This window comes from Plecotus auritus, assembly GCF_963455305.1.
Source record: "Plecotus auritus genome assembly, chromosome: X".
NCBI lineage: Eukaryota > Metazoa > Chordata > Mammalia > Chiroptera > Vespertilionidae > Plecotus > Plecotus auritus.
The window spans coordinates 44,993,095-45,117,813 of NC_137784.1; the positions used below are offsets into that span (position 1 = coordinate 44,993,095).

General features: G+C 40.6%; 1 protein-coding gene and 1 pseudogene across 3 annotated transcripts; one reads left to right on the forward strand and one right to left on the reverse strand.

The window, feature by feature from the left end:
- Nucleotides 1–5,789: 5,789 nt before the first annotated feature.
- On the reverse strand, nt 5,790–108,645 carry ZC4H2 (zinc finger C4H2-type containing). Of its 2 annotated transcripts, XM_080653499.1 has the most exons (5): nt 108,440–108,645; nt 11,300–11,471; nt 9,579–9,751; nt 8,592–8,754; nt 5,790–7,450 (listed from the first exon to the last, which is right to left on the reverse strand). In XM_080653499.1, exons 1-5 carry the CDS (start codon nt 108,490–108,492, stop codon nt 7,337–7,339), a joined length of 675 nt encoding a protein of 224 aa, XP_080509625.1. In that variant the 5' UTR covers nt 108,493–108,645; the 3' UTR covers nt 5,790–7,336. The 2 variants fall into 2 exon arrangements, with proteins under 2 accessions (XP_080509625.1, XP_080509626.1); XM_080653500.1 differs by lacking the exon at nt 8,592–8,754 and having other exon boundaries at nt 6,020–7,450; nt 108,440–108,566.
- Nucleotides 108,646–111,816: 3,171 nt separating this feature from the next.
- LOC308239354 (ATP synthase subunit gamma, mitochondrial-like) lies at nt 111,817–112,550 on the forward strand (annotated as a pseudogene). Its single transcript has one exon. The product of its transcript is annotated as an ATP synthase subunit gamma, mitochondrial-like (transcript).
- Nucleotides 112,551–124,719: the final 12,169 nt, after the last annotated feature.

Below are 124,719 nucleotides of genomic sequence, written 5' to 3' on the forward strand. Positions count from 1 at the left end.
TTCTGTCTGAAAGATCTATCTGTTGATGTAAATGGTGCATTAAAATTCCCTTCTATGATTGGATTTCTGTCGTCCTCTCCCTTTGTTGGGTGCATAAATGTTTACAAGGGTCATATCCCCTTGTTGGATTGATCCCTTTATCATTATGTAATGTCCATTTTGTCTCTTATTATGGCCTTTGTTTTAAAGTCTATTATGTCTAATGTAAGTATTGCTACCCCAACTTTTAAAGAAATTTCTGGTAACAGCTCTATTGAAATATAATTCATGTACCAACAATCCACCATTTAGTAGTATATAGTTCAGTGTATATTCACAAGATTGTGCAACCAGAACTGCTATCCAATTCCAGAAACTATAAAGAAATAGCATACCCATTAGTAGTTACTTTCCATTCCTCCTCCCTCCTTCCAAAGCCTAATAACCACTAATATTTCTGTCCTTATGAATTTTCTTATTATGGACATTTCATATAAATGGAATCATACAATGTCTCATTTTATATCAGGTTCAATGTAGATACAAAATGCTGTGTGGTTCATTTAACATAGTAATTTAAAAGTTCATTCATGTTGTAGCATGTACCTGTCTGTACTTTATTACTTTTTATGCCTGAATAATATCCCATTATGTAGATAATACCACCTTTTGTTTATCCATTCACCCGCTGATGGGCAATATGGGTTGTTTCTACTTTTTGTCTATTGTTAATAATGCTACAATAAACATTCATGTATAAGTTTTTGTGTGAACAAATATTTTCATTTAGCTTGGATATATATTTAGGAGTGGAATTGCAGGGTGATATGGTAATTCTATGGTTAACCTTTTGAGGACTTGCCAGACTGTTTCCAAAGTAGCTGTATCATTGAACATTCCCACCAGCAGTACATGAGGGTTCCAGTTTTTCTATATCCTCTCCAACTTGTTATTAGTTTTCTTTTTGAGGATAGACATCCTTATGTGTGTGATGTGGTGTCTCATTGTGATATTGATTTGCATTTCCCTAGTGGCTGAGTATTATTTTTATAAAAATTTTATTGAAGTAGAGTATATATCATGTAAGTTTTTAAGTGCTTCAGTACAGCAATAGAGGAACACAGTCAGCTTTTCTACTAGAAATAGGAAACACAAGAGAAACAGATTGAGGCTGATTAGAAATCACGGCACCAATACTCGATACCAGGGGTCCTCAAACTTTTTAAACAGGGGGCCAGTTCACTGTCCCTCAGACCGTTGGAGGGCCGGACTATAGTTTAAAAAAAAAAAAAAAACTATGAACAAATTCCTATGCGCACTGCGGGCCTGGGACGAGTCGGCTGCTAAGCAGGACAGGCAGCGGCACCCAGCGGGCCGGATAAATGTCCTCGGCGGGCCGCATGTGGCCCGCGGGCCATAGTTTGAGGACGCCTGCAAAAATCTCTTCCTCAGATGCCAATTTTTCACCACTCTATGAGCCCACACATTTGTCTTTTTATTGCTGCCATTATTTACCTAGACAGTGGGAGAGACCAGGAGTAGAAAGTGAACTAGAATTACAACATCCAGAATAATCCAATCTGTCTCCCTGTCTTCCAAAAGGTCCACACTGCCTCCTAACTCCAGAGGACTAGGAACCATAACTACGGGACACTCAGCAGGGTCTCTCCAGATACCTAGATTATTTCTATCCCAACTTTGTTTTTTGTTTTCATTTGCATGAAAATTTTCCCCATCCCTTTACTTTCAGCATTATCTTTTGATCAGAAGTGGGTCTCTTGTAGACAACACATACGTTTCCTTTTTTTATGTTTCTTGTTTTCTTATCCATTTATCTTTCCTATATCTTTTTATTGGAACATCTAAGCCATTTACATTTAAAGTGATTATTGATAGGTATGTAGTTATTGCCATTTTATTATTAATTTTTATTTTTCTCATTTTTTCTTTCTTATTAAAGAAGTTCGTTTAACATTTCTTATAATACTGGTTTGGTGGTGATGTAATTTAGCTTTTTCTTGCTGGGAAGCTTTTTATTTCTCTTTCAATTTTCAGTGACAACCTTGTTACGTAGAGTATTTTTGGTTGTATGTCCTTGCTTGTCATCACTCTGAATATATTGTGCCAATTCATTCTGGCCTGAAAAGTTTCTGTTGAAATATCAGCTGGCAGTCTTAGCTCCTTTGTAGGTAATTGTCTTTTTCTTGCTGCTTTAAAAATACTCCTTCTGTCTTAAACCTTTGGCATTTTAATTATATGACTTGGTGTAGGCCTCTTTTGGTTCATCTTGTTTGGAACTCTCTGTGCCTCCTGGACTTGGGTGCCTTTTGCCTTCACCAGATTAGGGAAGCTTTCAGTCATTATTTCTTCAAATAGGTTTTTAATTCCTTGCTCTCTCTCTTCTCATTCTGGTATTTCTGTGATGAGGATGTTGCTGCACTTGATATTGTTCCAGAGGTCCCTTAACTATCCTCATTTTTAAAAATTCTTTTATTTTTGCTGTTTTGCTTGGGTATTTTCTGCTACCTGTCTTCCAAATTGCTGATTGGATCCTCTGCTTCATCCAACCTCTTTCCTTCTAGTGTATACTTCATTCTAGATATTGTATTCTTTATTTCTGACTGGTTCTTTTTTATGGTTTCTATGTTCCTTTTTTGTTTTAGCTTACTATGTCTTTGTTGAAGTTCTCTCTGAGTTCATCCAGTCTTTTCCTAAGTCCTTGAGCATCCTTATAACCATTACTGTGAACTCTGTATCTGGTAGATTGCTTGCCTCCATTTCATTTAGTTCTTTTTCTGGAGATTTATCTTCTTCTCTCATTAGGGCATGTCCTTTATCTCCCTATTTGACTTTCTCTGTGTATTTGTGTCTATATATTAGATATATCTGCTATGTCTCCAAGTTGTAGTAAGGTGGCCTTATGTAGTTGGTGTCCTGTGGGGATCATTACATTCTCCCAGATCACCTGACCTGGGTGCTCCAGGAGTGTTCCTTATGTGTATTATGTGAGCCGTCCTGTTATAATTGAGACTTGGTTGCTGTTGACCCTCAGGCTGTACTTGCAATTTTCTCATCTCCAAGTTGATCACCAAATATTGCTAGGAAGATTTGATTTGTTTACTTTGTTTATCAAACACTCAAATAATACTTTATTTTATAACTGCCATTGTACAGATGAGGTTCAAGTAGTTAATGATCTCACCAAGCTTCACAATTAGCAAATCACATTGCTGAGAGATGAACCCAGACACTCTGACTTTAGTATCCATGCTCTTAGCTACTATACTATGTTGCTTCCCATATGTGATAAAGTATGTGAAAGCACTAAGCACAGTGGGCATCCATCAAATGGTGACCCTTTCCTTCTTTATTTGTAAAATTGTCACTGAGACCCCACACAGCGGGTCTCTAGTTCTCAGATGGGAAATGTTGAGGTCAAAGAAGTTTGGTAACTTGCTTAAGAATGCACTGCTTATAAATAAAATATTTGGGATTTGAACCCAGGAACAACTGGTTCCTGGGTCAGTGTTATTTCCCTGTATTTTGTCACATAGAAACCACTGAAGTGCACATGATCCTAGACCACCTTATGGGGAATTCTTGTTTAGGGATGGTCATTATTCCCCAGCCACAAGCAGAAAATAATGTAGAAAAAAAAGGGGGTTTCTGCCTAGTCTGCAGGAAGGACCTGAGTCTTTTACAATCATTAAATAGACTCAATGGCAGGTGAAAACAAAGGCTGAGAGCCTCATCAAGCTCCTGGAAAGGAACCATGACACTCAGCTATCAGCTTTCCTTGTATGGGAGGCCCTACATGGGGGAATCCCTTTCCTATTGTACGCCTCTCCTCCCTGCTTCCCCCATTATCTTCCCTTTCCATTCTCCTTTCTTCTCCTCCTCCTCTTCCTTCTCATCATCAACAACCCAGAAAACCAGTCATAATTATTATAATTTTCTTTCTCATAACCTCCATTTACTGAATGCTTTTCAGGTGCTTTCCTAGGCACTTTACATGCATTGATTTACTCAATCTTCGCAACAATGCTATGATGAGAGAACTACTATTTCTGCCTCACATATGAGGAAATGGAAACCCAGAAAGGTTAATTAACCAACCTAATAGTACCTGGCCCTGAGTTAACAGCCTTTCCGGAGGTCACCTTGGATGATGTTGATCATTGTAAAAATGCTGTTAGTTGCTATTGGAAAGCTGAGGGCATAATAGTAATAAGGAACTGGACTTTGAAGCATAATTGCTAAAAGTACTTGGTCTTCCCCTATGGAGTGAGGTATCATCAGTGTAAAAGCAACTTTTAGCACAGAACATGCATACAATTCATTCCCATTGTGTCAGGGAAGTAAAGAAGGCCCCAGACTGAGTTGTTCTCAGATTAGAATGCTTGGTTTCCAATGTGGCATTTATCTTAAATTGCCATGAGCCCTTTGGCAAATCAGTTCCCTCATCTCTACTAGTAAAATGTGGATTATAATAATGCATGCATTACTAACAGTATTGGGGTTATTAATGTGAGCATCAAATAAGAATGTTGAAGAAGGTGTAAAGCACTTTACCAATATGGCAACTGCACTTACTCTCCTCCTTATCTCTCTCCTTCATCCCACTTGTCTTATTTCACTCTATTTTTGTTCTTTCTCTCCCCTTCTTTACTCTTTCTTAACCATGTCTGGGACTTAACTATAGCACTGCACTTAGGCAGAAGGAACACAGGCTATAGGGGCAGATAAACCTGAGTCTGCTCCTGGCTTTGCCCCTTCCTAGATAGTCCTCCCTTTGCCCAGAGTGAGCCTGAGCCACCTCAAAAGCAGGCTTGTGGCTGAACAAAATCTGGGGTGATAGAGTAATACCAGATAACATAATTAGTATGTATTTTGACTGCTCATCCAATCTACCTGGTGCTGGAGGCACAAGGAGAAAAAGAAAATTCATACTTATTGAGTACTTACCATGTGCCTGGCATTGCTCACAATAGCCCCAGAAGTAGGTACTATTATTTCCCCTCATTTTCCATTTGAGGACACTAAGGCAGACAGAAGTTTTTGTCAGCTGTTGGGCTTCTGGGAAGCACTATGACAGTTTAATGTTCAGGATATTAATTAGAGAGCCCTTGGAGAAGGGAAGAGAATGAGGCAGGATTGGACTGAGGGAGCTATTGAACTGCAATGCAGTCTTACTGGAAACCTCAGTCCTCACTATGAGGAGCTCTGAAGATGGAATGGCCCTTTAGAGTTATTGCCTACCTATTGTATCTCTACAGGGGACCAGGCCTTTATATTCCTGCAACAGTCACTAGATTCCTAGTGCCTGATTTCTAGTTCATAGTTATTTCAACTATACCTATTATCATGCCATCCCAAAAGGGAGAATAAAGGATTATGGACAAAAAGTAGAAGAAAAATGGTCTCTGAAACCAGACAAATCTGGGTTTAAATCCTGAAACTTATCTTATTAGTCGTTTGTTAACTATGGACAAATTATTTAACCTCTTGAACTTTAGTTTACCTTTTTGAAAAATGTCAATAAGAATACTTAGCTTGAGCCGAAACCGGTTTGGCTCAGTGGATAGAGCGTCGGCCTGCGGACTGAAAGGTCCCGGGTTTGATTCCGGTCAGGGGCATGTACCTTGGCTGCGGGCACATCCTCAGTGGGAGGTGTGCAGGAGGCAGCTGATCGATGTTTCTCTCTCATCGATGTTTCTAGCTTTCTATCCCTCTCCCTTCCTTTCTGTGAAATATCAATAAAATATATTTAAAAAAAAAAAAAAAAGAATACTTAGCTTGAAAGGTGTTTTGCATATCAAATGCAATCATTTATATAAAGCATCTTGTATAGAGACCTAGCACAGAGTAAGTACTGAATAAATGGAAATTATTATAATAGCAAAATAAATTGTTGTGCAGTGGTGTGCCAGGTTTTCTCATTTGTAGGATAGAGAGAATAAGAGTGAAGAAGAGCTACGCAGAAGGGGAAAGGTCTTTACATCTTCCTGGTACTTATAGGTACTCAGCAGCATTTACTCCAATGAACTTATGTTTATTTAAAAGGTTTTGTATAGACATAACACTCTTACTTTCAAAGAGCAGAGGAATCTCTTATATTTTGAACACACAGACACTGTAGAAACTTAAAACTGCAGTTGAGTAAGGAAGGAAGGAAAGAAAAATATCTCTCCTTCCCCACCAGGGACTGAGACTTGGAGATAAAAACTTTTTCAGTCAGGCAACCCCCAACCCTGTTTCTTAAGTCTGAGAGTGACTTTATTAGAGATCTGGGTTTGGTGGAGTAGAGAGTTGTAGGGCTTGGGGACCCTGGCGCCTTTTCTTTAGGGAGGGAAGGCTACCTGCACAATCCACAGGAAAGAGGGTAGCCAGCAGCTGACCTGAGTTGAGGCTGCCTTATAGAGGAAGAAAGACCCAAGAGAAGGAGGGATGAATGGAGAAGTCCCACGCACTCACATGTGTAAAGTAATTGCCACTCACTTGAATCTCACTGTTACCTCTAAGATATATAATTGAGTAGGTGCCAGAGTAATGGTTTTGAGCAAAAGGCAACACAGTTGTCAGCCTGGGGCCCATCTAAGCCTATAGGAGAGCCTTAGCCCAATGACTTAGGTGGCAAGTTAGGCAGGACTTATAAGTGGGTATAGCTCCAGTTCCCTGATTTCATTGTGGGGAAATTCTACTATAGTCTTGCGAAAACTAGGACTATGAGAGAAAGGCCTGCAGATCTCAGGATCCCCAGACACACAGCCTGGTACCTGAGAACTTTTGTATATCTAGAAGACTAGGGGTGCAGTGTGATGGTGAACTCTATAATGACAGCCAGGCCTCCAAAATTAACATAAAAAAGAGGGCTCCTCCAAATTACCTCTGGGCCTTGAGGATGAGATGAGAGTTGGGAAGATATATGCACCAAGCCTTTTGGAAAGTCTAGCAAAAAGACTGTTGTCCCTTCAATGCCTAAGGCAAACGTACAGAGAGGGGGCACACTTTATAGGAAACAAGATATGGGCCTCCCCCAACGCTCAAATTTTAGGTCCCAGCCTTCAGGCAGAAGAGACAGAGAATCACATCTGGGCCTTCTGCCCTATCCTTAGCTCCAAATAAGAGCAGGGCTTGAAATGTGAGTGTAAGAGAAGGGATTATCAGACATACTGTTATTAGCACCTGAAAGCCGAGAGCAGAAAGAAATACCAGCAAAGTAAGAGAGGGATTGTGCTTCCATTACATTAAACAGGAGACTTGGTAGAGGTGGGGAAGGGTTGTTTCACATCAGGACATCATCTCTGGCCAAGGGGAGGGGTTATGAGCAGCAGAGCTCTATGTATTCTCCCTCTCTTCATTCATCCTGCTTCCGTTTTGGCTTCTTAGGGTTCCGGGACCGACTCTTGGCTTTGCACAGAGGGCATATAGGTGCATTCCGGTGAATTTGCTGATGACATGACAAGCAGGCCTGGTGGGGTACACAGGAGAAAGAACATTAGTGGTCAGATTCTCCTAGGCTGTGGTTCAGCCTTTTGATTCCCAGGGTTCCAAAAACATTTGTGATTTTTCCCAACATGAAGGAGCAGTAATTAGTGAGTGAAACCCAAGAACAGAGATCAGTGCTGGATGTAAGGGATGTAAAGGATAAAAGGAGTGAGGGTTAAAAACGGGTATTGAGGAAAAATGTTCAAAATTCAGAAATAAGACAAAATGAGAATTGTGTATCCATTTAGATTATACTGGAGCATGGTTTAACAGGCCCACTCAGGAATCAATTCTCTTAATCAGGTATCAGTAAACATTTTCTGTAAAGGCCAAAATAGTAAATATTCTAGATTTTTCAGGTCATATACTCTTTGGTGTGACTACTCAATACTATCTGTTTTACATGAAAGAATCTACAGGCAATACATCAATAAGCATGCATGTAGACCTTAATAATGAACTTTAAAAATAAAACTTTATTTATGAAAATAAGAAACAGTTCAGACCTGGCTGTAGGCTCTAGTTTGCTAACCCCTGCTCTCTGTTCAACTATTTACTCTTTTTTTTTTTTTTTTTTTTTTACTATTTACTATTGATCAGTGTTCAAACTGTGACTTATGCTGATAAACTACAAAAGGTTTTTGTCTAATAGAGAAGCAGATTATTTATGTTCTGAAGAAAATATAATCACAAATGTTACAGTTTTATTGCCCTATAGAACATAAACCAATTCTGTGTTTAACTTTGCAAATTTATTTCAGCATTCCTTTCCTTCCCTGACTATATAATTATCTATTCCTCAAATGATCTTGGAACCAGCTTTGTAATCCTGTAGGCTCTGTCATTAAAGATACATGCTTACTATATATTTTTACCAGTCATGCTTGTAACATTTTAAAAAAATTATAGTTTAGCAGAGCCTGCCAATCTCCTTGCATTCTAACTCCTCTGGGAATGTGAAGAAACAAAAGAAGCAGTTCCACTCCAGCATACACATCACACTCCCCTTCCTCTGTATCCCAAACAAATGCTGTTTTAGAAAGGCCCCAAATAAGTAAAGCCAATATTCCAAGGCTGCTTAAGGATAAATCGCTTCTTCCACAGCCCCTATCTAGCTTACTCACCTTCATGGGTGGGGGCTGCTGCCTGAAGGTGGCTGTCTGCCGGGTGTCCTGCTTCCTAGCCACTTGAAGTTGTTGGGCAGCAGCGGCTGCAGCGGCCAGGGATTCAGGGATGGGAGGCTCCTGAGGCTCCGTCTGCCACTCTGCTTTCTGCTTCTCAAAGTAACTTTGGAGATGAGAGACATTAGCTGGATCATTCTGAAAATAGGAGAAGCTTGTCCCTCTTAAAGAATTCATGCCACAGACCCAAGGAGGTTGGGCTGTGGCTCACTACAGAAAGTTCCTGCACCCTCCCCATCAAAAAGTTCTTTCCCTGGGTACCAACCCCATTGTCTACTGGGAAGGATAGCTCTTGCTCCTTGCTCTGACAGACCCAGAAAATAAATAAATCCCAGGGTTAGCAAAGTCCTCAAAGGGCATTCACTTATCCTCATCTCATGTTATTTTGTAGTATTTCTATTGTGTCCTTAGGCCTGTACTGGCATACCTCTAGGAATAAGAAACTGACCACTTCCACAGGCAATCTGCTCTACCTTAAGGAAGTGTGTTTCATTCTACTAAACTGTACTCTGTCTCTCTGTAACGTGAGCCTCTGGATCTTAAGATGAAGTTCCAGACTAGCCCCTAGAGACCATGAAAGCTCAGTCTTCTGTATTTTCAAAGGTTTTTGGACACCCTTCTCAACCTTGACTTAGGAAGTAACCTCTTAAGAGTCATACACACACACACACACACACACACACACACACACACACACACTAAACATAGCTTTGTATTGTTAAAATTGCACAAAGAATTTTAAATACCATCTAGTAATTTTAGTCTAATCATCCTTCTTTTGTTGTAACAGCCCAGCACAGGAACATGCCTAAGGTCATGCAATGAGTCAGCCACCAACAGGCCTGGGGCCAGGATTGACTTTCAGACCAAGCTGTGTGTGTGTATGTGTGTGGTTTGTGTATGTTGCAGGACAGGGGGAAGGCTGCTTACTCCAAGGACAGCTTCTCCTCCTCTTCGCATAGGTCAGGGAGCCTCTGCAGGCCCAGAGTCATGCGCAGGGCATCCACATGTTCCTTCAGTGGCTTATACTCATCATGTAGCCGGCGAGTAGACTCTAGTAGCTTGTTTAGGTCATTCTCAGACTGTTTGATGGTATTTTCCATCTGGAACACAAAGTAAGGTAGGAACAGAGCAAATACCCCAAGATTCTCCATGATGCTGTATAGGTAAGTAGATATAGCATAGGCTCCAGAGCAAGACCAATATATGGTCAAGTCCTCAATCTGCTATGTATTCTATGTGACTCTTGTCAAGCCTCAGTTTCTTTATCTGTATAATGGTGATAATATTAGTGCCTACTTAATATAATCTTGATAAGGATTCAATCATTGAATTTATATAAAGCTCTCAGTACAGGGGCTAACACAGAGTAAAGGCTCAATAAATGGTAGTTATTATTCAAATACAGCATTCTAGAGCTGGAATGGCCTTTAAACCTCATTTAGTGTACCTCACCACCATTTTATAGATCAGGGAATTGTCTCAAAGAGAAGGAACTTTCTCAGAGAAATATTTCTTAGGGGGAAAGCCTAGATAAAAATTCAGGGCTTCTGTCTCCCAGCCAGTGGCCTTTCCCTTAAATTAATGGTTCTCAAAATGTGATTACCAAATCAGCAGCATCAGCATCAGCATCACCTGGGAACTCATTAGGAATGCAAATTCTCAGACACCACCTCAGACATACAGAATCAGAAACTTTAGGGTGGAGTCCAACAATCTGCTTTAGCAGGCTCTCCAGGTACCTGATGGATATTCAAGTTTGAGATCTACTCACCTAGATTCTCAGCCCCTCTGTGGCTAATATCTTGTTTATTTCATTGGCTCTGTATTCTTGGGTTAGCTGGCAGCAGAACTGCCAACTCCTCAAGAGACCCTGGAATCATGTGATTTTTTGTGACACAAAAAAATTTCAAATACCTACTGTTTGAATTGCATTCAGAAAAATCAAGAAATAAGTATTACCACAGAAGTGAGTTTCCCAAGAATAGAAACTCCTTCAAATATAATTTTTTAAAGCTTCTCATTGTCATAGGCTCTGAGTTGGAAAGGACCTTACAGGTCAACACCTCCAACATCTCTCCTGGTGAAGGAATCATCAATACTGTGGCTCAGACAGGTGATGATTCAGACTCTGCTTGAGTAATTCCAAATAGTTAGAAACTTACCATGATAGCATAGTTCATTCACCATGTTCCAAGAATATCCAAAACAGACTCTAATGGGGCCCCACTTTGGCAGGCTGGCAGAGGTGACTTTTTGGGGGCTTAGTTACAGAAGCTTTGGAGCCCTTTAGGCTAGACTCCAGAGTCAACTGCCTGCTCTACTTTTTACCAAGGCTAGCTCCTAACTCTCAGACTCCAATAATAAGCACATCAGAGCTGAATTATGACTTAGATGAATTCCTTGACTGAATTCCTCTTATAGTACAGAGAGGGAAAATAAGGACCAGGAAGAAGAAGGGACTTGTCCAGTGATATACAGTGACAGAGCCAGGCTGGATCTCAGAATTCCTGGATTTTTACACTCCATCACAGCCCAAAGCCTACTCCCCCATGTTGGCCACAGCCACATCTTAAGGAGAGGCTACAACACTCACGATTACCTATTTCTCAAAGAGCCCAGAGGTAGGTTTTAGGCAGCCAGCCACATACCACATTGATGTCAGCATGGATCAGTCGGAGTTCCTCCACATGGGCCATCTTCTCTTGTAGCAGTAGGTCCATTTCCTGCTTGTATTCCTTCAGGTGTCTCTCTTCTGATTCAAGGGCTTCAAACTCAGCCTTCAAACGGGTCTTGATCTTCTCCATCTGCAGGGTCTTATTCCTGCAATTCCCCAAAACCAGGATACAGACCAGAAGAAGAGAGGAAAATAAGATTTATGCTCTGAGCCAGGGCAATCTTTCTAAGTGTCCCTCTTTCCAAATGGAGCCAAACTGAAGCCATCTCAAAAAAGTTAGGAGATTCTTTTTTGAGATAAAAGCTTAGTGGGTCTCAAATGGATATAATTTTGCTACTTTATGGGGCATTTTCGAACATGGGACAGGTTTTACCTCCCACCCAAGATGCCAACCATGACTTCTTGAGAAACTCCAGAGCAGCACTGTCCAATAAATATTCTACAATGATGGAAATGTTCTGTATCTATCTTTTCAATACAGTAGCCACTAGACACATACAGTTATTGAGCATTTGAAATGTGGCTAGTGAAACAAAGGAACTAAATTTTGAATTTCATCTAATTTTAATTAATCAAACTTTAAATTTAAACAGCCACATGTGGTTAATGACTATCAAATTGAGCAGCACAGGTCCACTCAACAGTTCCAAAGAACAAGGCAGAAAGAATTGTAGTTCATTTCTTTTCTTAGAAAAATAAAACGTGTTTCTGATTGTTATATTTCAATTGCATACCCTCTGACTCAGTAATCCCACACCTGGGAACTTATTCTAAGAAAATAATTCAAGGAAGCAAAAAAAGTTAATATGCAGGAATGTGCTTTTTGGGCTATGGGCAAAATTGGAATTTTTTAAAAATATATTTTTATTGATTTCAGAAAGGAAGGAAGAGGAAGAAAAAGAGAGAAACATCAATGATGAGAGAGTATCATTGCTTGGCTGCCTGTTGCAGGCCCCACACTGGGGATTGAGCCCACAACCCAGGTATGTGCCCTTGACCGGAATCAAACCTGGGACCCTTCAGTCCACAGGCCGATGCTTTGTCCACTGAGCAAAACTGGCTAGGGTCAAAATTGGAATATTTGCAGCAATTAAAAGGAATCATTATGAAAACATGTGACTTGAAAAATATTGAAGATATGATACTCAATGAAAAACTATTTATCCTAAAATATATGCATATGACTAAACAAGAAAAGGAACTAGCAGGGGTAAGTTTTAAGGATCTTTAAGACTATTTGAAGCATGCCTAAATGAAAGGGTTACACTGCAGCATTATTTACAATAGCCAAGATTTAGAAGCAGCCCAAAGGTCCATCAGTAGATGATTGGATAACAAAATTATGGTACATTTACACAATGGAATACTACTCAGCTGTAAAAAAAAGGAAATCTTATCCTTTGGGAGAGCATGGATGTACATGGAGAGCATTATGCTAAGTGAAGCAAGCCAGTCAGAGAGAGAGATAAGTACCATATAATTTTACTCATATGTGGAATCTAATGAACAAAATGAACTAACAAGCAAAATAGAGAGAGACTCATAGAGAGTAAGCTGACAGCTGTCAGGGTCGGGGGTGGGTGGGTGGAGGGACTGAGCAAAAAAGAGAAAAACTCATGGACACAGGCAATAGTGTTGTGATTGCTGGGGGAAGGGGGAAGTGGTGGCGGGGGTGGGGAAAATGGATGAGGTATAGGGATAAATGGTGATGGAAAAAGACGACTTGGGTGGTGAAAACACAATACAGGGTACAGATGATGTGTTGTGAAATTGTGCACCTGAAAACTGTATAATTTTGTTAACCCAGTGTCACCCCAATAAATTCAATGAAAAGGGAAAAAAATAAAGTAAAAGAATGGAAGAAGTTATACTATGAAAACATTAATCAAAGGAAACCAGGAATGGATAGATTAATATCAAAGCAAGTTGACTTTAGAGCAAAGAAAAATTACTAAGTGATCTTTAAGGGGGGAGCAGCAGTGGCTAGAAGCGCAGCCTCGTCATCACACAGACTCGGCTTGGACACCACCCCATACCCGTGCAGTGAATAGCAAACCAGTGGGACCTCACAAGGGACACCTGCTGCTGGCACCTGGACCCTGCAGTGACTCGCACACCACCCCTGCTGCAGACTCCAGGACCCCACAGTGACTCACACACCACCCCCGCTGCTGACTCTGGGACCAAGCAGTGAGTTTCATGCCAGTAGAATATTGGAGGCGACCCTCACCATGAGAGTTGGGACTCTGAAGTGAGTCGCACACTAGCAGGACCTTGCAAGCAACCCCACTGTGGCTCTGTGACCACAAAGTGAGTCCCATGTCAGTAGGCTCTGGGACCTCACAGCTAGTTGCACCCCAGAGGGACTGTGGAGCCCCCACCAACCCAGACTGTCTGCAGCTGACACTTGTGGGACCAGATCTGTGGGAGAAGGGAGTACAACTCAGAACAAAGACAATCGAGGTGTGAGACTCAAGGCAGACCCAGCCTCTGGGCTAAGGAGTCCCTGACCACTGTACTATTAGAGGCTTCAACCTCTCAGACCTGAATATGGTTGCCCAGGGCCAGAAAGGGACAGGGATTCACAATGACCTGCACCACCGAGGCTCCCAGGGGGTCCAGGATAGATACACCAAGGGACCAGATTCAATAACATCAGGGCAAAATCCAGTGAGGCCCAACATCACTGGCAGCAAGTTGGAGGGGATATCCTTCCCACAAACATGACATCAACAATGAAGTGGAACAGGAAAACACACCCACCACATTCCCTGAAAGGTAAACAGAACTTAGGCTAAAGCCCTATCAGAAACAGACTTTTGAGTGATTAAGATTGACAGCTAGCTGACAGGCAAAAGCAGGCAGAGGCAAAGTGTGGGGAGCCAGGGTAAATATGCTGAACCAGCCCTGAGCCTCATGTGACTAACAAGTCTACTTTAGAGGGCAGATTGATCCCTCCTGCTTGTGGCCAAGGCCTGTGGAGACAGACACAAATGGTGGATTGCTGGATAAGTGGATCGCCTGAAGCAGCAAGCAGCCCATCCACAACAGCTTCTACAATATGGTTGGGGGTGAGCCACATAGTTAGACAACCTGTGAGGAGACTCCATCCACAAATGGGACAATAACATTAAAGACTCAACTACATCAGGATAACCCAAATAACTCAGATAGGGGGCTTTCTTAGAACACCCAGCTCAGGAGATCGGAGAGACTGTACCACTGGGTCCCACAAAACACAGACTACATAGGACCACCCCCAAAAAACCTGGGTAGCATAACAGGTTGATCTAAGATATAGAAACAAATACAAAGGGACAGCAAAAATGGGGAGGCAAGGCATTTGTCCCATTAAGAATTCACTGTAATGGTTATAAGAATGCTCAAACATCTGACAGAGAATTAAAAGCAACTCAATGAGAATGATAAGAAGCTGAATAAGAAATACACCAACGTGTATAGGAATCAAGAGGAAATGAAGAATGATAGAGCTGCAATAAAGAACACCCTGGAAGGTTCCAACAGTAGACTAGAAGAAGCTGAGGATGAATCAGCCAGATAGAAGACAAGGTAGTAAAAAACACCCAATCAGAGCAGCAATTGGGGAAAGAAAATTAAACAGAAGGAGAGTTTAAGGGAGCTTGGAGATAACGTGAAACGGAGCAATATCCACATAATGGGGTGCCAGAAGGAGAGAAAGCTGAGCAAGGAAAAGAAAACCTGTTTGAAGAAATAATGATAGAAAACTTCCTTGTCTTGGGGAAGAAAAAAGTCACACAAGTCCAGGAAGCACAGAGAGTCTCAAACAAGATAAATCCCAAAAGACTCACACCAAGATACATCATAATTAAAATGGCAAACGTTAAAGACAAAGAAAAAATCTTAAAGAGAGAGAGAGAGAGAGAGAGAGAGAGAGAGAGAGAGAGAGAGAGAAAGTTACCTACAAGGGATCTCTCATTAGACTATCAGCTGATTTCACAACAGAAACACATCAGGCCAGAAGGGAGTGGCAGGAAGTATACAAATAATTAAAAGCAAGGGGCTGAATCTCAGACTACTTTATCCAGCAAAGCTATCATTCAAAATTGAAGGTGAAATCAGAAGCTTCACAAAGAAAAAAAGGATAAAGGAGTTTATTACCACCAACCAGAATTTCAAGAAATACTGAAGGGGCTGTTGTAAAGAAGAAAAAATAGAGAGGTAGAAACACGGGCATAAAGAAAAAAGAATGGCAACAAACAAGGACCTAACCATAATAACCTTAAACGTAAATGGATTAAATGCTCCAATCAAAAGACATAGGGTAGCTGAATGGATAAGAAAACATGACCCATATATATGGTGTCTACAAGAGACTCACCTTAGAACAAAGGACTCACACAGACTAAAAGTGAAGGGGTGGAAAAAAATGTTTCAGGCAAGTGGAAATGAAAAAAAAAAAAAAGGCTGGGGTAGCAATACTTATATCTGACAAAATAGAATTCAAGATGAAGGCTATAAGAAGAGATAAGGAAGGCCACTTCATATTACTAAAGGGATTGATTTAACAAGAGGCTATAACTCTGGTAAATATATATGCACCCAATATAGGAACATCTATGTATAAAAAATACTTCTGAAGGATATCAAGAGAAAGATCAAAAGCAATAGAATCATAGTAGGGGACTTCAATACCCAACTGACACCACTGGATAAATCTTCTAGAAAAAAACAACAACAAAGAAACAGCCATCCTAAATGACACTATAGAACAGATGGAACAAACTGACATTTTCAGGACCTGACATCTTCAGGACCTGAAACCCAAAGCTGGAGAATATACATTCTTCTCAAGTGCACATGGGGCATTTTCAAAGATAGCCCTCATGTTAGGACATAGACTAAGTCTCTACAAGTTCAAGAAGATTGAAATCATATCAAGCATCTTCTCAGATCGCAATGCGATAAAATTAGAAATCAACTATAATAAAAAGAATCATAAACAATCAACTATATGGAGGCTAAATAGCATGCTATTAAACAATGAATGGATTACCAAAGAGATCAGAGAAGAAATAAAATGTCTCCTGGAAACAAATGAAAATAAAAGCACAACAAAGCGAAATCCATGGGACACAGTGTAAGCAATGCTGAGAGGGAAGTTCGTAGCAATACAAGCTTACCTCAAAAAAAGTTGAAACACATATAGTAAGTTATCTAACCCTACAACTTAAAGAATTAGAAAGAGAGCAAGAAGAAAAACCCGGAGTAAGTAGAAGAAAGGAAATAATAAAGCTCAGAGCTTTAAATGACATAGAGACCAATATATATATAAAAGATCAATAAAACCAATAGCTGGTTCTTTGAAAGGATAAACAAGATCGATGAATCTCTTGCCAGACTCACTAAGAAATGGAGAGAGAGGACCCAAAAAAACAAAATCAGAAAGGAAAGAGGTGAAGTAACAACTGAATGCACAGAGCTACAGAGGCGTGTAAAAATATACTAAGAATAACTCTACTCCAATAAACTGAACAACTTTGACAAAATGGACGTATTCCTAAAAAAAAATACAACCTTCCAAAACTCAATCAGCAAGAATCATAAAACCTGAATTGACCAATAACTACTGATGAAATCGAATAAGTAATAAAAAAAAATCTCCCAGCAAACAAAAGCTCTGGTCTGGACGGCTTCACAGGGGAGTTTTACCAAACATTCAAAGAAGAACTAACATCTATCCTCCTCAAATTATTGTATTCCAAAAAATGCAGAAAGAAGGAACACTTCCAAGCTTTTTCAACTAGGCCAGCATTACCCTAATTATCCCAAAACCAGATAAAGACAAAAAAACAAAATGAATTAGAGGCCAATATCCCTGATGAATATAGATGCTAAAATCCTCAACAAAATTCTAGCAAATTAGACCCAGCAATACATTAGAAAGATCATACACCATGACCAAGTGCAATTTATTCCAGGGATGAAAGGCTGGTACAATATTCACAAATCAACAAATGTGATACATCAGATAAACAGACTTAAAGGTAAAAATCACATAATCATATCAATAGATGCATAAAAAGTATTCGACAAAATCCAACATAAAAAAAAAACTCTCAGCAAAATGGGAATAGAGGGATCATAACTCAACATAATAAAAGCCTTGAGAGGGAGGATCCAAGATGGCGGTGTAGGTAAACACCTAAACTGCTGCCTCGCACAACAATTTCAAAACTACAAATAAAAGACAAAATGTCTATCACCCAGAACCACGGGAAAGCTGGCTGAGTGGAAGTTCTACAACTAGAAGGAAAGAGCAAACAGCATTAAGAGGTGCACAAGCGCTGAAAAGCTGAGGTACAGAGGCGCGCGAATCAGGCTGGCGACGGGCGACTGGGAGCGCTGCTTTTTTCAACCAGAAGGGAGACAAGCTCCCGATTACTCCAAACTCCAGTTTCTGGGGAGACGCGGGGGACCCAAACTCCTACTGGGAGAAGCTGGACTGTCTGCCGTGGGGTCGGAAAGTGAGGGTGGTTTGCTTGCAGGGCTGAGCGCAGGAATAATTGTTTACTGTGCTGGGGCGCGGGACACGGGGACACGGTGGGAGACGCAGAGCCGGCTAACTGGCAGCCATAGCTGTTTGCCACACCCTAGCCTAGTCACACCCTGAGACCCCACCCTGCACAATCTACAAACCCACCAAAGCTCCAAGCAGCGGCTTTAGCATATGAATGACCTGCCTTATGGCAGCTTAACCTAGCAAACTTGCAGCCTGGGTCAGACAGCTCCAAAACCTCCAAACCCCAAGCAAAGAGGAGAAAACTGTAGTTCTCGCTGTAGCGCCTGCTGGGTAGCCTCAGAAAGTAGCTGACCTGCACCCCATTAGAGATCCAGAAGCCAGTGTACCTAGTGGTCAGTGTGAGACACCAGATTTCAACTCCTCACATCCATAAGTGACACATTCAAGAGGCAGACTCAGTGAGCACCAAAGCCCCACTGAAACAAGTCCTGCACCATAAGCGTGTCTCCAGCACAGCAGTTCTTCCATTATAGACACAGCGGGTCCTCACAGCCAATTGGCCTGGAGGTCAATTCCTCCCAGTGTACCAACAGCAATAAAGGCTTAACTACACCAAGACTTTGCACTCAGCCCACAAAGGGGTGCAGGTGATTGGGGAGGCTGAGCTACTGGCCCCTATAGGTCACCTACCAAACAAAGCCACTCCATCAGCACAAGGAAGCAGCAAAATGAGGAGGCAAAGAAACATGTCACGAATGAAAGAAATGGAGGAAAGCAAACTACTGAACAACATAGAGTTCAGAACTACATTTATAAGGTTACTCAAGAATCTTCTAAAAACCGCTGAGGAACTTAGCGAGACCTTTAAGGATCTTAATGAGAATGCCAAAAAAATGGAAAAGGACCAGTCAGAAATTAAGCATACACTGTCTGAAATAAAGAATATACAGAAACTCAACTGTAGACCAACGTACCGCAAGAATCAAACCAAAGATCTGAAATATGAGAAAACAAAAAACACCCAACCAGAAAAACAAAAAGAAAAAAGAATCCAAAAATATGAAGATAGTGTAAGGAGCCTCTGGGACAACTTTAAGCATACCAACATCCGAATTTTTGGGGTGCCAGAAGAAGAGAGAGAGCAAAATATTGAAAACCTATTAGAAGAAATAATGACAGAAAACTTTCCCTACCTGGTGAAAGAAATAGACTTACAAGTTCAGGAAGCACACAGAACCCCACACAAGAGGAATCAAAAGAGGACCACACCAAGACACATCATAATTAAAATGCCAAGGGCAAAAGACAAAGAGAGAATCTTGAAAGCAGCAAGAGAAAAACGGTTAGTTACCTACAAGGGAGCACCCATACGACTGTCAGCTGATTTCTCGGCAGAAACTATGCAGACCAGAAGGGAGTGGCAAGAAATATTCAAAGTGATGAACAGCAAGAACCTACAACCAAGATTACTCTACCCAGCAAAGCGATCATTCAGAGTTGAAGGTCAGATAAAGAGCTTCACAGACAAGAAAAAGCTAAAGGAGTTCATCACCACCAAACCAGGATTACATGAAATGCTGAAGGGTATTCTTTAAGAAGGGAAGAAGAAGAAAAAGGTAAAGATAAAAATTATGAACAACAAAATGACATCAAATACATACCTACCAACAAGTGAATTTAAAAATCAAGTGAATAAAAAATCTGAAGAACAGAATGGACTGGTGAATATAATAGAATCAGGGACATAGAAAGGGAGTGGACTGACAATTCTCAGGGGGAAGGGGGTGTGAGGGGTGTGGGAAGAGATTGGACAAAAATCTTACACCTATGGATGATGACAGTGGCGAGGGATAAGGGCATGGTGTGGGGTGGGGAATCAGGTGGAGGGGAGCTATGGGGGAAAAAAAAAGAGGAACACCTGTAATAATCTGAACAATAAAGATTTATTTAAAAAAAATAAATAAAAGCCTTATATGACAAATATACAGCCAATATCATACTCAATGGACAAAAGCTAAAACTATTTCCCATAAGAACATGAACAAGACAGGGATGCCCACATTCAGCACTCCTGTTTGACATAATACTAGAAGTGCTAGCTGTAGTGATCAGACAAGAAGAACAAATTAAAGGCACTCAAATGGGAAAGCAGGAAGTAAAACTAACACTATTCACAGATGACATGATACTGTACATAGAAAACCCTAAAGACTCCATAAAATACTAGATTTAATAAATGAATTTGGCAACGTAGCAGGATATAAAATTAATACCAAGAAATCTATGGCATTTTTATACAGCAATAATGAACTCTCAGAAAGGGATACCAAAGAAACAAACCCATTTACCATTGCAACAACAAAAATTAGATTCTTAGGAATAAACTTAACCAAGGAGGTAAAAGACCTGTACTTGGAAAACTACAGGACAATGAAAAAAGAGACAGAGGAAGACATAAGCAAGTAGAGGAATATAATATGCTCTTGGCTTGGTATAATCAACATCATTAAAAATGGCCATACTACCCAAAGAAACCTATAGATTAAATGCAATCCCCATCAAAATACTAATGGCTTATTTCACAGTCCTAGAACAAATATTCCAAAAGTTTACATGGGATCAAAAAAGACTCCGAATAGACACAGCAATCTTGAGAAAGAAGAACAAAGTTGGAGGGATCACAATACCAGATATGAATCTATATTACAAAGCCACTCTGTTCAAAACTGTCTGGTACTGGCACAAGAACAGACATATAGACCAATGGAACAGAAGAGAGAACCCAGAAATTGACTCAAGCCATTATGCTCAGTTAATATTTGACAAAGGAGGCAAGAGCATACAATGGAGTCAAGACAGTCTCTTCAATAAATGGTGTTGGGAATATTGGACAGGTACATGCAAAAAATGATACTAGACCACCAACTTACACCATACACAAAAATAAATTCAAAATGGATAAAGGACTTAAATGTAAGATGGGAAACCATAAAAATCTTAGAAGAATCCATAAGCAACAAAATATTAGACATATGTCATAGCAATATCTTTACCGATACAGCTCCTGGGGTAATAGAAACTAAGAAGAAAATAAACAAATGGGTCTAATCAAAATGAAAAGCTTCTGCACAGCAAAAGAAACCATCAACAAAACAACAGGAAAGCCCACTGCACGGGAGAACATATTTGCCAATGTTATCTCTGATAAGGGTCTAATCTCCAAAATGTATAGGGAACTCACACATCTTAACAAAAGGAAGATAAACAACCCAATAAAAAATGGGAAAAGCACCTAAATAGACACTTTTTGAAAGAAGACGTACAGAAGGCTGAGAGAGTTATGAAAACTTGCTCAAAGTCACTAATCATCCAAGAGATGTAAATCAAAACGACAATGAGGTACCATCTCACACCAGTCAGAATGGCTATCATCTACAAATCAACAAATAATAAGTGCTGGCCAGAATGTGAAGAAAAAGGAACCCTCGTGAACTGCTGGTGGGAATGCAGACTGGTGCAGCCACTGTGGAGAACAGTATGGAGTTTCCTCAAAAAGTTAAAAATGGAACTCCCATTTGACTCAGTGATCCCACTTCTAGGAATATATCCCAAGAAAACAGAAACACCAATCAGAAAGGATATAAGCACTCCTATGTTCATAGCAGTACAATTTACAATAGCTAAGATTTGGAAACAGCCTAAGTGTCCATCAGCAGTTGAGTGGATTAAAAAAACTGTGGTATATCTACACAATGGAATACTATGCTGCTGTAAAAAATAAGGAACTCTTACCATTTGCAACAGCATGGATGGAAAATGGAGAGCATTATGCTAAGCAAAATAAGGCAGTCAGAGAAAGATAAATATTACATGATCTCACTCATTTGTATAATATACGGAACAACATAAACTGATGAACAAAAATAGATCCAGAGACAGAGAAGCATCTAACAAACTGCCAAACTTCAGAGGGAAGGCAGGAGAGGGTCGGGGGGGTGGGGGGGGGGGAGAGTAAGAGCTCTACCAAAGCACTTGTATGCATGCATATAAGTATAACCAGTGGACACAAAAAGTAGGTGGTGAGGGCATGTGTTGGGTGGTGGGAGTGGCCAGGGAGAGGTCAATGGGGGAAAAAGGAGACAAATGTAATACTATATGTAACTAGAGGCCCGGTGCACGAAATTCGTGCACGGGGCGGGGGGGGGTGTCCCTCAGACCAGCCTGCACCCTCTCCAATCTGGGACCCCTTGAGGGATGTCCAACCTCCCATTTAGTCCCAATGCCACTGGGATTGGGCCTGAACAGGAGGTCGGACATCCCTCTCACAATTCAGGACTGCTGGCTCCCAACTGCCTTCCCCTGCAGGCCTGGTCCCCCCCCAACTGTCCTCCACTGCAGGCCTGGTCCCTCCCAACTGCTCTCCCCTGCAGGCCTGCCCCCCCAACTGCCCTCCCCTGCAGGCCTGGGTCCCCCCCAACTGCCCTCCCTTGCTGGCCTGGTCTCCCCCAACTCCCCTCCTCTGCTGGCCTGGTCACCCCTAACTTCCCACTACTGCCCTCCCCTGCAGGCCATCTTGTGGTGGCCATCTTGTGGCAGCCATCTTGTGTCCACATGGTGGCAGCCATCTTTGACCACATGGGGGCAGCCATCTTGTGTCTTGGTGTGATGGTCAATTTGCATATTACTCTTTTATTAGATAGGATACTTTAAACAATAAAGAATTTTTTTAAAAAGTATATATGTACCTGTATATTCATATCAATGCAATTTACAATAGCTGAGACTTGGAAACAGCCTAAGTGCCCATCAGCAGATGAGTGGATGAAAAACTATGGTACATTTATACAATGGAATACTAGGCGGCCATAAAAAAGAAAAGAACTCTTAGCATTTGCAACAGTATGGATGGACCTGGAGAGTATTATGCTGAAGGAAATAAGCCAGTCAGAGAAAGATAAGTATTACATGATCTCACTTATATGTGGAATCTAATGAACAACATAAACTGATGAACAAAAATAGACCTAGAGACATAGAAACATCAAACAGACTGTCAAACCTCAGAGGGAAGGCAGGGGAGAATGGGTGGGAATATATCAACCAATGAACTTGTATGCATATATGCATAACCCATGAACACAGACAATGGGGTGGGTTGGGCCTTGAGGGGGTAGGTAGGCCGGTAGAGGCCTGGAGGAGGTTAATGGGGTGAAAAGAAGGACCTATGTAATAATTTCAACAATAAATATTTAAAAATAATAATATTAATAAAAATAATAACCATAAATGTAAATTGATTAAATACTCCAATCAAAAGACATAGGGTAGCCAAATGTATAAAAAAAATGACCATATATTTGCTGTATACAAGACACCTACTTCAGAACAAAGGACTCACATAGACTGAAAGTGAAGGGATAGAAAAAAATTCTTCAGGCAAATGGAAATTAAATAAAAAAGGGGGGATAGCAATACTATAGCTGACAAAATAGACCTCAAAGTGAAGGCCATAACAAGAGACAAGAGATAATGAAGGCCACTTCATAATATAAAAGTGATTGATAAAATAAGTGGATATAACTGATAAACATATATGCACCCAATACAGGAGCATCCAAATATGAAAAAAAAAAAAAGCTTTTGGAGGATTTTAAGGGAGGACTGACAGCTATACAATCATAGTAGGGGACTTTACCCCATTGACATCACTGGATAAATCTTCTGGACAAAAAATCAACAAGGAAAAAGCAATCCTTAATGACTCACTAGATCATATGGAACTAATTGACATCTTCAGAACATTTTACCCCAATGCTACAGAATATACTTTCTTCTTAAGTGCCCATGGGACATTTCCAAAGATAGATCACATTTTAGGATACATACAATCTCTACAAATTCAAGAAGACTGAAATCATATCAAACATCTTCTCAGATCACAATGGCATAAAATTAGAAATCAACTACAATAAAAATACTGAATAACATTCAAACACATGGAGGCTAAATAGCATGCTATTAAACAATGAATGGGAAAAACTGGCAAGAAAGGAGAATAATGGCGGCGGAATAGACAGACGTGTTCCGAGCCTTGTCCCGGAGCAGAAAGAAAGAACAGCTGAGGGTCGCGCAAGGAGTGTTTGTTGGCGGGTTGGGAGACAGCTGAATTCCAGAAGGAGGTGGGGGACTGCTGAACGGGGTTCCCCTGACCTGGCAGCAAGAACTGCGGCTGGGTCCCCTCCCGGAGCTGTGGGCTTGGACGCGGAGTCTGCACCATCTTGATCCGGAAAGTGGAGCTTATCTGAAGCCTGAGAATCCACAACTGCGGCACCCCAGGAACAGCTGCGAGCCCCAGAACAACGCTCCCCAACTGGCGCAAGCACACGGGTTCAGAGAAGCTCTACACTCCACCACGGAAAGGTCAGATTTCGCCTGGGATAAGGTGAGGTCTCTGGTCCCGGCGGGAGAGAGGAACGCGCGTTTTGCGGGAGCTGGAGGACCAGGGAAGTCTGTGCCTAGAAAAATCCGTGGCTGTAGGGGCTGGCGTGATCTGTGACTGTGGAAAGGGGTCCTCAGAGCTGCTAAGAGAAGGGCACTCTAAAAAGCAACCCATTTTGATCTGAAGTGCAGGGACACCCTAAGAATTTCAGGCAGTCCAGACTTACGCGCAGCCCGTGCGCTCCCTGGGTGCCTGGGCTCACTCGCAGTCCCGGAGTTCGCACACTTGGGCTTTTTCCTCTTCAAATCCTTGCTTCTGATTACTAAGCCCAATACATAGGATCACCCAGTTAGGGACACCCTGGGAGACTGCAGGGGAAGGTTGTTTTTCTGGAACCTGGGGATCGGAGCGGGGAGTGACCATCAGAGAGTCAGCTCTGAGGCAGACCACTCCCACAGGCCCGAGTGCCACAGGGAAAGAAGGCTCTAACACTCCCTAGAGAGGCCATAGATAGACCCGGAAGTCAATCCAGAAACACTGCCACCCAGGGGCTGAATCACAAATTGACTCTTGTGTAATCAAAAATAAAGGAATACGAGAAATTAAGACACACCGCCTGCTTAAAATCAGGACTGGCTTACAACACCGAAGAGCAGTGGATCGCAGGGAACTGCAATACTGTCTGGACTGAGAAACAGGCGTGCCAAACAGAAAAACAGAGGAAGTGAATGACCTTCACTACTCCACATTTTATTTTTACCTTTTATTTTTTTATTTTTTTTTAACTTTCATTTTTTGCATCTTTTAATCAAGAAACTTTTTTTTCTTTTTTCATCACTTGATTTTGCCTTTTTAATGATTACATTTTTATTTTCAATCCGTATTATTACTACTGCTATTTTATCTTTTTTTTTTTTTTTTTAAAGTGTCATTTTATTTTCTCTTCATTTTATTTTGGGATTAGGGTTCTACATTCTATTTTTTATCTTTCCTTTAGCATCGTTTTACTCTATCTCAACTCTACCTTTAGGCCATCACTCTCTTCCTAACCTCCCCCTTTTCAGTGTCCTGTTTGTCTTACCCTTTTACTGCTTTAGATTTTCCCTATTCTTTCTGTTTACCCCTTGTTAAAATTTCACCCTACTTACATATCTAATCTCCAATCCCCTGCTCCAAGTCCACATACACCTCTCCCTTCGCTGTCTGAGTTATCCATAAACTTGTCCTTATCTCTGTCCTTTTGTTGTTGTTTGCTTGAATGTAGATTATATCCAATTTTTATGCTTTTTTTGTGAGATTGTTTTGCTTATTCTTCTTTTGTTTATTCTTTTGTTTGTTTTGTGCTTCAGCTTAACCTTGCCTCACTCCATATTAGTTGGTGTTGTAGTTTGTACTAATCCCCAGGCACTTGTTGCTGGCATTTGCTGGGATTAGTGATTGTTCTATTGGAGTTTTATCCCCAATATATATAGTCTGTTCCCCTTTCTCTCTTAGTCAATTTCTTGTCTCTTACTTTTTTTTTTTCTCTTTACTTTCCCTTTTCCCAATTTCATTTTCACACTCCTTTTTTCTTTTTTTCTTTCTTTCTTTCTTTTTTCCTCTTCTTCTTTCTCTCCTATCACCTAATTTGCCTTTCTCTGGTGGTCACCTTTATTGGAGGTTATTAATATCGTGAATACATTCCTGTTCAGTGCCTTGTGAGTTGTACCTGGTAGTGCTGTATTTTGTGCCTTTAAATCAACCCAGGAGAGAGAGAACTACATAACCAGACACCCAGAGAAGAGAGACCATGGGGAGACAAAGAAGCAGCCCGCATATGAAAGAAAAGCAGGCATCACCAGAAAAGGAAGTAAACGAAATGGAGGCAAGCAACCTTCCAGAAAAAGAATTCAGAGAAATGGTCATAAGGTGGCTGAAAAGAATGGAAGACAAATTCGACAATATGAGCAAGAACCAAGAGGAAATGAAGAAGAACCAAGAAGAAATGAAAAATGACATCGCTGCTGTAAAGAACTCAATAGAAAACATCAAGAGTAGACTAGAAGAAGCAGAGGACCGCATCAGTGAGCTAGAAGACAAGATGGAAAAAAATACCCAAGAAAAGCAACTTCTAGAAAAAAAAATTAAAAGGCAGGAGGAGAGTCTAAGGGAACTTTGGGACAACACGAAACAAAACAACATCCGCATAATAGGGGTTCCAGAAGGAAAGGAAGCTGAGCAAGGAATAGAAAACCTCTTTGAAGAAATAATGACAGAAAATTTCCCAGATATAGGGAAGAAAAAACCCACACAAATCCAAGAAGCTCACAGAGTCCCAAGCAAAATGAACCCCAAAAGACCGACGCCAAGGCACATTATAATTAAATTGGCAAACACCAACGACAAAGTAAGAATCTTAAAAGCAGCAAGAGAGAGACAGAAAGTTACATACAAAGGAACCCCCATCAGACTAGCAACTGATTTCTCAACAGAAACTCATCAGGCCAGAAGGGAATGGAATGAAATATACAAAGTCATGCAAAGGAAGGGGCTGAATCCAAGAATACTGTACCCAGCAAGGCTGTCAATCAAAATTGAAGGTGAAATCAGGAGCTTCACAGACAAAAAAGGACTAAGGGAATTTATTACCACCAAACCAGCAATGCAAGAAATGCTAAAGGGTCTACTGTAAAAAAAAAAAAAAAAAAAAAAGAAAGAAAGAAAGAAAGAAAGAAAGAAAGAAAGAAACAGGAAGCGAAGAAGTAACACAGGGGTAAAGAATAGGAATGGCGACAAATAAGTACCTATCAATAATAACTTTAAATGTAAATGGATTAAATGCCCCAATCAAAAGACATAGGGTAACAGATTGGATAAGAAAACACGACCCATATATCTGCTGTCTACAAGAAACCCACCTCAGAAAAAAAGACGCACACAGACTGAGGGTGAAGGGATGCAAAAAGGTTTTCCAGGCAAATGGAACTGAAAAAAAAGCTGGGGTAGCAATACTTATTTCTGACAAATTAGATCTCAAACTGAAGGACATAACAAGAGATAAGGAAGGCCATTTCATAATACTAAAGGGAGCAATCCAACAAGAAGAAATAACTCTGGTAAACATATATGCACCCAATACAGGAGCACCCAAATACATAAAAAAACTCCTGGAGGATATCAAGGGAGACATTGACAGCAATACAATCATAGTAGGAGACTTTAATACCCCACTATCACCATTGGACAAATCCTCTAAACAAAACATCAACAAAGAAACATCAATCCTAAATGACTCACTAGACCAGATGGAATTAATTGACATCTTCAGAACATTTCACCCCAAAGCCACAGAATATACATTCTTCTCAAGCGCACATGGGTCATTCTCAAAGATAGACCATATGTTGGGACATAGGCAAAGTCTCTTCAAATTCAAGAAGATAGAAATCATATCAAGCATCTTCTCAGACCACAGTGGCATAAAACTGGAAATCAACTACAATAAAAACAACCCAAAGAAATCAAACACATGGAGACTAAACAGCATGCTATTAAACCATGACTGGGTTACCAGAGAGATCAAAGAAGAAATAAAAAACATCATGACAACAAATGACAATGAAAACACTACAATCCAAAATCTATGGGACACAGCGAAAGCAGTCTTGAGAGGGAAGTTCATAGCTCTACAAGCCTACTGCAAAAAACAAGAAACAGGGGTAATAAATTACCTAACCCAACAACTCAAAGAGTTAGAAAAAGAGCAACAAGAAAAGCCCAGTGTAAGCAGAAGGAAGGAAATAATAAAGATCAGAGCACAGATAAACGACATAGAGACCAAAGAAACAATACAAAAGATCAACAAAACCAAGAGCTGGTTCTTTGAAAGGATAAACAAGATTGATGAACCTCTAGCCAGGCTCACCAAGAAGCAAAGGGAGAGGACCCAAATAAACAAGATCAGAAATGAAAGAGGTGAAATAACAACAGATCCCGCCGAAATACAAAGGATTGTTAAAAAATACTACGAACAACTCTATTCCAACAAACTGGACAACCTGGAGGAAATGGACATATTCCTAGAAAAATATAACCTTCCAAAACTCAATCAGGAAGAATCTAAACATCTCAATAGGCCAATAACTATGGAAGAAATTGAAGCAGTCATCAAAGAGCTTCCGGCAAACAAAAGCCCGGGGCCAGATGGCTTCACAGGAGAGTTCTACCAAACATTCAAGGAAGAACTAAAACCTATCCTCCTCAGACTATTCCAAAAAATTCAAGAGGAAGGAACACTTCCAAGCTCCTTCTATGAAGCCAGCATCACCCTAATACCAAAACCAGATAAAGACAACACAATGAAAGAGAATTACAGGCCAATATCCCTCATGAATGTAGATGCCAAAATCCTCAACAAAATTCTAGCAAATAGGATCCAGCAGTACATCAGAAAGATCATACACCATGACCAAGTAGGGTTTATCCCAGGAATGCAAGGATGGTTCAATATCCGCAAATCAATAAATGTGATACATCACATAAACAAATTGAGAGATAAAAATCACATAGTCATATCAATTGATGCAGAAAAAGCATTTGACAAAATCCAACACCCTTTCTTGATAAAAACTCTCAACAAGGTGGGAATAGAAGGATCATACCTCAACATCATAAAAGCTATATATGATAAACCCACAGCTAACATCATACTCAATGGGCAAAAACTAAAACCATTTCCCCTAAGAACAGGAACAAGACAGGGATGCCCACTCTCACCACTCCTGTTTGACATAGTACTGGAAGTATTAGCCACTGCAATTAGACAAGAAGAAGAAATAAAAGGCATCCAAATTGGAAAAGAAGAAGTAAAGCTGTCCTTATTTGCAGATGACATGATATTGTACATAAAAAACCCGAAAGACTCCATCAAAAAACTAACAGACTTAATAAATGAATTCGGCAATGTAGCAGGATACAAAATTAACACCAAGAAATCTATGGCATTTCTATACACCAACAATGAACTTACAGAAAGAGAGACTAAAAAAGCAATCCCATTTTCCATCGCACCAAAAAAATTAAGATACTTAGGAATAAACCTAACCAAGGAGGTAAAAGACCTATATGCGGAAAACTACAGGACACTGAAAAAAGAGATAGAGGAAGATGTAAACAGATGGAAGAACATACCATGTTCATGGATTGGTAGAATCAACATCATTAAAATGTCCATACTACCCAAAGCAATCTATAGATTCAATGCACTCCCCATTAAAATACCAACGGCGTATTTCACAGACCTAGAAAGAACTCTCCAAAAATTCATCTGGAATAAAAGAAGACCCCGAATAGCCACAGCAATCCTGAGAAAGAAGAATAAAGTAGGAGGGATCTCAATACCAGATTTCAAGCTGTATTACAAAGCCACTGTCATCAAAACAGCCTGGTACTGGCACAAGAACAGACATATAGATCAATGGAACAGAATAGAGAATCCAGATATCGACCCAAACCAATATGCGCACTTAATATTTGACAAAGGAGGCATGAGCATACAATGGAGTCAAGACAGTCTATTTAATAAATGGTGTTGGGAAAATTGGACAGATACATGCAAAAAAATGAAACTAGATCACCAACTTACACCATACACAAAAATAAACTCAAAATGGGTACAGGACTTAAATATAAGACGGGAAACCATAAAAATACTAGAGGAATCCACAGGCAGCAAAATCTCAGATATTTGCCAAAAGAACTTTTTCAGTGATACTGCCCCTAGGGCAATGGAAGCCAAACAGAAAATAAACAAATGGGACTACATCAAAATAAAAAGCTTTTGCACAGCAAAAGAAACCATCAACAAAACAACAAGAAACCCCACTGTATGGGAGAACATATTTGCAAATGGTATCACTGATAAAGGTTTAATTTCCAACATCTACAGGCAGCTTATACAACTTAATAAAAGGAAGATAAATGATCCAATAAAAAAATGGGCAACGGACCTAAATAGAAGCTTTTCGAAAGAAGACAGAAGGAAGGCCAAGAGACACATGAAAACATGCTCAAAGTCACTAATTATCCGAGAGATGCAAATCAAAACAACAATGCGATACCATCTCACACCTGTCAGAATGGCTATCATCAACAAATCAACAAACGACAAGTGTTGGCGAGGATGCGGAGAAAAAGGAACCCTCGTGCACTGCTGGTGGGAATGCAGACTGGTGCAGCCACTGTGGAGAACAGTATGGAGTTTCCTCAAAAAACTGAAAATGGAACTCCCATTTGACCCAGTAATCCCACTCCTAGGAATATATCCTAAGAAACCAGAAACACCAATCAGAAAGGATATATGCACCCCTATGTTCATAGCAGCACAATTTACAATAGCTAAGATTTGGAAACAGCCTAGGTGCCCATCAGCAGATGACTGGATCAGAAAACTATGGTACATCTACACAATGGAATACTATGCTGCCGTAAAAAAGAAGGAATTACTACCATTTGTAGGCACTTGGATGGAATTAGAGAACATTATGCTAAGTGAAATAAGCCAGTCAATGAAAGAAAAATACCACATGATCCCACTCATTTGGGGATAATGAAAAACATTATAAACTGATGAACAAAAAGATAGTTACAGAGGCAGTAAAGCATCAAACAGACTGTCAAATTACAGTGGTAAGGTTAGGGAGAGGTGGGGGAAATAAGAGATCAACTGAAGGACTTATATGCATGTATATAAGAGTAACCAACGGATGCAAAACATTGGGGGGTGAGGGCATGTATGGGAGTTGGGTGGGGGTGGGGGGCAATGGTAAGATATGTACACATATAATACCTTAATAAAAATTTGAAAAAAAATAAAAATAAAAAAAAATAAACAATGAATGGATTATCAAAGAGATCAAAGAAGAAATAAAAAACACCCTGGAAACCAATGAAAATTAAAACACAACAATCCAAAATCTATGGGACACAGTGAAAGCAATCCTGAGAGGGAAGTACATAGCACTACAGGCCTACCTCAAAAAACAAGAAAAACTTGTAATAAGTTATCTAACTCTACATCTTTTTAAAAAATATACACACACATATATATTTTTTTGATTTCAGAGAGGAAGGGAGAGAGAGAGACATGAAAACATCAATGATGAGAAAGAATCATTGATTGGCTGCCTCCTGCATGACCCCCAATGGGGATTGAGTCCGCAACTGGGGCATGTGCCCTTGACCAGAACAGAACCCGGGATCCCTCAGTCCAGAGGCCAACACTCTATCCACTGAGCCAAATGGGCTGAAGCTCTAATTCTACATCATAAAGAATTAGAAAGAGAGAAAAAAGAAAAGCCCAGAATAAGTAGAATGAAGGTAATAATAAAGTTCAGAGTGGAAATAAATGACATAGAAACACACAGAAATAATACAAAAGATCAATAAAACAAAGAGCTGGTTCTTTGAAAGGATAAACAAGACTGACGAACCTCTAATCAGACTCACCATGAAACAAAGAGGGAGGACCCAAATAAACAAAATCAGAAATGAAAGATGTAAAGTAACAACTGACCCCACAGAAACACAAAGGATCAGTTAAAAGAATACTATGAATAACTCTATTCCCACAAACTGGACAACCTTGACCAAATAGACATATTCCTAGAAAAATACAATCTTCCAAAACTCAATCAGGAAGAACCAAAAAACCTGAAGAGGCTGGTAACTACTGATGAAATTGAAGCAGTCATTTAAAAAAGTCCCACAAACAAAAGTCCTGGTATGGACAGCTTCACAGGGGAGTTTTACCAAACATTCAAAGAAGAACTAACACCTATCCTCCTCAAAATATTCTAAAATATTCAAGAGGAAGGAACACTTCCAAGCTCTTTCAATGAGGCCAGCGTTGACCTAATACCAAAATCAGATAAAGAAACTACAAGGAAAGAGAATTACAGGCCAATATCCCTGATGAACACAGATGCTAAAAGACTCAACCAAATATTAGCAAATCTGATCCAGCAATACATTAAAAAGATCATACAACATGACCAAGTGGGATTTGTTCCAAGGATGCAAGGCTGGTACAATATCCGCAAATTCATAAATGTGATACAGCACAATAACAGATTGTAAGACAAAAATCACATGATCATATAATTGATGCATGAAAATCATTCAACAAAATACAACACACTTTTCTGATAAAAATGCTCAGCAAAGTGGAATAGAGGGATTATACCTCAACATAGTAACCTTAATATCACTAGCCTACAAACAACATCATACTCAATGGGCAAAAACTGAAACCATTTCCCCTAAGACAGGGATGCTCACTTTCACCACTCCTGTTCAACACAGTACTGGAAGGCTAGTCATAGCAATAAGACAAGAAGAAATAAAAGGCATCCAAAGTGGAAAAGAGAAAGTTAAACTGTCATTATTCACAGATGGCATGATATTGTATATAGAAAACCCCAAAGACTATAAAAAAAAACTACTATATTTCATAAATGAATTCAGCAAAGTAGCAAGATACAAAATTAACACCAAGAAATCTATGGCATTTTTATACACCAATATTGAACCCACAGAGAGAGAAACTAAAACAAAACAAAACAAAAAACAATACCATTTACCATTGCAACAAAAAATTAAGATACTTAGGAATAAACTTAACCAAAGAGATAAAAGATCTGTACTCAGAAAACTACAGAACATTGAAAAAAGAGATAGAGGAAGATATAAACCAGTAGAAGAATATACCATGTTCATGGGTTGGTAGAATCAACATCATTAAAATGTCCATACTACCCAAACCAATCTAGATTCAATGTAATCCCTGTGAAAATACCAATAGCATATTTCACAGACTGCAACAAACACCACTCCAAAAAGTTATATGGACACATAAAACACCCCAAATAGCTGCAACAACATTGAGAAAGAAGAATAAAGTTGGAGGGATTACAATACCAGATATCAATTTATCTTACAAAGCCACTGTACTCTAAGCAGCCTGGTACTGGCATATAGACCAATGGAATAGAACAGAGGACCCAGAAACTGACCCAAGCCATTATGCCCAATTAATATTTAACAAAGAAGGCAAGAGCATACAATGAAATCAAGACAGTCTCTTCAATAAATGGTGTTGGGAAAATTGAACAGATACATGCAAAACAATGAAACTAGACCACCAACTTACACCATACACAAAAGTAAACTCAAAATGGATAAAAGACTTAAATGTAAAACTATAAAATCTTCGAAGAAACCATAAGCATCAAAATTTCAGACATCTCTCCTAGCAATATGTTTACCGATACTTCTCCTAGGACAATGGAAACTAAGGAGAAAATAAACAAGTGGGACTACATCAAAATAAAAAGATTCTGCACAGCTAAAGAAACCTTCAACAAAATAGCAAGAGAGCCTACTGCATGTGAGAACATATTTGCCAATGTTATCTCCAATAAGGGTTTAATCTCCAGAATTTATAGGGAGTTCATACAACTTAACAAAAGGAAAATAAACAATCCAATCCTAAAATGTGCAAAGGACCTAAATAGACATCTTTTGAAAGAGGACATACAGAAGACCAAGAGATATGAAAACATGCTCAAAGTCACTAATCATGCGTGAGATGCAAATCAAAACAGCACTGAGGTACCACTTCACACCTGTCAGAATGGCTATCATCAATAAATCAACAAACTAGCATGTGTTGAAGAGGATGTGTAGAAAAGGGAACCCTTATACACTGCTGGTGGAAATGAAGACTGGTGTAGCCTCTGTGGAAAACAGTGAAGTGTTTCTTCAAAAAATTAAAAATGTAACTCCCATTTCACCCAGTGACCCCACTTCTAGGAATATATCCCAAGAAACTAGAAACACCAATTAGAATGAATATATGCACCCCTGTGTTCATAGCAGCACAATTTGCAATAGCTAAGATTTGCAAACAGCCTCAGTACCCATCAGCAGATGAGCAGAGAAAAAACCTCTGGTATATCTATACCATGGAGTACTAGGCAGCTGTAAAAAAGAAAGAACTCTTACCATTTGCAACAGTATGGATGGACCTGGAGAGTATTACGCTGAAGGAAATAAGCCAGGGAAAGATAACTATTACATGATCTCACTCATTTGTGGTATATAATGAACAAAATAATCTGATGAACAAAAATAGATCCAGAGACAGAGAAGCATGGAACAGACTGTCAAACCTCAGAGGGAAGGCAAGGGAGTGTCAGCGGGTGGGAAGAGATCAACCAATGAACTTGTACGTATATATGCACAACCCATGGACACAGACGATAGTGGGGTAAAGGCCTAGGTTGGGAGGCATGGGCGGGCTGGGAGAGGTCATTCATGGAAAAAGGGGGACATATGTAATACTTTCAACAATTAAGATTTTTAAAAAATAAATTTTAAAAAGATAATTACTGCCCTAGCTGGTTTGGCTTAGTGAAGAGAGCGTGGGCCTGCAAACTGAAGGGTTTTGGTTCGATTGGGGTCAAGGACACATGCCTGGGTTGTGGGCTGGATTCCCAGTAGGGGGTGAGTAGGTGGCAGCCGATCAGTGACTCTTTCACATCATTGATGTTTCTATCTCTCTCTCCCCTCTCCTTTACTCTCTGAAATCAATAAAAATATTTTTTAAAAAGAAAGAGAATTAAAAAAAAAGACAATTACTAAGTGCAGGGAGGTACATTACATAATTACAGAAGCGTCAATCCACCATGAAGACCAAGTAATCCTAAATGGGTATACATCAAACAATAGAACTGCGAAGTGTAAAGAAAATCTGATAGAACTCAAGGAATAGACAAATTCACAATTACAGTTGGAGTCTTTAACATGCTTCTATCATTTGATATAATTAGATAGAAAATCAGTATGGGTATAGATCTCCATAACTCCATCAATAACAAGATCTAATTAACATTGATTTGACACTTTACCCAATAGCAGGATGCATATGCTTTTCAAGAGAACCATGGGACATATACCAAAATATATAGATCATATCCTAGGATACAAAATAATTCTCAACAAATTAAAATAATGGAAATACAAATTGTGTCCTCTGACATTAATAAAATCAATACTGAAACTAAGAAATCAGAAAAAATACCAGGAAAAATATACAAACATTTGGACAATAAACAACATATATCTGAAACAATTTATGTTTCAAAAATAAAGTCTCAATGGAAATAATACATTAAACTGCATGAATTTGAAAATACAACCTATTCAAAATTTGTGGGGTACCACAAAAACAGTGATAGGAAGGAAATTTTTAAACCTAAATACTTACATTAGATCATAGGAAATGCCTCAAATTAATAATCTAAGTTCACAACTCAAGAAACTAGAAAAAGATAAAATAAACCCAAAACAAGTAGAAAACAGGAAATACTACAATAAAAGCAGAATTCAGTGAAATTAAAAACAAAAACAATAGAGAAATTAAAGAAACAAAATGCTGACTATTTGAAAATTTTATAAAATTGCAAAACCTCTAGCAACACTAACAAAGAGGGTAAACAAAAGACACAAATTACTGACATCAGGAGTGAAACAGAGGATAATCATTACAGCCTTCATGAATTTCCAAAGGATAGCAAGGGAGTACTGTGAACAACTCTATTCACATAAATTGGACAAATTTCATGGAATAGATTGATTCTCAAAAAAATCAAACTACCACTCCTGGAGGCTAATTTCAGCATGTCATAATTATGCAAGAAGTTCATTAAAAGGTTGATGAACCTTGGGGCTTCAGCAGGGCTGAGTCATATTACCTGCTGCTGGAATAACTGAAAGCATTTCCCCAAACCTGAAGATATGCATATATTATTGCCTGCTGCCAGACAGGGCAGTTCCCCCAACCTGATAATCTTACTCTTTACCAAACCTTACCTTTGATATGTATATCTTTTTTGCTATAGGGCAAAATCCTATCTAATAAAAGAGTAATACGCAAATTAACCATCACTCCGCTACACCAAAAAGCCACACCCACAAGCCACGCCCACAAGCCAATCAGGAACAAATATGCAAATAAACCCAACCAAGATGGCTACAGCCACAGAGAGCAGGAGGGAGGCTTGCGTTTCCCGGCAATGGACGAAACCAAGCTTTCCACCTGCTCTTGCCGGCCCAGACCTCCACTCAAGGCTACAAAGTTTCAATGATAGAAGATACATAAATCCAAACAGAAATGGCGGCAGCCACGGAGCTGGAAAGATCAGGAGGCTAGGGTTGCCCACGGCGATGGAGGAAGCCAAGCTTTCCGCACACCCTGGCCGGCCCAGGCCTCCGCTTAAGGCTACAAAGTTTCAATTACAGAAGATACATAAATCCCAACAGAAATGGCTGCTGCCATGGAGCAAGCAGAAGGCTTGGCTCCGCTCCTGGCTACAAAGTTTCAATTGTAGAAGATAAATAAACCCCAGATACCAGGGCCCCTGCTTGGGTCGCCAGGGGGCGTGGCTGGCCTGCAAACCACCACAGGCCCCTCGCCCAGGCCGCCCCACACCCCAAGGGAACCCCCACCCTGATCCGGGACACCCTTCAGGGCAAACCAGCTGGCCCCCACCCATGCACTAGGCCTCTATCCTATCTAATAAAAGAGTAATATGCAGATTGACCATCACTCCAACACACAAGATGGTTGCCCCCAAGTGGTCAAAGATCTGCCCCCATGTGGACAAAAGATGGCCACCACAAGATGGCCAGCAAAGGAGGGCAGTTGGGAGGGACCAGGCCTGCAAGGGAGGGCAGTTGTGGGCGATCAGGCCAGCAGGGGAGGGCAGTTGGGAGGGACCAGGCCTGCAAGGGAGGGCAGTTGGGGGCAATCAAGCATGCAAAGAAAGGCATTTGGGAGGGACCCAGGCCTGCAGGAGAGAGCAGTTGGGGGGGAACAGGCCTGCAGGTGAGGGCAGTTAGGGGTGACCAGGCCTGCAGGGAAGAGCAGTTAGGGGTGACCAGGCCTGCAGGGGAGGGCAGTTAGGGGAAAACAGGCTGGCAGGGGAGCAGTTAGGCATCAATCAGGCTGGCAGGGGAGTGGTTAGGGGGTGATCAGGCTGGCAGGCAGAAGCAGTTAGGGGCAATCAGGAAGGCAGGCAGGCGAGCAGTTGGGAGCCAGCAGTCCTGGATTGTGAGAGGGATGTCCGACTGCCCGTTTAGGCCCGATCCTACGGGGATTGGGCCTAAACAGGCAGTCGGACATCCCTCGAGGGGTCCCAGATTGGAGAGGGTGCAGGCTGGGCTGAGGGACACCCCCCATGCACGAATTTTGTGCACCGGGCCTCTAGTGTGTTAATAAAAAGCTACAGGTCCAGAGATTCAGAGAACTTAGTTACTAAAGCTAAGCCTCCCTGGCTCCCCCCAAAATGCCTTCCGAATTTATATTTCATATCCAGTTTATTTAATTTACTTGCAGCCCCTTCTCCAGATTCCTGAACCCTTCTAGATGCAGGATAATACCCTGGCATACCACAACTCACCCAGCATCAACTAGTAATTGGAATAACCCTGTAACTGTTTAGAAAATTAAATCTGAAATTTAATAACTCCCAAATCCAGAATGTTCACTGTAGAATCCTACCAAGTAGTTAAAAAGATAATTAACACTAATTCTTAACAATCTCTCCAGAAAGTAGAAATGGAAAGAACACTTCCCAGTTCATTTATGAAGTCCTTAATACTCTGATACGAATTCCAGGCAAAGACAGTACAAGAAAACTACAACTAATATTTTTCGTGAATATAAGCATAAAAATTTTTTATCAAAATATTAGCAAATCAAATTCAACTATGTATACAAAAAATTATACACCATGATCAAATGGGCTTTATTCCAGACATGCAAGGCCAGTTTATTTTTCAAAAATATGTTGATGTTACATATTATATCAGGTTATAGCCAAAAATCACAATATTATGTCAATTTATATATATAGAACATTTGACAAAGTTCAACACATATCTATGATAAAATATATTTTAAAACTAGAAATGGGGAGAACTTTCTCAATTTGATGAAGTGCATCTACAAAAATGCTCCAGTTGCTAATATTACACTTAATTGTAAAAGAATGAATGCCATGAATAAGATCAGGAATAAGGCAAGGATATTCACGCTCAGCACTGCTAGTCAATATAGCACTAGATATTGTAGGCAAGACAAATAGGCAAGAAAGAAAATACGAGGCATACAAATGAAAAAGAAATAAAACTGTAACTGTTTTTAGATAAATGATACTCTATGTGGGAAATCCCAATAAATCCTAAACAAAACTAAAAACAAAAACAAAAATCCCATTCCTGGATCTAATAAGTGAGTCTGTAAGGTGGCAGGATATAAGATCAGTACACAGACACCCACACACACACATTAAAAAAATAGCAATAAGGATGCCCTATCAGTGGTCGGCAAACTCATTAGTCAACAGAGCCAAATATCAACAGTACAATGATTGAAATTTCTTTTGAGAGCTGAAAACCGACTTCTGCACATGGGCCACGAAGTTTCAGTCGCACTGTATGTGCGTACCCGCACGTGGTATTTTGTGGAAGAGCCACACTCAAGGGGCCAAAGAGCCACATGTGGCTCGCAAGCCACAGTTTGCTGAACACTGCCCTAGCCGTTTTGGATCAATGGTTAAAGAGTCGGCCACAGATTGTAGGGTCGTGGGTTTGATTCCAGTCAAGGACATGTCCCTCGGTTGCAAGCTAGATCCCAAGCCTGCAGGAGGCAACGAATCAATGTGTCTGTCTCACATGGAAGAAATATCCTTAGGTGAGGATTAACAACAACAAAAACTAGCAATAGGTTGCTGGGAGAAAGGATTTTTGCCTTCTGAAAGGTTTCTTTTTGACTTAAGTTCCACTCCCTTTTTCTTTCATAAAAAAAAAAAAAAGTAGTGACCTAAAAATTGGTCTGCATATACTAGTACATATGTTACTGTCTGAAAGGCTATGGGGATATGAGTGAAAATACATTTGTTGTCATTGGCCTTATGGCCAAGGTAGTAAATCTGTAACAAAAATAGTGTCAGCATGTCAAAATCTAGACCTGAGAGATTCAGCCTTTTGTATTTGAAATAAATATGAATCTTTAAAAAAAAATAACGATAACTATGTGGAAACTATAATTAAAAATACAAAATCATTTACAATCCCATAAAAACCCGAAATACCTAAGTGTAACAAAGATTTAAAAAAACAAGTACAGGACTTTTATGCTGAAAACCACAAAATGCTAATACAAGAAATCAAAGGGGATCTAAATAAATAAATAAATAAATAGACGTACTTTATTCATGGTTTGGAAAACTCATTATAGTAAAGATGCCAATCTTCCCAAGTTGATACACAAATTTAATGAAATTCCCAGAAAAATACCAGAAATATATTTTAAAATATACCTTTATTGTTGAAAGTATTATAGATGACTCCTTTCCCACGTAATGACCCCTTCAACTTTGCCCCCCCCACCCCACACCCTGCCCCAGGCCCTCACCACACCATTGTCTGTGTCCATGGGTTATGCATATATGCATTTACACATATAAATTCATTGGTTAATCTCTTCCCACCCACCCCGCCATCCTCTGCAATTCATCAGACTGTTCCTTGTTTCTGTCTCTGGATTTATTTTTGTTCATCAGTTTATTTTGTTCTTTAGATTCCACATATGAGTGAGATCAAGTGATATTTGTCTTTCTCTGAGTGGCTTATTTTGTTTAGCATAATACTCTCTAGGTCCCTCCAGGGTGTCTCAGAGGGTAAGAGATTCTTTTTTATTGTGGCATAGTATTCCATGGTGTAAATGTACCACAGCTTTTTTATCCACTCATCTATTGATGGGCACTTGGACTGTAGATCCAAACCATTACACTCAATTAATATTTGAGATAGAGGCAAGAGCATGCAATGGAGTCAAGACAGTCTCTTCAATAAACGGTGTTGGGAAAATTGGACAAGTACATGCAAATAAATAAAACTAGACTACCAACTTACACCATACACAAGAATAAACTCAAAATGGATAAAAGACTTAAATATGAGTCATGAAACCATAAAAATCCTAGAGGAAACCATAGAAAATTCTCAGATATCTCTCATAGCAATATTTGCAATACATCACTTAGGGCAAGGGAAACAAAGGAACAAGTTAACAAATGGGACTACATTAAAATAAAAAGCTTCTGCACAGCAAAAGAAACCATCAACAAAATGAAAAGAGAACCCACTATATGGGAGAACATGTTTACATCTTAACAATGATACATCTGATAAGGAATTAATGTAAAAAATGTATAAGGAACTCATACAACTTAACAAAAGGAAGACAAACAATCCAATTGAAAAATGGGTGAAAGACCTAAATAGAACTTCTCCAAAGGAGGCATACAGATGCTCAAGAAACATATGAAAAAATGCTCAAATTCACTAATCATCCCAGAGATGAAAATTAAAATGACAATGAGGTAGCATCTCACACCTGTCAGAATGGCTATCATCAACAAATCAACAAATGACAAGGGCTGGTGAGGATGTGAAGAAAAGGGAACCCTAGTGCACTGCTGGTGGGAATGCAGACTGGTGCAGCCACTGTGGAGAACAGTATGGTGTTTCCTCAATTAAATATTGAACTGCCATTTGACCCAGTGATCCCACTTCTAGGAATATATCCCAAGAAACCCAAAACACCAATCAGAAAGAATATATGCACCTTTGTATTCATAGCAGCACAATTTACAATAGAAATATTTTTGATAGATATAAACAAGATTATTGTAAAATTTATATGGCAAGGCAAAAGAACTAGAATAGCTAAAAGAATTTTGAAATATAAAAATAAATGAGAGGAATCACTCTTCTTTATTTCAAAACTTATATAGCCACAGTAATCAAGATTATTGTATTGGCAAAGGGACAGACACATACATAAGTGGAACAAATTGAGAAGCCAGAAATTGACCCACACAAGTATGACCAACTGATTTTTGACAGAGGAGCAAAAGTAATCCAGTGAAGGAAGGGTAGTCTTTACAACAAATAGTGATGGAACAATTGAATATCCATAAGCAAAAAGCTGAATCTCAACCTAAATCTTACACTTTATACAAAAATTAACACAAAATGGGTTGCAGATGTAAATGTAACTATATAACTTTTAGAATGTAACATAGGAGAAAATCTGTAGAACCTGGAGCTTAGTAACTGGTCTTAGACATGATACCAAAGCATTATTCATAAAGAAAAAATTTGATAAATTAGACTTCACAAAAAAAAATTAATGTTCTGCTAAAGACCTGGTTAAGGTGATAAAAAGGTAGGCTACTGACTGGGAGAAAATATTTGCAAACCACTTACCTGACAAAGAACTTATATCTAGGATATATAAGGAACTCTCAAAACTCAACTATGAGAAAACAGTCTAATCAGAAAACGGGACAAAGACATGCACAGATATCTTATGGAAAAGGATATACAATATGAGCAATAAGTAGATGAAAATATTTCCAATATCACTAGCCATTAGGGAAATGCAATTTAAAATTATTATTTTTTAAGTTTATTTTTTATTGTTGGCATTATTACAGATGTTCTCTATTTTACCTCCTCCACCCAGCACCAGCCCCACCATTAGGACTTCACCACACTATTGTCTGTGTCCTTGGGCTATGCTTACATGCATATAAATTCTTTGGTTAATTTCTTCCCGTCCCCTCCCACCCACTTCCCCTCTAAGATAGGTCATTCTGTTCCATGCATCCATGCCTCTGGACCTATTTTGTTCATCAGTTTCTTTTGTCCATTAGATTCCACATATAAGTGAGATCATGCGATATTTGTCTTTCTCTCACTGGCTTATTTCACTTAGCATAAAGGTCTCAGGTCCATCCATGCTGTTGCAAAGGGTAAGAGATACTTATTTTTGTACATCCACATTGTATTCCACTGTGTAAATGTGCCACAGTTTTTTTACCCATTCATCTACTGATGGGCACTTGGGCTGTTCCCAGATCTTAGTAAATAATGTAGCAATGAACCTAGGGGTGTATATATTCTTTTTGATTGGTGTTTCATGATTCTAAGGATATATTCCCAGATGTGGGATTGCTGGGTCAAACAGCAGTTCCATTCACAAATTAATAAATGTGGTACACCACATAAACAAAACGAAGGATAAAAATCACATGATCACATTGTTAGGGGCAAGAATGGAATATTGGGGGTTAGCTATGATTATGAGAAATATTAATCATGCTCTGTTAACCATGATTGCCTACTGTTGGTTAAAGAAAGGACATTCTGACCTGACTGGGAGTTATATGCCCCCGGGACCTGGGAGTCAACCTTGGGCCTGGGAGTCAACCTTGGAATGCAGTCCATTCTCATGGAAAGATTTACAACCTTGTTGCCCAAACAATGGAGCTCCAACCCAGCCTCCTACTTCCCCATACCCATAATACCTACTTCCCCATATCTATAATCCATATTTCCCTGTGAAATCTTTGTCCTACCCTATATAAGCAGCTGGCTTATGGCAGGATGCAGAGCAGATTTTTGTGGATGACCTGCTGCTCTCCCATACTGCCTGTAGTATTGGAATAAACACGCATATGATTCAACCCTGTCTCTGCTTAATTGGCTCAAGTAGTGACAGGCAGCATGGACCTATGTCAATAAACCCAGAAAAAGCATTTGACAAAATCCAGCACCCATCCTATCTAATAAAAGAGTAATATGCGAATTAACCATCACTCGCTACACCCACCAGCCACGCCCACCAGCCATGCCCACCAGCCAATCAGGAGGGAATATGCAAATAAACCCAACCAAGATGGCTGCAGCCACAGAGAGCAGGAGGGAGGCTTGGGTTTCCCTGGCAATGGAGGAAGCCAAGCTTTCCCCCTGCTCTTGCCAGCCCAGGCCTCCACTCAATGCTACAAAGTTTTAATGATAGAAGATAAATAAAGCCCAACCAACAGAAATGGCAGCAGCCACGGAGCTGGAAAGAGCAGGAGGCTAGGGTTGCCCGTGGCGATGGAGGAAGCCAAGGTTCTGCAGCCCTGGCCTGCTTTGGCCTCCGCTTAAGGCTACAAAGTTTCAATTATAGAAGATACATAAATCCCAACAGAAATGGCTGCTGCCATGGAGCAAGCAGAAGGCTTGGCTCCACTCCAGGCTACAAAGTTTCAATTGTAGAAGATAAATAAATCCCAGATCCCAGGGCCTCTGTTTGGGTCGCCGGGGGGCGTGGCCGGCCTGCAAACCACCACAGGCCCCTCACCCAGGCCGCCCCACACCCCAAGGGAACCCCCACCCTGATCCGGGACACCCTTCAGGGCAAACCAGCTGGCCCCCACCAATGCACTAGGCCTCTATCCTATCTAATAAAAGAGTAATATGCAGATTGACCATCACTCCAACACACAAGATGGCTGCCCCCATGTGGTCAAAGATCCTGCCCCCATGTGGACACAAGATGGCCACCGAAGATGGCCAGCAGGGTAGGGCAGTTGGGAGGAACCAGGCCTGCAATGGAGGGCAGTTGGGGGCGATCAATCCTGCTGGGGAGGGCAGTTAGGGGTGACCCGGCCGACAGAGGAGGGAAGTTGGGGGTGACTGGGTCTACAGGGAAGGGCTGTTGGGAGGGACCCAGGCCTGCAGGGGAGAACAGTTGGGGGGTACCAGGCCTGCAGGGGAGGGCAGTTAGAGGTGACCAGGCCTGCAGGGGAAGGCAGTTAGGGGCAAACAGGCTGGCAGGGGAGCAGTCAGGCATCAATCAGGCTGGCAGGGGAGTGGTTAGGGGGTGATCAGGCTGGCAGGCAGAAGCAGTTAGAGGCAATCAGGAAGGCAGGCAGGCGAGCAGTTGGGAGCCAGCAGTCCTGGATTGTGAGAGGGATGTCCGACTGCCCATTTAGGATTGGGCCTAAACGGGCAGTCGGAGATCCCTCAAGGGGTCCCAAATTGGAGAGGGTGCAGGCTGGGCTGAGGGACACCCCCCATGCACGAAATTTGTGCACCGGGCCTCTAGTTTTTGATAACTCTCAGCAAAGTGGGAATAGCGGGATCCATACCTCAACACTGCTGAAAGGTAATAGTAGTACCATCAAAGCCTTCACTGACACTGCTCTCTTTCTATTAAAGCATGCACCAGTATACCCCAGCAAAGCTGACTTTAGAAATAGCAAATAGAGGCTATTTCTGAAACCCAGCTGTTTCCCTTCCCTAAGTAGCTGTTTTGGCCTTTCTTCCCCTTAGTCATGGTCTCTAGTCTTTGCTATTTCTTGCCATAGTGGACAGTTGAAGAAGGCTGCAAAACACATTGGATAGAGAGCCTGACTTGGTGATAGCCATCCTCCCCACAAATAAAAAATAACACTAGTGCTTTGAGAAAGGCTTTGTGCCTTTCATGTTCCATTTCCACGTAGCAATTAGGTTTATCTTCACTTAATCTGGGATTGCAGTGTCTCCTGCATAACATCATGGGGTCCTGTAGGCAGAATTAGGCATGGAGGGTATATTAGATAAAAGGTCCTCATCCAAAAATAGGCAAAGGACTTAAATAGAGACTTTTTGAAAGTGGACATACAGAAGGTCAAGAGACATATGAAAATATGCTCAAAGTCACTAATCATCCAAGAGATGAAAATCAAAACGACAATGAGATACCATCTCATACCAGTCAGAATGGCTATCATCAACAAATTGACAAACGACCAGTACTTGCAAGGATGTAGAGAAAAAGGAACCCTCGTGAACTGCTGGTGGGAATGCAGACTGGTGCAGTGACTGTGGAAAACAGTACGGAGTTTCCTCAAAAAATTAAAAATGCACCCCTATGTTCATAGCAGCACAATTTACAATAGCTAAGATTTGGAAACAGCTGAAGTGCCCATCAGCAGATGGGTGGATTAAAAAACTGTGGTACATCTATACAATGGAATACTATGCTGCTATAAAAAAAGAAAGTCTTACTATTTGCAACAGCATGGATGGACATGGAGAGCATTATGCTAAACAAAATAAGCCAGTCAGAGAAAGATAAATATCATGTGAACTCACTCATTTGTGGGATATAATCCTATCTAATAAAATAATAATATGCAAATCAACCATCACTCTGCTACACCCACAAGCCACGCCCACCAGCCAATCAGGAGCAAGTATGCAAATTAACCCAACCAAGATGGCTGCGACCATGGAGTGAGCAGGAGGCTTGGGTTTCCCCGGCAATGGAGGAAGCCAAGCTTTCAGCACACCCTGGCTGGCCTAGGCCTCCACTCAAGACTACAAAGTTTTAATTATAGGAGATAAATAAATCTCAACAAAAATGGTGTCAGCCATGGAACTGGAGAGAGCAGGAGGCTTGAGTTGCGCCCGGCGATGGAGGAAGCCAAGCTTTCCGCACACCCTGGCAGGCCCAGGCCCCCACTCAAGGCTACAAAGTTTCAATTTTAGAAGATAAGTAAATCCCAACAAAAATGGCTGTGGCGGCCATTGAGCAAGCAGGAGGCTTGGCTCTGCTCAAGGCTACAAAGTTTCAATTATAGGAGATAAATAAATCCCAGATACCAGGGCCTCCACTTGGGTCGCCAGGGGGCATGGCCGGCCTGCAAACCACCACAGGCCCCTCTCCCAGGCCGCCCCATGCCCCAAAGGAACCCCCACCCTGATCCAGGACACCCTTCAGGGCAAACTAGCTGGCCCCACCCATGTACCAGGCCTCTATCCTATCTAATCCTATCTAATAAAAGAGTAATATTCAAATTGACCATCACTCCAACACACAATATGGCTGCCCCCATGTGGTCAAAGATGGCTGCACCCATGTGGACACAAGATGGCCACCACAAGATGGCTGGCAGGGGAGGGCAGTTGGGGGTGAATTGGCCTGCAGGGAAGGGCAGTTGGGGGGGACCCAGGCCTGCAGGGGAGGGCAGTTAGGGGTGACCAGGCCTGCAAGGGAGGGCAGTTAGGGGTGACCAGGCCTACAGGGGAGGGAAGTTAGGGGCAAACAGGCTGGCAGGGGAGCAGTTGGGCATTAATCAGGCTGGCAGGGGAGTGGTTAGGGGGTGATCAGGCTGGCAGGCAGAAGCGGTTAGGGGCAATCAGGAAGACAGGCAGGCGAGCATTTGGGAGCCAGCAGTCCTGGATTGTGAGAGGGATGTTCGACTGTCTGTTTAGGCCCGATCCTACGGGGATTGGGCCTAAACGGGCAGTCGGACATCCCTCGAGTGGTCCCAGATTGGAGAGGGTGCAGGCTGGGCTGAGGGATGCACCCACTGTGCACGAATTTCATGCACTGGACCTCTAGTACTATCTAATAAAGAGGGAATATGCTAATTGACCCTCACGCCATTGCAAAGATGGTGGCACCCACAGCCAATAAGGAGGGAATATGCTAATTGACTGCCACACCCTCAAAGATGGTGGTGCCCACAGCCACAAGATGGCGGTGCCCAGTCCTCTCAAGCCCTGCTGGGGCGGCAGGCACACACCTGCCTTGGGAGTCCCCCAGTCCCCTCAGCCCCCCAGCCGCCCAGGGCCGGCCAGAAGCACAGGCAAAACTCGGATGGCAGCTTCCCAGCCACCCAGGGCCGGCGCGAGGCACAGGCAAGCCTTGGATGGCGGCTGCCTAGCTGCCCAGAGCTGCCCGAGGCTCAGGTAACCATGGTTGGTCAAGGCTTGCGCTGCTGGCAGTGGCAGCAGCAGAGGTGTGATGGGGGTGTCGCCTTCCCCTGATCACTGGGTTGCCTCCCACCCCTGAGGTCTCCTGGACTGTTAGAGGGGGCAGGCAGGGCTGAGGGACCCCCCCACTCCAGTGCATGAATTTTCATGTACCAGGCTTCTAGTGAACAACATAAACTGATGAACAAAAGTAGATCCAGAGACAGAGAAGCATCTAACAGACCATCATACTTCAGAGGGGAGGCAGGGGAGGAAGAGGTGGGTAAGAAATCAACCAAAGGACTTGTATGCATGCATATAAGCATAACCAATGAACACAGACACTAGGGGATGAGGGCATGTGCTGGGCGGCGGGGGTGGCTCGGGAGAGGTCAATGGGGGCATAAAGGTACATATGTAATACTATATGTAATGCTTTAAACAATAAAAAATTAAAAACAAGGTCCTCATCCAAGCAGGGAAAAATATACAATGCTGATTTCTATGAAATGTCAGTGGGAGACGTCTAGCCCCTGATTTAACTTAGTAGTACTAGTTGCTGACATCTTAATTGAATTGGTTACAAATTAGAAAGTCTTGGCCCAGCCCTATAAAATGTCATAATTTATAGTGACACTATGAGGATGTTTATGCAAATGATCTCTATATATAACAGGTAATATGCAAATTAGTCTGGGACTCTGTAACAGGTCACAACTGGATAGGAGGAGGTTGCACGCGCAGGTGAGGCCTGAGCAGAGACAAGACAGAGGCAGGGGGGCCTGCCTGACCTGGCACGGCAGCTTGGGTGGCCCTGGAGCAGACACTGGTAGGGGGGACGGCGCTGCGTGGTGCTGGGCTCACAGCAGCCATGGGCTCAGGCAGCCATGAGCCCTGGCAACTGTGAGGCCCGGGGCTCATGGCAGCTGTGGGCTCAGGCAGCTATGAGGCCCAGGGCTCAGGCAGCCCTGGTGGCTGTGAGGCTTGGGGCTCAGGCAGCTGTGAGTCCTGGTGGCTGCGAGGCCTGGGGCTCAGGCAGCCATGAGCCCCATCGGCTGCGAGTGAGGGACTCATAGCAGCCATGGGCTCATAGCAGCCATTGGCTCAGCCAGCCGTGAGCTCTGGTGCTGTGAGGCCTGGGGCTCAGGCAGCCATGAGCCCTGGTGGCTTCGAGGCCTGGGGCTCATGGCAGCTGTGGGTTCAGGCAGCCGTGAGCCCTGGTGGCTGTGAGGCCCAGCGGCTGTGAGGCCTGGGGCTCAGGCTGCCATGAGCCATGGTGGCTGCAAGGCCTGGGGCTCACAGGAGCCATGGGCTCATGGCAGTGGTGGGCTCACGGCAGCCATGGGCTCTAGTTAGCCATGAGCCCTGGCAGCTGCGAGGCCGGGGAAAATGGCAGGTGTGCGCTCAGGGCAGCTGTGGGCTCAGGCAGCTGTGGGCTCAGGCAGCCATGTGCCCTGGCAGCTATGAGGCCCGGGGTTCATGGCAGGCATGTGCTCATGGCAGCCGTGGGCTCAGGCAGCTGTGGGCTCAGGCGGCTGAGAGGGTGGGGCTCACAGCAGCCATGGGCTCATGGCAGCTGTGGGCTCAGGCAGCCGTGAGCCCCAGCAGCTGCCAGGCCTGGGGCTCAGGCAGCCATGAGCCCCGGCGGCTGCAAGGCCTAGGGCTCATGGTAGCCATGGGTACAGGCAGCCATGAGCCCTGGTGGCTGCAAGGCCTGGTGCTCAGGCAGCCATGAGCCCTGGCGGCTGTGAGGCCCAGGGCTCCGGCAGCCTTGGGCTCAGGTGGCCGTGAGCCTCGGTGGATGTGAGGCTTGGGGCTCAGGGAGCCGTGAATCTTGGCGGCTGCGAGGCTTGGGGTTCATGGCAGCCATGAGCCCCGGCGGCTGCGAGTCCTGGGACTCACAGCAGCTCTGGGCTCATGGGAGCCATGGGCTCAGGCATCCATGGGCTCAGGCCGCTGTGAGGCCCGGGGCTCAGGCAGCGGTGGGATCAGGCAGCTGTGAGCCCTGGTGGCTGTGAGGCCTGGGGCTTAGGCAGCCATGAGCCCAGCAGCTGCAAGGCCCGGGGCTCACAGCAGCCGTGGGCTCAGGCAGCTGTGGGCTCAGGCAGTGGGATGATTTGGGTGGCACCTTCCCTGATCAGCCCGGTCACCTCCCACAGAGGGAGAGGGCCTAAGCTGTCAGTAGGACATCCCCTGAGGGCTCCAGGACTGTGAGAGGGAGCAGGCTGGGTAAAGCACCCCCCCTCCAGTGCATGAATTTTTGTGCACTGGGCCTCTAGTTATTTTTATAAGCTTAGTCACTGGCAATATACCTTGCCACTCATGCTAGTATATGTACATGTGTGTGTCCCCCCACCACACACACCCTATTCCTTGTAGGTTCTTTATAACAAAGTTAAAACCACTGTGGTAAAGGAGATAGCCATGCAGAAGAGCTGGCAGAGTGGGGAGGGAAGGTTGCATACTCTGCTTGGTGACATTACATAACCTGTAATGTAGATACTAAAAAGGAAAATGGGGGCAGAGGGGGGGCTTGCAACCTACTTCAGTATCTGGTTAAAACTGTAGTCTTACTTCCCCACTCTGACTGACTTGGGCAGAGATGCAGAGCCTAACCCCAGGGCCCCACCCCAGCTGACTTGGGTGGAGCTTCGGGGACCCTTAGGAGCCTGCCACAGGAGGAGATATATAGGTCAGAGCCTCCCCATGAGTTCAGTTCAGGCTTTGGATCCGGAATTCCCCTGGACTAGCAGATCTGCGGAAAAAAAGGTTAAACTTTCCTCCCTCAGAGTGCTGGCTGATCGTTCTCCCGTGCATTCTGCCACAGCAATACTATTATTATCCCTGTGTTACAGATGAGGAAGTAAAGTGAGAGAGCTGGAATAAGTGAAGTGAGATAATCAGATTATTTTATTCTCCTGATGCTTGAAATTCTAACTCCTCATCCCTATCTGCAGGCTGTGTTCTGCCAACCTCCTTAGATTCATGTCAAACCCCCTCCCTCTTGCAGTATATGCTCCAGCCACACTGACCTTTATTCAGTTCCTCTAATGTGCCATATTCTTTTCTGTTCTAGGGCCATTCTTTAGATTATTCTCTCTGCCTGCACAGTTCTCCTCTGTGTCTGCCTGCATTTACCAGCTACCTCCTATTCATTTTCCAGGTCTTAGTATAATATCACATCCTCAGGTTCTCAGGGAAAGTTCCACTGACTGCCCCCTTTACGATGTTCCTTGGACTGTGTAAGATCCCTTTTGTTGTGTCCTGTTGCATTCTACATTTCATCCCTACTACTCATTACATAGTTTTATATACTGTATAACAGTGTTTTCAGGATCTATTTTACTCATTGGATGAAACTTCCTGTTTAAAGACTATCCTGTTCTGTGCTCTATCTGTAGCACCTAGTACAGTGCTTGACCTGAGAGATGTTCTATAAATATTTGTTGAATTCATGTATATTTAAATTCTCTATAATTGATATTTAATAGGTACTCAATAAATATAATTAGAATATATATAGTTGTTATTATTATTTTCCAAGGGAAAATATCTAGTCATGAACAGAACCAGGATTTATACTCAGGTCTGAATCTAAAACCCATGTTTCTTTCACAATATGGCTCTCTGCCTGCAGATATGAGTTCTAGCCTGGGCATTGCCACAACCTGGCTGTATGACTTAGGGTGAGACACTATATTACTCTGAAACTCAGTTTTTCCATCTGTAAGTTGGGGTACAGATAAACAAATTTCAAATTGTTCTTCGTGTTATCTAGAGGAAGAGAGTAGAAATCTGCCGGAAGCCAATTCCAGCATGTTAGCAGGGCTGAATCATCTGGGAATGGCTAAAGGCATTTCCCCAAACTTGAAAAGGATACATAAAATGATTGCTTGCTGCCAGACAGCTCAGGGCATCTTAATCTACATATTATTGCCTCCTACTGGCCAAACACCTGAACAGCTGTAGGCAAATTCTTCAAATCTGACAAGGGATTGTGTATACAAAACCCTACCCTTTGATGTGTATATCTCCACTTTGCCTTAGGACAAATTGTGTTAATAAAAAGCAAGGGGTCATGAGACAAGGAGAACTTGGTTTCTTTAGCCAAGCTCCTCTGACTCCCCATAATGCCTTCCAAAATTATATTTCATCTCTGGACTCCTATTTAATTTACGCACAGCGCCTTCTCCAGATTTCTGAACCCTTTTAGATGCTGGATAAGACCACCGGCATTAGAAATCCATATAGGAAAGGGTCTAAATAGTTAATTAATTGCCATTGTAAATCAGTATTATCCCTCTGTAAGGAAGTTAAATAGGTATATAAAGAATCCTCAATATGTTCATGCCCTTTAGCCTGGGTAACCGCATTTAGGCAGTGTGGAATAATGGGTGGTGTTAGAGACTACTGGGTTTAAATCCCAACATCTCCTTTACTACACCTCTGTGGTCTTGTGCAAGTTAATACCTGGTCTTGGGCAAGTTATTTTATTATTTACAAATGGGAAAATAACATCTATGTTTTTACCCTTTTCTGTGGTAAAAACAATATAATAACATGAAAATATTTTTGAATATAGAAAGACAAATTTCTCCCATGATCCTACCCACATAATTCTTTCTGTGATTTTGTGCCATTGAGGACTACCTCTTGAGGTAGGAGCCACAGGCAATATTGAGAAAGGAGAGAGAGACTGAAGACAGAACTAGGTTGAGGTCAAAGACCAGAGTCTAGAGTGAGGAACAGGAGTCCTTATGGGATGGAGCAGAAAAGAAAGCCAGCTATTGATGCAGAATAAAGGAGATGCCAAATTTGAGTAATGGGTAATGGCTAGGAAGGATCTGACAATCAGAGAGTAGAAAGCTAGTAGGAAGAAAACTATGTGCTCCCTACAGGGCCTCCTTCCAAATTTTTGTGGTCTTTTGTGGTTCAGATAAAATCCCAGATGTGGAATTGCTGGGTCACAAGGCAGATCCACTTTTTTTTTTTTTTTTTTATGTAACAGTAGCTGCACCAATCTGCATTCCCACCAACATATCTTTATATTTGAAGAGACTTTCTTGTTGAAAGCACATACATGGGTCATGTTTCTTTAATCATCTTGGGTAATCAGTATTTGAATGGCAGTATTTAGGCCATTTATATTTAGTGTACATATTGGAAAGTTAGGGAGGGTTTACATGTACCAGTTTATTTGTTTACTATTTGATCTCTTTCTTATTTGATTCTGTTTTCTTTTTGCTGACTGTGGTTAATCAAATACATTTTTTTTATAATTACATTTAATCTACATACAGTGTTTTGTTTCTTGTCTATACTTTTTAGTGGTTGCTCTAGGTATTATATTTCACAATTTATCATACTCTATTGTGTCATCATTTTATTAGTGTGAGTGAAGATTAGAAACATTACCTCCATTTATGCTCCTTTACCTTCCACCATTTATAATATAACTAACTAAAATATTTCTACATTCATTGAGAACTATTCTGGAGAGCACTATATTATTGCAACCATCAGAAATGCTTTAGAAAACTAAACAGAAGGAAATATATTGTATTATAATCATAATTTTATTTTTATGTTGGCTTTTCTTCCTTCCTTCGCTTTTTTTTGATTGTTTAAAGATTGCATGACAATTTTTTCCCAATTAACTCCCCCACTGGCCACTCCCACCCCTAAGGGCAAGCCCCCACGGCCCCAGTATCTGTGCCCATTGGTCATGCTAATATGCATGCATACAAGTTCTTTAGTTAATCTCTAACCCCCACCCTTCCCCTGCCTACAACCCAAGGTTGGACGGTCTGCTCAGTGCCACCTTGTCTCTGGATCCATTTTTGTTCATTAGTTTATGTTGATCATTATATCCCACATATGAGTGAGATCATGTGATATTTATCTTTCTCTGACTGGCTTATTTCACTTAGTATAATGCTCTCCAATTCCATCCATGCTGTTGCAAATGGTAAAAGTTCCTTCTTTTTTATAGCAGCGTAGTATTCCATTGTGCAGATGTGCCACCGTTTTTTAATCCAACCACCTGCTGATGGACATTTAGGCTGTTTCCAAATCTTAGCTATTATAAATTGTACTGCTATGAACATAGGGGTGCATACATCCTTTCTGTTTGGTGTTTCTGGTTTCTTGGGATATAGTCTTAGAAGTGGGATTACTGGGTCTAATGGGAGTTCCATTTTTAACTTTTTGAGGAAACTCCATACTGTTTTCCACAGTGACTGCCACCAGTCTGCATTCCCACCAGCAGGGCACAAGGGTTCCTTTTTCTCGGTACCCTCTCCAGCACTTGTCATTTATTGATTTGTTGATGATAGCCATTCTGACAGGTTTGAGATGGTACCTCATTGTGGTTTTGATTTGCATCTCTAGGATGATTAGTGACTTTGAGCAAGTTTTCATAACTCTCTCAGCTTTCTGTACGTCTTCTTTCAAAAAGTGTCTATTTAGGTCCTTTGCCCATTTTTTATTGGATTGTTTATCTTCCTTTTGTTTAGTTGTATGAGTTCTCTATAAATTTTGGAGATTAAACCCTTCAGAGACAACATTGGCAAATATATTCTCACATGCAGTGGGCTTTCTTGTTGTTGTGCTGATGGTTTCTTTTGTTGTGTAAAAGCGTTTTATTTTGATGTAGTCCCATTTGTTTATTTTCTCCTTAGTCTCCATTATACAAGGAGCTGTATTGGTAAAGACATTGCTATGACATATGTCTGATATTTTGTTGCCTATGGAGTCTTCCAAGATTGTTATGGTTTCCCACCTTACATTTAAGTCCTTTAACAATTTGGAGTTTGTTTTTGTGTATGGTGTAAGTTGGTGATCCAGTTTCTTGGTTTTGGGTGTTTTTTTTTGTTTGTTTTTTTTTTTTTTTGCATGTATCTGACCAAATTTCCCAGCAACATTTATTGAAGAGATTGTCTTGATTCCATTATATGCTCTTGCCTCCTTTGTCAAATATTAATTGAGCATAATGGCTTGGGTCTATTTCTGGGTTCTCTGTTATGTTTCATTAGTCTATATGTCTGTTTTTGTGCTAGTACCAAGCAGTTTTGAGAACTATGACTTGTTAATATAGTTTGATATCTGGTATTGTGATCCCTCCAACTTTGGTCTTCTTTCTCAGGATTGCTATGGCTATTCAGGGTCATTTTTTATTCCAGATGAATTTTTGGAGATTTTGTTCTAGGTCTGTGAAATATACTGTTGTTATTTTAATGGGGACTGCATCAAATCTATAAATTGCTTTGGGTAATATAGATATTTTCATGCTGTTGATTCTACCAATCCATGAACATGGTATGTTCTTCCATTCCTTTATCTCTTTTCAATATCCTGTAGTTTTCCAAGTACAGGTCTTTTATCTCCTGAGTTAAGTTTAGTTCCAGGTATCTTAATTTTGTTGGTGCAATGGTGAATGGGGTTGTTTGTTAGTCTCTCTTTCTGTGAGTTCATTGTTGGTGTATAAAAAAGCCATAGATTTCTGAGTGTTAATTTTGTATTCTGCTACATGGTCGAATTCATTAAGTAGTAGTTTTTTGATGGAGTCTTTGGTGTTTTCTATGTACAGTATCATGCCATCTGCGAATAAGGACAGTTTTACTTCTTTTCCAGTTTGGATGCCTTTTGTTTATTTTTCTTGTTGGATCACTATGGCTACCACTTCCAGTACTATATCAAACAGGAGTGGCATCCCTGTCTTGTTCTTGTTCTTAGGGAAAATGGATTTAGTTTTTCCCATTGAGTATGATGTTGGCTGCAAGTTTGTCATATAAGGCTTTTATTATATTGAGGTATTATCCCTCTATTCCCACTTTGCTGAGAGTTTTTATCAAAAAAGGGTGTTGGATTTTGTCAAATGCTTTTTCTACATCAATTGATATGACTGTGATTTTTATCTCTCTGTTTGTTTATGTGATGTATCCCGTTTATTGATTTGTGTATATTGTACCATCTTTGCATCTCTGGAATAAATCCCACTTGGTCATGGTGTATGATCTATGTAATGTAATGCTAGATCCGATTTGCTAGAGTTTTGTTGAATATTTTATCAGGGATATTGGCCTGTAGTTCTCTTTCTTTGTGGTGTCTTTATCTGGTTTTGGAATTAGTGTAAACCTGGCTTCATAGAAAGAGCTTGGAAGTGTGCCTTCCTCTTGAATTTTTTTCAATAGTCTGAGGTGGATAGGTTCTAGTTCTTTGAATGTTTGGTAGAACTTCCCAGTAAAGCCGTCCGGAACAGGGCTTTTGTTTGCTGGAAGAATTTTGATTACTGCTTCAATTTCTTCAATAGTTATTGGTCTATATAGATTTTCTGATTCTTCCTGATTGAGTTTTGGAATCTTGTATTTTTCTAAGAATGTGTCCATTTCATCTAGGTTGCCCAGTTTTTGGAATAGAGTTGTTCACAGTATTTTTTTCATAATCCTTTGTATTTCTGTTGTGTTAGTTGTTACTTCATCTCCTTCATTTCTGATTTTGTTTATTTGGGTCCTCTCTCTTTGCTTCTTGATGAGCCTGGATGAAGGTTCACAAATCGTGTTTATCATTTCAAAGAACCAGCTCTTGGTTTTATTATCTTTTGTATTTTGTTTGTCTATATGTCATTTATTTCCACTCTGATCTTTATTATTTCCTTCCTTCTGCTTACTCTGGGATTTTCTTGTTGCTCTCTTTCTAATACTTTGAGTTGTAGGGTTACGTAATTTACTACAATTTTTCTTGTTTGTTTTTTTTTAGCTAAGCGTGTAGAACTATGAAATTCCCTCTCAAGACTGCTTTCACTGTGTCCCATAGATTTTGGATTGTTGTGTTTTCATTGCCATTTGTTACCAGCATGCTTTTTATTTTTTGTTTGATCTCCTTGGTAACCCAATCATTGTTTAATAGCATGTAATATAGCCTCCAAGTGTTTGATTTTTTTTCACAATTTTTATTGTAGTCGATTTCTAATTTTATGCTATTGTGGTAAAAGAAGGTCCTTGATATTATTTCTATCTTCTTGAATTTGAAGAGACTTTGCCTGTGACCCAATATGTGGTCTATCTTTGAAAATGTCCCATATTCACTTGAGAAGAATGTATAGTCTGTAGCTATGGTGTGAAACTTTCTGAAGATGTCAATTAAGTCCCTCTGTTCTAGTGAGTCATTTAGGATTGCTGTTTCTTTGCTGATTTTTTGTATAGATGATTTATCCAGTGGTGTCAATGGGGTATTAAAGTCCCCTACTTTGACTGTATTGCTCTCAATCTCTCCCTTGGTATCTTCCAGAAGTTTTTTATGTATTTGGATGCTCCTGCATTGGGTGCATATATTTGCTGAGTTATATCCTCTGGTTGAATTTCTCCCTTCAGTATTATGAAGTGGCCTTCCCTATCTCTTATTCTGGCCTTCACTTTGAGTTCTAATTTGTCAGATATACGTACTGCTTCCCCAGATTATTTTTTCATTTCCATTCACCTCAATAATTTTTTTCCATCCCTTCAATATCAGTCTGTGTGTGTCCTTTATTCTGAGGTGGGTCTCTTAAAGCAGCAGATATATTTGTCATGTTTTCTTATCCATTCAGCTACCCTATGTCTTTTTATTGGAGTATTTAATCCATTTAAATTTAAGGTTATTATTGATAGGTACTTGTTTGTCAACATTTTTATTCTTTATGCCTGTGTTCCTTCTTCCATTCCTATATCTTCTTTTTCCAGCAGTCCCTTTAGCATTTCTTGTGTTGTTGATCTGGTGGAAGAAAACTCCCTTAACCCTTTTTTGTCTGCGAAGCTCCGGATTACACCTTTAATTTTCTTAATCAAATTTTCTTCTTTAAGTATCACTATGTGCTACTATTCCTTTTTTCTTAATTGATTAAGGTATTATTTTTTTGTCCTTATTCCTCCCCCCATTACCTCCCCACCCACCCCACTCATGCCCTCACCCCCTGGTGTCTGTGTCCATTGCTTATGCCTATATGCATGCATACAAGTCCTTTGGTTGATCTCTTCCTCTTATTCCCACCCTCCCCTACCTTTCCTCTGAGGTTTGATGGTCTAATTGATGCTTCCCTGTCTCTCGATCTGTTTTTGTTCATCAGTTTATGTTGTTCATTATATTGCATAAATGAGTGAGATCATGTGAAATTTATCTTTCTCTGACTGGCTTATTTCCCTTAGAATAATGCTCTCCAGTTCCATCCATGCTGTTGCAAATGGTAAGAATTACTTCCTTTCTAATGCAGCATAGTATTCCATTGTATAGATATACCATATTTTTTAATCCACTCATCTACTGATGGGCGCTTAGGCTGTTTCCAAATCTTAGCTATTGTAAATTGTGCGGCTATGAACATAGGTGTGCATATACTATAATCTTTCAGATTGATGTTTCTAGAGATATATTCCTAGAAGTGGGATCACTGGGTCAAATGAAAGTTCCATTTTGAGTTTTTTGAGGAAACTCCATATTGTTTTCCACAGTGGCTACACCAGTCTGCATTCCCCCCAGCAGTGTACCAGGGTTCCTTTTTCTCTGCATCCTGTCCAGCATTTGTCATTTGTTGATTTGGTAATGATAGCCATTCTGACAGGTGTGAGATGGTAACTCATCGTCATTTTGGTTTGCATCTCTCAGATGATTAGTGACTTTGAGCATGTTTTCATATGTCTCTTGTCCTTCCTTATGTCTTCTTTCAAAAAATATCTATTTAGGTCTGTTGCCCCCTTTTTTTTTTTTAATTGGATTGTTTATGGGTTTTTTTGTTAAAATGTATGAGTTACCTGTAAATTTTGGAGATTAAACACTTATTGGTGATAACATTGGCAAATATGTTCTCCCATGCATTGGGCTTTTTAGTTGTTTTGTTGATGGTTTATTTTGCTGTACAGGAGATTTTTATTTTGATGTAGTCCCATTTGTTTATTTTCTCATTAGTTTCCATTGCCCTAGGAGCTGTATCGATGAAGATATTGCTTCAGCATATGTCTGAGATTTTGCTGCCTGTGTATTCCTCTAATATTTTTATGGTTTCCTATCTTATGTTTAAGTTCTTTCTCCATTTTGAGTTTATTTTTGTGTATAGTGTAAGTAGGTGCTCTAGTTTCATTTATTTGCATATATCTGTCCAATTTACTCCTTCCATTTTGAATGCTAGCCTTGTTGGGTATAGTATTCTTGGATTCACTCCCTTGCTTTGCATCACTTTGTATATTTCATTCCATTTCCTTCTGGCCTGATGTGTTTCTGTTGAGAAATCAGTTGATAGTCTAATCATGGGTGATCCCTTACAGGTAACTTTCTGTTTCTTTCTGGCATCCTTTAAAATTCTTACTTTGTCGTTGGTGTTTACCAATTTAATTATGATGTGTCTTGGTGTCGGTCTTTTGGGGTTCATCATGTATGGAACTCTGTGAGCTTCTTGGACTTGTGTGAGTTTTTTCTTCCCTATTTCAGTGAAGTTTTCTGTCATCATTTCTTCAATCAGGTTTTCTATTCCTTGCTTAGTTTCCTCTCCTTCTGGAACCCCTATTATGCAGATGTTGTTTTGTTTTGTGTTGTCCCAAAGTTCCCTTAGGCTGTCCTCCATTTTTTTAGTTGTTTTTTTTTTTTTAATTCCTGCACTACTTGGATGTTTTTCCTATATTTTCTTCTAGCTTAATGATGTGGTCCTCAGCTTATTCTAGTCTAATGTTAATGATTTCTGTTGTGTTTTTAATTGCAGCTATTTCTATTTGGTTCTTCTTCATTTCCACTTGATTCTTATACATGTTGTTGAATTTTTCTTCCATCCTTTTCAGCATCCTTATGACGATTGCTCTGAATTCTTTCTCTGACAAATTGCTTGTCTGCATTTCATTTACTTCTTTTTCTCATGATACTTCCTTTAGTTTCATATGGGGGCTATTTCTTTGTCTCCCCATTTCATTTCTCTTAGGGTGTCTGCTTATGTGGTGCACTCTCTACCACACTGACCAAAAGGCACAAAACACAACTCGACAAAACATAACACAGAGGAAATAAAACGAATGCATTTACAACACTGATTATCCCAAATAAAGGTGAACACCATAGAAAAGAGAATTAGGGAAGAGAAAGGAGCGCAAAAATGATATTGAGAAAAGGAGAAAAGGTAAGAGAGAAAGGGAAAAAAAGAAAGAAGAAGAGAAAATAAAGAGAAAAAATATATGTATATGGGGAGAAAACTCCACAATACCAATAACTAAACCAAAAAATGGAAAAAACAAATCCCCAGAAAAAAAAGGAGGGGAGCTGAATCTAAAGAGGCAGAGATTAGTTCCAGAAGGTAAGGTAAAGGGATTGAGTGAGTAGGAGGATGGCCTTGATTCAATATAGAGGCGAGAGAAAGAGTATGAGTGTATAAGAAGAAAAGTAAAAAACAAAATAATTGATTTAAAAATATTAAATAAAAATGATTTTAAAATAATGGTAATTTAACATACACTGAGTGGCCAGATTATTATGCGTTCAGAGATCATAATAATCTGGCCACTCAGTGTATATAGTATATTCAAAAACTATATATTTAAAAAATTTATAAAGGGGGGAAGGAAGATGGCTGCCGACGGTAAGGAAGACTGCAAGATAGTGTGTGACGGGGAGTGTTTGTTTGTGAATTGAGGGACAGCAATACTCCAGGGGACTGTGGGGTTTGCTGAACGGGGTTCCCCTGAGCAGGCAGCCTCCACTACTGCTGGGATCCCTCACAGGGACCGGCTCTGAGGTGGAGACCGCGCCATCTTGAAGGGGTGAGTGGATGTTGTCGGAAGCCTGAAAATCCCAGGAATATACAACAATGGCACCTAGCGAAGAGCTGCGAACCGGGGAACACGGGTCCCCAAGTGGTGCGAGCAGGAGGATTCAGAGGAGCTCTACACCTCCTCACAGAAAGGTCAGATTTCACCTGGGATAAGGTGAGGTCTGTGGTCCGGGCAGGAGAGAGAAACGTGCATGCGGGACCTGGAGGATCCGTGGAAGTATCCGCTCAGAAAATTCCATGGCCGTTGGGGCTGGCGTGATCCACGAATGTGGAAGGGGATCCATAGGGCTGCTAACAGAAGGGAACTCTAAAAAGCAACCCATAGCTGAACTGGGCACAAAAGAGCAGCCTTAAAATTTTATTTATTTATTTTTTAATTTAATAAATCTTTATTGTTCCAATTATTACAATTGTTCCTCTTTTTCCCCCCATAGCTCCCCTCCACCTGATTCCGACTCCACCCTCTGCCCTTAACCTCCCCCACTGTCCTCATCCACAGGTGTATGATGTTTATCCAGTCTCTTCCTGCACCCCCGACACCCCTTTCCCCCTGAGAATTGTCAGTCCACTCCCTTCCTATGCCCCTGATTCTACTATATTCACCAGTTTATTCTGTTCATCAGATTTTTAATTCACTTGATTTTTAGATTCGCTTGTTGATACATATGTATTTGTTGTTCATAATTTTTATCTTTACCTTTTTCTTCTTCTTTCTCTTCTTAAAGAATACCTTTCAGCATTTCATATAATACTGGTTTGGTGGTGATGAACTCCTTCAGCTTTTTCTTATCTATGAAGCTCTTTCTCTGCCCTTCAATTCTGAATGATAGCTTTGCTGGGTAGAGTAATCTAGGATGTAGGTTCTTGCTATTCATCACTTTGAATATTTCATGCCACTCCCATCTGCCTGCATAGTTTCTGTTGAGAAATCAGCTGACAGTTGTATGGGTGCTCCCTTGTAGGTAACTAACTGTTTTTCTCTTGATGTTTTTAATATTCTCTCTTTGTCTTTTGTCCTTGGCATTTTAATTATGATGTGTCTTGGTGTGGTCCTCTTTGGATTCCTTTGGTTTGGGTTTCTCTGTGCTTCCTAGACTTGTAAGTCTATTTCTTTCACCAGGTGGGGGAAGTTTTCTATCATTATTTCTTCAAATAGGTTTTCAGTATCTTGCTCTCTCTCTTCTTCTGGCACTGCCTTAATTCTTTTTTTTAAACATATTTTATTGATTTTTTACAGAGAGGAAGGGAGAGGGATAGAGAGTTAGAAACGTCGATGAGAGAGAAACATCGATCAGCTGCCTCCTGCACACCCCCTACTGGGGATGTGCACACAACCATGCCCTTGACCGGAATTGAACCTGGGACCTTTCAGTCCGCAGGATGACGCTCTATTCATTGAGCCAAACCGGTTTCAGCACCGCTATAATTCTGATGTTAGTACACTTGAAGTTGTCCCAGAGGTTCCTTACACTATCTTCATATTTTTGGATTCTTTTTTCTTTTTGCTTTTCCGGTTGGGTGTTTTTTGCTTCTTTGTATTTCAAATCTTTGACTTGATTCTTGCAATCCTCTAGTCTGCTGTTAGATTTCTGTATAATATTTTTTATTTCAGTCAGTGTATGCTTAATTTCTAGTTGGTCTTTTTTCATATCCTCGAGGATCTCACTAAATTTATCGGCCTTTTCTAGAAAATTCTTAAAAAACCTTATAACTGTAGTTTTGAACTCTATATCCAGTAGTTTTCTTTCCTCCATTTCTTTCATTTGTGATCTGTTTCTTTGTCTCCACATTTTTCTGCTTCCCTGAGTTGATAGAGTGGCTTTGTGTGCTAGGGGTCCTATAGGGCCCAGTGGCTCAGCCTCTCCAGTTCCCTAAGGTGGACACTCTTGGTGCACCCCATTGTGGGCTGTGTACACAGTCTTGTTGTAGTTAAGCCTTGATTGTTATTGGTATCACCGGCAGGAATTGACCTCCAGGCCAATTGGTTGTGCGGATCAGCTGTGTCTACGCCGGGAGAACTTCTGTGCTGGAGACACCCTTATGAGACAAGACTTGCAAAAGCCTCTGAGATCAGCTTGGATGGGGCAGAGTCTCAGGGTGGAGCAGACAGCATTGGTTTCCCATCAACCCTGCCCTAATAGGCCCCTGTGTCTCAGTGTCCTGTGGTAATCACTGCAAGCACCTCTGAGAGAAAGCCGCCCTCAAGTTCTGCCCGCTGCCAGACAATCCAGTTTCTCCTCGAATGAGTCTGGGTCCCCAGAATCTCGCCCGGAACTGGAGTTCAGTGCAGTCAGGAGCTTTTGTCTCCCTCCCGCTTGAGACAGCCAGCCGCTTACTCAGTTGCTCACCCTCTCCACGCACACGCCTTGGTACCTCTGCCTTCCGCAGTTCCTCTAAGTCTCAGTGTGCTTTTCTCTTTCCTGACAGTCCAGTTTCGCCCCGTATGAATCTGGGTCCCCAGAGTCTCACCCGGTACTGGAGTTCAGCGCAGTAGGGAGCTTTTCTCTCCCTCCCGCTTGAGAAAGCCAGCTGTGCACTCAGTTGCCAGTCTTCTCCGCATGCGTGTCTCAGTACCTCTGCCTCCTGCAGCTCCTCTGAGTCTCAGTGTGCTTTTCTCTTTCCTTCTATTTGTAGAATTTCCACTCAGCCAGCCTTCCTGTGGTTCTGGATGATGTCCATTTTGTCTTTTAGTTGTTGTTTTGAAATAGTTGTGCGAAGCAGCAGTTTAGGTGTTTACCTATGCTGCCATCTTGGTTTCTGACAGCCTAAAAATTTTAACAGTGTGCCTGCTGCTTAGACACAAGGGGAAAAAAAAGACAGCACAGACTTGCGCCGCAGCGCCGGAGTTGGCGCACTTACTCTGGCTCTTTTTTCTCTCTTTTTCTTTTCCTCTTTAAATCCTTGCTTTTGATTACTAAGGCTCACCCAACTGGGGACATTCTGAGAGACTGCAGGGGAAAGTTGTTTTTGTGGAACCTAGGGATCACAGAGGGAAAAATGATCAGAGAACCAGCTCTGGGGCAGCCAGTTCCCCCAAACTGGTATTAAGTGCCACAGAGAAAACAAAATCTAAAAACTAGCTAGAGAGGAACTCTAGACCCAGAGGTGAATCCAGAAACACTGCAATCCAGGGGTTGAATCACAAATTGACTCTTGTGTAAACACAAATAAAGGAGTATAAGAAACAAAGTATTGCCTGCTTGAAAATCAGGACTGTGGCCTACAACACTGAGGAGCAGTGGAATGCAGGGATATTCAAAATGCTCCTGATTAGGAAACAGGCGAGCTAAACAGAAGAGTAGAGGAAGTGAATGAGCATCACTACTGAACATTTTCATTTTTATTTTGTCATCTTTTACTTAAAAAACTAAATTTTTTTCCTCACTTGATTTTACCTTTTTAATTATTACATTTTTATTTTTAATCAATATTATTACTACTAATATTTTACCTTTCTTAAAAAAGTGTCACTTTATTTTCTCTTTATTTTATTTTGATATTAGTGTTCTATGTTCTATTTTCATCTTTCCTTTAGCATCATTTTACTCTATCACAACTTTACCTTTATGCCAATACTCTCTTCCTCACTTTTCTTCTTTTGTTGTCCTGTTTCTCTTACCCTATTCCTGCTTTAGATTTTCCCTATTCCTTCATTTTACTCCCTGTTAAAATTTCACCCTACTTATATATCTAATTTCCAATACCCTGATCTAAGTCCATACACACCTCTCTCTTCTCTTTCTTCACTATCCAAATTTTTTTGCTCTCTGTCCTTTTGTTGATGTTAGCTTGATTGCTAATTATATCTTATTTTATGCTCGTTTGTGAAATTGTTTCACATTTTCTTTTTGTTTTTCTGTTTTGTTTCTGTTTGGTTTTTGCTTCTGTTTTCCCTCGCCTCACTTCATATTAGGTGTTGTTTGTAGTTTGCATTCATCTCTAGGTATTTGTTGCTGGCATTTGTTGGAATTAGTGGCTGTTCTGTTGGAGTTTTCTCCCCATATCCACAGTTCTTTCCCCTCTTCTTTTTATTCTCTTTCTCTTTTCTCTTACTTTTTTTCCTTTTCCCAATTTCATTTTAGCACTCTTTTTTTTCTTTTCTTATTTCATTCTTATCCCCTAATTCCCTTTCTATGGCGGTCACCTTTATTTGGGGTTATTAGTATGGTGAATACATTTGTGTTCAGTGCATTGTGAATTGTGCCTTGTTGTGTTGTATTTTGTGCCTTGAAATCAATGCAGGAGAGAGAGAAATTCTTAACCAGACACCCAGAGAAGAGAGATCATGGGGAGACAAAGAAACAGCACGCATATGAAAGAAAAGCAGGCATCAACAGAAAAGGAACTAAACAAAATGTAGGCAAGCAACCTGTCAGAGAAAGAATTAAGAGAAATGTTCATAAGGTGGATAAAAAGAATGGAAAAAAAATTAACAATATGTGTAAGAACCAAGAGGAAATGAAGAAGAACCAAGAAGAAATGAAAAATGACATCACTGCTATAAAGAACTCAATAGAAAGCATCAAGAGTAGACTAGAAGAAGCAGAGGACCATATAAGTGAGCTAGAAGACAAGGTAGGGAAAAAATACCCAAGCAGAGCAGATTTTGAAAAAAAAAATTAAAAAGCATGAGGAGAGCCTAATAGAACTGTGGGACAACACGAAACAAAACAACATCCGCCTAACAGGTGTGCCAGAAGGAGTGGAAACTGAGCAAGGAATAGAAAACCTGTTTGAAGAAATAATGACAGAAAACTTCCTGAAATAGGGAAGAAAAAACTCACACAAATCCAAGAAGCTCACAGAGTCCCAAACAAAATGAACCCCAAAAGACCAATGCCAAGGCACATTATAATTAAATTGGCAAACACCAAAAAAAAGTAAGAAACTTAAAAGCAGCCAGAGAGAGACAGAAAGTTACCTACAAAGTTTCCCTCATCAGAATAGCGACTGATTTCTCAATAGAAACACATCAGGCCATAAGGGAATGGAATGAAATATACAAAGTCATGCAAAGGAAGGGTCTGAATCCAAGAATACTATACCCAGCAAGGCTTTCAATCAAGATTGAGGTTGAAATCAGGAGCTTCACAGACAAAAAAGGACTAAGGGAGTTTATTACCACCAAACCAGCTATGCAAGACATGCAAAAGAGTCTGCTGTAAAAACAAGAAAAAGGAATCGAAGAAGGAACACAGGGGTAAAGAAAAACAATGGCTACAAACAAGTACCTATCAATAATAACTTTAAATGTAATTGGAGTAAATGCCCCAATCAAAAGACATAGGGTAACTGAGTGGATAAGAAAACATGACCCATATATTTGCTGTCTACAGGAAACCCATCTTAGAAAAAAAGATGCCCACAGACTGATGATGAAGGTATGGAAAAAGGTTTTTCAGGCGAATGAAAATGAAAAAAAAAACTGGGGTAGCAACACTTATATCTGACAAATTAGATCTCAAAGTGAAGGACATAACAAGAGATAATGAAGGCCACTTCATAATATTAAAGGACACAATCCAACAAGAAGAAATAACTCTAGTAAATATATACGCAACCAATACAGGAGAACCCAAATATATAAAAAAACTTCTGTAGAATATCAATGGAGAGATTGACAGCAATATAGTCATAGTAGGGGACTTTAATACCCCAATAACACCACTGGAAAAATCCTCTAAACAAAAAAATCCGCAAAGAAACATCAATCCTAAATGACTCATAGACCAGATGGAATTGACTTCTTCAAAACATTTCACCCCAAAGCCCAGAGTATACATTCTTCTTAAGTGCACATGGGTTATTTTCAAAGATTGACCATATAATGGGTCACAGGCAAAGTCTCTTCAAATTCAAGAAGACAGAAATCATATCAAGCATCTTCTCAGATCACAATGGCATAAAACTGGAAATCAACTACAATAAAAAACTTCCAAAAAAAGCAAACACATGGAGACTAAATAGCATGCTATTAAACAATGACTGGCTTACCAGAGAGATCAAAGAAGAAATAAAAAACATCATGGCAACAAACGACAATGAAAACACAACAATCCAAAATCTATGGGACACAGCAAAAGCAGTCTACAAGCCTACTGCAAAAAAAACAAGAACCAATGGTAATAAATTACCTAACCCTACAACTCAAAGAGTTAGAAAGAGAGCAAGAAGAAAAGCCCAGTGTAAGCAGAAGAAAGGAAATAAAAAAAAATCAGAGCAGAGATAAGCAACATAGACACCAAAAAAAAAACAAAAACAAAAAACCAAACAATACAAAAGATAAGTGAAACCAAGAGCTGATTCTTTGAAATAATAAACAAGATTGATGAACCTGTAGCCAGACTCACCATGAAGCAAAGAGAGAGGACCCAAATAAACAAAATCAGAAATGAAATTGAAGAAATAACAACAGAACCCACAGAAATACAAAGGATTGTTAGAAAATACTATGAAAAAATCTATTCCAACAAACTGGACAACGTGGAGGAAATGGACATATTCCTAGAAAAATACAACCTTCCAAAACTCAATCAGGAAGAATCTAAGCATCTCAATAGGTCAATAACTCTGGAAGAAATTGAAGTAGTCATCAAAAAGCTTCCAGGAAACAAAAGCCCGGGACCAGATGGCTTCACAGGGGAGTTTTACCAAACATTCAAAAAAGAACTAACACCAATCCTCCACAAACGATTCCAAAAAATTCAAGAGGATGGAACACTTTCAAGCTCATTCTATGAAGCCAGCATCCCCCTAATACCAAAACCAGATCAAGACAACACAATGAAAGAGAATTACAGACCAATATCCCTCATGAACATAGATGCCAAAATCCTCATCAAAACTCTAGCAAATCAGATTCAGCACTACATCAGAAAGATCATACATCATGACTAAGTAGCATTTATCCCAGGGTAGCAAGGATGGTACAATATCCACAAATCAATAAACGTGATATATCACATAAACAAATTGAGAGATAAAAAGCACATAGTCATATCAATTGATGCATACAAAGCATTTGACAAATCCAACACCCTTTCTTGATAAAAACTCTCAGCAAAGTGGGAATAGAAGGATCATACCTCAACATAATAAAAGCCATATATGACAAACCCACAGCCAACATCATACTCAATGGGCAAAAACTAAAACCATTTCCTCTAAGAACAGGAACAAGACAGGGATGCCCACTCTCACCACTCCTGTTCGACATAATACTGGAAATATTAGCCATTGCAATTAGAGAAGAAGAAGAAATAAAAGGCATCCAAATTGCAACAGAAGAAGTAAAACTATCCTTATTCAAAGATGACATGATATTGTACATAAAAAACCCTAAAGACTCCATCAAAAACCTATTAGCCTTAATAAATGAATTTGGCAATGTAGCAGGATACAAAATTAATGCCAAGAAATTTATGGCATTTCTATACACCAATAGTGACCCTATAGAAAGAGAGACTAAAAAAGCAACCCCATTTACGATAGCACCAATAGTATTAAAATACCTAGGAATAAACTTAACTAATGAGGTAAAAGACCTATATGCAGAAAACTACAGGACACTAAAAAAAGAGATAGAGAAAGACATAAACAGATAGAAGAACATACCATGTTCATGGACTGGTAGAATCAACATCATTAAAATGTCCATACTACCCAAAGCAATCTATAGATTCAATGCAATCCCCAATAAAATACCAATGGCATATTTCACAGACCTAGAACAAACTCTCCAAAAATTCATCTGGAATAAAAAAAGACCCCGAATAGCCACAGCAATCCTGAGAAAGAAGAACAAAGTAGGTGGGATCTCAATACCAGATTTCAAGCTGTATTACAAAGCCACTTTTCTCAAAAGAACCTGGTACTGGCATTAAGAACAGACATATAGACCAATCGAATAGAATAGAGAATCCAGATATTGACCCAAACAACTATGCTTAATTAATGTTTGACAAAGGAGGCATGAACATACAATGGAATCAAAAGAGTCTCTTCAATAAATGATGTTGGCAAAATTGGACAGACACATTCAAAAAAATGAAACTAGACCACAAACTTACATCATACATAAAAATAAACTCAAAATGGATAAAGGACTTAAACATAAGACAGGAAACCATAAAAATAATAGAGGAATTCACAGGCAGCGAAATCTCAGACATATGCCAAAGTGATTTCTTCAACGATATAGCTCCTAAGACAATGGAAACTAAAGAGAAAATAAACAAATGGGACTACATCAAAATAAAAAGCTTTTGCACAGCAAAAGAAATCATCAACAAAACAAGAAAGCCCACTGTATGGGGAACATATTTGCAAATGTTATCACTGATAAAGGTTTAATCTAAAACATTTACACGGAACTCATACAACTTAATAAAAGGAAGATAAATGATTCAATCAAAAATTGGGCAATGGACCTAAATAGATATTTTTTGCAAGAAGACAGAAGGAAGGCCAAGAGACATATGAAAACATGCTTAAAGTCACTAGTCATCCGAAAGATGCAAATCAAAATGACAATGCAGTACCATCTCACACCTGTCAGAATGGCAATCATCCACAAATCAACGAAGAACAAGTGCTGGTGAGGATGCGGAGAAAAAGGAACCCTCGTGCACTGCTGGTGGGAATGCAGAATGGTGCAGCCACTTTGGAGAACAGTATGGAGTTTCCTCAAAAAACTAAAAATGGAGCTCCCATTTGACCCAGTGATCCCACTTCTAGGAATATATCCCAAGAAACTAGAAACACCAATCAGAAAGAATATATGCACCCCTATGTTCATAGCAGCACAATTCACCATAGCTAAGATTTGGAAACAGTCTAAATGCCCATCAACAGATGAGTGGATAAGAAAACTATGGTACATCTATACAATGGAATACCACGCTGCTATAAAAAGAAGGAATTCTTATCATTTGCAGCAGCATCGGTGGAACTGGAGAGCATTATTCTAAGTAAAATAAGCCAGGCAATGAAAGAAAAATACCACATGATCTCACTCATTTATGGAAAATAACATTATAATCTGATAAAGAAAAAGATAGATACAGAGGCAGTAAAGCATCGGACTGTCAAATTATAGCGGGAAGGCTGGGGAGTGTTGGGGAGAGGGGGAAAGAGATCAACCAAAGGGATCAACTTGTATGCATGCATATTAGGACAACGAATGGACACAAGACCCTGGGGGGGTGGGATGAGGGCATGTGACAGGGGGTAGGGGAGGCTGGGGGAAGTCAATGGGGGGAAAAAAGGAGATATATGTACTACTATGTGTAATACTTTAAACAATAAAATAAAATTAAAAAAATAAAAATAAATAAATCACCAATGTATTTTGGAATAAAAAAATTATACATATAAAAATTTTTCCCTTTCTTTAAACTGTCTATCTATATAATCATCTATTTTTGGAAAAGGAGAGCAGAGTAGGCAGCAGATAGGCCTGAGTTTTGCGAGTGAAACTTATTAAGCTATTAGTAGAAGAAGAGAACAAGCAAGGAGAGGAAAACCAATAGCATAAAATAAAAAACAAACTAAGAAACTATCAAACAAGCAACAATAAGAAAAAAAATTGGCTAGTGAAGAAAGAGTAAAAAGAAGTGTGCATGGACTTGGCACAGGGGAGATAAAGGAAATTAGATAAATGAGTAAGCCAACAGAGACTACTATAATAATAATGTGTCAATAAAGCAGATAAAGAAGATTAATTTTTAGCAAGTAGTAAAAAGAAAGGAGAAAAACCAAAGGAACAGGAGAAGAGAAACAGGAAGAAAAGGGGGGAAATGAGGAAGAAAGTGTTGGCATAAAGGAAAAAATGTGATAAAGTAATGATCTATACCAGTGGTCGGCAATCCGCGGCTCGCGAGCCACATGCGGCTCTTTGGCCCCTTGAGTGTGGCTCTTCCACAAAATACCACGGTCTGGGCGAGTCTATTTTGAAGAAGTGGTGTTAGAAGAAGTTTAAGTTTTAAAAATTTGGCTCTCAAAAGAAATTTCAATCATACTGTTGATATTTGGCTCTGTTGACTAATGAGTTTGCCGACCAGTGATCTATACTAATAACAGAGAAATATGGTAATTGACCATCATTCTGTGATGCCCACAGCCAATCAGGAGGGAATATGCAAATTAGTGGGACAAAGATTGCAGCAGCCAAGGAGCCAGCTGGAGCAGGCAGGAGGCTTGGGTCACACCTAGCAACAGAGCAAGCCCATCTTCCCACTCGTCTGGGCCAGCCACCGAAGGAGGGGCCTGTGGGCGGCAATCATGGAGCTGACCTGAGTGTGTGGGAGGCTTGGGTGGTCCAGGTCAGCCGCTGAGGGAGGGGCCTGCAAACGGCCCTCAGCCCCTCACCCAGGCTGGCCACGCCACTGTCGGGGTGAGGGTCCCTGTTGGGGGGCGTGGCCAGCCTGCAAACAGCCACCAGCCCCTCACCCAGGCTGGCCACAACCCCCGTGGGGACCCTCACCCCATGGGGGCATGGCTGGCCTTCAAACTGCCTCAGCCCCTCGCCCAGGCTAGCACCATCCCCAGTGGGGTCCCCCACCCCAATGGGGGTGTGGCCTGCCTGCAAACCACCAGGAGCCCCTCACCCAGGCCACCCCGCCCCACCAACGGAACCCCCACCCTGATCCAGGACACCCTTCAGGGCAAACCAGTTGGCCCCCACCCATGCACCAGGCCTCTATACTAATAAAAGGGTAATATGCTAATTAGACTGGGAGACCTTCCAGGAGACCTTCTGAACATTCTTCTGGACAAAGCCATGGTGGCAGGGCCAAGGTAGAGGTGGTTAGGGGCCAAGAGGGGAGGGCAGTTGTGGGTGATCAGGCCAGGATGGGACGGCAGTCGTGGGTGATCAGGCCGGTGGGGGGGGGACGTTGGGGGTGATCAGGTCAGCGCGGGGGTGACAGTTGGAGGTGAGCAGGCTGGCAGGGGGGGCCAATTAGGGGCGATAAGGCCAGCAGGAGAGGACAGCTGGGGGTGAGCAGGATGGCAGGGGTGCAGTTGGAGGCGAGCAGGCCAGCGGGGAGGGCAGGTGGGGGTGAGCAGGCCAGCAGGCAGAGTGGTTGGGGCTATCAGGCAGGCAGGAAGGAGCCAGCAGTTGCGGATTGCGAGAGGGATGTCTGACTGCCGGTTTAGGCCCAATCCCACAGGAATTGGGCCTAAACCGGCAGTCAGACATCTCCCACGGGGTCCCAGATTGGAGAGGGTGCAGGCTGGGCTGAGAGACACCCCCCGTGCACAAATTTCATGCACCGGGCCACTAGTAAAAACATAAAAATAGAATGTAGAACACTAATCCAAACCCCCCCAAAAAACAAAAAAAGTTTAAAAAATAATAAAGAAAAAATTTAGTTTCTTATGTAAAAGATAAAAAAAGTGAAGTAGTAAAGTTTGTTCACTTCAGCTGAGTATTTAATGTCCCATGGGGGCTGGTCTAAAACCCCTCTCCACTGTTCTGTCTGCCATGTCTCAGCTCCCTGCTAGATAGCACCATGTTGAAGCTCCCAGCGATCCACCACTCCTCTGTGTCAGATGCCACAGCCTTGGTGTCAGCCAGGTAGGACCACTCTGCCTGCTTTTAGTTGTATTTACACAAGTGTCTATTTCTGACACTGTCTTTAGGTGGCAGTGTTTCTGTATTAGTTTCCAGGACCAAATGGCCCCTCAATAAAGTCCCCAAGGGTTCCCTGAGGGTATTTTGAATTTTTGTTTCCCTGGTGAGCTCAAGGCTGGATGCAGCTGTGCTGCTTAGGAGGGGCTTGGTCTTCAGGAGAAAAATGTCTGTTCAGCATTGTAGGGATCGGATCGGAGCTGGCTTCCTATCACCTCTCCCTATTTTGTTCCCCGGCTTCCACAAAGCCACCTTCCCCTGCACTGCAGCCATGGTGAATGTTTGTAATTGAAAGGTCCTGGGTTTTGTGAATAAAAGTAAGGAGATTATAAAGACAGAGCAGCCCCGCCGCTGCGCGATTCTCTCCCCCCGGCACTGCGCACCCGGTGCAGAACTTCAGGCTGCTTTTCTGGATGCGGCCTCCCATGGCTGTGGGCTTTGATCTAGAGTCCCCCACTGCCAGCAGCCCTGTGGACACCCTTTCACAGTCGAGTGCTACACTTGTCCCCAAGGAACAGGGTGTTGGTTCAGAGCATTCTAGGCTGCATGTGTTTCCCCCCAAGGCCAGATCTCCAATCCTACCAGTTTCCTGGCTAGCTCTGACCTTTCTGTCCAGAGATTCTCTCCAGCTGTGTTTAATTCACCAATTCTGGGTGGATGTTATTCGATTCAGCTGTTTCTTCTATCTGCTCCATGAGAAGGCGCCGGACCTGTTCACCTATTTGGCCACCATTTTGTCTCCCCCCATACAAACTTTTTAGGAGCCCATGGCCAGGGAGGCTGGAGTCTCAGTGTTCATGGGTTCACAGCCCTGGCAGCTGGTCCCCAGCCAGTGTGGCTGTAGGGTCCTGGTGGTGTCCGAGGTCTCCCTGGGTGGAGGTAAGTCTGGGCTCCCAGACACAGCCACTCTCCCCTTCAAGATGGAGTGGTCTCTGCGGCAGAGCCAGCCACCCTGGGAGAGATTTCAGCAGTAGTAGAGGTTGCCCAGCTAGGGGAGCCTGATCCGCCAGTCCCTAACACTCCTGTGGAATATAACTGTCCCTCACTCACACATACACACACACCCCACACATCCATGCACTCCCCTTTCGCTCTCTCACTCACTCACACTCTCTCTCTCTTACTGCTGTCCTGTCAGCCGCCATCTTGGATCCCCCTCTTCCTTCCTCATATCCCAGGCTTGCTTCTTTTATTGTTTCCTTTCTTTTGGGAGAAATTCCTTTAGCTATTATTTTAGGATATACCTGCTGGTGACAAATTCTCTTAGTTTTCCTTCATCTGAGAATGTCTTAATTTCTGCTTTATTCTTCATGGATATTTTTGCCATATATAGTTCAGTTCTTTCAGGACTTGAAAATTCATGTGTCGTGTCCTTTTGATGTGTCATGTTTTATGATGAGAAAAGTACTGTAATTCAAATTGTTTTCAACTGTATATAAAGTGTTATTTCTCTTTGGTTAAGAAATTATTTGTCTCTAGTTTTTAGACATGAACTATGATGTGGTATGGTATGAATTTACCCTGTTTGCATTTCATAAAGTTACTTGAATCAGTGGGTGTACTAATATATCTTTTGACAGATTGTTCATTATAGTTTTTTTACATTACAGTTTATATTCAATATTATCTTGTATTAGATTCAGGTGTACAGTATAGTAGCTAGAAAAATCATATACTTCACAAAATGATCTTCAATATTTCTAGTTCCACCTGGCACCATACATAGTTACTATAATACTACTGATTACATTCCCTATGTCATACTTTACATCACTGTGACTGTTTTGTAATTACCAATTTGCAGTTAATCCCTTCACCCTTTCCACCCAGGCCCTAACCCCCTTTCTCTCTGGCAATCATCAATTTTTCTCTGTATCTATGAGTTTGTTTCTGTTTTGTTTGTTCATTTATATTTTTTCAGAATTCACATATAAGTGAAATAATGTCGTATTTGTCTTTGACTTATTTCACTTAGCATAATACCCTCTAGGTCCATCTATATTGTCCCAAATGGTAAGATTTCCATTCTCTTTTATGAATAATATTCATTGTATATAAGTAGCACATCTTTTTAACCATTGGTCTGTCAATGGACACGTAGGTTGCTTCCATATTTGTCTATTGTAAATAATACTGTAATAAACATAGGGATATATATGTCTTTCAAATTAGTGTTTTGGAATTCTTCGAGTAAATAACCAGCACACTGTTTTCCATAGTGGCTGCACCAATTTATCATCCCACCAACAGTGCATAAGGATTACCTTTTCTCCACATCCTCACCAACATCTGTTGTTTGTTGGTTTATTGGTGATAGCGATTATGACAGGTTTGAGGTGATTTTAATTATTATTATAATTTACGTTTTCCTGATGATTAGTGGTATTGAACATATTTTCATTTGTCTATAGTCCATCTAAATGTCCTCCATGGAGAAATGTCTACTTAGTTCCTCTACCCATTTTTAATTAAATTTTTGGGGGGTCTTAAGTTGTATGATGTCCTTATATATTTTGCATATAATCATGTTACCAGATGAATCATTGATGAATATCTTCTCCCACTCAGTAGGTTGTCTTTTTGTTCTGTTGGTTTCCTTTACAATGCAAAAAATTTTAGTTTGATATAGTCCCATTTGTTTATTGTTTCTTTTGTTTCCCTTGCCTGAGAAACATATCCAAAAAATATTGCTAACAGCAATGTCAAAGAGTTTACTTCCTGTTTTATTTTAGGAATTTTATGGTTTCAGTCTTCCATTTAAGTTTTAATACAACTTGAGGTGTTTTTTTTCTATATGGTATAACAAAGTGGTCTAGTTTTATTTTTTGCATGTAGTTGTCCAGTCTTCCCAACACCATTTATTAAAGAGACTGTATAATGTTTCCTTCTTTGTCACAGATTAATTGACCATGGAGGTATGGGTTGATTTCTGGGCTATTTAATCTGTTCCATTGATTATGGGTATTTTTTTTTTACTTTGATATCATGCTGTTTTGATCACTACAGTCTTATAGTATAGTTTGATATCAGTTAGTGTGATATCTCATACTTTGTTCTTCTTTCTCGGGATTGCTTTGGCTATTTATGGTCTTTTGTTATTCCTTATAAAATTTAAGATTATTTGTCCTAGTTATGTGAAAAATGTCTTTGGCATTCTGAGTGGGATTGTGTTGAATCTGTAGATTGCTTTGGGTAATATGGACATTTTAATGATGTTAATCCTCCCTATCCATGAGCATGGTATAGCCTTCCACTTATTTGTGTCTTCTTCAGTTTCTTTCTGGGACCTGTCATACCTATACTTTTTCTGATTTCTTCCCTTTAAAAAGAGAATATATGTCCAATGCCTGCCCTACCATTATACTTGGGGAGCAGATAATTTGTCTGGTTTCATAACTGGAAATAAATTTTGCCTCCAGGTCAATCATCACTCAAATCTTATCCCAAATGAATTAGATGATATTAAAATGAGACTTTTGAAATGGACAATGATGCTGGAATGGGTTAAGATATTTGGGATTGATGGGTGGTGAATGAGTTTTGTATGTGAGAAAGACATGCATGGATGTGGAATTGGGTGGAATGTTATGGAATGCATTGTGTTCCTTTAAAATATATGTGTTCAAGCCCTATTCTCCAATGTGACTATATTTGGAGAGAGGACATTTAGGGAGGTATAAAGATAAAATAAGTCATCGTAGTTGGGCCCTATATGATAATATTGGTGCATTTATAAGAAGAGAAAGGGATGTGAGCTCTTTCTGTCTCCACATTAGAACATAGAAAATGCCATGTGAGGACCCAGGATAGAGGCAGCCATCTACAAGATATGAATATCCCTTACCAGAAAACAAAATCGTTGGCACCTTTACCAAGGACTTTTAATCTCTAGGACTATGATAAAATAAATGTCTGCCATTAAAACCACAATAAATTTTTCACTGTGGCACCCTAATTTCACACATGCACATTATATATATATATATATATATATATATATATATATATATACACACACACAATATATATACACACTGAGTGGCCAGATTATTATGATCTCTGAATGCATAGTAATCTGGCCACTCAATATATATGTATATGTATACACACACACACACACACACACACACACACACATATATATATATATATATATATATATATTAGAGGGCCAGTGCATGAATTTGTGCATGGGTGGGGGGGTCTGGCCAGCCTGGCCAGGGGGAGGGGACATGAGCAGTTGGCCGGCCTGCCTGCTGGTCGAACTCCTGGTCAAGGGGACAATTTGCATATTAGCCTTTTATTATATAGGATATACACTGAGTGGCCAGATTATTATGCATTCAGAGATCATAATAATCTGGCCACTCAATATATATATATATTTTTTTTTTTTCAAGCAGCACTCTGTTAATATCCAGGATTCCTTGTTTCTAAATGTGGCCATCCACCACATTTTACCTGCCTACTTTTCCAAGGATAGACTCTCTCTTTACTTTCATTTCTCTCCTCCAAAAATAACACTTCAATGTATATCCTTGTGTCTTTCTGAGTAAATTTAAGGAGATGTATCTCAAGAGTGGAAATTCTGGAACACAAGTAATGTCTATTTTTATTTCATCTAAGCAGTGTCAATTTGCTCTGCAGGGGGCTGCACCAGTTTACACTCCTACAGTAGATCATGTGAGCTCCTGTATCTGTGTTTGTACTCAGAAAGCAGGAGCAATAAGGAAACTTGGGGAATCCACCCAATAGGACATCTGCAACAGAACACATTCTGAGCTGGTCTCATTTCTTTCTTAGACAACCTCTGCCCAACTCACTTAGTATTTCTACCCCACCACCATCAAGATCTGATTAAGCGTTTTGTCTAATTATTGCAGCTCTGGCCCCAACACCCCATCTATGATCTCTGGTGGTTAAGTGAAAATTTTATCTAAAGGTTTGTATTTATTTGCAGTGAAGTCAAATACGGAGCAATTCTGGGCACTGATAGCAGCCAAGTGATTCATGTGCATCAAGTTGTTCCAGAGACTCCAAGTCCAATGTGGGTAGGACCTGAGCACATGTAAATTTCCAGTCTGAGAAGGACCTTCGAAGGCATCTACTGTTCCTTCCCCAACCACTATGTAAGTACCTTCTATAACATCACTGCCAAGTATTCAATTAGGCCTTCTTTGAACAATTAAGTCATAGAGCTCTTACTACTTCTCTAGATAATTCACTCCATCTATAAGCAGCTTAATAATTTGAAAACCATAGGGTCACACAGAACACAAATGCCTCTTGTCTCACAAAATTCATTTACCCCTATTTTGATAGTAAGAGAACCTCTGCTTTACATCTGGGCCTGGAATGAGGACTATATTTTTCCCATCTACTTAGCAGCTATTTGTGGCCATGTGATATGTGCAACTTGTAGGCTGTAACTCTAAAGGAAGAGGCATGCAATTTACTTCCCTTTTGTCTCCTTCCAGCTGCCTAAAATGTGTATATAACATTGAGACATCTTGAGCCATGTAGATGAGGGCAATACCCTGTACATGGTGAAGCAACAAGATAAAAAGAGCCTGAGTCCCCAACATTGAGAAACCACATAAACTGTAAGTAGCTTTTTCCTGATAATGTGAGAGAAAAATTATCTTTCTTGCTTTAACCACTGTTATTTTGGAACCCAGTTGGATTAGCTTTCCTAATATCCTGACTAATTGGTTATTTTATTAAATTGAATTTAAGATGTTACTGAACATAAGGTACACATTATTTTACATACAACTAAGAAAATATGCTACCAATTATATTATGACAAAATGTTTTCTTATTATTTAAATGTCGATTTTAGTTCTTGTTAAAAAGAGCTCTTATAGACTTATTTAGGACACTATTTTTATCTGAAGTTTGCAGTATGATTCATTCCTCCTACACAATAACTTTTCATTTCAAGGGAGAACCATGATGAAATATTTTTGAAGGTATTTTAAATGACAATTAAATTAAACACATACAGTGACGATCATGGAAATAAGTCAGTTAAAATGATGATAATATGAACAGCCATGGACAAGTTCATATGTACTCATGCAATGATAACAACACAATTACCTCTTGGCCAACAGGGGTAGAAAGGTAGCATTATATTTAAGACGCTTCATGATATTAGATTTGTAAAATATAAAATGTGTGTGTCTTAAATGGTGAAATCTGATATTTTGAAACCAAATTTGGAGAATAACATTGACTTCCACTTCTAGTCAAGACAGAGTAACAGGGACCAGACATACCTTCTCATACAAAATAACTAAAAGAAAGCAAACAAACAAAAATGCCAGACAAAATATTTGAAACAACAATGCTCAAGTCATTGGACATCAGGCAAGTAAACTCAGTGATTTCTGCAAGATGAAAAAGCTTAGACGAGCCCAAGGATTACCCTATCTTTCTGCCTAGATTAATATTCTAGGTTGCAGGGCAGGTATGGGGAACTCAGACACAGCCTGGCAGTCTACCTCCACTGAGGAAATGGAGCCATGAGTCTGGAGAAGACAAGGCATCTGGAGTTTGCTGGAAAAAGTTTTGGAGAGGGAAGACCTGTGGAGAGAGATACTATAAGCTTCAGAGGATCCTCCTCAAATACTTAAGTATATCGATCAGCATATGTGTATGTGTATAAGGAAACTACCTGAGGCCAAGGAAAGAACCACTAAAAAGGATTAGAGGTAACAGTGCTCAGAGCCCACACATGGCTGGGAATAGTGACTGTTCTAAACAGCCAAGGTGGAAAAATTTCACAATTCACAAATCATTAAAGTACAAAGAAAATGTTTTACATTACTACTTGTGAAAATGAGCCCTACACTAAATTCTGTGATGGTCCCATTAACTAAGCAGAAAATCACAGTCCAGAAGGATAGAACTGGTTCCAAGTGTCATAATGACGTGCCAGAAGAAAGCTCAAGAATGTGAAAATATGAAAAATCAACAAGATAAAATTCACAATGTCTGGCTGAAAGGGCGGGGAGAGACCGACTCCATGTTCCTTTTGTTCCATGTCCTCCACCTCGTGGAGTCAGGTTCCCGCCCTAGAACCTCTCCAAGAGCCCAACCCACACTTTTGAATTAGCCAATAGAAATGCAAGAGGAAAGTAAGCCGCGCCCTGCCCCCATGTGCAACCTGACCCCGACCAATCAGCGGAGGCCACACTACCTCACCCCTCCTACCTCTCCCAGGCCCCCTATAAATCAGCGCGTTTGGGTTCTGGGGCTCTCTCTCTCTCTCTCCACCTCGCCGCTGCGCCGGTGTGTGTGTTGGGGGGACTGGGCTCGAGCTAGCTCGATTAAAGGTTCTTTGCTTTTGCATCGGACTCGGCTCCCTGGTGGTCTTTGGGGATCACGAAATCTGGGCATAACATGGCATCCAACCAAACCTTGTTAGGTGTGCAATTAAGCAGGAAAAATGTAATCTCTAACATGGAAAATAATAAAAATAACATAGAGATGACAAATGTGGACAAAAAGGGGCCACATACTAATCATTACAAGTTCAGGGGAAGGTTGCATGGCTGCCTTACAAACTCAGATATCTAAAATAACTGTGATAGGACAGACATGAGCAGAGTGAGGAACATGGGCTAGGTACAGAAGGTCATCAGGGTGGAAAGAACTGGGTGCCCAGCAATGGACAATTACACAGTGGGACCTCGCCCCCAGGGTGACCTTTCTCCACTAGCATATGGATGGTCATGTGGTTTGGACACCCTGACCTTTCCTCCCTAGAGATAACATCTAACCTTAGTTGTATTTCAGCTCCAGGTCCAGAAAAGCAATAAAACCAGCCAATGCTGACCTCAGGAATAGCTGCATTGATTAATGACCCCCTGCCCAGTGCCCACCAATTAATCAGTGGAGACCACAAACATGAAAGGTCACATGTGAAAAACTGCTGAATATTCTATTGAGATCTTCCTTGGAACCTCCCCTAAAATCTCTATCCATAAAACACTTAGGAGTAGGACCCAGAGGGATCTCCCTCCCAGGAGCATGCCTTTCCCTTTCCCCTTCTCTGCCCTCTCCCCAGGCACATTACCATTAGCTTCCTCACTCCCAAGCTCTTTTACCTTCATAACTTGTTTCCTAAGCCAATTTCTTCTAGGAATTACTTTTTCTACCTCTGTAATTTACCAAAAAAATGTTCCCTTATAGTTTGGGTCTTGGCTCTGAATTCTTTCCTACCCAGAACCCAAGTACTGAGGTTGCTGAACCCAGGTCCAGTCTGACCCCATGGGTCTAACACCTGGTGCTGTTCCCACCACCTACAACATAACTGCATAGGATAGACTGAAATTAAAATTTTTTAGCTAAAAGCAGGTCACGGTGGGCAGTCATGTTCTAGACTAGAATATTTCCTGACAAAAGTCAATCTTTACCTTAACTGAATCTGTCTATAGTCTTTTGCATCTATGGTAACATATCTTTAGAATGTCAAAGTAACTTCCTTTTTCCCAGACACCTCAGGGCATAACCACACCAGATCAGAGACCATAAATCCCCTCATTGTTGTTGTTATCAAGTGTTAATTGTTGACTGTTAACTATCCTATATCCAACTATGTAAAAGATGTATTATGTCTATCATTATTCTTTTTATCCAATCCCAGAGGTTTCCCCACTTTGCTTTCTCCCACCTTGCTAATCTATCACCAATGGATTTCATGCAATCCACTTATGTCTTCTCTTTTAAGTGTAATGTATAAAATAAGGTGCAAAACTACCATTCTCTCAATCCATTTAGATTTTGCTTCCAAGCAATTCTTGACAGTTTGGATCAAATAAACAAAAATTCTCTACAGGTTTGAATGTTTTTCACATTGACACAGGGTGGAAGAATTAGAACCCAAGGACACTAACAGTTACTATTGATGTATTTCATATATTCACAAAGCTTAAGAAATTATTGGCCACACCAGGTAGAGATTAAAAAGACCCAAATAAAATATTGAGAGATGAAAAACTGCATTAGTGAACTAAGACAATAAAGGAGAAAAGACTAATGAATATGAAGACATAGCAATAGAAAATTTCACAAATTATATATGTTGAGAAAAATAGATTTTTTGAAAAATCAGAATCAGCAGACTGTGTGGCTACTTCAGTAGCTAAAAATTCCAGACTGGGAAAACATCTTGCCAAAGCATGTATCTGATGAGGGACTTGTATCCTGAATATATAAAGATTACTCAGTTGATTACCCAATTGATAAATGAGGAAAAGGTTTAAATAGACACTTCATCAAAGAAGATATATGGGTGCAAATAAACCCATAAAGAAGATGCTCAAAATTTTAGTCATTAGGGAAATGCTAGTTAAAACTACAATGAACTACAAAGAACTACCATTTCACACAACTGGGGTGGCTAAAATGTCCTTTTTACAGATACAATAACAAGTGTTGTTGAATATGTAGAGAAACATACCTTCATATTTTGCTTCTGGGGATGGAAATTGGCACTATGATTTTGGAGAAAAGTTTTGCAGTATCTTTTTTTTCAAATATATTTTTTATTGATTTCAGAGAGGAAGGGAGAGGGAGAGAGAGATGGAAACATCAGTGATGAGAGAGAATCATTGATCAGCAGCCTCCTGCATGCTCCCCTACTGGGGATTGAGCCCACAACCCAGGCATGTGACCTTTACCAGAATTGAACACAGGACCCTTCAGTATGCAGGCCGATGCTCCATCCACTGAGAAAAACCAGCTAGGGGAGTTTTGCAGTATCTTAAAAAGGTATATGCATGTTTGTTATATGACCCAAAAATTTTACTCTTAAGAATCTAACCAGAGAGATTAAAAATGGTGGCTGAGTAAGTAGATGCTGCAAGGACATGGTCTCAGGACTAAACTGGAATTACAACTAAAATACAGAAAAACTTCCTGAATAATCAACAGAAGACTCACTGGAGAGAACTCTGATAACCAAGGACCAAAAGTGGAGAAACTGGTAGGAGGGGAGGAGGTGCAAAAGGGCTGGCTGGGCCCACACAGACAGCAACTGAAGTTCTGGAGAGATATCTCAGTTGTGGGGGGTGCTACTGAGAACTCAGGGATCTAATCCCCAAGCTGGGCCTCCCAGCAGAGAGCACCACAACTGAGAAGGGTACCCACATGACCCACAGGTTGAGAACTGCTAGCAGGGTCGCCTAAGACCATCGGAAAACACAGATATTTACATCACGATTCATTAACAGTAGCAAAATTACAGTTATGAAGTAGCAAGGAAAATAATTTTATGGTTGGGGGTCACCACAACATGAGAAACTGTGTTAAAGGGTTGAGGCATTAGAAAGGTTGAGAACCACTGCTCTAGAGTCTTTGAATCTTTGCCCAATCTAATTAGTCAGAAACAGTGTTTAACACTGTCCTGCACTAGAGATTGAGAGGTGTAGCAGATCTACCTAATACATAGTCACAAACCCAAATAGGCAACCAAAATGAGGAGACAAAGAAACAGCCCCCAAATGAAAGAACAAGAGAACTCTCCAGAAGAAGAGAGAAATGAAACAAAGATAAAAAATTTATCTAAATCAGAGTTCAGAATAATTATGGTAAATATGCTCAACAGCATGAGAAAAGACATAGAAACTATTAAAACAGAAATAAAGAATGACATAGCACAAATGAAGAACACATTGGAAGGAAAAGACAACAGATTAGGGGAAGCTGAGGATTGAATCAGTGAATTAGAAAATGGGGTTGAAAATATCACTCAATTAGAGATCAAAAAGAAAAAAAAAACAATTAAAAAACAGGAGGAGAGCTTAAGGGAGATGTGGAACAATGTGAAACATAACAATATTAGAATAGCAGGTGTGCCATAAGAGGCAGAAAGGGATAGCGAATGTGTTTGAAGAAATAATGGCAGAAAATTTCCCTAACCTGGTAAAGGGAAAAAAATCACACAAGTCCAGGAGGCACAGAGAATACCAAGCAAGGAGAACCCAAACATCATAATTAAAATGGCAAAAAGTAAAGACAAAGAGAGAATCTTAAAGGCAGAAAGAGACAAGCAAACTGTTACCTATAAAGGAGCCCCCATAAGGCTGACACCTGATTTCTCATCAGAAACTCTACAGGTCAGAAGGAATGGCATGAAGTACTCAAGGTAATGGAAAGCAAAGATCTGAAATCAAGATTATTATATCCAGCAATGTTATCATTCAAAATAGATGGTCAAATAAAGTTTTCCAGACAAAAAAAAAAAAAAAAAAAGGCTAAAGGAGTACATCACCACCAAGAAAAAATTTAAAAACTTCCTTGAAACAAATGAAAATGAACACACAACAACCCAAAATTTCTGGGACACAGCAAAAGAAGTCCTGAGAAGGAAGTCCATAGCATTATGAGAACTGCTAAAGGGACTGCTGTAATGAGAAGAAATAGAGAGAGAAATCTATCCATACAGAATTAAAATGGAAATATATTAATACCCATCAATAATAACCTTAAATGTAAATAGATTAAATGCTCCAATCAAAAGGCATAGGGTAGCTGAATGGATACAAATACATGACCCAACTATATGTTGTCTACAAGAGACCCACCTCAAAACAAAAGACACACACAGGATGACAGCAAAGGGATGGAAAAAAATTTCCATGCAAATGCAAAAGAAAAAAAAAAGCTGGAGTAGTAAACACTCAAATCCAAAAAAAGGAGACTTAAAAATGAAGGCCATCACAAGAGACAACAAAGGTCATTACATTACATAATACTAAAGGGATTGATCCACCAACAGGATATAACCCTGGTAAACATATATACACCCAATATAGGAGCACCTAAATATATATTAAAAAAAAAACTTCTAGAGGACTTTAAGGGAGAGACAACAATACAGTCACAGTAAGGGACTTTAACACCCAGCTGACTTCACTGGATAGATCTTCCAGACAAAAACTTAACGAGAAAGAGTGACTCTAAAGGACATACTATATTAGATGGATTTAATTGACATTTACAGTACATTTCACCCCAAAGCTGCAGAATATACATTCTTCTCAAGGGCACATGGATCATTCACAAAGACCACATGTTAGGACACAAAACAAGCATCTACAAGTTCAAGAAGATTTAAATCATATCAAGCATCTTCTCAGATCACAGTGGAATGAAATTAGAAATCAACTACAGTAAAAACACCCAAAAACATTCCAACACATGGAGACTAAATAGCATGTTATTAAACAATGAATAGGTTACCAACGAGATCAAGAAAAAAATAAAACTTCCTTGAAACAAATGAAAATGAACACACAACAACCCCAAATCTCCGCGACACAGCAAAAGAAGTCCTTAGAGGGAAGTTCATAGCACTACAGGCCTACCTCAAAAAACAAGAAAAAATCAACAATAAACTATTTAACCCTACAATTTAAAGAACAAGTAAGAGAACAACAAGAAAAGCTCAGAGTAAGTAGAAGGAAGGAAATAAGATTAGGGCAGAAATAAATGACATGGAGACTAAAAAACAAACAAACAAACAAAAAACAGTACAAAATAATCTATGAAATGAAGAGCTGATTCTTTGAAAGGATAAACAAAATTGATGAACCGTTAGCCAGACTCATCAAGAAACAAAGAGAGCCCTAACCGGTTTGGCTCAGTGGATAGAGCGTCGGCCTGCGGACTGAAGGGTCCCAGGTTCGATTCCGGTTAGGGGCATGTGCCTTGGTTGCGAGCACGTCCCCAGTGGGGGGTGTGCAGGAGGCAGCTGATCGATGTTTCTCTCTCATCGATGTTTCTGACTCTCTATCCCTCTCCCTTCCTCTCTGTAAAAAATCAATAAAATATATTTTTTTTAAAAAAGAAAAGAAACAAAGAGAGAAGGCCAAAATAAATAAAATAAAAAACAAAAGTGGAGAAGTAACTACTGACACCACAGGAATACAAAGGATTGTAAGGAAATACTATGAACAGCTATATGCCAACAAACTGGACAATGTGGCTGAAATGGACAAATTCCTATAAAAATACAATCTCCAAAAACTGAATCAGGAAGAATTAGAAAACCTGAATAGGCCAATAACAAATTATGAAATAGAAGCAGTAACAAAATCCTGGGTCTGGACAGCTTCACAGGTGAGTTTTACCAAACATTCAAAGAAGAACCAGCACCTATACTCCTCAAACTACTCCAAAAAATCCAAGAGGTAGGAACACTTCCAAGCTCTTTTTATCAGGCCAGCATTACCTTAATTCCAAAAGCAGACAAAGATACCACAAAGAAAGAAAATTACAGGCCAATATCCCTGATGAACATACTAGTAGATGCTAAAAAGCTCAACAAAATACAAGCAAATCATATCCAGCAATATATTAAGAAGATCATACACCATGACTAAGTGGGATTTATTCCAAGGATGCAAGGCTGGTATAATATTCACAAATCAATAACCTTGATACATCATATAAACAAATTGAAAGACAAAAATCACATGATCATATCAATAGATGTAGGAAAAGCATTTGACAAAATCCAACACCCATTTTTTTGCATTATGCTAAGCAAAATAAGTCAGTCAGAGAAAGATAAATATCACATGACCCAACACCCATTTTTGATAAAAACCCTCAACAACAAAGTGGGAACAGAAGAAGCATATCTCAACATGATAAAGGCCATATATGATAAACCTATAGCAAACATCATACTCCCAACAACAGGAACAAGACAGGGATATCCACTTTCACCACTATTATTCAACACAGTAGTGGAAGTGCTAGCCATAGCAATCAGACAAGGAAAAGAAAAGGCATCCAAATTGGAAAGGTAGAAGTAAAACTCTCATTATTCACAGATGACATGATATAATACATAGAAAACCCTAAAGATTCCACCAAAAAAACTACTAAATTTAATAAATGAACTTGGCAATGTAGCAGGATACAAAATCAACACCCAAAAATCGATGGCATTTTTGTACACCAATAATGAATTCTCAGAAAGAGAGACTAAACAAGCAACCCCATTTACCATTGCAACAAAAAAAATTAAAATATTTAGGAATAAACTTAACCAAAGAGGCAAATGACCTGTACTGGGCAAACTACAAGATGTTGAAAAAAGAGATAGAAGAAGCTATAAACAAGTGGAAGACTGTACCGTGTTCAGGGACTGTTAGAATCAACATTATTAAAATGTCCATACTACCGAAGGCAATCTAAAGATTCAATGCAATCCCTATTAAAATACCAACAGCATATTTCACAGATCTAAAACAAATTTTCCATAAATGTATATGGAACCAAAAAATACCCCGAATAGCTGCAACAATCTTGAGAAAGAAGAAGAAACTTGGAGGAATCACAATACCAGATTTCAAGTTATAGTACAAAGCCACTGTAATTAAAACAGCCTGGTACTGGCACAAGAACAGGCATATAGGTCAATGGGACAGAACAGAGACCCCACAAATCAACCCAATCCATTACACTTAATTAATATTTGACAAAGGAGGCAAGAGCATACAATGCAGTCAAGACAGTCTCTTCAACAAATGGTATTGGGAAAATTGGACAGATACATGCAAAACAATGAAACTAGACAACCAACTTACACCATACCTAAGAATAAAGTCAAAATAGATATAAAACTTAAATGTAAGTCATGAAACCATAAAAATCTTAGAAGAAACCATAGGCAGAAAAATCTCAGACATCTCTTGTAGCAATATATTTACAGGTACATCTCCTAGGGCAAAGGAAACTAAGGAGAAGTTTTTAAAAATGGTACTCTATAAAAATAAGAAGCTTCTGCACAGCAAAAGAAACCATCAACAAAATGAAAAGGGAGTCGACTGCATGGGAGAAAATATTTGGCCATTATACATCTGATAAAGGGTTAATATCCAAAATATATCAGGCACTCATACAACTTAGCAGAAGGAAGACAAACAACCCAATAAAAAAATGGGCAAAGGACCTAAATAGACATTTCTTTAAAGTGGACATGCAAATGGCCAAGAGACATATGAAAAAATGCTCAAAGTCACTGATCATGAGAAAGATGAAAATTAAAATGACAATGAGGTATGACCTCACACCTGTCAGAATGGCTACCATGAACAAATCAACAATTGACAAGTGCTGGCGAGGATGTGGCCAAAAGGGAACCCTAGTGCACTGCTGGTGGGAATGCAGACCGGTATAGCCATTATGGAACATTATGGAGTTTCCTCAAAAAATTAAATATGGAACTACCATCTGACCCAGTGACCCCACTTCTAGGAATATATCCTAAGAAACCCGAAATAGCAATCAGAAAGAATGTATGCACCCATATGTTCATAGCAGCACAATTTACAATAGCTAAGATCTGGAAACAGCCTAAATGCCCATCAGTAGATGACTGGATAAAAAAAGCTGTGGTAGGGAGAGACAAAATGGTGGCGAAATAGACGGACGTGTCCTGAGCCTTGTCCCAAAGCAAATAGAGTGAGCAGCTGAAATGAATAGAATTCAGCCCGAATTGGTGAAGGAGACTCAGCTGGTGAGACAGTTTGCAGCCGGGAAGGGCAGAGGTCCCCTGGCAGTAAAATCAAGAATCTAGGCAGGAAAGTCTGCCGGACCTCTGTACCCAGAGGGTCAGGGGGAAACCGCATGGTGCCAAGCCACATCCCCAGGGACAGGCAAAGCATCTGACTGTGAAAAAAGGGTCCAAGGGACTGCAGGAGGCAGAGGAATTTGGACTTTGGATTTTGGATCTGAGCTCAGAGGTAGCCCTGAAGGGCTGGCTGGACTGCGCAGTACCAGAAAGAAAGGAGCTTGCAGAGACGCAGTCCTTCCCTGCTCTGGAGCCTATGCTTTTCTTCACTGAACCTAGTTCATAGGACCTTTTGGATACAGACACTTACCCATGTCTGGGGAGGGGAGGCAATCCAGGAGAGGTGGTAGCGAGTCTGGTGCTGAGTCATACCTGCGCACTGGGCCGCCATTTTCTCCTGAGAGATAGACCCTCCCTCCAGTCTTCAGGCAACCAATACAGCCACACCCAGATTCCACCCTGAATGACACAAAGGAATCTGAATAGTCCTTGAGAGTCCACAGGGACTGGCCTAAGAAGAAACCTTCAGCCCCAGCAATGAGAAACTGAGAAACAGTACAGTACAGGCGACTGGGACCATAAGCCAGCCAAAGGAACGGCACTTCACTTTTTTCACTTTTATTTTTATTTTTTTATTATTTTGTTATCCCTTTTTTTCTTTTTTTTCCCTTCTTTTCTTTTTTTGGTTTGTTTTCCTGTTTTTGTTTGTTGCTTTATTTTCTATTTGTTTTCACATTATTTTTCCATCACTATATTTTATTTTATTTTTACTTGCTATTTTTAATTTTTTATACCATTTGTGAAATCATTTTTTTGTAAACTATTATTATTATTTTCTTCTCAATCTCTTTCTTCTTATCCACTCAATCCCTTTCTATTTCCTCAATACTGAATTGAGGCTCTCTCAATCTTCATCCAATTCTTAACCTTATTTTCAGTATATAAGTTCAGCCTCTACAGATTCTGCCCCAATCCTCTTAGCTGGGTGTTTGGTGTTTGTATTTTTTTGGTTCATCTATTGGTTCTGTGGTGTCTTACCCATATATATATATATTCTCCTTTTTTCTTTTATCTCTTTTCTTTCTCTCTCTCTTCGATATCATTTGTGCTCTCTTTTCTCTCCCCTAATTCTCTTTTCTCAGGTGGTCACTTATATTGGGGTTATTGGTGTCGTGAGTACATTTGTGCTTAGTTCCCTTTGTGTTGTGTCTTGTCAAGGTGAATTTTATCCTGTCTGGCCAAGGTGCTAGAGAGCAAGCCACATTAACCAGACACCTGGAGAGGAAACTCCATCCACAAATGGGTCAATAACACCCCAGACCCAACTATAGAGGCAGGAAGATTGCAGCAGTGAGGAAGAGAGCATGAGTGAGTGAGTGAGTGAGTGAGGGAGCAAAAGAGGAGTGTGTGGTCAGGTGGGGTGTGTGTGTGTGTGTGTGTGTGTGTGTGTGTGTGTGTGAGTGAGGCACAGTTAGATCCCACAGGACCTTCAGGGGAAGGCTAATCGGGCTCGCCTAATTAGGCAGCTTCTGCTACCACTGCAAACAGTACCAAGAGGCCGGCTCGTTCTCAGAGGCCTAGCCTTTTTGAAGGGGAGAGCTGCTATAACTGGGTTCCCAGCCTCAACTCCACCCAAAGTGCCCTCAGATAACACCTGGGACTCTACAGCCACCCCTGCCAGGGACCTGATACCTAGGCTGTGATCCCACGGTCAACGAGGCTCCAGCCACCCTGCGCACAGGCTCCTGTGAGTTCTGAAGTGCACTCCCCTCTGACCAGCCCAATGCTTTAACCAGGGCACTGCAAACACATGAACAGCAGACACGTGAGCAGCCCGCTCCTGTCCAAGGAGCAGCAGCCCCTGGAGCAACCCGCCCCAGGCCTAAGAGCAGCAGCTTCATGTGGCCTGCCCCTGTCCAAGCAGCAGCAGCTGTGTGAGTGGCCAGTTCCCCTGTCTGAGGAGCAGCAACCATGCAAGCAGCTGGCGCCATCCAAGGAGCAGCAGCTGCATGAGCAGCCCACCCATGACAGGAGCGGCAGACCCACACAGCCGACCCCCGTCCGAGGAGCAGCAGCTGCGTGCAGCCCACACCCTGTACCTGTCCGAAGAGCAGCAGCTGTGCAAGCAACCTGCCCCCAGCCAAGGAGCAGCAGCCACATGAGCAGGAAGCCCCCTTCCCAGGAGCAGCAGTTGTGTGAGCAGCCTGCCCCTGTCTTAGGAGCAGCAGCTGTGTGAGCAACCCACCCCCTTCTGAGGAGCAGCAGCCGCACAAGCCACCTGCCCCCATCCGAGGAGCAGCAGCTGTGTGAGCAGCCCAACCCCTTCTGAGGAGCAGCAGCCACACTCAGCCTGCACCTGTCCGATGAGAAGGAGCCGGGTGAGTGACCCACACTTGTCCGAGGATCAGCAACAGGACATGCAGCTCATTCCCACCCAAGGAGCAGCAGCTGCACAAGCAGCTCGTACCCCGTCCAAGGAGCAACAGCCGCACGAACAGGCCAGCCCCTGTTCGAGGAGAAGCAGCTGCATGAGCAACCCACACCCATAGGAGGAGCAGCAGCCCTGCAAGCAACCTGCCCCTGTCCAAGGAGCAGCGGCAACACGAGCAGCCCACCCCATCAGAGGAACAGCACCAGCATGCAGCCAGCCCCCATCTAAAGAGCAGCATCTACGTGAGCAGTCCGCCCCTGTCCAAGGAGCAGCAGCCACGTGAGCAGCCAGCCCCTGTCCAAGGAGCAATGGCCGCGCCCAACCCATCCCCATCCGAGGAGCAGCAGCCTCATAATCAGCCCACCCCCATCCAAGGAAAGGCAGGTGTGCGAGCAGCCTCCCCCACCAGCCAGAGGAGACACCATTGCTGCAAACAGCACCCACCAGAGGAGCCACTGCCAACTGAGAAGCAGCTACTACCGTAACTGCCCAAAGAGCAACTGCAGCCCAAGGAACCGCTGCCACCCAAGGAGCAGCCCCTGCATGACAACATCTAGATCAGTCGGTGAGACCAAAAATGGGTAGACAAAGAAACCCCTAAAAGAGCCAAAACCGGTTTGGCTCAGTGGATAGAGCGTCGGCCTGCGGACTGAAAGGTCCCGGGTTCGATTCCGGTCAAGGGCATGTACCTTGGTTGCGGGCACATCCTCAGTGGCAGGTGTGCAGGAGGCAGCTGATCGATGTTTCTCTCTCATCGATGTTTCTAGCTCTCTCTCCCTCTCCCTTCCTCTCTGTGAAATATCAATAAAATATATTTAAAAAAAAAAAAAAGAAAAGAAACCCCTAAAAGAAAGAAAAGGAGAAATCGCCAGAAAATCAGCTAAGTGAAACAGAGGCATACAATATGTCAAAAAAAGAATTCAGAATAAGGGTCATACAATTCATAAACCGGATTGAAGAAAAAATCAACACCTTATGTAAGAATCAAGAAGAAATGGATGAAAAAATCAACAACTTATGTAAGAATCAAGAAGAAATGAAGAGTGATATAGCTGCAATAAAAAAACACCATGGAAAGTTTCAACAGTAGACTGAAAGAAGCAGAGGACTGAATTAGCGAATTAGAAGACAGGGAAGCAAAACACAGCAAAACTGAATTGCAATTGGAGAAAAAAATTAAAAGACAGGAGGAGAGCCTAAGAGAGATATGGGACAACATGAAACGAGGCAACATATGGATAATAGGGGTGCCAGAACAACAGGAAGAGGAACAAGGGTTAGAAGACCTATTTGAAGAAATGTCAGAAAACTTCCCTGATGTGGTAAAGAAAAAAGACACACAAGCACAGAGAGTCCCAAACAGGTTGAATTAAAAAAGACCCACACCAAGACACATCATAATTACGATGGCAAATATTCAGGACAAAGAGAAAATCTTAAAGGCTGGAAGAGAAAGACAGAAAGTTACATACAAGGGATCTCCCATTAGATTATCAAATAATTTCTCTACAGAAACACATCAGGCCAGAAAAGAATGCAAGGAAATTTAAAAAGTGATGCAAACAAAGGGACTGAATCCAAGAATACTCTATCCAGCAAGGCTATCATTCAAAATTGAAGGGGAAATAGGGAGCTTCACAGACAAAAAAAGGCTGAGGGAGTTTATCACTACCAAGCCAGCAATGCAAGAAATGCTAAAGGGACTGCTGTAAAAAGAAGAAATAAAAAGTTAAGAAGGAACACAGGCACAAAACATAAAAATGGCTACAAACAAGTACCTTTGAATAATAACTTTAAACGTAAATGGAATAAATGCTCCAATCAAAAGACATCGAGTGGCTGAATGGATAAAAAAAACACAACCCATATATATGCAGTTTACAAGAGACCCACCTCAGAAAAAGGAACTTACACAGACTGAAAGTGAAGGGATGGAAAAACATCTTTCAGGCAAATGGAAATGAAAAAAGAAAGCTGGGGTAGCAGTATGTATATCTGACAAAATGGACCTCAAAGTAAAGTACATAACAAGAGATAAGGAAGGCCACTTCATAATAATAAAGGGATCCATACAACAAGAGGATATAACCCTGGTAAACATATATGCACCCAATGTCGGAGCACCCAAATACATAAAAAAAAATCCTGGAAGATATCAAGGGAGAGATCGACAACAGTACAATCATAGTAGGGGACTTTAATACACGACTGACACCGCTGGATAAATCCTCTAGACAAAAAATCACAAAGAAACAGCAATTCCAAATGACTCACTACATCAGATGGACCTAACTGACATCTTCAGAGCATTTCACCAAAAAGCCAAGGAATATACATTCTTCTCAAGTGTAAATGGGACATTTTCAACAATAGACCACATATTGGGTCACAAGCAAAGTCTACCCAAATTAAAGAAGATTGAAATCATATCAAGCATTTTCTCAGACCACAATGGCATAATATTAGAAATAAACTACAATAAAAAAATTCCAAAAAAATTCAAACACTTGGAAGCTGAAGAGCATGCTATTAAACAATGATTGGGTTACAAATGAGATCAAAGAAGAAATTAAAAACATCCTGGAGACTAATGACAATAAAAACACAACAATGCAAATGCTATGGGACACAATGAAAGCAGTCCTGAGAGGGAAGTTTATAGCTCTACAGGCCTACCTCAAAAAACAAGAAAAATGGTAATAAATCATCAAACTCTACAACTCAAAGAATTAGAAACAGAGCAATAAGAAAAGCCCACAGTGAGCAGAAGGAAGGAAATAATAAAGATCAGAGAAGAAATGAATGACATAGAGACAAAAAAATATATATATATATACACACACACACACACACACACAAAAGATTAATGAAACAAAGAGCTGGTTCTTTGAAAGGATAAACAAGATTGACGAACCTCTAGCCAGGCTCACCAAGAAGCAAAGAGAGAGGACCCAAATAGACAAAATCAGAAAAGAAAGAGGCGAAATAACAACAGACCCCACAGAAATACAAAGGATTGTTAAAAAATACTATGAACAACTCTATTCTAACAAACTAGACAACCTGGAGGAAATGGACACATTCCTAGAAAAATACAACCTTCCAAAACTCACTCAGGAAGATTCTAAAAATCTCAATATGCTGATAACTATGGAAGAAATTGAAGTAGTCATCAAAAAGCTTCCAGCAAACAAAAGCCTGGGGACAGATGGCTTCACAGAGGAGTTTTACCAAACATTCAAGGAAGTACTAAAACCTATCCTCCTCAGACTATGCCCAAAAATTCAAGAGTAAGGAACACTTCCAAGTTCCTTCTATGAAGCCAGCATCACCCTAATACCAAAACCAGATAACACAATGAAAGAGAATTACAGGCCAATATCCCTCATGAACATAGATGCCAAAATCCTCAACAAAATTCTAGCAAATCGGATCCAACAGTACATCAGAAAGATCATACCTCATGACCAAGTAGGATTTATCCCGGGGATGCAAGGATGGTACAATATTCGCAAATCAATAAATGTGATACATCACATAAACAAATTGAGAGATAAAATTCACATAGTCATATCAATTGATGCAGACAAAGCATTTGACAAAGTACAACACCTTTTCTTGATAAAAACTCTCAGCAAGGTGGGAATAGAAGGATCATACCTCAACATAATAAAAGCCATATATGACAAACCCACAGCCAACATCATACTCAATGGGCAAAAACTAAAACCATTTCCCCTAAGAACAGGAACAAGACAGGGATGCCCACTGTCACTACTCCTGTTTGACATAGTGCTGGAAGTACTAGCCATTGTGATCAGACAAAAAGAAGAAATAAAAGGCATCCAAATTGGAAAAGAAGAAGTAAAGCTGTCCTTATTTGCAGATGACATGATACTGTACATAAAAAACCCTAACGACTCCATAAAAAAATTATTAGACTTAATAAATGAATTCGGCAATGTAGCAGGATACAAAATTAATGCCAAGAAATCTATGGCATTTCTATACACCAATAATGAACTTACAGAAGGAGAGACTAAAAAAGCAATCCCATTTACTATCACACCAAAAAAATTAAGATACCTAGGAATAAACTTAACTAAGGAGGTAAAAGACCTATACGCAGAAAACTACAGGACACTGAAAAAGAGATAGAGTAAGACATAAACAGATGGAAGAACAATCCGTATTCATGGGTTGGTAGAATCAACATCATCAAAATATTCATACTACCCAAAGGAATCTATAGATTCAATTCACTCCCCATTAAAATACAAACGGCATATTTCACAGATCTAGAACGAACTTTCCAAAAATTCATCTGGAATAAAAAAAGACCCCAAATAGCTGCAGCAATCCCAAGAAAGAAGAACAAAGTAGGTGGGAATCTCAATACCAGATATCAAACTGTATTACAAAGCCACTGTTCTCAAAACTGCCTGGTACTGGCACAAGAACAGACATATAGATCAATGGAATAGAATAGAGAACCCAGAAATCAACCCAAACCACTCTGCTCAATATTTGACAAAGGAGGCATGAACATACAATGGAGTCAAGACAGTCTCTTCAATAAATGGTGTTTGGAAAAATGGACAGATACAGGCAAAAAAATGAAACTAGACCACCAACTTACACCATACACAAAAATAAACTCAAAATGGATACAGGACTTAAACATAAGACGGGAAACCATAAAAATACTAGAGGAATCCACAGGCAGCGAAATCTCAGACATATGCCGAAGCAATTTTTTCACTGATACTGCTCCTAGGGCAGTGGAAACTAAAGAGAAAATAAACAAATGGGACTACATCAAAATAAAAAGCTTTTGCACAGCAAACGAAACCATCAACAAAACAACAAGAAAGCCCACTGCATGGGAGAACATATTTGCCAATGATACCACTGATAAGGGTTTAATCTCCAACATTTACAGGCAACTCATACAACTTAACAAAAGGAAGATAAACAACCCAATCAAAAAATGGGCAACGGACCTAAATAGATACTTTTCAAACGAAGACAGAAGGAAGGCCAAGAGACGTATTAAAACATGCTCAAAGTCAGTAATTATACGAGAGATGGAAATCAAAACAACAATGAGGTACCATCTCACACCTGTCAGAATGGCTATCATCAACAAATCAATAAAAGACAAGTGCTGGCGAGGATGCGGAGAAAAAGGAACCCTCGTGCACTGCTGGTGGGAATGCAGACTGGTGCAGCCACTGTGGAGAACAGTATGGAGTTTCCTCAAAAAAACTAAAAATGGAACTCCCATTTGACCCATTGATTCCACTTGTAGGAATATATCCCAAGAAACTAGAAACACCAATCAGAAAGGATATAAGCACTCCTATGTTCATAGCAGCACAATTCACCATAGTTAAGATTTGGAAACAGCCTAAGTGCCCATCAACAGATGAGTGGATTAAAAACTGTGGTACATCTACACAATGGAATACTACGCTGTGGTTAAAAAGGAGTTCTTACCATTTGCAACAACATGGATGGAGCTGGAGAGCATTATGCTAAGTGAAATAAGCCAGGCAGGGAAAGATAAATATCACATGATCTCACTCATTTAAGGAAAATAATGAACAACATAAACTGATGAACAAAAACAGATCCAGAGACAGAGAAACATCGATCAGAACGTCAAACCTAAGGGAAGGTAGGGGAGGGTGGGGGTAAGGGGAAGAGATCAATCAAAGGACTTGCAGGCATGCATATAATCCTAACCAATGGACACAGACAACAGGGGGGTAAGGGCATGAATGTAGGGGTTGGGGGGTAATGGAGGAATAAGGACACATGTAATACCTTAATTAATAAAGAAATTTTAAAAAATAAAGGTTTTGAAAGTTTTCAAGAAAAAAAAAAGCTTTGGTACATTAATACCATAGAATAGTATGCAGCAGTAAAAAAGAAGAATCTCTTAGCCTTATGGACATCATGGAGGGACCTGGAGAGTATCATGCTCAGTGAAATAGTCAGTCAGAGAAATACAGGTATCACATGATCTCACTCATTTGTGAAATCAAAGTTACAAAATAATCTGATGAACAGAGTGAATCCAAAGACATGGAAGCATGGAACAGAGGACAGAATCTCAGAGGGAAGGTGAGCGAGTGTGGGTAGGTGGGAGGTAATCAACCAAGGACCCTGTATGCATAAATGCATGGCCCATGGACACAGACAATGGAGAGGTGAGGGCCTGGGGTAGGGGGTGGGGGCAGGCTAGAGGGGGTCAGTTGGGGAAAAAGGGGGACATATGTAATACTTTCAACAATAAAGATTTCGTAAAAAAAAAAAAAGAGAGAGAGAGAGAGAGAGAGAGAATCTACCCAAGAGAAATGAATACATCTTTCCATGCAAAGACTTATATGCAAATGTTTAGAGCAGCAATATCCATAAGAGCCCAAAGGCATAAACATCTCGAATGGTTGTAAACTGTCGAGTGAATAAATATGTGGTATACCCATACCATGGAACAAACAATATAGAAACTGACTAATAGATACAGAAAAAAAACAGACTGACAGTTATCAGAGTGGAGGGGGTTTGGGAGGCTCGGTGAAAAAGATGAAGGGAAGCAAAAAGTACCCCAAAACTCATAGCCAGACAACAGTATGATGATTACCAGAGGGAAAGGGGAGTGGGGGAGGTAGAAGAGAGTAAAGGGGGATAAATGGTACGGAAGGAGACTTGACTTTCGGTGGTGAACACACAATATGGTGTACAGATAATGTGTTGTGGAATTCTGCACCTGAAACCTGAATAATTTTAATAACTAATTTCACCCCAATAAATAATACAAATTAAAAATAAATCAAATGAAAAGAAATACTGATATATGTTACAATGTGTATGAGCCTCAAAAAATATGCTAAGTTAGCCGAGGCCGGCTTGGCTCAGTGGATAGAGCGTCGGCTTGCGGACTCAAGGGTCCCAGGTTCGATTCCGGTCAAGGGCATGTACTGTAGTTGCGGGCACGTCCCCAGTGGGGGGTGTGCAGGAGGCAGCTGATCAATGTTTCTCTCTCATCGATGTTTCTAGCTCTCTATCTCTCTCCCTTCCTCTCTGTAAAATATCAATAAAATATATTTAAAAAAAATATGCTAAGTTATATGCAATTACCCTGAAAAGACAAATCTGTAGAGGCAGAAACTATATTACTGGTTGCCTGGGGCTGTGGGTGGATAACAGAGATTTCTGAAACTGGGCATAAGGGCTTTTTTGGGGATGATGGAAATGTTCTAAAATTGTATTGTGGTAATAGTTTAAAACTGTAAATTTACTAAAGGTCATTGAATTGTACAGATAAAATGGATGGTTTCTATGGTATGTAAATTACAACTCAATAAAGCTATTAAAATATATCCTCTAATGGCTTCTTACTATATACAGAATTAGGTCTAAACCCATATCACCATCTGAATCCAAATTCTAAGCCCTTTCTACTCCTCTATCCCTGTCTTCCCAGGACAATAAAGGAATGACTTGCCAAAAGACTTGTGTAGAGGAAATAAGAAAATAGGTTTCTAACTGAGTTAGTCGATTGAGGTCCCCAAGAAGAATGAGAAGAGGGTTAATAATGAAAAAAGAAATTGGGGACTCATTGCCCTTTTGGATGATTGTCTACTATGCTCTTCAGGCTTAGTAGAATCTAATGCCTATCCTACCCTCTGTCCAGCAACCGAGTAGTTTGGGTTAAAATTAAATCTAAGTAAAAGGCCCTTCCTTTATGAAATCTACAGAGTGGGTATCATACTAAACATGGCTTAAAAGCGCGCACGGGCGCACACACACACACACACACACACACACACACACACACACACAAACTTCCTTCTCTGTACATTTTCCATGAATCAAGTAGACAAAATAATGTATTAACTAAGTACCGTTTACCCAACAGTGTAATGGATCTTGTGTGTGATCTGTGAGTGCTAGGTCTGATCAAATAATTGAATTGATACTCCCTCCCCTGGTAACTGACCTTTAGGCCATCTTAATGGGCATTCCCTTTCACTTAGACCACATTCCACTTGCTAGTACCATTATCTCTCCCTCTGGACTTTCCCAGGATCCGGACCCACTCAGAGAGTTCCCTGCCAAAAAAGTCCGCCTAGAGTCCTTTAAAACCTCTGATTCCCCTTCCCTGGGTGCTGGGCCATTTTGGGGCTCAGCCCAGCTGATATCCAGATCATCTGATAAATTTGTAATTCTTTACCCTTTTGGCCTCGTGTATTCCTCCTTTGGCAACCCTAACAACGAGAAGACCTCTTCCTTAAAATAAAAATAACTGACTGTGATCCAATACAGAAAACAGACCAAATCATAACTGTTAGAGTTGAAGTGGAAGCGTGACCCCCAGAGTCCTTATTCTCTCTTCAAATCCAACCCTAGCTAACTCTATCAGTTCATGTTGACATACCTCCCTGGCACTCCCAGGGCTCCTCAGAACATTATTTGTAAGCTTTCAATCAAATCCATCCTCTTCATTTCAGAAATGAAGAAACAAATGTCCAGAAAGGGAAAGGAACTAGCTGAAGAGGAAGCAGGTATGGTCAACTGAGTCCTTTAAATGTAAAGACTTACACATAAAGCAAATTGAAACCCAGGTGATTATAAACACAAGAGACTTTTAGAGACTGGCACTATATCATATTTCTCTCTGTAAATTCCATGTCATCTATCACACTGATTTGGCCATTAGTGGGGATCAAAAATTACATTTGGAGGATAAAAATGAATGAATATAGGTAGTAAATCTCAGATACTGCTTGTAATTTTAGTAGAGTCAGAGAAAGAGACATTACCATGGGTGTGTGGGGGGAGATTTCATTAATTCAGTTAACATTCACTAAGAGTCTATAAGTGCCAAAAACTGGGAAGGAATTGGGTTAAGAAAGTGGTACAGCCCTAGCTGGTTTGGCTCGGTGGATAGAGCATCGGCCTACAGACAGAAGGGTCCTGGTTTCAATTCTGGTCAAGGGCACATGCCTGGGTTATGGGCTCAATCCCCAGTAGGGGGCGTGAAAGAGGCAGCCAATCAATGATTCCCTCTCATCATTGATGTTTCTATCTCTCTCTCCCTCTCCCTTCCTCTCTGAAATCAATAAAAATATATTTTTAAAAACATGGTACATTTACACAATAGAATACTATGCAGCTGTGAAAAGGGAATCTATTACCCTTTGAGACAACATGGAGGGAGCTGGAGATTATTATAGTAAGTGAAATAAGCCAGTCAGAGAAATACAAACCCATATCACCTCACTTACATGTGGAATCTGATGATCAAAATAGATCTGGAGACATGGAAGCATGCAACAGACTGATGAATCTCAGAGGGAAGGGGGTAGGAAGAGATTAATCAAATAAGTTATATGCATATATGCATAACCCACAGACACAGACTATAGTGTGAAGAAGCCCTGAGGCTGGGGTGGGAGTGGGGAAGAGAGGGTCAATGGGGGGAAAATGGGACATCTGTAATTCTTTCAACAATATTTTTAAAAGGCTTTATTTAATAATAATAATAATAATAATAATAATAATAATAATATATTATTTGGAGGTTCCAGCAATTGTGCTAGACACTTTACATGCTAATTTATTCCTAATCATAACCATATGAATAAGTTATGTTTAACTTTATTTTTACAGATGAAAATTTTCAGGCTAGGAGAAGTCAAATGAGTTGCCCAAGATTACAAAGCCAAGTGGAAAATCCAGTGTGCTAAGTCTGATCATCTTTCCAACATACTAAGGAGCTTTCCTCATACATTGGATTCCAAGCCATGGAAAACAAACCAATAGGGCAAATTCTTGTCCTGGGTCAATCACTAATTTCAAGGTGAAAAGGGACACATGATGGAACTTCTTAGAACTTTGGAAGCTTTGCCTGAGGATTGGGACTCAATGTAGCCTTGCAGAGTTGTTAGATGACTTCATGAGATGAAATCTATGGAATGTTCAGTCCTACAAGTGAGGAAATCATCCACGTCATCAAAAGACTGACTTTATGTAGAGAACTTCTTAATTAAATCCTCCCAAAGGTTAAAGTGTAGCTGGTGTGGCCACAGAATCCCAGGAAAACCACAAGATATTTAGGGTTTCTTAACTGTTGATCCAGGATTTCTGACCTCCCTAGACCACAGCCTCTCCAGACAGAGTCCTGGTCCAAGACAAAAACATTCAACTGGCTAACTTCTTTCCAATGGCTCTTTACCGGCTAATGTGGAGGAAGGGTGAAGAGCAGGATAGGTTCTGGGGCAATGGATCATCCATTCCTGGGGCAAATTTGGCAGGCTCATCTGTCATCCAGCTTCAGAGGTGACTTAACCCCAATCTTCACTCAATAAGCAAGGTAAGACAGCTGGGACATGTAGGACTCGAGGATGGGCAGATCAAGTGAAGACACTAGCTAGTAGAGATGTTTGGAAAATTGCTCAGATTTATTGATGAGCTAAGGAAATGGTGAGAAGTGGACAGATCCAGAATATATTATGTATGCAAAAACCCCAGGTTTTACTAATGCAATGGTTTTCCAAGTGTGGTCCCTGGACCAGCAGCAACAGCATTGCCTAGGAACTGTTAGAAATGCAAATTCTTAGGTGCCACTTCAGATCTAATGAACCAGAGACTCAAGATGAAACCCAGCAATCAATGTTTCAACAGCCCTCCAGGTGAAGCCTAATGCATACTCAGGTTTGATAAACACTGTGCTAATGTTTCACATGCACAGGGTCAGGAGAGGGAGATATTAAGAATGATTCCAGATTTTTGGATGGGGGGATATTTACTACTGCTGGGGAAGACTAGAAAAGGAGAATGTTTGGGAGTGGAATGAAATTGAGAGTTCTCTTGGGGCCTGTTTGAGATGACAGCAATACACCCAGTGGGATTGGTTAAGTGGGAAGTTGGATATGTGAGTCTGGAACTCAGGAAAGATCAGAGATATTTACCTTAATTCTAAGATCCTTGAGAACAGGCCTAATTCACCTTACTGGTTTTCACAGAATATCCCAGCCCTGTGTATGGCCCAGAGCAGGTGCTTGGTAAATGTTACTGAATGAAGAAAAACCCAGCTTTTCCTTCCTCCTCTAATCTGGTGAGACCACTGCCTAAATACCAAATGTTCTTCTATTTAATAGCTATTTGCTTATCTGGGAAAACAAGCTACTGTCAAGACAGTAGGTTTCTTAGAACAGCTCTCCCTGAAGACTTTCTTATATAGCTCACTACCAAATGCCAATTCCTTTCCATTCCCTCTTCAGTGGCCAACATTGATTGGCTTAAACTACCCATCCCTAAGTCCTAAAGGTCTCAGCTGTTCTGTGATTTGCTCTTGAGTGAACACTTAAGCCAGCTGACAGAGGAGCCTGCTGAAGCTGCTACAGCAGTGACGGACATATGAAGGAAGGGAGGAAGGAAGGAAGGAAGGAAGGAAGGAAGGAAGGGAGGGAGGGAGGGAGGGAGGGAGGGAGGGAGGGAGGGAGGGAGGGAGGAAGGAAGGAAGGAAGGAAGGAAGGAAGGAAGGAAGGAAGGAAGGAAGGAAAATGTATGAAACAGGAACTTCTGTGTGGACAAAAGATAGTAGCAGCAGATAAGATCAGAAAGTTCTGTCTGGGACAGGCTTGTGGGGGAGAGGGGCATGAATACCATGGCAACAATTATAGGCAAATGCCTGTCCAATAGACACGGCAAGAAATGACCTACAGTGAGAAATGAATTTCATATTGTGACCCAATACACACATACATAGACATAAAACAGAAAAGTTTCCACAAAGAATACCTACCATTTCTTATGCAATGTTTGCTAATATTTCTCTTATTCTTCTATTTTTTTATTAAAGTTATTGGGGTGACATTGGCTAAAAAGATCATATAGGTTTCAAGCGTACATTTCCATGATACATGATCTGTATATTGCATTGTGTGCCCACCACTAAAAGTCAAATAATCTTCCATCACCATATATGTGTCACCCTTTACCCTTTCCTACCCCCAACGCTTCCCTCTGATAACTACCACACTTTTGTCTGTATCTATGAGTTTCAGTTTTATATCCCACACTAGAGGCCCAGTGTATGGATTTGTGCATCAGTGGGGTCCCTCGGCCTGGCCTGCGGGGGTCGGGCTGAAACTGGCTCTCTGACATCCCCTGAGGGGTCCCAGATTGCAAGAGAGTGGTTCTCGGGTGACCCACCCTGGAATCAGACTCCCTCCTCTCTGGTTCCGGGTGTGTCACCTGAAAACAACAGCTGCCAAGTCACCGCAGCTCAGCAGCTCCTATGTTGAGCGTCTGCTCCCAGGTGGTTAGTGCACATTATAGCTACTGGTCCAATGGTCGGATGATCGCTTAGGCTTTTATATATATAGATATGAATGAAATCATATGGGTCTTAGCTTTTTCTGACTTATTTCACTTAGCATGATATTCTCAAGGTCCATCCATGTTGTTGCAAATGGTAGTATTTCATCTTTTATTATGGCTGAGTAGTATTCCATAGTGTGTGTGTGTGTGTGTATGTGTGTGTGTGTGTGTTTGTGTGTATGTATATATATATAATATCTTCTTTATCCAATCCTCTATTGAAGGACACTTGGGTTGTCTCCATGTCTTGGCCATTGTGAATAATGCTGCAATGAAAATAGGGGTGCATATATCTTTGCAAATAAATGTATTTGAGTTTTTTTGGTTAGATACCCAGAAAGGGATTGCTGGGTCATATGGTAGTTCTATTCTAATTTTTTTTTTTTAGGAACCGCAAAATAATCTTTTTTACAAATGCTACTAGCAACTGATTAATTCATTTCATGATATACTAATGGTTCATAACCTGTATTTTGAAAAATACTGCTATAGACAATTGAAAGTCAGTGAATGTGTCCAAGGAACAACATCACACCAGTGCTTCAGGAAGGTTGTTCTCACAGCAGTGTGGATGGTATTGAAGATGGTGGGGGGTGGGGTGGGGTGGGAGAGAACGAAGACAAAAATATAATTCTATAGGTGGAAATGGATACAACATTACAAATATCCAGGACAGCCATGATGAAGGAGATGAGTATAGAGATGGAGAGTGGGGCAGGAATTTGAGTCAGATGTTGAAGGTAGAAAGAGTAGGACCTAGTAAGTGACCAAGAGGTGAGTTATAAAAAGAAAGGGTAATCAACATTGACATTCAGGTCTCAATCTGAGGGAACTGTGCAGAGAATGATAGCATTAAACCAGAGATTAGGTGGAGGAGCTGGATTAGATCCGGAAGAGATAAATTCTAAAGAGTTAGCTAATTTGAGTTGTGTCTGTGGAACAAAAGGTGGACAAGACCAATAGGCTGTGGGATGTATTGGGCTAAAGCTTGGAAGCAAGGTAAGGGGTAGAGATTTGGGACCTGGGGGATAATTGAATCCATGGGAGTATTAAGAGATCACTCAAGAGGATCTGTAGAGAGAAAAAGAGAACACACAGGATAGAAACTTACACTTAAGAGGATCTATTTAACACCATAATATTTACTTCCAAAATGAGTTTTTCCTTTCTTAAGTGAAGGAAGCTCATTGTGTATGAATAGGGACATGGGTGTATACAATGTGTGTGCATGGATATAATGTGCATGTTAAGGAGATATTAGTATGCATTTGGGGAGCTAGTAAAGGTCTCTAGTTCATCTAGGGGTGGCTGCACTTTCTCTGCCTCATGGATTCTTCTCTTTTCCATTTTCCTCTTTTTGTTCCATTCTTTTCTTCCCCTTTCCACATATCCGCATGCACCTTCATCACCACTTGAAAGTTTAAGGAATGTATGGGCAAAATAGACCAGTGTGGAATTTGTGGGATAAGATCTGGAGCGTAGTGTTGGAGAGTGGTTGGGATTGGGAGGAAAGACAGGGCTGGGCATGTGGTCAGAGTCAGGAGTGGGGAGCGGTCAGTAGTGGGAGAATCCACTCCTGAGACATTTCCCACTTCAAATTCTGCCACTGGTGTATGTGAAAACTAAGTATGAATGTGTGTATTTCATGGTCTGTGCCGGGGGGGTGGGGGGGTTGGCTGTCAGTTTGACTTAATCAGGTATTTAGGTGATATTGCCATTATCCCTGCTACTTCTGCACAGAAATATCATTACTATTATTTTCTAACAGAAATAGGTGGCTCTGTTTATACTTTGAAGGGATTTAATGATAGAATAGTCAAAGAACTGCAAATAAAGGTTAATCAGATTACTAGCATTTTTTGAAATGCATATGCCATGTGAATAGGAAGATATATTTTCTCTTTCCTTTATGTGTTACCAAAGATAAGTTACCTAACCTCTATGGCCTCAGTATTTTTATCTGTAAAATGGGGATAATTCCTACCCCAAATTTCCATTAGGAAGATTAAGTATTAAATGAGCCAAGACCGAGTGGGGGGATGGGGGAGACAATGAGGGGATAAGGACACATGTAATACCTTAATCAATAAAGAAATTTTTAAAAAAATGAGCCAAGACCTTTGAAATTAGTAACTGTCCAACAAATGTTACCTCCTTTCTCCAGTTCTTCTACCCCTTCCTTTGTTTCTTCCTTCTTTCAACCTCCCATGCATGTTTACCTGTCCATATGTGTACATCAAGTACATATATGTAATACTTTCCTCATTCCAAATTCTTAAACCCAGTGGTGTAACCTTTGTATATTACTGTAAAATTGTCAAAAACAGAATAATTTAAATCACTTTTGGTGCATACACATCTAGAATTTTTAAGTCTTCTTGGTGGATTGACCCTGTCTCATTATGTCATGTCTAACTTTGTCCCTGGGTATTTTTTTTTTTATTTGAAATCTGCTTTATCTGATACTAATATAGCTGCTCCTGCTTTCTTCTGATTACTGTTTGCATGGCACCTTTTTTTCTATCCTTTTTACTCTCAACCTAGTTGGTCACTATATTTGAAGTAAATTTATTGTAGACAGCATATAGGTGGGTCATGTTTTTTAAGTCTACTCTGTCTTTTAATTGGTATATTTAGGCCATTTATATTCAACATAATTATCAATTACGTATCTCTGCTGTGGTTTTTTGTTGTTGTTGTTGCTGTTATGTTAAGTATAAGTCTGCTGTGTGTTTTTTTTTTGTTACCTGTTTGTTCTCTCTGTTTTTAATTTTCCTGTCTTCTTTGTCCTGCTTTTCTGTGGGTTACTTGTACATTTTTTCAAATTCCATTTCTGTATAGCCTTTTTAGTGTTTTCTGTATTATATTATATATACATAATTTATCAGTCTTCTGATGTCATTTTACCAGTTCAAGTGAAATATAGGAACCTTATTTCCCTTTTAAATGCCTTTACACTGTTTATATATAAATGTCTTAAATATTTCCTCTACATACATTGAGAACATGAAATGTGATAAAATTTGATCCAATCCTCAAAGAGAACTTGAAAGGAAAATATATTCTGTTGTATTTACTCATGTTTTTGCCTACTGTATTCTGTCTTCCAAGAACTTACTTTAGCCCTAGCCAGTTTGGCTCAGTGGGTAGAGCATTGGCCTGAGGACTGAAGGGTCCCAGGTTTGATTCTGGTCAAGGGCACATGTGCAGGTTGTGGGCTCAATCCCCAGTAGGGAGAGTGCAGGAGGCAGCCAGTCAATGATTCTCTCTCATCATTCATGTTTCTATCTCTCTCTCCCTTTCTCTTCCTCTCTGAAATTAATTTAAAAAATAAAATAATTTTTTAAAAAGAATTTACTTTAGTCATTCTTATGGGGTAAACCTCATACTGATAAATTCTGTTTCCTTTCACCTAAGAATGTCTTGACTATCTCTATTCTTGAAAGATATTATCACTGGACAAAGGATTATAGGTTAATGATTCTTTTTCTTCAGCACTTGAAAAATATTGTTCCTCTTCCCACTGGCTTCATCTGATGAGAAACCTGCTATTATTCTATTTTTCCTCTAAAGTTATAGGTAAGGTGTTGTTTCTCTTGGACTGCTTTCCAGAAGGTTGACTATGATGTGTTTCATGTAAATTTCTTTGGGTTTGTCCTGATGGTGTTTGTTTAGCTTCTTGAAACTGGAGGTTTCTGTCCTTTATTCAATTTGGGAAGTTTTTATCCACTATTTGTTCAAGTACTTTTTCTAGTCCTGAACTCTTTCTTCTCTCTTTCTGAGACTGTTGACATGAATGTTAACATAAATGTAACGGTTAACATGAATATAAATAGTCCCAGAGATTTGGAGGCTCTGCTCAATGCTTTCTTTTTAATCTTCTTCTTTTTGGGGGGAGGGGCATCTAATTTCCCTTTGCTGTTCACATTGGGTGATTTCTATTGTTTTATGTTTAAGCTGTCTGTTTCTTTTCTGTTTCCCCCATCTTTCTGTTGAGCAAGATTTTAGACAATGGAATACTACTCGACCACAAGAAAATATGAAATACTGCCATTTGTGACAACTTGGATGGACTTTGAAAATATCATGCTAAGTGAAGTAAGTCAGACAGAAAAAGAACCATATGATTGCACTCATATGTGGGATATGAAACTGAAAGCAACAAATAAACAAACAATAAAAACAAACAAACAAAAACAAATATACAGACATCAGTATTGTGGTTACCAGAGGGAAGGGGAGTGGGAATGAGTAACAGGTAAAGGGGGTTAAATATATAGTGATGGAAGATGATTTGACTTTGGGTGGTGGGCACACAATGTAATATACAGATCATGTATCATAGAAATGTATACTTGAAACCCATATAAATGTATTAACCAATGTCACTTTAATAAATCTAATTAAAATATTTTAGAGTTTTTAAAGGTCTTTTTTGGCTACTGTATTTTTTCAGTTCTCATATTTCTATATGATTCTTCTTTATTGAGACTTTCTTTGTTGAGACTTTCTACTTGTATGATGAGATTTTGTATTTTATCATTCGTTTCAGATGTGTAATTACAATTGCTCATTGGAGCTTTTTAATGATTGCTGCTTTAATTTCTTGCCAGATAATTCTAACATCTATGCCATCTCAATGCTGGCATGTTTACTTTCTCTTGTCATTTAAGTTGATAACCTGGGTATGGCATGTGATTTTTTTAAATTAAATTTGAACACTCTGGATCTCTTTTAAAACTTTTGTTTTTGCAGGCCTTCTCTTACATTGTCATTTTGAAGAGAAGGGAGCCAGTAGATGTCTAGGTTCTCCACTGAGTCTCTGGCTGACATCCAGGTTGGTAGGGGTTTCTTATTTACTGCTGGTTTGGGATGAGAGTCAACCCTCTGTCTAGGCCTTTGATGATCTCATACCAGCTAGTACTGGTAGAAATTACTGGTTTAAAACTGGTAAGGTAGAAGTCATACAACCCATTTGATTTTCACTGTGAGGGATCACTTTTCCTTGCTCCCAACTGTTCCTTCTCTTGGAGTTGGGCAGGGGCTTCTTTAAAATATAGTAAAAGTTTAGGCTCTATACTTGCATACCTAAGCTTCTGATTAGCTACATTGTTATTATGACAGCTGGCTTTTTCCTGCACCAAGTTATCTCACTCCCTATCTCCTGGTGCTTTTGCAGAAAAAAAAATTGAAACATGTCACCTCTCCACCCCTTCTAAGACCCTCTATGCTATGGGATAGAGTGGGAAGACCAGAGCCACTGCATGCATATTGACTGGGTTCCTGTCAAAATCTAGCATTTCAAGCTGTTTGGCTCTGGAAAAGTTAATTAAATTTTCTGAGCCTCTATTTTCCCAGTTGTAAAGGAGGTGTAGGAAGCTCTCAGATCTCTTGCTGAAAGGAGCAATAGGTCAAAGTGCTTGGCCCACCATGGGTTCAATAAATAATAGTTCCCTTCCTTTTACTCCCTTGCAGAAGTAAATATATAACCCTTCCAAATTTCAAAAAAGTCAAGGTGCATCCCCATAAAGTGGGAGTCTCATTCTAGGTATTGACTGCAAAGGTAAATTTAAATCTCTTCCTAAGTCTTATTTATTAAAGTGACACATTTTATATCCTCCCCTCTTTTTCTCTAGGTTCCTGGAAAACACTAAAGGGAGACAGCTGAACCTATGTCACCCTCAAAATGAGGGTGGAAGCTGGAGGGGGCAGTGCTCTGGCAGAGGAGGACAGATGAAGGAAGGCTTGGTGCCGGCCCAGGCACTTACTCGGCGCTATTGTATTCTGAGCAAGGACAACACGTGGCCTAGCCAAAGCCACTCCCAGAGGGAAAAAGGGGTAGGGAGGGGGAGGCACCAGGCAACTCCCATTTTGCCTGCTTGCCCTTCACCTCTGGCACCTAAGAGCAGCTGCTGCGATCTTACTAAGTGATGCAGAACCTCCTCCCCAGTCTCCATTGCTCCCATCCCCCTTTCAGAGCACAGGATAGGAGGGGAAGAAAGTGGTGAATGAGTGGAAAGCAAATACACACGCGGGAGTCAGTGTTCGCCATCCTCCCAATCCGGGCCTGCTGGGATTCCTCAGCACTCCCAGCGGGCAGTCCTTAGCAGCAGCCACCAGCCCCCCAACGCGCTAGACTTTGCTCTCAAAACGCTCACCGGAGCTCCAGGTCTTGAAGTTGAATGGGAGACTGAAAAAAATCTCGATACCTAAAGATCAAGGAGCCTAATACACCTTGGAGCCAACAAACACTGAAAAAAATAATGGGTCCAAGAATGCCACCTCCCAACTCTCACCCCAAGAATAAAACTGTCTTGGATCAACACCTCCCCTCCACCTCACCCTACCGCCGTAGTCCCCATTTGGCTTTCTCTGCCACACCTGCTTGCCACATCTGGTGAGGTCTCTTTCCGTCAGTGACTGTTTCTCTTTCTCACTATATATAATCTGTCTCAACTCTCCCAGTCTCCTTCCCATCCTTGAAATTCCTGGTGTACGGGCTCCTTTGCCACCCCCACCCCCACCCCCTCAGCAAGTAGCCCAACAATAGATACTTTACAAGGTAACTCAGACTTCTACCTCAGGAAGCGAATAGGGGGGGGAGGGAGCGGGGCGGCTGCAAGGGGGCTTGGAGGCGCTACAACGTTCCGCTTACCTGATCTCTTTAATGCTTTCCAATTTGCACATTATTTCTTGCTCATCTGCCATGCTTTTCACTTTCAATTTCACGTCCCGAAAAATGTACAAACACACACATCCAGGGATACAATAGACACAAAGTAACCACCTCCTCCCAGCATGGGGCTCTGAGTCTGTGCAGTGGGGACTCGAAGAAGGCCTGGGAGCTGTAGTCGCAGCTCCAGGGCCAGTCAGGCAGACTCGGAGCCTGCAGGACTACAAATCCCAGAAGGCCAAGCGAGACACTCCTATTTTTCTTCCTGCAAACGCACTTTAAATCAATTTGTCACAGATAATTATGCCAAAGGTTGTGAAGAGTGCAAGGGAATGGTGACATTTGTCTGTCCCATCCGCGGAAATATTTTGAGGAAAAGTTACCCCAGAAGGCAGCAACTGGAAAGATGAGAGATATACACCCCTCCTGGGGCCCTCACCCCTACTTACCCAGTAAAGGATATCAGAAGTTGCTAATTAGTGAACACGGGCTGGAGGGAAACCCTGCCAGGGGATTCACTTTGAGAAGTGTTTAGTCCTCTGCCTAGGAACAAGTGGGTTTGGTATTTAGATGCAGATGAAGTGAGGGGCGGGGGCGGGGGAAGTAGAGGGTGTGTGGCTGCTAAAGCTGGGGCTTAGAGTGTTGACTGTTCTGGCCCTACCTTCATTCCACAGTTACTGAGCTCAGATTTTGGGGGAGGCAGTGAGGGAGGTGAAGATAAATAAAAGCAAGCCATTGCCTTTGAGGAGCAGGAGAGACAGAAAGGTAACTCATTAACTACATTACACTGTGCTGCCATAATATAGGAATGAATAAAATGCAACCTAAAAAAAGAATATGCAAATAGGTCTCAAAAAGTGGCTGTGAATTTGCCATACAATTGGGGAGGATGAGCTTCCCAGAAGAGAACTTAACACATATAGAAAGGAAAGGACAAGCTGGCCAAGGCATCTGGAGCATAAGGTTCATATACGGGGTGTGCAGGTGGGAAGGAGAAGTGAGACATATATCTAGAAAAGGTAGGTTAGATAGAGCTAGATTGTAAAAGACCTTGAATGTCATGCTAAAGAGTTTAGACTTAATCCCATAAGGCACACATTCCTCCAATACACAGTTATTAATTGCTTACTACATGTCAAATAATGCCAAGTTATTTAATGTTTCCAAAGAGAAGTGCTAAGTTTGGAGGGATGTCTTAGGGAGGTGATTCTAGAGGAAAATGGAGAATGATTTAGAGGAGATGAGAACAGGATATGAGAGCACACACAGGCCCAGGGAGCTAGGCTTTGGACAAAAGGAGAACTCTGACTCACTCCCAATTAAAGGTGAGTGGAAATTCTCTGATTGAGCTTGCACTTATTTTCTGGGCCTCAGTTCCCTCATCTGAAAAAATGGAACTAGTTAGCCTCTGATGGTGCTGAATATAGGGCTTAATATATTTTAGGAGCTGGAGAAAAATTAGTGGAACATGAGTCTCAGGCCATTCTGAGTGTCCACACTGATTTTAAGAGCTTTCTAGGGGTGGAATCGAAGCCCTTCTTTTCTTCGGATCTCAGACATGATAACTTTCACAACAAGGAAATTCTCCCTGGTTTCTAGCCTAACAATTTCCTATTGGGCTTTAAGATCCCTGTGCCATTAGTAGCCATTTGAAGACTATTTTTTAAAAATATATTTTATTGATTTTTTACAGAGAGGAAGGGAGAGAGATAGAGAGTTAGAAACATCGATGAGAGAGAAACATCAATCAGCTGTCTCCTGCACACCTCCTACTGGGGATGTGCCCCCAACCAAGGTACATGCCCTTGACTGGAATCGAACCTGGGACCTTTCAGTTGGCAGGCTGACGCTCTATCCACTGAGCCAAACTGGTTTTGGCCATTTGAAGACTATTGAGTTGGGTTGTCATAAAGACTGTGGGTCTGAGCTACCCTAACCATGGAATCCAGAGCCAAGAACTAGCCCCAGACCTGTCCTATAAAAGGAGGGGTAGGGAACAAGTCTGGTCAAGTGCCTGTCATGTATTAGCCACTGTGCTGAGAGCTCAATGTACTAGTATAGTCCCTCATTTCATCCTCACAACCACTCTTAAGGGGATAAGTAGATTCATTCCTTTTTACTGGCTCAGAAAGTGGCTTGGCCAAGGCCATATAGTAAGTTACAAAGCTAAAGCCTGGGCCCAAATTGAACCAAGTTACTTGCAGATTAAGGAAATGAATATATATGAAAAAATATGGAGACTGAAAGTAAAATGAGGCCTTAGATGTATATATTTATGTCAAATATAAATTGCTTTACAATATGAGTTAACTTTGATTTGAGGAGAAATAGAGGGTATGTTTGGAGATGTGTGGGAAGCAATTTAGGAATGGCCTTTGAGGTTTTAGAACTGATGTCTCTTCTTCCACTATCTACCTCCTCTTAGAATCTTTACCTAACACTAAGTTCACATGCCTGGTAAGGGTGTAGATGTGGCTTTGTATCTGTTTAAATTTAAACATGTTAATAGCTTTACAATCTGATTATAAGAGTAATTTGGCAAATATATTGTATTTTAAGCCTCACCAAAACCCTATTTCACAGTTGGGGGACCAGGCCAAAAGAAGGAAAGGACTTATTCAAAGTCACCCAGAATGATGGACACAGAAACAGGACTCCTGACTCAGAGCCCTTTGCTCTTTTCATAGCTCCGCACAGCCTGTATCAGTCTGCTACTGCCTCCATGGAATCCAAATGCCTCTGTTACTTCATCCAGATGGTACACTCCAATACATGGAACCTGCCAAGGGCCAAGTTATATCCCATGGACATTAAAGAGAGATGACAGTTAATGTAGCAAAAGGGGCCTTGGAGGAAGGTTTGTGCTATTTGTAACAATTAAGGTGTCCGATTAAGGAAAAGGTTCATAAGCCTCTTAGCTTCCATGGTTTTGTCTTGGCTCCTTGACCTCTTTAATAACAGTGTTGTTGTTTTTTTTCCAATTTCTTTATTGATTAAGGTATTACATATGTGTCCTTATCCCCCCCCCTTTTCCCCCCAACCCCCCACTCATGCCCTCACCCCCCTGTTGTCTGTGTCCATTGGTTAGGCTTATATGCATGCATACAAGTCCTTTGGTTGATCTCTTCCCCTTACCTCCACCCTCCCCTACCTTCCCTCTGAGGTTTGATGGTCTGATCGATTTCCTTGTTCTTGCCGAGTTATAAGAAACAAGGCTAACAATGAGAGGAAGGAAAATATTCCAAAGAATGACAGGGGAATAACTGGGACCAACCTTTAGCAGGGCCAGTACCACTGTGTTTTCTGAGGAGGGCGTCATTGGGTTCTTGGCCTGGGCCATGCAGCTGCAAGATCAAAATATGGCAACTTTGAAAGATATTACAGGTGACTAAAGTCCATCAAAAACATCTAGAAAATTGCTAAATATATTAAAATAGGAGCAGCAGCATGAGCTGAGAGAAAGATGAAACCAGCTCAAGTGTATGGAACAGGATCTTCGGCTCTGTATGAAAAAGCTGATATTAAGGTCCCTGAACACAAGAAGAAACATCTCCTTATTGGTGTATCCTCAGATGGAGGGCTTTGTGGCACTATCCAGTCCTTAGTTGCTAAACAGATAAAAAGTGAAGTGGCTATGCTCACAGCAGCCAGGAAAGATGTTGGAATTGGTGATAAAATTAGGGGTATACTTCTGATTAGTTTCTGGTGACAGTCAAAGAGTGGGAAGAAACTCCCCTAGTTTTGTAGATGTATCAATTATTGCCCTAGAATTATTACATTTTAGATGTGAATTTGAGGAAGGAGCTATATTTGTAATCAAGCTGGGTCTGTCATCTCTCACAAGACAGAAGAAGATTGTAAAGCTATTAACAGAAGAAAAGCTTATCTTTTCTCTTAATACTATTGCAAGTGCTGAGAGTATGAGTATCCACGATGACATTGATGCTGACGTGCTACAAAATTACCAGGAATACAGTCTGGCCAACATTCTGAGATGATTGAAAAATTGACTTTGACTTTCAACTGCACCCACCAAGCTGTCAGCACAAAAGAGTTTATTGAAATCATCTCCATTGCTACAGCTCTGGATTAATGAAAATAAATTGTCATCCTCAGATAAGAGATAAAGAAGTAAAATTCAGGCAGATTATTTTAATTTCAGTTTACTGTTGTCCTGGTCAGAATAAATTATTGGTTCATTATTTCAATTACTTAAGACAGAAAGATATTTGTAAATTATCTTACAATAAACAACTTACAATAAGAAAAAAAGAGATGGGGAATAAAAGGAAACCATTGCCTTGGCCCTTTCTCCTAAGCAATGCTTAAAATAATATATTCAAGCCATGATGGTATCATTCTTATAGTAAGTGTTCAATAACTTTCAATTGATCAGAAGTCTGTAGTAGGTGAAATAATATTTTGGAGTTGTGCTACTAGGAAGTTCTAATGCGTTATTTTATTAGAAAAACTGATTGATTTTAAGTGGTAATAAAAATCTTACTCCTATAGAGATCAACATTGTCCTTGTTGCTAAGAAACAGGTAAGGATGGCAGGCTATGTTGGGGTGAATACTATTATAATGGAAGGAATTAGCAAAGAGGAAGACAACCAGTTTCTTGTGGACATGATACTCGCAAGGAATATATCAAGATTTAAAGAGTAGAGGCCAGAATATTTGAATTTATATACACTAAGTGGCCAGATTATTATGACCACCTGATGTTTGTAGGCAAATTAGCAGTACACTGCATCGTATGGCATATGGAAGCCAAAGGCCTGTTCAAACACCTTTGCTGTCTGCAGTTACCAAGATAAAACGTCTCCAATTCACACAGGAACACAAAGATTAGACAGCTGAGCATTGGAAAAAAGTCATGTGGTCCGATGAATCACGTTTCCAGTTGCATCATGCAGATGGCAGAGTGAGAATTTGGCAGAAACAGCATGAAAGCATGCACCCCACATGCATGAGTACAACCCTTCAAGCTGGTGGTGGCAGTGTTATGGTTTGGGGCATGTTTTCCTGGCATGATTTGGGCCCTTTAATTCATGTGAAACAATGTCTGAATAGCACAACATACCTAAGTATTGTTGCTGATCAAGTTCATCCTATCATGTTGATGGCATATCCCAATGGAGATGGCTTCTTCCAACAAGACAATGTGCTGTGCCATGGTGCTTGTATTGTGCAGGAGTGGTTTCAAGAACATGAGGGAGACTTTACCTTACTTAGGTGGCCCCCACAATCACCAGATCTCAATCCAATTGAGCATTTGTGGGACGAAGTTAAAAGAGCCATGAGGCAGCTGGTTCCCCAGCCATCAAATCTCACAGAACTGGACAGTGCTATTCATCAGGCATGGTGTCAGATTCCTCGCATCACCTTTCAACATCTCGTGGAGTCAATGCCAAGAAGAATCGCTGCAGTATTGAAGGCAAAAGGTGGCCCAACGAAGTACTGCTGGGGTGGTCATAATAATCTGGCCACTCAGTGTATATCTCACTGTGTTTAAATAATAAACTCAACTAAGAGAGGAAGCAGAGATGCAACAGCTTTCAATCTGAATTGCTTGCAAAATACTTATTAAATTTCTCAAGTTAGGTTTCTTAATTAGCATTTCTAAGAGAAAAATGAGCCAATGTTTTTGGGTCATTCAGCCAAGAAATATTTATTGTGTACATATTATATCAGACACTAAGCTAGATAGCAGAGATCCCATAGTAGATATCACAGACAGAGCCTGCCCTCACCAAACCTGCAATTTAGTTGGAGAGGCCAGTTGATACAAAGATCAAACACATTAATATATAGATTATACTGGGGCAAGAATGGAAGCAAGGAAACCAGTGAGGAGGCTATTGCAGTTATATAGGAAATAGATGATGGTGGCTTGGATTAGAGTAGTACCAGTGGATATGAGAAAAAAATAGACTGATTGGAAATATAGTATTGGATGCAGAACTGATATGCTTAGCTTGCCAACAGGGCATCTCAAATGACTCCTGGATTCATTCCTAGACTCCTATTGCCTGGGCAATAGGTTAGTGCCATTTACTGAGACAGGAGAGACTGGAGTTAGGATCTCCCACCTGTAGTGCATGGAAAAACTGAAGATCAGAAATGGTAACTGGCCTGCCTGTGGTCAACTAGTAAATTAGGGGCAGAGGCATTCAATCCCATTTTCACACTAATCCAGAAACTTCTATGTTCAATAACCCTTCACTTAATCTGGCCAGTAATTCTTATACTGCCATGGAGGAGTAATTGAAGCTTTACCCAAGATTCCCCTAGTAGATGGGAATTGTGGATGATTAGTATATACGGTAATTTGTATCTGCCTATCTGGATAGTGCTAGGTATTTTCAGGCAATGTTTCAGCTGTTATTCTTGCTTTTTATGGCTTTGTGTCAATGAACTTTCTAGCTCTTCTATCCTTCCACACCTATCCAATATCACTGACCTAGATCCTCCATTGCCAAGTTCTGGGCATAAAGAAGAGCTGGCAGAGTAGAAGAGCCCACACTAAGTGTGTAAACACTATTTTGAAAACTCTAATATAAAAGTAGCCTAGTGTATGCCTATTGAATTTTCTTAGAAAACATTCACCAGCTTTCTCCAGCCCATAAGGGAAGAGAAGACACACTGACTGCTGAGCCCAAGACCTTGGATTAAAATCCTAGCTCTGACACTGCCTACCTGTCTATCTTTGGGAAAGTCGCTTCCCCTACTAAACCTCAGATTTCTCATCTGAAATTATAGGATGGACTCCCTATTGTCTCTTGTAACTTAAAATATCAGCAGAGGTTATTTAATTTAAAGCCCATTTTTCTAAGCCAAACAAGATTGAACCTAGGGCTCTCTCTGGTTTGTATCCCTGTGTCATCCATCTCCCCAAGCCCCAGTAGATGTGTGTCATTTAACCCATCTGCCCTTGTCTTTTCTTATTTATCCTGTTCTAAAGGATGCATTCAAAATCTCATTTCCTTGAACTTTCTCCTTATGTTCTGGTTCCCACAGCACTTGCATTCTGACCAGGAGAGGTGAGAAATCATGTGAAAAAAACTTTTTGTGGTATTTATTCCTTAAATAATTGTTTGCAGGTTTTGCACATCTGTATGATTCAGCTTCCATGAATAGGCAGGCCAAGGAAGCAGGAGAGCTGTGTTGAGGAACTGATTGGCTGCACCATTAACCAGCCAAACCCTGAAGAAACTGGGTCTCAGTTTCTTCATGTGAAAAATAACATCACATCAGATGATGAACTCTAGGGTCTGCTCTAGTGCTGACATTCTAAGATCATATTTTTTTTAAAGCAGATATGCTTTTAAAAACTTATCAATTTACTGGTAACATTTGTCACCAATCATTTTCTTATTCACTTCTCACTCAGAAACATTCAAATGGGATGAAGAGGAGGCAGGAGACCTTGGTTCTCTATCTGGTTTTGCCATTAACTCCCTGTGTGACCTTTTGCAGGCCTGTTCCCTTCTCTAGGATTCTGTTCCCACATTTTTAACACAAAGGGGTTAGATTAACTGGTCTGCTATTCCAGCTCAGTCATTTTGGGATCCTATGGTTCTGTAATTTGGTATCTTTCAGGATTGCTTGGCAGATAAGCTGTATACTTATCTTTGTAACGTTGCTGGCTCCTTGGATGTCACATAAACTGGTGATGGCCAGGATTTTCGAAGACATGTGTTCACCTATGTAATGTTCACCAATTGCTTTCATCCATTTATTTTATTTTGCTGCAACCTGTCCTAGATTTTTTTGGCATCTATGTTAGCGGAGCAGCAGGCTGGCTACTGGGATCTTTCTGAGTTGTTGCCCAGGGAGATAATCAGAGCCATGTTCCCAGGGTGACATCATACTAAAATGGGGTTCCTTCCTTTGGCTTTCAAGCCACAGCACTGTCTTTACTGTCTTCTTCTCTGAGTGCATTTATCCTTTTTTTAAACTCCTTTTATTGCTCCTGATTTCAAAATAGAAGCAATCCTCAAGGTACTAACTTCAAATCCCTTTTCTTCTGCTTTCTCCCTTAGAAAACTGACAGCACCCATCCCTCTTCCTTGAATTCTTACCTCCTTAAGGATGACCAAGCTGTGTGTCTAGCTCCAAAGAACTTTTGATCCTCATTTCTAACTGCCTACTTTATATCACCAGTACTGAATAAGGAGCTGGGCTTCTAGAAGGACTGACTATTGGCAGGGTTGCCTCACATCTTTCCTAATCTAGGGCACCTTAGAACCATCCAAATATCCCTCCTCCCCATCACAGAGTGAAAAAGAGATACTGTGTGAAAAAGCACCTAAAATGATGGCTGAAATATACTAGGCAGTTGGTACCTGTTAATACCTTTCACCTTCCTCTCCATTTTCCCTAATTCTCAGAGTTGTTTTGTGCCCTTCAAATTAGTGAACAGAAACAGGAGTAGAGCATGAAAAAGCATAAACAAATTGTGATTTAAGCTTTATGTCTGATATATGAGAAGACAATGACAGAGACTTCTACAAAAATCTAAAATTGTTTCACTGACTGTCTTATTTCACTTAGCATAATGCTCTCCAATTCCATCCATGCTGTTGCAAATGGTAAGAATTCCTTCCTTTTTACAGCAGTGTAGTATTCCATTGTGTAGATGTACCACAGTTTTCTAATCCACTCATCTGCTGATGGGCATTTAGGCTGTTTCCAAATCTTAGCAATTGTAAATTGTGCTGCTATGAACATAGGGGTGCATATATCCTTTATGATTGGTATTCCTGATTTCTTGGGATATATTAGTATTCCTAGAAGTGGTATTGCTGGGTCAAAGGGCAGTTCCATTTTTAATTTTTTGAGGAAACGTCATACTGCTTTTCGCAGTGGCTGCACCAGTCTGCATTCCCACCAGCAGTGAAGGAGGGTTTCTTTTTCTCTGCATCCTCTCCAGCACTTGTCTGTTGTTGATTTGTTGATGATAGCCATCCTGACAGGTGTGAGATGGTACCTCATTGTTGTTTTGATTTGCATCTCTCAGACGATTAGTGACTTGGAGCATGTTTTCATATGTCTCTTGGCTTTCTGTATGTCCTCTTTCGAAAAGTGTCTACTTAGGTGCTTTGCCCATTTTTTGATTGGATTGTTTATCTTCCTTTTGTTAAGTTGTATGAGTTCCCTATAAATTTTGGAGATTAAACCCTTATCACAGATAACATTGGCAAATAGGTTCTGCCATGCAGTGGGTTTTCTTGTTTTGTTTATGGTTTCTTTTGCTGTAAAGATATTGCTAGGACAAATGTATGCTATTTTGGAGCCTATGGATTCTTCTAAGATTTTTATGGTTTCCCATCTTACGTTTAAGTCTTTTATCCATTTTGAGTTTATTTTTGTGTATGGTGTAAGTTGGTGGTATAGTTTCATGTTTTTGTAAGTATCTGTCCAATTTTCCCAAAACCATGTATTGAAGAGACTGTCTTGACTCCATTGTATGCTCTTGCCTCCTTTGTCAAATGAATACCACATGATCTCACTCATTTGTGAAATATAAAGAACATTATAAACTGATGAACAAAAATAGATATGGAGGCAAAGAAGCATCAAACAGACTGTCAAACTACAGCAGGAAGGCTGGGGACGGTTGGGGAGGAGGTAAGAGATCAACCAAAGGACTTGTATGCATGTGTATAAGCATAACCAATGGACGCAAGACACTGGGGGGGTGGTGAGGGCATGTGCAGGGGGGTAAGGGAGGCAGAGGAAGGTCAATGGGGAAAAAAGGAGACATGTGTACTACAATTTGTAATACTTTAAACAATAAAATAAAATTTAAAAATTAAAAAAATCTAAAATTGGATAGGGCAGCATATGATGTGAAAGTTGGAGCCATTGTCTCCCCTGAATCCAGGGCAAAAACAGCTTTAATTATATTAGAGATTTAAAAGAATAATAACTTGTAAAGTCATGGTAACAGATAACCCCAAAGGAAAATATGGACAGATCCAAATATATAAAAATCAAAACTGTACAATGAAAAGTGACATTCTTAAAATAAAAATGAAAACAGACTGGGGAAATATAAATAACTCCTATGTCTTTGGATTTTCTTACTCAGGTTTTGGTTGCATTATAAACAGTGGATCAAATCTTAAGTCAAAGGAATAAATTTTATTGACTGTAATGTCAGGCTTCAGCAATGAATTGAGAGATGAGTAGAAATGCAAATGTCCCTTCCATGAGCATTCCAAATCTCATTATATATAGGGTGGGGCAAAAATAGGTTTAGAGTTGTTTGGATCAAAAATAACACAATAGAGATCTGAAGACGGTGGCTGGCAGGAGGTGAGGAAGAGGTTGTGAGTGAGTAAGGGGGTGAAAGGAGAGTGTGTAGATGTGTGTGGTGTGTGTGTGAGTGAGTGAGGGACAGTTAAATCCGGCAGGAGTAGCAGGGGCTGGCAGACCAGGCTCTCCTGGACAGGGAGCACCTACCACTTCTGTGGACACTCCCCGGGCTGCAGGACTCGGGCACGAACCCCACGCCATCTTGAAGGGGAGAGTGGCCTCTTCTAGGAACTCATCAACACCACCACCCAGACAGCCCTTGGACACTGCCCGTGACCCAGCAACCACTCCAGCCAAAATCCTGCTGCCCCACCCACAGACCTGTAGACCCTAGGACTTCCACCTCCAAAGGTGCATACTCCCACAGCAGTAAGTGCAACTTCCCCCCTCCCCAGCGGCAGACCTCCTGACACCACAGTCATGTGTTTCCAGCGCACAGGCCTCCTGAGCCCATCACTCCACAGGCAGCTCTTGGGAGCCGCTGTGAGCCCTCACTGGGTGTGATATTACACAAACAAGGGTGCACTGCCCCACAGTAGAAATTCGGAATTCACTCATCCTGGATACCTGCCCACAGACACCTCAATATTGTGGCTTCAGCACCAGGGCCCCTCAGAGTGCAACAGTGAGCCATGCTGGCAAACGCACTGACACAGTCGTGGTTTTCCAGAGCGCAGGCCTCCTGAGCCCGTAGCTCCACAGGCCAATCTTGGGTGCCACTGTGAGCCCCCACTGGGTGCGATCTTATACAAACAAGGGCACACTGCCCTGCAGTAGAAATTCTGAATTCCCTCTTCTTGGATACCTGTCCAAACACACCTAGATCATGCTGCATCAGATCCAGGGCCCTTCAGAGTGATCAGTGCACTGCGCTGGCAAATGCATGGTGGGTGAGCCACCACTAGGACCACATATCCAACCACGGAGGCAGCAACAAAACTGAGACTTCCCACCCCACAGCTACAGAACTCTGGACACCACAGTGGTGCCTTTCCAGAGCGCAGGACTTCTGATCCCCACCACCCTGACAGATGGCTGCTGGTTGCCTCTGTGAGTGCCCACTGGGCATGTGTGATTCCAACCAAGGGCACAAGGCAGCAAAAATTGGGACATACCCTCCCTGGCTGCTGACTTCGGGAAACCACACTTGAGCTTTTCCATCTTGCAGAATTACCTCAAGAGAACTAAAATAGCTCAAGTAGGGAGCTACACTAGATTAACAAGCCCAGGAGAACTGAGAGATCACACCAATAGCACCATCCCTAAAAGAAACTGAATAGCAAAGCAGTTGGGACTAGGACATGGAAACAATTAAAACATTACCACAAAACATAGGGAGATAAAAAAGCAATCCCCAAAGGAAAGAATAAGAGGAATCACCAGAAAGGGAGTTAAGTGAAATGGAGGCAAGTAACATGTCAGAGAAAGAATTCAGAGTAATGGTTATAAAGATGCTCAAATGGCTGGATGACAAATACACACAACTCAATGACAAATACACACAACGCAATGAGAATTATAAGGAGCTGAAAGAAAATGTCACCAACATGAAAAGGAACCAAGAGGAAATGAAGAATGATATAGCTGCAATAAAAAACACAATGGAAGGCTTAAACAGCAGACTAGATGAGGCTGAGGACCACATCAGTGAATTAGAAGACAAGGTAGTAAAAAACACAAAAACACAGCAGCAACTGGAAAGAAAACTTAAAAAGCAAGAGGAGAGCCTAAGGGAGCTTTGGGACAACAGAAAATGGGAGAACATCTGCATAATAGGGGTACCAGAAGGAGGCGAAGAGAAGCAAGGAATAGAAAACATGTTTGAAGAAATAATAACAGAAAACTTCCCTTATATTGGCCAGAGAAAAACTATGCAAGTCCAAGAAGCACATAGAGTACCAAACAAGATGAACCCAAAAAGACCAACACCAAGACACATCATAATTAAATTGGCAAACATCAATGACAAAGTAAGAAACTTAAAGGCTGCCAGAGAGAGACAGAAAGTTACCTACAAGGGATCTCCCAGAATATCAACTGATTTTTCAACAGAAACACACCAGGCCTGAAGGGAATGGAATGAAATATACAAAGTGATGTAAAACAAGGAACTGAATCCAAGAATACCATACCCAGCAAGGCTATCATTCAAAACTGAAGGTGGAATCAGGAGCGTCACAGACAAAAAAGGTCTAAGAGAATTTATTACCACCAGGCCAGCAATGCAAGAAATGCTAAAGGGACTGCTGTAAAAAGAAGAAACAGAAAGGCAAGAAGAAACACAACATTAAGAATAAAAATGACGACAAACAAGTACTTATCAATAATAACATTAAACATAAATGGATTAAATGCTCTGATCAAAAGACATAGGGTAGCTGAATGGATAAGAAAACATGACCTATATATTTTCTGTCTGCAAGACACCCACCTCAGAACAAAGGATGTACACAGATGATAGTGAAGGGATAGAAAAAATTTTTTCAGCCAAATTGAAATGAAAAAAAGCTGGGGTTGCAATACTTATATCTGACAAAATAGACTTCAAGTTAAGGCCATTGCCCTAACTGGTTTAGCTCAGTGGATGGAGTGTTGGCCTTTGGACTGAAGGGCCCCGGTTTGATTCTGGTCAAGGGCATGTACCTTGGTTGCAGGCACATCCCCAATAGGGGGTGTGCAGGAGGCAGCCGATCAATGTTTCTCTATCATTGATGTTTCTAACTCTCTATCCCTCTCCCTTCCTCTCTGTAAGAAATCAATAAAATATATTTTAAAAAAAGTAAAGGCCATAACAAGAGATAAAGAAGGCCACTACAGGAGCAACCAAATACATAAAACAACTTTGGGAAGATATCATGGGTGAGATCGATAGCAATAGGGGACTTTAATACCTTACTAACACCACTAGATAAATCCTCTAAACAAAAACTCAGCAAAGAAACAGCAATCCTAAATGACTTACTAGAACAGATGGACTTAATTGACATATTCAGAATATTTCACCCCAAAGTTACAGAACATACATTCTTCTCCAGTGCAAACAGCACATTTTAAAAGATAGACCACATATTAGGACACAGGCAAAGTCTTTTCAAATTCAAGAGGATAGAAATCATAACAAGCATCTTCTCAGATCACAATGGCATAAAACTAGAAATCAACTACAATAAAAACAATGAAAAAATCAAACACTTGGAGGCTAAGTAGCATGCTATTAAACAATGATTGGGTTAAGAAAGAGATCAAAGAAGAAATAAAAAGAATCCTGGAAACCAATGACAATGAAAACACAACAATCCAAAATCTATGGGACAGAATGAAATCAGTCCTGAGAGGAAAGTTCATAGATCTACAGCCTTACCCCCCCAAAAAAACAAGAAAAAATGGTAATAAATTATCTAACCTTGCAATCTAAATAACTATAAAGAGAGCAACAAGAAAAGCCCATAGTAATGAGAAGGAAGGAGATAATAAAGATCAGAGCAGAAATAAACGACATAGAGACCAAAAGAACAATACAAAAGATCAATGAAACCAAGAGCTGGTTCTTTAAAGGGATAAACAGGATTGAAGAACCTCTAGGAAGGCTCACCAAGAAGCAAAGAGAGAGGACCCAAATAAACAAAATCAGAAATGAAAGAGGTGAAGTAATAACTGACCCCATTGATATACAAAGGATTGTAAAAAAAATGCCACGAACAACTCTACTTCAAAAAACTGGACAATCTGGATGAAATGAACACATTCCTAGAAAAAGACAAGCTTCCAAAACTCAATATGGAAGAATCAAAAAACCTGAATAGGCCAATGAAATTGAAACAGTAATCAAAAAGCTTCCAGCAAACAAAAGCCCTGGACCAGATGGCTTCACATGGGAGTTTTACTGAACATTCAAAGAAGAACTAAAACCAGTCCTTCTCAGGCTATTCCAAAAAATTCAAGTGGAAGGCACACTTCCAAGCTCTTTCTATGAAGCCAGCATTACCTTAATCCCAACATCAGATAAAGACACCGCAAAGAAAGAGAATTACAGGCCAATATCCCTGATGAACATAGATGCTAAAATCCTCAACAAAATTATGGCAAACAGAATCCAGCATTACATTAGAAAGATCATGCACCGACCAAGTGGGATTTTTTCCAGGGATGCAAGGCTGGTACAATATCCACAAATAAATAAACATGATATATAAATAAACAAATTGAGAGACTAAAATCACATAATCATATCAATTGATGCAGAAAAGGCATTTGACAAAGTACAACACCAATTTCTGATAAAAATGCTCAGCAAAGTGGGAATCGAAGGATCATACCTCAACATAATAAAAACCTTATATGACAAACCTACAGCCAACATCATACTCAATGGGCAAAAATTAAAACCATTTTCCTTAAGAACAGGAACAAGACAGGGATGCCCGCTTTCACCACTTCTGTTCAACATAGTACTGGAAGTGCTGGCCACAGCAATCAGATAAGAAGAAGAAATAAAAGGCATCCAAATTGGAAAAGAAGAAGTAAAACTATCCTTATTCACAGATGACATGATATTGTACATAGAAAATCCTAGACTCCATCAAAAATTATTAAACTTAGTAAATGAATTTGGCAATGTAGCAGGAGACAAAAATAATGCCAATAATGAAGTTACAGAAAGAGATTAACAAAACAATCCGATTTACCATTGCACAAATAAAATTTAGATATCTAGAAATAAACTTAACTCAGGAGGTAAAATACCTCTACTCAGAAAACTACAGGACATTGAAAAAAGAGATAGAGGAAGGCATAAACAGATGGAAGAACGTGGATTGGTAGAATCAACATCATTACAATGTCCATTCTATCCAAAGCAATCTATAGATTCAATGAACTCCCCATTAAAATACCAATGGCATATTTCACAGACCTAGAACGAACTCTCAAAAAATTCATCAGGATTTTAAAAAGACTCCAGGTAGCTGCAGTGATCCTGAGAAAGAACAAATTCAGAGGGATCTCAATACCAGATATCAAGCTGTATTACAAAGCCACTGTTCTCAAAACTGCCTGGTACTGGCATAAGAACAGACATATAGACCAATGGAATAGAATAGAGAACCAAGAAATCAACCCAAACCACTATGCTCAATTAATATTTGACAAAGGAGGTAAGAACATACAATGGAGTCAAGACAGTCTCTTTAATAAATGGTGCTGGGAAATTTGGTCAGACATATGCAAAAAAAAAAAAAATGAAACTAGACCACCAACTAACACCATACACAAAAATAAACTCAAAATGGATAAAGGACTTAAACGTACAATGGGAAACCATAAAAATACTAGAGGAATCCACAGGCAGCAAAATCTCAGACATATGCAGAAGCAATATCTTCACTGATACATCTCCTAAGGCAATGGAAACTAAAGAGAAGACAAACAAATGGGACTACATCAAAATAAAAAGCTTTTGTACAGCAAAAGAAACCATCAACAAAACAACAAGAAAGCCCACTGCATGGGATAACATATTTGCCAATGCTATCTCTGATAATGGTTTAATCTCCAACATTTACAGGGAACTCATACAACTTAACAAAAGGAAGATAACCAATCCAATCAAAAAATGGGCAATGGACTTAAATAGATACTTTTCTAAGAAGACATAAGGAAGGCCAAGAGACATATGAAAATATGCTCAAAGTCACTAATCACCTGAGAGATGCAAATCAAAATGACAATGAGGTACGATCTCACACCTGTCAGAATGGTTATCATCAACAAATCATCAAATGACAATTGCTGGTGAGGATGTGGAGAAAAAGGTGCACTGCTGGTGGGAATGCAGACTGGTGCAGCCACTGTGGAGAACAGTATGGAGTTTCCTCAAAAAAACTAAAAATGGAACTCCCATTTGACCCAGTGATCCCATTTCTAGGAATATATCATAAG

Bases quoted from the DNA above. Each gene is read 5' to 3' on its own strand.
- ZC4H2 (XM_080653499.1), bottom strand. From the start codon at position 108,492: ATGGCAGATGAGCAAGAAATAATGTGCAAATTGGAAAGCATTAAAGAG. The intron at 9,752-11,299 runs GTATGTGGCTGG...TTTGTGTTCCAG, and splicing joins TCCATGCTGACATCAATGTG to ATGGAAAATACCATCAAACA. The intron at 7,451-8,591 runs GTGAGTAAGCTA...GTACCCCACCAG, and splicing joins AGCAGCCCCCACCCATGAAG to GCCTGCTTGTCATGTCATCA.